Source organism: Dryobates pubescens, chromosome 8 (genome assembly GCF_014839835.1).
Source record: "Dryobates pubescens isolate bDryPub1 chromosome 8, bDryPub1.pri, whole genome shotgun sequence".
Taxonomy (NCBI): domain Eukaryota; kingdom Metazoa; phylum Chordata; class Aves; order Piciformes; family Picidae; genus Dryobates; species Dryobates pubescens.
The window spans coordinates 1,458,859-1,600,319 of NC_071619.1; the positions used below are offsets into that span (position 1 = coordinate 1,458,859).

The 141,461-nt window shown below is 47.6% G+C and overlaps 1 protein-coding gene across 8 annotated transcripts; it reads left to right on the top strand.

Moving 5' to 3' along the window:
- The first annotated feature begins 3,391 nt into the window (after positions 1-3,391).
- FGFR2 (fibroblast growth factor receptor 2) lies at positions 3,392-102,644 on the top strand. Of its 8 annotated transcripts, none has more exons than XM_054163391.1 (18): positions 3,392-3,812; positions 8,159-8,415; positions 26,533-26,799; positions 27,489-27,563; positions 35,303-35,472; positions 45,059-45,182; positions 65,198-65,388; positions 67,825-67,969; positions 70,300-70,502; positions 81,222-81,373; positions 84,799-84,920; positions 85,555-85,665; positions 87,391-87,581; positions 91,437-91,559; positions 92,974-93,044; positions 95,249-95,386; positions 96,849-96,954; positions 102,305-102,644. In XM_054163391.1, the coding sequence occupies exons 2-18, from the start codon at positions 8,241-8,243 to the stop codon at positions 102,467-102,469; spliced, it is 2,529 nt and encodes an 842-aa protein (XP_054019366.1). In that variant the 5' UTR covers positions 3,392-3,812; positions 8,159-8,240; the 3' UTR covers positions 102,470-102,644. The 8 variants fall into 8 exon arrangements, with proteins under 8 accessions (XP_054019366.1, XP_054019370.1, XP_054019367.1 ...); XM_054163395.1 differs by having other exon boundaries at positions 70,300-70,496; XM_054163392.1 differs by having other exon boundaries at positions 8,162-8,415.
- Positions 102,645-141,461: the final 38,817 nt, after the last annotated feature.

Here is a 141,461-nt window from a genome sequence, read left to right on the forward strand (position 1 = left end):
ACAAGAACTTCAGAAGTGGGTTCCTGTGATGTGCTTCTTTGCCACTCTAAAAAGTGTGAAGCTGCCAGGAATGGGAACCATAAATACTTTGGAAGCCAGGTAAACGGTTGCTAGAGTTTAGGTGCTTAGAAGAAGTTGATGAAATGAAATCCTGGACAAGTATTTAGTGGCATCCAGCATGGCCAAGCCACAGTTTTGGACAAGACAGCTTGAATTACGAGGAAGAAATGTAGCTTCCCATTGTCTTCTGTGGAGAAGCTAAACTCTCAGTGCTGTGTGTGGCTGAATTGATACCTAGAGGATTTCTCCCCATGGTTCTCTGAAGCTCCAGCGTGTGGGTTTTCTTTTTCTTTCAATTTGTTTAATTTTCTGTATTATCTTCCTTTTTAAAATCAGACAGATAGGAATGTGATATGTTAGCAGGTCCAGCACCTGGAGAACAGATCAGGAATGGAGAATTTGCTTCCCTCAGGTCCCCATGGCCTCCCTTGCCATCTGTCTGCAATGTGGCAGGAGCCAGGGCTTGTTGCTCACTGTGGTCCCACAGAGGAGCTGCTTTCCGTGGAGCCCTGACCACACTGCTACCTCCAGCACTTAAAAGAAATGTCAGAGACTCTGTAAGGATTAGAACTGAGGAGTGCTCAGAAGCTCTGTTATGTTTTTTTTCCTTTTTCTTTTCTAAGGTGACTTTTCCCACATCACTGGAAGGCATTGCTTGCTTATCTTACCTCATCTCTTCATAGACACAAGCTCTTTGTCTTCTGCTTAACCTTCTTTTACCTTCATCCCTAAAAGCCCTTAATTTGGGCTTTTGTGGATCCACCCAGAAGCAGCAGGCACATTTTCACCTTGCCCTGCCAGGTAAAAGAGATGCCAGGTGGAAAGGAATTCATCATCTTACCTCTGCCTGCTCCTCGGTGGAGTTTTGGCTGAGCCCAGCTGTGCCTTCCCTGCGGCTGGAGCCCCTCACTCGGACCGTGCCCCTGTTGAACATTAACTGTATCCCAGCCTGCATGCGGAGGGGGGGACCAGGGTCCAGCTGACAGCAGTGACAAAGAGCTGGCAGGGCTGAAAGATTCAATTTAACTTTCTTTCTCCTCCCCCGCTTCCATATGCGAGGGGGGACAGCACTGTTCCTGCTTTTGAAACGTGCGGGTGCAAAGGAGCATTGGTGTCCTCATTTTCCTTCCTCCCTATTGATGTATCATTGCCAGGATGAAAAAGGACGTCTCAAGAGCTTTTGAAAAAATGGGTGACTACTCAAGACATTTTATAAAGGAGGAAGAATGGGAAAGAAAATAGGACTCGGTAGGGGGTAGAAGGAGCCTGAATGCGTGCCTTGTCTATCTATTCTTTCGCTTGAAACCTGGAGCTGTTGTTCCTATTTCAGTTCAAACTGTCACCTTTAGTTCATGATGGCTTTACTGCCCTTGCTCCTGAACCTCAACAGATTGGGGCTTATTTACCTATTCACACTCTGCTGTGGAACCTCATTAATAGGCTTATTAGCCACACCATTCACGTGCAGGAGGGCTCACAGAAAAGATCCCAGCCACTTTGAGAGGAGGAGGAAAAAACTGTAAAGAGATTATGCTCTCATTCAGCAGCCTAACTGCTATGAAAGGCTCCCTGGGCCCACTGAGATCTCTTGAAGCCTAAATATGATGACAGAATTGATCCCACCTCCCCCCTTTTAATTCCAAACATGCTTCTGCTTTTCTCCAATTGAGGAGCCGGGCTGTTGTGAGCCACTTCAGGAGAATGCGGTTCATTTAAGAGAAAGGGCTGCTATTGATAGACGGCTATCTTTTCATCCCCCCATAAAGAAGAATTTCTGACAAGTGCTTCCAGACATTGGAAATAGGTGTTCTGATTTGTCTCTACCTATCTATCTATTTATTTATTTTTAGGGGAATGCTTCCTTTTCTTTCAGAGGATGCAAAGATATCGACGAATTGCAGCTTCCTGCGCCGGACAATAATTTATGTGAGAATCCCTTTACAAGGTTTTCAATGGGAGATGGACATGCCCAGAGCTGGGAAAATTGGATCTTGACATCTCAGCTTCTCAATTAGTCTGTTCAGATGCCTGATGCTTTAGGAACTATATCTATAATAAATTAACAAAAGAAATAATAAAAGAAACAAAACGAAACCTGTGTTTCTAACCCATTAGAGATTTGCCTGCTGTCTTGCATACCGCTGGCCAGGGTGGGAAAGGGCTTTCTGCAGATAACTTCTCTGCAGGGTTTTGGTGTCTGGAAGTCATGTAGACAGAATTACTGTGCAGCCACAGTCCTTGAAAATCCCCTTGATCGGTGCTGCACACAACCTATCAACTGTGCAGTAGGGCTACGCTTAAATAAAGTAACATTAAATTGATCAACACTTGATTTAATTTGAGGCAACCACCACTTATTGATTTTCTTGTCAGGCCGATTCTACAAAGCCAGCATTACACGGGCTGTGTATTAGCAACCTTTTAGTCCGTGGCTGTCTAAAGCCAGTGCTTCATTAAGTAAGTATCAGGTTAAGTTATGCTGAATTGTGAATACCAATATTCAGCAGTTTTAAATCTGTGCGTGCAGGCAAGTGATGTTTGCAGAGCTGTTTGCCAACGTTCCTGTTCAGGCACCACACACACTGTTATTAAAGGTGCAGACAGATTGACAGGGCAGTCAAAATCAGGCTTTGCACTGAAAGGCCACTACAGCAAGGGCGATTTTCGTTTTTCAGTGGGTGTTACCCAGCCATCCTCTGTAGCTTGAACAGGTCACAGGCTGAGAGAAGAAAAAAAACCTAAATCTGGAGTTTTCGAGGAAAGTTGCTGTAATGGTACCATCTTTTTGTGAGCATTTCCATGATGCCTGGCATCACCCCTCTGTGTGGAGTGCACCAGGGACCCAAGGAGGCACCATGCCAGGATGGTGATGCCATGGGCCAGGCCCGAACCAAACTACCCGGGTGGGACGTGCCCCGCTCCCCGTCTTCCCAACCCGCTGGAAAACTTTTAGTGGAGCGACCCACGCAGGGCTGTGCGGCTTTCCTCCTCCAGCCCTGTGACCGCTGCGGGATGCGCCTTCCCGCTCTCCCAGGGACACGGAGGCTGGAGCTGGAGCGGGGCCCCGGCGCTCTCTGGGCCGGGCCGGGCCGGGCCGAGCCGAGCCGAGCCGAGCCGGGTCGGGCGGCGGGGGAAGGGGCTCCGCGCCGCAGCCGCGACGATTGGCAGAGCCGAGCAGCGCCGTCCAGGAAACGGCTCGGGTTGCAGCGGGGGGAGTGACCAGGGGAGGGAGGAAGGGAGCCGGAGAAGTGCGTTGAGAGAGAGAAGGAGGAGGAGAAGGAGGAGGAGGGAGGGAAAGAAAACCACCAACCCACCCACCGAGGGGGGTTGTCGGCTTGACGAAGCTGCGGCGGCTCGGGGAGGGCGGCTGGATGGAGCGGAGCGGGACCCGCGGCGCTCTGCTCGGCCATGCCTGCGCGGGGGAGGAGGCAGCTGGCGCCGGGCACGGCGGGCTCGCCCCTCTGAGGCGGTAGCCGCTGCTTGCCGAGCGAGGGGACGGGACGGGACGCCGAGCCGGCTCCTGCCTCGCCTCCCTCCCTCCATCCCGCCTGCCCCAGCCGCGTCCCGCGGGGGATGCGCCCCGCTGCGCCGCTGCGGGTTTGCCAGCCGGCCCCGCCGGGGCTGCCCGCGGACTGACCGCGGCCGCTGAGGAGTTTCTTTACCCCAGTTTCAGGGTGCCGCTGCTCGGCACCGCGCCTCAGCCCGCCTGTTGCGGGGGAGCACAGCCTTCTCGCGGAGCCTTCTCGCTGCAGGTAAATGGCACCGGGCTGGGCTGAGCGGTGGCGGAGGGACGGTGCAGCCCCTGAAAAAAGGGAGGCGGTTGTGTGGTGGTTGAGGACCGGGAGCCCCGGCGCTTCCCCGCCTCCCTGTGCTCGCCTGATGTAGAGCTCCGGCTCCCGACGCGGGGCCTCGCACCTGGAGCGCGGCTGTACCGGGGCGGGCTGCGGCGGAGCAGGGCTCGGGCAGCCCCCGGGGCGGGCTGCGGCGGTGCGGGACTCCCGTTACTGCCCGGCGGGACTACGGGTCGGTTTTTCTGTCACTTGATCGTCTTTTGCGTAGCGCGGCGGGCAGCCCGAGCAGCACCGCTGGGTCCGTGCCGGTCGGATGCACGACGGTCTTTGGGGACAGTTTCCAGCGGTGACAGCGGGACGGTCAGCGGGGGACGAGAGAGAGAGGCTGAGCTCCAGGGGGAGCAGCCCCTCCTGGTTCGGGGACCGGCACCGGCTGGACGGGCCGCTCGGACCAGCCGGGAAGCGGGAGGTCCTCCCCCGCCGTGCCCGCCGCGGTGCTCGGGGGAGAGGGGCCGGCGGTACACAGCTGCCCCCCGCCTGAGGTGAGGGGGCAAAGAAATCCGTAGTGAAATATATATTTAAATGCAAAACGGCCCGTTCAAACAGGGACCCATTATGCGTTTGGTGTGAAACGCTATCAACATTTAAAACTTCATTGTCTCCTTTGTACCAAATCCCTGTAAATCTTCCACTAGCCTTTACTCATTTTCATCTGAAAAGCCTGTTTGGGCTGAATAGACAGCAATCAGCAGCCTCTGGACTTCTCTCTCTCTCTCTGGAATGTCAATTAAAATGCAGATTTTTTTTTTCCCTCTTTCCCCCCCCCCATTTTTCAGTGGCAAAAGACTTGAGAAAAACAGGATAGTACTGGAAAGCAATTGAAAGAAGTTCAGACAATGAAAAAGTACTGAAGCTTGCAAGCTGGTTCCCATTAGTCCTCCAGAATTAATGTTTAATAGCTGCGATGCTCAGATTTGCTTGGAGTTGAACTACGATGAAAAATCTGTTTAGATACATGTGTGTGTATGTGTGTGTATATATATATTTATAGATGCATACGTGTTTGTGCGTGTCTATGTGTATACAAAGCTGTGAGCATTACAGCTTCGCGTACCTGGGTTTTTTTGCGATGAAGCCACTGGGGCTTTTAGGGCGCTTGAGGTTTCTTTGTGGAGGGAAGGTCCAGATTTCATTCAGAGTTTGCTGTTCCCTGCCTAACAGCGAAAGATGCCGAGGAGCTCTACAGTGAGCTGTGTATTGATTCGGTTAACATGCTCTACAAATTGTACTCTTCCCTGGGGAGTGATAAACATCTTATAAACAACAATGGAAGTAGATTAAAAAGAACACTGAGCATTGAATTTAATTAATGCCACGGCTGAACAAGTACTACTTGTTTGTGTGTGCTAGTGTGTTTAAACTGAAGTGCAGCTTGGAGGAATTTGGTCGGGCTCCCAAACCAGTCAGCTTTCCCATGCTTGTCAGTTTGGCAAAGAAATTCGGGCAGGTATGTGACGAGGTGAAAATTGACTTGATGAGCGAGTGGCAAGGAGAGCCATCAATCATTGGAGGCTGACAACTCCTCCCCAAAGTGTAGGCTGAGAAGAGAGACAGAGTTCCCTTTCAAGGGGAAAAATAAACACTACGCGTGGCTTTCACTGAGTCTGAGACTCCAGGAGGGATTATGGTATTGTAGTCAGGAAGCCAGAATTGTGGAGGCCAAAAAGCATGCTGGGGCTGTGTTCCAAACATTGAGATAGAGGTACATAATTATCCAGCCCAGGAGGTCTTTCCAGGGACTCGTCCCCCGGCGACTGTGGCGATTAAACTGTGGAAAGAAGTTGGGGTTGTTTCATCCTCCCTGGACTCCGCTTCTTTTGGGGGAGGGCAGCAGCCCTCAAGCCCTGGTTGCTGTCGTGGCGGTGGAAAGTGGTTGGGCTTCACGGATGGGTCCAGAGCTGTGATTTTTGCTTTGCTTATACCTTTGCAAGCCACGGTTTTGAATCTTTTTATGCTGCCCCGTGGATGTGGGGTCCCTTCTTTTCTACTGGCAGATGTTCAGGGGCAGAAGCTAGCAGAAACCTTCAGGTGAGAAGACCTGAAGTAGCTTTGTGCTGCCGTCAGGGTTTAGGGCGAGGGTAGGAACCACAAGCGTGCTTTCAATGGCATTTAACGTAGCCTAAAAATCTGAAACAGCTGAAATGTAAGTGGGATTAATGCTGTTTAAAGGCAGTCTGGAATATGTACCAGAGCTCTGGAATGTTTTCTTTTTGCAAATTTATGATTAAATTTTGCATTTATATACATAGCCTGTAATCAGGCTTTACAGGATGATTTATGGAAATTAAAGCAGCATTACATCTAGTCTGTTAATGAGGGTTTCTAGCAGCTGTACAGCTGGGTAAACTGAGCTACAGAGCTGCGGCTCTCAGACCAGCCCGTTGGGAGGCTGACCTGGGTGGTAGCGTCCAGGAGGGCTTGCTCTGGTCCCTCACCAAAGACAAACCGGTTCGGGAGACAGAGCTCTCTCCACTTCTCCACCTGCTCTGTGCTTATTTAGAGAAGTGCTCCGTGAGCTCTTTGCAAGTGTTTATGCAGTGGTCTGGTGGTGTTTTCACTGCAGATTTAATAGTAGTTGCTAGCTTGTGGTCTGGGATGCTTGCACTGTGCTTCAGCCTCTAGAGTAGGCGCAGAGCTTTGAACTGGTATCAGCTGAGGTGAAAAAGCTTGCCCTGAAGTGCCAGGGATTCACCTGAAGGACCACCTATTAGTGATTACCCCCAGTGTCTTATGTCATCTGAAATCTGTTTCTGCTTTCTCTGGAAGTTACTGTATATAGTGCCCAAAATAAAAGGTGCCCTCAGCACTGTAACCTTGGTTTGCACATAGCAGGCAGCAAAAGCCTAATAAAATCTGAGAACTTCTTAGGAGTTGGCTTTATACAGGGAGAATAGTTGTCCCCGTTTCTGTGTACTGCATGCTGAGGTGCCATATCCAGGGGGGGTTGAGGAGTTTTGCCTTTATGCCTACTTCCCCTTTTTATTTATTTGTTTAAAGTTATTTGTTTCTTTTTAAGGGCTGAGGACAGGAGTGAAACAGTTTCTCACCTTATTTTTGCCCTTCCAAGAGAAGCACTCTTGTAAGTTTCAGTTGGGTTTCATCACCTCTAAGATGAATCATTGACAGGATGAGAACAATTGTTACAGTTACTTGTTTTTATCCATTTACTGAGTTTTGCTGTCTTCTATGTTTTGAAAATCAGGTCTAATTTTCTGCTTGAGCTGTTAAATCACCCTTTGAGGATGCTCTTCTGACCCTCACCTGGCTTCTTAGTGTGGTGGCAGCAGGGCCCTCTGAAGGGAGTGCCAATTACTTTGGTCCTGCTTTTCTTTCACCCCATGCCTGGATTACCAGTTAACTCCATAGAAATTACTGTGGATAAAGTAGACTTGTCCCACTCCCACCCTTCTTAAAAATAGATACCAGTAAGCATTGCTGAGAGAGAGAAATGTGTGTGCCTGCAGTTCAGCATACGTGAATGGAAAATGATGCTGGGGGGGTCCCTGGTGAAGCTGGAGTCTTTATACAGATTTTAATTGCCTGTAATGCAGTGTAGCTAACCAGCACCCCTGTAAAGACTGTACAGGACTCCCAGGCTCTAAAAGCACAGTGAACCGAGTCAGAAGAAGGTACATCCATAGGGGAGCTGCAAGTCGTGAGATGAAATAAGATTTTAGAGATTATCCAAGTCTGAAGAGTAGATCTTTTTTGTTTTGTTGGTGGTGTTTTTGTTCAGCTGTGTTTTCTTGTGGAAAATTACTGAATCCTTGCAAATTCAGCTAGCTGCAGAACTTGCCTAGGTGAAGGAACGCAAAACAAGGCACACTTACATAAACCTTCAAACAATAACAAGAATATAATTAGTGTAATTGTGGTAATTTTGCAGCATTACAGGTAATGTGCCTGCACATGTGTGTGCCTCTCATTTATTTGAGTTCATTATTTTTTTTTTAACCTGTATATTTTTGTCAGTGAAAGAGCTCTCTAAATATGTGCTGAGAAGTGATTTTGTGAAAACAAGGAGGACTTGGTTACGCCTCAGGTGATGATGGAAACTGCTAACAGAAAATGAAAAGTCACTCACTTTTCACATATTCTTGAAGCTGGAAAACTATTTTTCCAATCCTCCTCCTCCCCTCCCTCTCACTTCAGCTGTGTTCAGGGCTTCCTGAAGTTGGTTTTTTTTTTCCTGGTCTCTGCTTTAAGGTGTTTTCTCTGACAGTGTTAAATCTCTCTCCTCCCCACAGCAGCAGCCCTCATTCCGAGGGAGGAGGTATTACCCTGGCCGAAGACACTGCTTTCTCTCCATGCTTCTCTAGAGGTGTTCAGATGGGATTAAAGTCCACATGGAGCTATGGAAATGGACCAGGAATTTACTCTAAAAAGATGGTCAGCTGGGATTTGGGTTGCCTTATCTGCCTGGTGGTGGTCACCATGGCTGGACTTTGCCTGGCTCGACCTTCGTTTAATTTAGTTGTTGAAGACGCCACGCTGGAGCCTGAAGGTAAATCACTCTAGAATCCTTAATTCCACACAAAGTAAGTTTAAATGTAAATGCCTGGACGTATGAAATGGAAGCCAACATCTTTATATGCTTTGGTAGATCTAAGGCAAGTACCAGATTAGCCCTCCAGAGTGGTGTGTGTTTGCGTTTCCTTGCTTGCACATGGGCTGTGCTCACGGCCAGCACACGCTTATTTGATCTGATGCAAGCAAGTGGTGGCAGTGGTTGCACTTGGGACTGTTACCATGGTGCAGAATCAAAGTGTAAGGCTGAAAGTTCTCAAGAGTGGGACTTTAAGGAAACCTGTTTCACTTGCATGTGTGACCTGTGTTGCTGCCTCAAGGAACGAGAGGGCTGTCCAGCTGCATGTCATTGTGATGGCCTTAACCTGAGAAGCTCAGAGGGAAGTCCCAGTTCTTTTCAGTGGTGTGGACTGAACGTTTAATGTTGCGAGGCACTCTGCAGAAAAGCTGCTGCAGCTTTGTTGTGTTTGTGCCCACAATAAATGTCCCTATTGCTGTTAATATCCAAGAACAAGTGCTTTGGTGTCTGGATCGCAAGTTCTGTCAGGGTAAACGTTGAGATGTGAATAGCAAGGGCTGCAGGTTGTTACTGTGAAAGCAAAGGGCAATGAGACCTTTACACTGGAAGAGCTGTTTTGATTGGAATCTCCTATTTAGAGCCTGCACCTGTTGGTCCCTTCTTCGAGGTACAGCCCTTTGAAAGTGGTTTTCTTCTCAGAAGAGCTAAGGAGGGGCTGCCTTTTTTCCTTGAGCGCTGATTGTGTTTAAGAATGATTTTACTGTATGGTGTAAGATCTTTCCTGCTCTTGGGGAGCACCTCAGGGGGGGAAGCAGGTTTCCTTTGTCAAGTTTTGTCTGTCCTTTGGAGGAGTGATTACACTTCCTAATATCTCAGCTGTCAAACCAATAGATCCTGCAAGCTTGCTGGAGAGAATTTGGTCTTCATGTCTTGCCCACGTGTTGCTCATGTCCACAGGCACAGCTTTGTTTTTATTTAGTACCTTTTCATGCACAACTTACTGTTTCTACCCTCTGCCTCTAAAAATAGACCTGACACATCTTTTAGAATCTATTCCAAGTACATTTTTGTAGATGGCAGGGGATGAGCTATGTGGGGATGAGCTCTGCAGGGATGATGAACTGCGTAGAGATGATGAGCCCTCCTCCCTAGCAAGCGCTCCTGAGAAAGATTGACAAGGTTTAGCGATATTGTCATCTGTCAGGCACAGAGATTGTGGGGAGGAGAGATTTCAGGGTTTGCTCCTTCTTGTGAAGGTATCCAGAGAATTAAAAACCAAACCCACCAAAACTGAAACTCCTAACTCTCGTCACCGCTTCCTCTGTGATTTGTTAATTGCACATCTGGTGGAGCCTTTTTGGCTTAAAGTCGTGAATGATTCCAGTTTGCGATGAGCTGTGTGTAATGAGGTCCCCTCCTTTTAGGGTTAACTCAGAATGTGGTTGACTGACTGGTGGAGTATTTTGTAGGGAGAAGAGTAATGTGGTTTTGAATGATACCTGATAATTTTTGAGCTTTCTCAGGGAGAGAAGAGCTTTTATTATTTTAAAAGGCAGAGTTTAAAAATATGTTTCTTCCACAGCGAATATCCAGGGGGTAGAATCTGGGCTTTATCAAAGAGTAAATTGTTAAAAAGGATTTAAAACTTCTTCCCTGGGCAGGAGTAGGACTGACATGAAACAATTTTTGACGTGAGAACCCGAATCATTACCAGAAACCAGGAGGAAAAAAACCAAAAAAGGCAAACCACTTGTAAGTTAATGGTATAATAAGAGCTTTTATGCTGCAGAATACAGGGAATTGTGTGGGGTTTATATCTGAGATTTGGGAAATAAAACCTCCTTTATGTACTTCATTAAACCCTTTAAAAAAACACACCCAAGTTTTTACACAATCACCTTCTCTGGGTTCCATCACTGCCACCCACAGGCTCTCTCTCCAAGCTGAAAGCAAACCGAGCAAACCCTTCAAGAAATCTCTTCAAAGACAAACTAGTAAATGCCAAAGATTTTGGCCACAGCTACCCTGGGGGTCAGGTGCTCTCATCGTGCAGATTTTCAGCTGGGCTGCTGACTGTGCGGTCATTAGAGCTATGACATTTCATACCAGCTGAGAAGGTCCTCGGGGCCATGACCTTCGGTGACACAGGTTGATCTGTTCCTTAGTCTTCCTTCAAGGACATGCCCTAAAGTTTGTCCTTGTTTTTGTTTAGGTGCTTTTATTGTTACTCTCTATTGTCTTAGTGACTCAGAATAGTCAAAAAGCTGTGTGCAGTGGCAACAGGAATGATGACTGTGGCTCTTGGTTCCTTTGATTGTAAGAGAGAATGTACTGCTGTCTCTTAGCTAAATGCAGGCACATTGGGAACTGTCTTCCTTCAGAGCCTCTGGTTAAGTGTGTACTGCAGTACCAGCAGTATTTATCTAATAGGTTAATCAAGTGCATGGAGATGTGCAAGATGTTGACAAGCTGCTTCTGAGCACCTGCAGCCAGTCCAAGCTTCTCCTGTGTGCTTTTATAAAACACAGCACTGGCTGAGCTCTGAGTCTTCTCTGTGACCGTGGTACGTGTGCAAGTATTTACACTGGAGATGGTATCTGGAGCCACTGTAAATGATAATGTCAATATTGAGAGCATGGGTGCTCACCAAGGGCTGGATCCTGGCTATGGTTGTTACCTGGAGCAGTGATGGTAAAATCAGAGGCTGCTGAGTAGTGTGAGCAGAAGCAGGACCTGTAGGAGTTGGTTTGGGGACTGTCAGCTGTTGAATTATGTCCTGCATCAAGTGTTTACATCTGTGTTTTTTTTACCCTAGGCAGTATAAAGACTTTCTGCTTTCAAATATTTAGAAACAAGTCTCCCCCAGTGTGTACAAAGGAGCCATTCTCTTTCTGTGTACCCAGGCTAGGAAGGCCTTTGATGATAGCCAGCGTTTCAAAAGGGCTCTGACCGCACACATAGGTTGAAGGGGTTACTTTGTGAACTGAATAATTAGTTTAGACATATATTTGATAAATACCAAGCTGTCCCTTGACCTTCCCTTGCCCAGGCTGTGTGTTATCGTTCTGCTGGGTAGCTAATTTAGGCTCTTCCCCACGTGCGATGCCTTGACGCTGTCCTTGGAGCACCCCCTCGGAGCCCTCGCCTGGTGCACTGACAAAGTGTTTCAGGTCTTTTAATTTAGGGCAAATTTCAAAGGACTAATTTGAAGCTTTCCAAATTTCAAAGGGCTATTTTTAGGCTTTCCACAAGGGACAGACTCATTCTGTGTCCTGTGAAAAACACAATAGTGCCAAACGGCCTTAAATGTGCCTTTGGGAGGTTCCTGGAAGCAGCAGTGAAGAAGAGAGAGACCTTTAGTGGGTGATGTGTGCTTATGGTGGAGGTGTCACTCGGGTTTGAACTGGGGCACAGCTGTTTTCTGGCACTAACCCACACACAAATGTCAACCCTTTCGGTGCAGTACCCGGGGCAGTGCCTTCCTTGTGGTAAAGCTGTTGCAGAATGTGAGCAATACAGGTTAGTTTGTGTAGGAATGCTGGCAGTACTTACTGTCACCTGTGGTCGCAGTGGTTAGCACAGTCCGCTTGCACATCCTTTGTTGCAACCTGCCTGGATACGGTCTTCTGAGGTGCTTCTCAGGGCTGCAGTGTGTGGAGGGGGGCGTGCTGATGGCGTGGCCCTGTCCCACAGAGGGAGCAGCAGCAGCAGCCTGCTCCTTATCCTGCAGTGCTGCCTTGGGTCCTTCCCATGCTGGTGCCACCCGGCAGCGAGGTGGCAGGGCTGGTGGGACCCCACACAGTGGTCATCTTCCCCAGGCAGACGGAGAAGCAGCACCAGGTTGCTGCTTCCAATTTGGTAGGAAAAACGACGCTAAAAGGTCACCCAGGGTTCCCTTGTTACAGTAGTTGTTATTGTGTAACAAGAACAGTGGCTTTTGATATCTCCAAGTTCTGATTAATAATTCAAACCGATTAGTTAAATTGGAGGGCTTTGTTTCTTTTTGAGGAAGGGCAATTATCACAGGCCATTATGGAGGAATGTGACATCCCCACAGCTCCGGGTGAGGGCTGGATGCCCTTTCAGGGATCTGGTTCAGTAAGTTATTTGGCCCGGCACGGGAACTGCTAGCTGAGATTCTGGGGAATTGTACAAGCAGCCAGATTAAATCAGCCTTAATGTGTCCACCCTGCCTTCAAAATCCACAGCAGCCCTTTAGCAGGGGCATAGTCTTAGGCTGACAAACTAATTGGGCATGGGGAGGGTTCTTATTTACAGTCAGTGTTGATGAGATGCTGGGAGTCAGCGAGGCAACCAGTTTGAAATGTGCACAAATAATTGCACGTTTCAGTCTCATCTGCCATAAAATTGCAGCTTTTTAAAGGGGAGGGAAAAGCATCAGCTTCTAGAGATTTGATCCTTTTTTTTTTTCCCTTCCTTTGGAGGCAGATTTTCAAAGGTGCTGACTTGAATGATATCTTGTTGTGTGTTTGTTTTTCAAGCCACTCATGTAGATAAACCCCCAAACCAGTGACAACTAACTGCAGTGGATGGATAGCTTTCTGATTTTAAAACAACTCTCTCCCTTGGCAGAGAACTGGCAAAAAAAATTCAGGCTATGGTAACTTTTTTTCCTCCCTGTTTTTACTTTGAAAGCAGAGTTGAGAATGAAATTGCTGTCAGCTGAAGTTGCACAAGGTTGTGTACGCAGGGGACGGTGGCCTGTTGTGATGCTGTAATAACAACCACCATAGCAGAGCTCTTAATGAGCATTTTTCTGGATCCAGCTTCACCAGAAACGATCACTTGGCTTTCAACAAACACCTTTGAAGCTCAGTGTTAGCTTGGAATGAGCGTTTAGTTCAGGAACAGGCGAGAAAGCAAGAAAAACACTTCACTACCCCTTTTGCCGTCATTAACAGAGGAAAATTCTTTACTAGGAGGGTCAGCTTTTCAAGCATTAAGCATTTTGTGAGTCCTGGAGGTGGAAGGTTTACAGTGTAAGCAGGCTGTCCTTGGAGCACAGCTCCTCAGCAATCTAAACCTGCGTTTTTAAGAGAACCATCACCCACTGCAGGCAAGTTGCATCTTGTCTGTTTGTTAATAGTGCACCTGGTTTAACTAGAAGAGAAAATGAATTCCAGGGTTGTTAAACAAGTGCAGAATTCATGCTGAAAAGGCAGGAGGAACCCATGACATACCTGAAACCTGGAGTTCTGCACCGGCGTGACCACGAGCTTGGATCTTTGCTCGTGGGCTGGGTACAGTGAGCTGCCCAAGTGGGAGCATCTTTTGCAGACGTGGTCAGGATGCGCTGGTTTGTGTTTGCAGTGACTGTGGAGAACTGGGCAATACTTGATTTGGTGTGGAGCCTGCCAGGGTAAAAGATATCCTTACAGCAATTTGGGACCCAATGTGAAATGCAAACCTTCCTTTGAATTTAGGTTCAGTTTATAGGCTGCTTTTCGGGGAGGGATTTGGCACGGTGCGGCCCCCAGAAGGAAAGATGCCATCTTGTAGTACCAGGAACTGAAGTGAATTTCAAACTGATTGAAAGAGGAGTTGGAGCAACTTTGAGTACAGGCAACTCTTAAATGAAGAGCAGATTTGCAAGAGCGCAGCAGCAGCCAGCAGCTCCTGTTGTAATTGCCAAACCTGCGCTGGGAGCTGTGCTGTGAGCTGGGCCCTTTGGAGTCCACTCAGCAAAACTCTGTTGGCATTTTAGTGCTGGGGGATTGTGCCCCTCCACCAGGAGGGCTGAAAATGAGAGAGTCTGTAAAAGGGATGGATATTTACATGCACCAGCTGTGTACATCTCCAGGTTATCCTTTCCCATCTCTTCATTATCTCAGCGCTGGTTCATTGTTGGTTTTTTTAAAGAACCCCTTTTTGTAGAGGTTTAGTTTTCCTGGACCTGCTCCTGAGTGTCAGAGGAGTCAGCATCTGGTACAGAGAGATGTCTCACGGGCTTTGCTTTCTGCTGGTTCAGGTCCTTGTGCTGCTTGTCACCACGCAGTCAGAGAGGGACAGAAGAGCAAGCTAAGCGCTGAGGCGAGCTCCTCGCTGCGGCTTCCCTCTCTCGCCACGCCAGGGCTGTTTGCATTGTGTTTTTTTGAAATGACTGTAAGTGAAAGCATTTGGTGAACCTCAGCGAAGCTGAGGAGCTGTGAGATCTGACCTACTTTTCCTTCCCTTCCTCACATGCCGTTGCAAGTTGTGTGTAATTATTGCTTCTCCTCCTCCCCGCGAAAGAACTGGCTCATCAGTCTGGGACGTTCACCGATGGCCAGAAGCTCCTTACGGTAGCAAAGCCACAGGAACGGAGAGGAGGGGGAAAACTCCTTTGTACCGAGGAAGGAGCTGGCTTTTGTGAGGCTTCACTGGGAAGGGCAGTGTGCTGGAAGGGAGAAAAAGAAGGATGAGAAGCAGGCCAGGGAGGAGAGAATGCTCTCTCGGTTGTGTTATGTATTTGGGTCTTTTATTTTCCTTCCTGGCTTTTTCATGAGTTTCTGTTTCGAAAGGAGTTCTGTGCCGTGGTAGTTATCACCCCAGGCTTTCTCCCAGGCAGCTTGTGGGGGTTTCTGAGCGAGGCCTGGGGTTGGGTGCTGTGGCTGGGCATGCCTTGGCAGTCTGCGCTGACCAGGACGGGTGTGTAGGAGGCGAAGTTGTGGTTGGATGGAGCAGAGCTTGCTCAGAGCGCCCTGCTGCAACTCGGTCTTCAAAGGTAATTAAAAAGTTGTGGTGTAAGAAAACTAGGTAGGGTTCACGTTCCTCTTTCTTTAGCGTGGCCTGCAAGGGTGTGCAGGTGAGCTGCTGGCAGGACCAGCTGCTGGGCAGTGTGCTCTAGTGAGACTTGCTTTGCAAGTTCGTAAAGTGTCTCTGCGGTGTTGCAATGTTTAATTTGTTTCAAGGAAAGCACCAGGGTTTGTAACTCTGAGTGCCACCCAAGAGTTCTTCAAAATCATTTTGAAACCTCAGCTTCGGTTTTGAGCAGCTCTTCGAGCTTGGTTTTGTTAAAGAGAGTTTAATCACGGAAAGTCATCCTGTTCAGATGTCACAACGTGGAAGCACTCGAGTTGATCTGATCTTGTTTGCTCTCCAGGGGAGCACGGCTATGGCAGACGTGCAAGATTGACCTGGGGGCTCGCTATAAAATCTGCAGCACACCGCTGCTCAGTAAGGTCCTCCTCCTAACAGTTCATCTTCCATTAGTAGGGCAAAGTGCCCAGGAGTCACACTGCTGTAAGGGGCGTCAGAGGTGTCTGCGTGTTAAAAGTAACCTTTGCCATGTAAATGCTTGTGGGCCACCTGGAAGTGCAGATAGCTAGCCCAGCTTCCTACTTCAGGGCTTGTTCTGCTGCTCCTTCCTTGTTCGCAGGTACCGCTGGGGACTGTTCTGTCGGTGGGGCTGGAATTAAATGAGCTGTGATGTCGTTGGGCTGAGCCCTGCTGTGGGATAAAACGGAGCCTGGAATGCCTTGAAGCTTTCAAGCCTTTGGTTTTGAGCATCGTGGGTAGGGCTTTCAAAAGCGCCGAGAGGATGTTTTGGGGATCTTGTTTCCAGTGACGTTTTTCACTTCCCACTTTAGGAAGATGAATTTCAGGGGAACAGGCAAGATGAGACTTCCAGACGAGCTGCTAAAATTAAGAGGATTTGTGTAGTCAAGTAAAAATGGGACCCTGTACAAAAGCAACAACTGCTGACTTGCTTAGAGGGAATCTGAAGAGATGTTCTCTGCATCCAGAACTAACACTTCAGCATGGAGTTGTGCAATTTTTAACCTCCCACTTGTAATTTATTTCTCTTGCTTGTTGAGGAGTAACAGCCCCGAGCCTGGCCTTTGGCAAAGCTGGCAGCAAAAGGTTGTGTTTGGGTTTGTTTGCATTTTGAGAGTGATATAAAAACATAACAGAGCACAGCATAATCAACTGGGGGGGAGGGGGGAGGAAAAAAAAGCTACAGATTGGAAAAGCTGCAAGAAAACAGCCAACCCAAGGAAAAAACTCTTTACAACTAACTCTGCATGCTCACAGCTCTTCCCAAGGCTGTGTGTCTTAGGTGGAGCCTTTCCCAAGCAGGCTTTAATGCTAAGTTGGACAATGGGAGTTGGTTGAATTGCTGTGCCGCTCGGTTATGTGCCTCATACAGCCAGGGAGGTTTGCTGTGCTGCTTTTAGTGGAAGCAGGAACAATGACAGAGTGATCCCAGCCTTGGAGCCTGCTTTTTTTTTCTGTCTTTTTTTTTTTTTTGAGAGAAGGTTAATTTTCTTCTTTTTTTCCCCTCAGCTTTTCATTTGAGGTCCTGGCAAAGAGTGATACATTTCCCCTTTGCATTGTATAATAGATTACATGAGAAGACTTTCCTGTAATGAGTTTAAAGAGTAGTTAATTATTTTTGAGATTGTGTTACACGTGTCTTAAGCTTACATTGTGCTCCCCAGTCCACTTTCCACAGAGACTGTCGTTCTGTCACTTCAGGCAGCTGATGGAGCTCGTGGCTTCAACACAAATGGCCAAGACTTCTTGCCTGGAACCAAAGGCTCACATCCTGAAGGGAGCCTGTGGTTTCATCGCACTGATTACATTATGAAAGACAGCACAAGAACTTCAGGGGTCTTGGTGTGTCTGCTGCAGGTTAGGAGTGCTTGCTGCCTCCCTGATTGCCACCTCTTTGTGCAGTAGCCAGGCTGATGCTTTGCTGGTTCTTGTTCTGCTCCATATCTGGAGGTGCGTGCTAGGGTCCCACTGTTGCATAACGAAGCCTTCGTGCTGTAAGGAGCAGACCGTGGAGAATGGGGACAAACAGGAAGAATTTGCAGGGCAGTTCCCAGCAGCAGGAGGGGGCCTTGCTGGTCTCTCAGCTGTTTACTCTCAACTTGGCATGCTGGAAGTCTTCCTTGGCTTGGCTTCCAAAGGCACAGAGCGCAGGGCCAAGCCCATGGGCATGTGATACCTGGCGCTTTTGATGTCCATGGCATGGTTGTGCAGCTGTAACTCAACAACTGCAACTCTCAGGACAGGGAGGAGCAGGCAGGCTACAGGCTGTAGGAACCTTTACTCTTTGCAGGAAGGCTAGATAGATACCTTTTTCTTTCTGAGGAGGAGTCCTTTCTCTTTAGCCACAGGATGAGACACCTCAACCCAACTGCTTTGCAGCCGTCAAAGCCTTGCTGAAATAGTTCCTGTGCCTCACCCCACATCAGCCAACGTGGAGCAGGGTACCTCATCAAGTTTGCCCCTACTGCTCCTTGCTGCTGAGTGTGAGGAAGCTCTTGTCTATAGCCAGAGCTAAATGATGCTTGAGCATAGTTACTTTGAGGTGCTGCAGTTCCATAACTGCTTCTCTGCCAAGGAGTGTGGCAGGTTTAGGCTGATGCCTAGGAAAAATTGCCACAGATTGAGTAGAAAAGTGATGGAATGTCAATAAATTACCATTGGAGGGATAAGGGAAAATAATGATAAGTAATCCCCTTGGTCTGATAACTAACAAAGTTGGTTGTGTGAACTAACTCCTTCTCTTTTCAGCTTCTCAGCTCTAGCAGATGCTAGCTGGCTGCATTTCTTTGTTGTGCCTATCAAGCTACCCTCTGCTCTTCTCTCTCTTTTGCCTTGTACAGGGGGAAGGGAGTGGAGAAGAGGAAGCTATTAGCAGCCCTGGGGGGGGGGTGGGTGTTCTTGTGTTGCTGATAAATAGTGAATGTTGTGTATTTTGTACATACTCATTGCATTCCATGTTTCTAGATTTTAGTGTGCTTGGAGGTAGAGCTTCATTTGCCTTCCACCTGAGCTAGTCTGGCAGTCTTCTTCTGGGGACTAATTCCAGCCCACCACATTCTATTAATTGGTGCCCAAGGTGGGGCTGGAATCCACAACCCTGGGATTGAGAGCCCCATGCTCTACCAGCTGAGGCAGGTAGAGGTGGTCATGTGGGGTAACTTTTAGCTGCAGCCACACAGCTTCTTTTCTTGGCCAGGAGGTCCTGCGAGCAGTGAAACTTTTTTGCTGCTGACTAGAATTATTTATTTTTCTCAGTCTTCAAAGCTTAGGAAAACAAGTTAGGGCACTGTAATATTTTCCCTTGTCCATGATGACCTTGGCAAGTATTGCAGCTGGAGGAGATTCTCTCTTCATTTTATGATCTTAGTATATAGCCAGCTCAATAGGACTTGACGTGATGCTGGAGATCCGTGCTATGGCGCTGTCAGTGTGGCTGGAAGCTCTGTGTTATGTGCCACCACTTACTTTGTTCTGCAGATGTTCACTCCCAGGGCTAAAGGGTTCTTTTTGGTTTTGTTTGTTGTTGGGTTTTGGTTGGTTTGTTGTTAGGTCAGAGGCTGGACTTGATGATCTCAAGAGGTCTTTCCCAGCCATAATAATTCTGTGGTTCTATTTCTTGTTGTGGTGGTTTTAGGCTATGCCTTTAAAATGTAGTTACAGATTTTACTCCTCAGGTGAGTAGGGTCCTTATTGAATCAGGATAGTTGTTAAAACAAGATGCCAGGAGGGGAAAAAAACCCCAAATCTCAATTTATTTTTGAGTGTCTGGAGCTTAACACTTGGTGGAGACCATTGCTTTCAAATAAAGCACCCTGGGAGCTTATGCTAAAGGAGTAAGTTAAGACTTAGAATCTGATGAAGGGACTGGAGCACTGCCCTGTGAGGAGAGGCTGAGAGCCTGGGACTTTTTAGCCTGGAAAAGAGAAGACTGACAGGGCATTTAATCAATGTCTATCAATATCTGAGGGCTGGGGGTCAAGAGGGAGGGGACAGGCTCTGCTCACTTGCACCCTGTGTGATAGGACAAGGATGGAAACTCCCAGCACAGTAGGTTCCACCTCAACATGAGGGGGAACTTCTTCATTGTAAGGGTCACAGGGCACTGGAACAGGCTACCCAGAGAGGTGGTAGAGTCTCCTTCTCTGGAGCTTTTCCAGCCCCATCTGGATGTGTTCCTGTGAGACCTGTGCTGGATTCCATGCTCCTGCTCTGGCAGGGGGGTTGAACTTGATGGTCTCCAGAGGTCCCTTCCAACCCCTAGCATCCTGTGACCTGTTACCTATGTTTAACTTGTATGGATCTCTCTTTGATGCTTTGTGTTTGATGAAGGTTTTCTGCGAGGCAAGATCTTTTTCATCCATTTTGAACAATTACTATTATACATCAGAGAGGAGGGAAATGATTCCTGCTCTTGTTTGAGTGCCAGTGGGGTTTGTTTTACTTTACTTTTTTAGTGCTTTAAAATGATAGAGGGAACTCCAGTCATTTGGAGAAGTTTTATCAGAGAGGCTCCCATGTTGGTGGAGGCAGAGCTGGCAGCCAGCTGATGGAAATGCAGCACAAATCAGACAGCAGGAACCCAGTGACTTTGGAGGAGCTGACGGGTGAATTGCAAATGCCATTTTGTCCCCTTTGTAGCTTGGGTTTGCTGCCAGCTCATGGGAGGTAGTCACTGTGGCCAGGAGTGGCTTTTTGCATGTTTGCACCAGTGGCTGGCTGTTGCAGGCTGAGTCTATCATCCCTCATCAGGAGGCCACTCTTAATGTTAGCCTGCCAGCTTCAGCTGGGGGAGAAGCTCATCAGCTTGTACCTGGGCGGTGGGAGGGAAGATTACAAACCTGCCTGGTGATACTTAGACTTCCTGAGCCTGCAGAGCAAGCATCCTGGAGAGAGGATGAAGGCCTGGGTTTGACTTGCAAAGTCGTGGAGCTGATGGCTGTTCTGCTTCAGGCATAGCTTGGCGTCCCCGTTCCGTATTGCTTGTCCAGCGTAGCCCTGCTGGATCGTCCTCAATGACAGGAAGAAGAGGAGAAGGGGTGGGAGAAAGCCAGAGGAGCGCCGGTGGTTGGCAGCCTGGTGTTCCCTGTGGGGACATTCAGTTTTGCAATGAGCCTCTTGGATTCCTGACAGGTCAGGTCTGTTGACCCTTCTGGGCATGCTGTGGTGAGGGTTTAGTTATTTACTAAAGCCTTTTGAAGAGAAAGTGGCTTGATGGGATCCCAGGCTTTTGTGTGGTGGAGAGTTGTGTGAGAATCTTTGCTGGGGTTAGCTATTAGCCGATTGTTTAATTATTTGGCTCTGTAACTAAGTAACTAAATGCCTTGAGCCCCAAGATAAGCAGCTCTTTGTTACCATTTTAATAAATGGAGGCAAATAATAATGGTCATAATTTAAAACCTTAGGACGTGTAAATCTCCCCTTTGACTCCAAATCTTGCATGGAAGCATGGTTTGGAATATAATCCTGTATCACATAATGGTCTGAAATTAGCACATTCAGAGTGCCCCCAGCCCTCTATTGTAGTCCTGTTTTTAATGCAAACATTATTTGATGGCCGGGTGGCACAAACCAGGCTGTGAGACTCTCTGGGTCGGCAAAGAAAAAGTTCACTGCTGTTTATTTAAGAGCAGCTCGCTTTTCCAGGGTGCTATTGTTCCACAGCTCCACCTTTTCAAGTTTAAATAGGTGGCGTGCAGCACTGTTACAAATAAGGATGTAGCTGAGGGCGGACAATAGCAGGAGCAACGTGGCCGCCCCGGTCCCCCGGTGTTGCAGAACACCAGCAGCAGATTTGCAGCGTCCCCGGTGCTTTGTTTGGTGGGGGCTGACAGGCAGGTGGTGTTCACATCGGGTAATGCAGCCCTGCTCGAGCAACTGATGCCACAATTACAGGATTTGCAGGAGAGCTTGCTCAGAAAGGAGTCCCGTGCTGCCTTCCCAGGCGGAGCTTGCACAGCTGAGGGCTGGTTTCCAGGCATGTGGGGAAGCCTACGGTTCCAAAGCAGAGCATCAGAGAGTCATAGAATCAATGAGGTTGGAAAAGACCTCAGAGATCATCAAGTCCAACCTATCACCTAATACCTAACACCTCCTGACAGCTAAACCATGGCTCCAAGTGCCACATCCAAGCCTTTTTTGAACACCTGAGAGAGGGCTCGAGAAGCACGAAAGGGAATTCCAGATCATCAAGCCTGGCTTGGTGCTGCAAGCTCTAGAGGGCTATCTCCTCCACCTCCCATCCAGCCAGTCTCACTAAGGGAAAATCTGTGAGGATGCTGCTGAACAATACTAGAATAGAACAGAATGAACCAGGTTGGAAAAGACCTCAGAGATCATCCAGTCCAACCTATCACCCAACACCATCTGATCAACTGAACCATGGCACCAAGTGCCTCAGCCAGGCTCTTCCTAAACACCTCCAGGGATGGTGACTCCACCACCTCCCTGGGCAGCACATCCCAATGGCCAGTCTCTTGCTGGGCAGAACTCCTAGAGGATGGGTGCAAGCGAGGGCTGAGCACACTTGGGAGCCTTATTTCTCTGGCAGGCACAAAAGATGCGGGAGCAGGGAGAAGATCCTGCTGCCGGCCCTGGGGGAAGCATGGATTTAGTGGCACAGCATGCCCACAAGTTCAGGATTTGTCCCTCAAATTCCTGTGTGGTGTCCTGGAAAGAGGGTGAGCTCCCCAGCATAGTTGGTTGTGTGCTGCTGGGAATTTGTTATGGTTTTTTTTTTTGAGAGTTTGAGCTGGTTGATTTCTTTTCACAGCGAAGCTGCTGGGGCAGACTCGGGGCTCAGAATCCCACCTGTTCTCTGTTTGCTTTTGGGCACCATTTCAAACCCACGCTGGAAAAAGTTTATAGGCAAACATTATAAAAAGTGACAGTCTTAAGTGCTGCTACATTCACGTCTGGCAGCACAAAGGCTTACCTGAAGCAACTCACTGTTTCCAAACATGACTTCATTATTTCACGACAAGGCTTTGTGCTGTCTCTTCCCCAATGCTCTGGAGAGCAAGAAATGGAGTGGGATAATATTTACCAAATGCTAATACTGATTTGAACGTTGTTTTGCTTCAGTGTGCTGGTAATTGGCCTTGGAAAAGGACTTTCTGGTTTTTTCTGGGGGGGGTGAGAGTACTTTTGAAATAACTTGCTGTCTGGAGTTTGGATTTGTGTTGGAAGACTTGCTGTAAATGTGGGGATAGTAGCTTAAAAAGAGACTAAATCAGGGATGGGAGGCAGAAAGTTTATTTTCCTTGTAATGATTAGATGAGCAGAGGAATGGAGCACCTCTCCTATGAGGACAGACTGAGAGTTGGGGCTGTTCAGACTGGGGAACAGAAGGCTTCAAGGAGACCTTCTTGTGGCCTTCCAGTATCTGAAGGGGGCTAAAAGAAAGCTGAGGGTGTCAGGGAGTGATAGGACTGGGGGGAATGGAAAACAAAACAAACAGAAATGGGTAGATTCAGATTGGATGTTAGGAAGAAGTTCTTCCCCATGAGAGTGGTGAGGCACTGTCCAGGGAGGTGGTAGAAGCCTCTTGCCTGGAGGTGTTTGCAGCCAGGCTGGATGTGGCTGTGAGCAACCTGCTGCAGTGTGAGGTGTCCCTGCCCATGGCAGGGGGGTTGGAACTGGCTGAGCCTTGAGGTCCCTTCCAACCCTGCCAATTCTATGATTCTAATTGTGAATGGCTAGGGGGACCCTGCAACCTCTGTGACTGTCCTGCTGCAAGTTTCCTGGGGCTCCTCAGCAGAAACCTCTAATGCACTTCAAGGAGGGTTCAGAGGAGCACAGGCTGAGAAAATTGGGGTTGTGGAGCCTGGGGGAGAGAAGGCTCTGGGGAGACCTTATAGTGGCCTTCCAGTATCTGAGGAGGGCCCTTAAGAAAGCTGGGGAAGGGACTACTTACCAAGCCCTGCAGCAGTAGGACCAGGGGCAGTGGTTTTGGACTAGAGCAGGGTAGACTTAGTTTGGACACTAGGAAGATGCTTTTTATTATGAGGGTAGTGGAGTACTGGAACAGGTACTGAGGGACATGATGGAGGTCCTCTCCCTGGAGACCATCGAGATCAGGCTTGATGGGGCTGTGAGCAACCTGATTTAATTGAGGAGGTCCCTGCTTACTGCAGAGGGGTTGAATGGACCTCTGGAGGTCCCTTCCAGCCCAGTGCTTTCTGTGATTCTCTGATCTTCACTCGTGGTAGCTTTAAAACATTTTGAGCAAAGACCTTTTTAGACTGCAATACATGGTTGGCACAGTGGAGACTCTGTGAAGGAAATTTTCTCTGCAGGTACAGCATTGCTAAGAAGTCTTAAAAACTTCAAAGTAAATTAGCTGCCTTCAGCTGCATGTTTTTTTTGGTTTTAAATATTACTTTGACAGTGGAATCTGAACTAAAACAATCTCAAGCAGACTCAAATAGACTCATTACTGATACAAAATATGTGTAGAAAGGAGCTGGTGCTCCTTCTGAAAATGAGGTTTCTAACAGCATAGTGCTCAGTGAGGCACTGGCATTGCAGCTCTGTGGAGGTATCAGCAAGGCTGACTTAGTTTCTGAGGAGTAGAAAGCTGTAGTGCAGCTTGCCCTAGACTTTGAGGTGCAACACCGCATGCTAGGAAGTTTATAGACCTTGTTATAAAGTCTGAATCTGAGAATCTTTACAGTCTCCATAACTGGCCTTGGTTAAAGGGTTTTATGGACTCCTGGCCACCATCTCGGTGTGCTGCATGTGTCAAATCTATTGTTTGATAACACATCTTTGCCCTGGGGAGGGGGCAGGAGAAGCTTGTGCTTGGCATGCAGGGGCACATCCCTGGATCTGTTCTCCCTTTGTTTTGGGCAAGCTTCCACTGATCCCCCTGAAATTGCATGATTCCAGGATAAGTTGGAGAGATTGGGCACGCTGCTTTCGAGTGCATTGGTGTAACCTAATGTTTGAGTGTCCTGCTGTGGGGGCTGCTTCTGCTACTCCCAGAATCAGACTATCTTGAGGTGGAAAGGATCCATAGGGATCACAGAAGTATTGAGGCTGGAAAAGACCTCTGAGATCATCAAGTCCAGACCTAACACCACAGCATCAGCTAAACCCTGCCACCAAGGGCCACATCCAAGCTGTTCTTAAATACCTTCAGGAATGGTGACTCCACCACCTCCCTGGGCAGTGCATCCCAGTGCCTCATCAGCCTTTCCATGAGGAAGTTCTTCCTAACATCCAACCTAACCCTCCCCTGGCACAGCTTCGTCCCCTGCCCTCTCATCCTGTCACAGGTTGCCTGGGAGAAGAGCCTGACCCCCACCTGACTACAGCTTCCTTTTAGGTAGTTGTAGAGAGTGATAAGGTCCCCCCTGAGTCTCCTCTTCCCAGGCTGAACACCCCCAGCTCCCTCAGCCTCTCATACACCGAGTCCAACTCCCTGTTCCTTGCCTACTGTCAGAGCTTCAGCATTTCCAAACTCCTGTTTCAGACTGCTCTGTGGAAAGTGTGATGAAATAAACAACAGCTCTGTGTCCCAAGGATGAGGAACATGAGTGTCAGTATTCTTAGAAACAGGGCTGGGAACTGGGGAGTCAGTCACCTGTTTTGTCATTCCCTGGTGTGTGTTTTATGGAGAGGTGCACAGTTGGTGCCCGTGTGGGGAAGGCTCTGTGCTGGGGAGCAGCTGGCTGTGTGGTGTGACCCTCCTCCTGAGCAAACACAAGATGCCTTCATGCTGCTGCCCTTTGTTTACTCTTCATGCTGGCCCTGGTGAGGCCAAGAGTCTTGTGGGAGAGGGATACTGTGGTTGTGGGGAGAAACCAGTTGCAAAGGCAATCACCGTGCTGGGTACAGCATAAATGTGTTGTAGGTGAGATGTGGGGGGGATCTCACTGCCCCTGTGGAGGTGGTCCCTAGTGCCTTCCTCTTGCTGAGAGCCAGCCTTGGAAAGGGGTGATGAGGCTGTGGTGATTACAGGCAGATACAGTTTTCCAAGGAGATATATATATATATATTTATTTCCTCCAAAACTGTGTTTTGACATTCTTCTTGCTGTTTGGTCACCAAAGGGATGGATGAGCTCTTCTGCTTTGAACTTCTGTGTACTTGGGGACTTTGAAAGCTTTCCTTGTGCTCCCAAGGTTTTGCTGTATTCTGCTTGGGAGAGGCTGTGAGGTGAAAAGCAAACTGAAAAAGTGAGTGCTGCTGGGAGCAGAGCAGGCAGTGTGGGAGGCAAATGTAGGGATTTGGGGAAGGGTGTGTAGGGAGAAAAATGAAGGACATCGTAGATGCTGTGTCCAGGAACTCATGTTTGTTAGCATAGCTTGTGCAGGGATTTTTTTGCCATCCTTTTCTTCCAACACAGCTCTTCTCAGTTTGTGGTTTTTAATTTTGATCTTTTAAAAAGCAACTGACAACATGAGATGGGGACAGATAAATGCTTGTTTGAATCACCAACTCAAATGCTAAGATATGAAACTGAATTTCCTTTCTGAACTCTCCCTGGCATGGCCTTGGATTTGCCTTGCTGTGACCAGCAAGAAGAGTTGTGCCTTGGCGTGGCACTTGAGATGAGGCACATACCCTTGGACTTGCCTGGCTGTGACCAGGGAGAAGAGTTGTGCTTTGGCATGGCACTTGAGATGAGGCACATACCCTTGGACTTGCCTGGCTGTGACCAGGGAGAAGGGTTGTGCTTTGGCATGGCACTTGAGATGAGGCACATACCCTTGGACTTGCCTGGCTGTGACCAGGGAGAAGAGTTGTGCTTTGGCATGGCACTTGAGATGAGGCACATACCCTTGGACTTGCCTGGCTGTGACCAGGGAGAAGGGTCGTGCCTTGGCATGGCACTTGAGATGAGGCACATACCCTTGGACTTGCCTGGCTGTGACCAGTGAGAAGAGTTGTGCCTTGGCATGGCACTTGAGATGAGGCACATACCCTTGGACTTGCCTGGCTGTGACCAGGGAGAAGGGTTGAGCCTTGGCATGGCACCTGGGACAAGGCACAAATCCCCAGAGTTGCCTTGCTGTGACCAGCAAGAAGAGTTGTGCCTTGGCATGGCACTTGGTCTGAAGCACGAGTCTGACCTTGCTCAGAAGGGAATGAGCTTTCCTTGACAATAAACCCCAGCCCCTGCCCGTGGTTGGGTTTTGCCAGACCCACTGCTGGGCTAATCTGGATGCAACTTTTTGTTTTCTTATTGAACATAACTTGCTTTCTGTGGATCTAAAAGGGCCCTCACTGACTTGTGTTGGAAATTCTCTCCTTTCCCTTCTCTTTCTTCTTCCTCCTTTCCTTCCCCCTTCGCAGAGCCGCCAACCAAATACCAAATCTCTCAGCCCGATGTGTATTCAGCACTCCCCGGAGAGCCGCTTGAGTTGCGCTGTCAGTTGAAAGACGCCGTCATGATCAGTTGGACTAAGGATGGGCTCCCTTTGGGGCCCGACAATAGGACAGTCATTATTGGGGAGTACTTGCAAATTAAGGATGCTACAGCCAGAGATTCGGGCCTCTATGCTTGCACTGCTGTTAGGAGCCTAGACAGTGATACTCTGTACTTCATTGTAAATGTTACAGGTGAGTGAGTTAAAGAGGTTTGGGTTGGTTTTTTTTTCCCCCTTGCATGTAGAAGCTGTAAAATGTGATACAAAGGCACATTATGATATCATGTGCAACAGCCCACTGGGGCACAGCTGAGTCCTGTAGTTATTTCAGGTATTTTTCCCCTTGTCCTGACCCTGAAACACGCTCTGTGTACACTCCTTTTGCTTCGTGGGATCTATAGTGATTAACAGCTGCTGAATAGCTCTCTGTTTCATGACAGGATTCAGTGATACAGAGGCACTGTGATGATGACAAAGCCAGTGGAATGAATACAAGTTGTAGGTTGGGGGTTTTGTCTTTGTTTTTTTGCCTTCTCCCTGTGCATCAAAAAAGGTAAAGGGATGCCCTACATCCTCTAAGCACAGAGGGAAAGGATTCCGGGGATACTCAGCTCTGCTCGACTGCATGTCTTAGAAAAATAACAGTTGTGAGTGGAAAGAGTTTTGGAGTTAGCAAGCTTCCTTTGGAAACTTTGAAGCATTTCAGGCTGATTAGCTGGTTGAGCTAAGAGTTTGAGAAGAGTAACAGAGGTTTTGTGGCTGGATTTCCTTTTTCTGTGGCTTCCATCACAACTAACCCAAAGCCTGTTCGTAATCTGAGCTAGACCTCATTGGCCTGCAAAAATAGGCTGCTTTAAAGACTTGGTTGTTTTTCATGTGCAGATGCCCTTTCTTCTGGGGATGATGAAGATGACAATGATGGGTCCGAGGACTTTGTGAATGACAGCAACCAGATGAGTAAGTAACAGTGGACTGCCAGAAGTCACTTGCAAGACCCACGTGGGAGATTGCGTCCCGTCTCTCGCGCTTCTGCCTCCGGCGCTTCTTGACTGTTAGCTGCACGAGCTGTCAAGTAGTGGTACCTCTGTCACTTCCCATTTTCTGTTTCACATGCTTGGAAAAGCAATAAGAAAAATAAACTAATACTCTTCTAAACCCACTTTTACTGGTCTGTACTTTTTCTCCCTTCTTCCTGGCTTTTCTGCCGTTTCCTTTCTTCCTGGAGTGCCGTCTTTGTCTGGCTGAAACCCTCGCAGATGAACTAACTTCCCCTGCAGCCGAGCCGCCAGGCCCAGCTCGCTTGGGCGCAAAGGTGGGGTGAAAACTTGCAACATAACATTAAGTTGTAACGAAGCAAATCCCTCAGTCCTTAATCTTGGCAGAAATCTCCCCAGGCAGAATGAATTTGGAGACAATGAGGTTCTTTTGTCTGCAGAGGACCTCAAGTTCTACCACAAAGCAAGCAATCCAGCACTAAAACCACATTTTTATGTTGCTTGTGCATGCTGAAAATGGGCTTACAAAAAAGCCTTAAACCTATCTGAATGTTAAACTTCAGTCCCTTTAGAGAATTTGGAAAGCTATTAATAGGCTCTAAATAGAGCAGTTGCTAAGAAAGAGAAAAGGGGGAAAAAAAGAGTAGTGAAATACATATTGGTTCCTTATGCCCCTGTGCACTGATGTGAAATCCTGGTGGTGATGGAGTTTGCTGTGGCTCCTGCTTGGTGGAGTCGGGAACAGGCAGAACACAGAAATCCTTCATGGGAGATGTCAGCTGGTTCCAGCAGCAGTAGCCAGGTAGTATATTTGCTGCTCAGCCTGATTGGTAATTGGCAGCTGTACTGTATGCTTGAAACCCTTGTTCAGATGATAGAGTACGGGCTTGGCTGCGGCTCCCCCAGTTACTTACTGCTGTATACGACTGCCCCAGGTCTGAAGCTGTGAAACATTAGATGCTATTTAAAATGATATAAGTTCTTAGCTGCCTACTTGGCCCCTGCCATCTGTTACTGTGATTAGCCCGGCCTGATTTGCAGGTGCAGCTTGAAGTGGCTGAGATGAAGCAGCTGGAGGCTGCTCTGACAAAGGAATGCGGTGGCAAAGATAATTGGTGACTTTGGAAAAGGGACACTGGCTTTTGAAAGAGGTGGTCTAGGCAAAATCCACCAACCCAGGCAAACCTTAGTGTTTCCCTCAAAAGGGTTTGTGGGTAGAAATTCCTTTTGGGAAACATCCCTATGTGTGGCATTGCTTCAGGGCTTCATTGCTGTTGGTCAGCAAAGGGCTTGCAATACTTTTGGCGTGTTTTGGTGTGTGCTGATATCTTTAGAGATTCATTGTGAGCACAGTGACTTATGGAAGTGCATAATGTGGGGCCAAAAAAGCCACAAAAGGACCTGACCTCGAGGCAGCTTGTGCTGTGTAATGTTGTGGTAACGATTCCTGCCCTTTCACACAACAGGGAGAGCTACCCAGTGGTGTCCTCTCTAACTCTAGGGGATGTTCCTGTAATAGGAGCTATGGTTTTTAAGCTACTGTTAATCAATCTTGATTCAGGAGCTGGTGAAAGGCCACTGACAATTTCCATCTGCCAGGGATGGGGTATGTGCTTCAGCAGGGGTCAGTGGCACTTTCCCTGCTCCAAATGAGGGCTGCCTCTGGAGTGCGAACGTTTAAACGTCTTGGGATGGTGGAGGGAGTGCAAGCTCTTGCAGCAGGGAAGAGGGGAGGCTGCAAGAAGAGAGTCTGCTCCTGAGAAGAGCATTCCACAAACAAGTCCTCACAAGGTTGCTCTTTGCAAGGTGCCCATAGACTGCTGGGGCTCAAGGTGTGGGGAGCAGCTCAGGCTTCCTCCCGATGCCTGAGCACTCCGTGGGAGGAGCTGGAGCCGAACAGTGCTCGTGGCACTGCGTTCTTGCAAGCAGTCTGTTTTCAATGAAAAGTTGCATCACAGTAACTCAGTTGGATTAATACAACGTTGCTGAAAGAGGGTTGTGATTTGGCAGGGTCTGAACTGTGTGGAAGTTAGGGCTGGGACTTGGTGTGGTGCCTTTGCAAAGCACTGAAGCTTGCAGATTGAGGGTCTTCTAAGCCTTTCCACCAGCGTTGTTTGCCATTCCCCTTCTAGGTTTTATTCTTGTGTCCAGAAGAAATTCTTGCAAGATGAATTGAAAAGTGAACAGGGAGTTGAGAGGCAGTTTAAGTCCTGAGTGTGCCATGTGCAATGGTCAAATGTCCTTTACAGAATCACAGGATGACAGGGTTTGGAAGGGACCTTTGGAGATCAATTAGTCCAATGTCCCTGCCAAGAGCAGGGTGACATTCAGGTGGGCTTTGAATGACTCTAGAGGTGGAGACTCCACCACCCTCAAAGTGAAGCAGCTCCTCCTCCTGTTTAGACAGAACTTCCTAGGTTCAAGTTTGTGCCTGTTGCCTCCTGTCCTCTTGCTGAGCACCACTGAAGAAAAGACTGGATCTGCTGCCACCATCCCCTGCCGAAGCCAAGCAGAGGCTGGGGAAGTCCAGGACCTCATGAGAGTCCCTGGGTGCTGCTCTTTAAGAGAATAAATCTTTAAGTGTTTCCTGGTTTGAGCTTTGCAGATCCAAACCGATTTAACTGATCATTTACATACAAATTACAGCTGCGATTGTTAAGGATAAGAAATGGAAATTGGCCTGGTTATGCCTTTGCTGGTGGAAACAAAGGCCACAGTCTTCAAAGGTTGTTGCTTTTTGATGAAACAATTCTGATAAAGTCCAGCTGTCCTGGCATGTTAATTATGATGTGATGAGGCAGGAAATGGCTCTAGTGCCTTCCACAGGAAGCTGAACCTTGGCATTCTCATTCCTGCATATTTAAAAGCAAAGCAAACCTTTCAGAGCTGTTTTATTTAAGCTGCTAAGTAGCCTTTTCAGCTTTTTACATTTTTCTTTGCCTCTGTTTACAGATACTTCATTTTTTTTTTACTTTTTTTTTTCCCCAGAGGCCAAGGGTTTTTATTTTTGGATGCAGGGAGGGAGGCTGTTGAGGAAATCCAGTGTCGTTTTCAAGGCTGCTCAGGAAATACAACTGCTCTTGAAGTCAGGGGAGGCTGTGAGTGGCTCGGTAGCTGCGAGGAACAACTGGCTCTCAGGAGAGGAGGGCACTCAGGTGCACACGTGTGTGCTCCTGACCATTTGCCCTGGGTGTATTTTTAAGTCCAAGGCATGCATCGCAGATTGTGCTCTCTGCTTGGTGTCCTTTGAGCTTGACAGATATTTTAACTGTCTGAGAAAACACTGTGGTAGATTTGTTCCAGACTGCATCCTGAATAGCTTTTTATTACTTCCAGCTTTTGTTGAAGGGATTAGTGATTGTGGGGAAGGTGCAGGATTGGCTCCGCTGCAAAAATAGTGCTCTCTCCTCAGAAAGGCTTCGTGGCAACGTGGTTTTCCCTTTTACTGCCCTGAAGAGGTGCCTTAGCTTGGTTCTGGAGTCCCACCTCCAGGGATGTTGACCTAGGACTTCCTTTTCAGCTAAGGGATGATAATCATTATCAGTGCCTACTGACAGCGGTGCAAAACACTTTGTTGGTACTCTTTGCCTCATCCTCATCATAGTTTTGAGAGGTAGCCCTAATTTAAGGGGCTTCTATCATCTTCACTTGGTGCTGGCAAGGCAGCAGTTACCATGACAGTTGCACTGAGGTCCAGCACTGCTAACTTGTTGAGGAGACCCCTGGGTAGCCCTGAAGATGCTGCTCTTCTGGCTGGGATTCTGGTCAGGCGACTGGAAGCTTTAGGACTTCTTTTCCTTATCACCCTTTAAACAATTTCTCCTGGGCCAAGCAATGGCAAATTGGCACCGAGAACAAAAAAGTATCCAAATGCAATCCACATGCTGTTCTTTTCATGCCTTGAAGAGTTTCAGAAAGGATGAAACAAGCCTCAAATTCATCAAATCCTGTAGAGTGGAAACCCACTCAAGGGAGCAGCAGAAATTGGATGTTGCCTAGAAGTGTTTTTTAATTAAAGGTCAACTACAATAGTAGGGAAAACCTCGGGTTTGATGTGGTCACTTCAGGCGCACTGTTGCCTGCTCGAGGTGCTCGTCGGGCAGGCTTGGGAGCTGACTACTTTTTGTGTTTCTTTGTGCTAGATAAGCCTAAATAAAAACTTAAGGAGTCCTGAAGTGAAGTGGTCCCCTGGGCTGCCTAATTTCAATTTCACATGCAGGAGATTTGCCTGATTAGATGTAATGTATTTGCAGTGGAGTGCAGTGTGGGTCAGCAGGATATTTTCTTCACTAATGAGGGCTCTAAAAGCAATCAGGAATTCCCACCCGTTCCCCTGCTGCTCGTTACCACTGTGTGCTGGAGCCTGCTCTGTTGTTGCTGTGAACTTTGAGCAGTGCTGCTACCTACTTCCACCTGTCCTGCTAGCAAAGATGGGATGTGATGGACATGGTCTGTAAGAGGGCTTGGCACTCGATGGTGTGTACTTGTTAACTGCCTTCATTATTGGGTTTAGTGAATCTGGAGGGCTTCCTCTCAAGACAAACAGAACAGCAAAAGGTGCTTTCAGGCTCTAATTTAGACTCTAGAGGGAAATGCTGCGTGTTAATTGGGTCGGTTGCTGTATGAAAGCACAAAATGAGGGTGGGTGTTATGGTTTGTGGATGCTGCTGCCTTGTCCTTTTGCTCCTACCTAGTGAAAAGTAGGAGGATGTTTGCCACATGTGATGTCCTCATGTTTTTCTCCAAGCTCCCCAGAAATTCAGGAGCATGGCAGATTGTGCTGAGGGACTGTGCGAGGGGAAGCTTTCCAAGCAGAGCCCTTTCTCCCAGCCTGGGGAGTTAACTTTCCACTTCTCTGCGGCACAGGATAGAGCTGTGTCACTTCATTCCTGCTGCGTCCTCCTGGCCTCCTCTCTGCTCCCATCTCTTCTACAGAGCAAAGTTTTCCCTCCCTTTGCATTTGTTCTCCTCTGAGTCTTACTGGAGCACCTCTCTTCCAGGAGAAGAGTTTCTCAAGGGTGGTGGCTGATGGAAAAGGGGGTTGCATGCAAGAAAAGCAGAGGATGAGCTGCTCTTGCACAGTAGAAACCTGTGAAGCAGCTGTGTTTGGGAAACTGTAGGTGTCTGCATCTTGACTAGCTCAAGTTCCCTGGTTCTGGGCTGCTCCCTGAAGCTTCTGCAGAGCTTTGTCCAACCAGCCTGTGTGCTGCAAAGCAGCCTTGCTAATGAGCAAGCTGTGGAGCCTGTGATTTGAAGGTTGTGCTTGCCAGTGACTGAATCCAAGCTTTCATGCCCGGTGTGAGAAGGGGCTTGTGACGGATGTGATGAGAAGTGGCTATGCTGGCTGTGAGGTTCCTGGGTTGGTATTGCCAATTTGGGGTCAAATGTGCCTGAGACAGCAATGTCACTGCTTCATATGGTTGATTGGGTTTGACTTGCCACAGTTTACTTCAGCTTTGTGGGACCTGTGGGTAGAGCCCAGTAGTGGTGACCTTACACTGCCTTGTGGAAGATGTTCAGTGGTCCAGTGGAAATATCCATTTAATTTGTCAGTGTCAACATGTGATTCTGCCTGTGCCTGCTGTATTGTAATGTGATTTGTCCTTTGCATGTAGCAGCTAATTCCTCTGGCTGGCTTTGTTTTGAAGTCTTCTGTTGTTTTAATGTGATCCTGATTTTAGCAAGCAGCTTTAGCAGTGATTGTTTTTTCCCTTGCGTCCCTAATTCACTGTAGTCCCTGTAGCGATTTCGCAGTGTTGCAGTTAAATCTTCAATACTTACCTGATTCTCTGGTTTGATTACATGCACAAATCTGCTTGGCTTTTCTACTTCATTAATTTCAACACTAATTGCCACTGGAGGCAAAAAAATAGTAAAATAAAATGGAAGCCCTTATCACTCTCAGCATCATTATAAGCCTTGCTTTGAGAATGTTTTCTTTAGACTGAGAGAAATGTCGTGAGAGGATTGATTCCTGTCTTTTCTATCCAGCTGTATCTTTATTCAGGGGGGCGTGGGGGGTGTGTGTGGGGGGTGGTAGCAGGATTTCAGGGCTTGCAGTGATTGCAAGAACTGCTATAAATATTTGAGGAACGGAAGAGTTTATTTATGGTGGAGTGTTAGGCGGCTAATGAAGGAAATGAAACAGGGCTGAGAGCAATGGAGTTGTTTTTCTGGACCCCTATAGTCCCTAAAAATTCCACACTAATCTGATTTGCTTCAGGAAAACTCCCCTTCTGAAAGAAAGGAACGTTTCCCACCATTAAACAGAATCTTTGACTTTTTAAATGACAGCTGTCATGGTGAGACAGCTGAAGCAATGCCACCAGGACGCTGTGCAAGGCAGCCAAAACGGTGCATGGAATAACTTTGTATGTGGCTCTGTCTGCCCAGCTTTCCTGCTTGCAGGATAAAAACAGATGGGTAGCAATATATATATATAAAAATAAATATACTTTAGGTTTTTTTCTTTTGCTGGTGTGTTTCCTGTGACAAGTGGCTGATGCCCTGGGTGGGAGAGGGGTTTCCTGCGTGCTCCTCACTCTCATGGAGTGGGCGCAAGCTGGGCCAGGGCATGGCAAAAGCCTGGAGAAGAGGAGGCTCCAGGGAGACCTCATGGCAGCCATCCAGTACCTGAAGTGGGCTATAAGAAGGATGGAGACTGTTTGGCAAGGCCTGCAGTGACAGGATGAGGAACAGTGGCTTCAAACTAGAGCAGAGCAGGTTTAGATTGGATATTGGGATCAGGCTCTGCACTATGAGGGTAGTGAAATGCTGGAACAGGTTGCCCAGGGAGGTGGTTGAGGCTCCATCCCTGAAGATATTCAAGGTGAGGCTGGACAAGGCTCTGGGCAGCCTGATCTGGTTGAGGATGCTACTGCTTACTACAGGGGGAGTTGGAGTGGATGACCTTCAGAGGTCCCTTCCAACCTGGACCATTCTATGGTGAGAGCCAGCAGAGCCTTGCCAGGAGCTGGGACAGGTGATCACTTCAGTAAACATTGGCTGAGACACTCTGGGTTTGTGCTGTGGTGTTGGACATCCCTGAGCAATTGGGCTTCACTTTGCAGGGATTTCCTGCTCCTGAGTTGGTCAGTGCTGTTGCTGGGTTTTGCTGGTCCACATTTACTCCTTGGGTTTCTTCTGCTTTGGTTAAGATTTCAGAAATCTATTCCATTTGTAAGTGTGTTTCAGTGGTTTCTATGACAGTAACAGCACAGCTCACCTTGCTGTGAGCTTTAGTGTGCTGCCAGGCAGGCAGATGTGTTTATCCCCCTCCTAACAGATGGGGGAAGGTTAAGGCTGATGCTTCCAGCAGGTCTTCTGTCTTGGCCTGTCTGGCTTCGCAGCTGAAGGCTCAAATTTGCTGAGCGCTCGCAGTAACTCGTCTGGAGGTCAAAAGCATCTGGTGGCTTGAGTCTGCTGAAAAACTTGGTCCCTCTGTCTTGCTTGATGTACATAGAACAAAGGATATCTGGGGTTAATTATTGGAATTTTTGTCATTTATGATAAACTCAAAGCTGCAAACTAAAGCCTTGGCAGAGCTCTGGTCAGCACTTGTGGCCTATGATTTCCAGCCCTCTGCTCTTCCAAAACCACACCGTGAGTGAACGTGTGCTGTGCTTCAGGTCTGCAGAAGGGGCTGGGAAGGGAGCTCAGGTTCTGAGTGCTGATGTGCCTGGCTGTCTCCCTTTCCAACAGGGGCACCATACTGGACACACACGGACAAAATGGAGAAGAGGCTGCACGCGGTGCCCGCGGCGAACACCGTCAAGTTCCGGTGCCCTGCCATGGGAAACCCAACACCAACCATGAGGTGGCTGAAAAACGGGAAGGAGTTCAAGCAGGAGCATCGTATTGGGGGATACAAGGTAAGATCACAGAGTCACAGAAGGGTAGGGGTTGGAAGGGACCTCAAAAGGTCACCCAGCCCAATTCCCCCTGCCCAGGGCGGGTCACCCAGGAGCACATCCTGAGAGTCTCCAGAGAAGGAGACTTCACAACCTCTCCGGGCAGCCTGTGCCAGGGGAGCTTTAGGTTGGATGTTAGGAGGAAGTTCTATACAGAGAGAGTGATTGCACATTGGAATGGGCTGCCTGGGGAGGTGGTGGGGTCACCATCACTGGAGGTGTTCAGGAGGAGACTTGATGGGGTGCTTGGTGCCATGGGTTAGTTGTTTGGGTGGTGTTGGATTGGTTGATGGCTTGGACACGATGATCCTGAAGGTCTCTTCCCACCTGGTTTATTCTGTGTATGCATTCTATGTATGCATTCTATGTATTCTCCTCACCCCCATGACCTGATTTGGCATTTTTTGTTCTTGGCTGAAAAAAACCCAAACCAAAACACAAAAAAAGAACACCAAAAAAAACCCCTCCAAATCAACCTAACCCACAAACCCCCCCAAAACACAGCACAAAACCCAACCCCAACCAACAATAACAACAACAAACCCCCACACAAACAAAACCCCAGCACCAAACAACTTGCTGAAGTCAGCAGAACGACTTTTAGTGGCCTGGATCAAATGTAGAAAAGGACTGTGTTCTTCTGGGGAAGGGGTGGGTGGTTTCTTTGGCAGCTCTTGAGCACTAATTGTGTTTATTTTGTGGTATGTGTGTTGTTTTTTTGGTCTCAAATTCAAACTTGTAGCAAAGAAGTGCAGCTGAGGATTATTTGCAGAGTCTGATTTGGATAACTTAAAGACTGACTGAGCAGAGTGAGACTCTTGCTACACTCGCTTTCAGCTGCATTGATGAGAGCAGGACCATCCCCTCTGGTGACTGGAGGGAGTTTAAGGAAGGAGGGGCTGGAAGGCAGAAGTTATTATATTCTATAGAGTTTATGGTCTGTGAAACTGAAATGGGAAGTAGAATTTGAGGGAAAGTAGCAGCAATTACTTGCAAGGGATTGTTTGAATTTTAAACAGCTTCAGATTAGATGTTTCGTTCTCAATTGGTGGTTACTGATTAAGAGAGGGTTTTAGGGAGGCCAGCTTAGCTCTCTGGGGGAGTGCATGGACCTTTAACCTCCTGGTATCTGCCTAGGTCAGGTCATAAGTCAGGACTCGGTCATCTTATCCCGTTCCTCCCAAGGAATGGGAGTGTGAGACCGATGGCAAACTGCTTTCAGGCTCTACCCTTCCCATCCTGCTCTATGTTTGAGTTACCTTAACCTCTTCAGAGTACCTTCTGTCAGTGACTTCCTCATGTACCTGACACCTCAGCAACTGCTCTCCAATGAGGAGAAGGTTCCTAGTTGGTCACCTTGTAAGTCCCAGCCTAGAGCTTCTCCTGAAGAGCTCAGAGAAGTTTGTCTTTGTCCCTGGAGGTGTTCAAACGCTGTGTGGAGCTGACACTAAGGGATATGGTTTAGTGTTGACCCTTCAGTGCTGGGTCAAAGGCTGGACTGGATGAGCTTGGAGATCTCTTCCAACTGGATGTATTCTGTGGTTGGTAATTAAGACAGAAGTTCACTGACTTTTCCAGATGCCACAATAAGCTCCAGAGCAAGTCCTGGGGCCTGCCTGCTACTGCCTCACCCACAGCAGCTGCAATATTTTAGGGGTGCCACATTTTGCCATGCCCTGCTGGAGCCAGGGGGTATATTGCTGCTTGTGCTGTTGACTCAGATCCTGCTTGGGACAAAAAAAACCCAACCCAAACCCACCAGTTTTCCAGTGCAGAGGAGGACAAGCCATGGTGCTCCTTGCTTGCTAGCTGGATTTACTGGAGGAAGTGTCACATTTTCCAACACTTGTGCTCACAGAGAGTGGAGCCCAGAAAATCTCTCCCTGCATGAAGACTAATTATCTAAGTAGACTTTTCCATCTATGTTTGCTTACCCCATAAATTACTGTTGCTTGTGGGTCTACACCTGGCAACACCTTCTGCCTTTCACAGTGCTGTGGAGTGTTAACATCTTGGCTATAGTTCAGTGATTTTCTTCCCCCACCTTTTTTAGTGCTTTTTTTAAGGACAGAAAAAAAAAGCTGGTTAAGAAAAAAACCCAACCCAGCAAACCAAACAACCAAACTAATCCTGTCTTGGAAAATAATAGTAACTGGGTTAGCACTGTCTGAGGCATAATTTGAACACTTGACATCTCCTGAAGGGGAAATGCAGATATCACTCTTGAAAACAATGAAGGAAAATGTGTCTTGGAAGGCAGGGTGGAGATACCTGCTCTGCCTTGGTGGGGTAGATGAGCTTGCCTGGGTTTGGGTGAGCTCATTTAGACTGCAGCCCTTGAAGTGGCACAAATCAAAGCTTTTGCTCATGTGTAGTGAAATCATTCCATTTCCTAGGTATGTGTGTGCTCTGAGATGGAACCACAGATGGCTGGTTTTTGAAAGCCAGCTGGATGAGTGAAGTATAGACCTATAAAATCATAGCTCCTTGCATCTCTTCAGGCAAGAGCAAGAAAAGAGGGGACACAGCTGTGGCTTTTGGACTTTTTTTGTTTGTTCCCCTCAGAAGTACATCAAATTCCAAATGACCTTCCAGCATTTCCATGCTGTCATTCTGCCTACCAAATCTATGTGTGTTGTAGGTGCTCTCAGTGCTTTGAGTGAGGTGGAAGTTTGACTTCAGTGAATAGATCTTAAAGAACAAGAGCTTTTGGGGGGCTATATCCTCTTGTTAGAGGAGTAGGATGGGGTCACTGTGGACCTAATCAGAATTATTCTGGGATTGAGAGAGTTGTGTTTGCTTGACACCTCTCTACTGACAAACTTGTGGTGAAACAATTTTCAGGAAGGACTGAGGCTTTCCCTGCTGGGCTGTGTCCAGCCAGATATCACAGCAGCTGAAACCATGATCATTCTTGTACATTAGCTTGTGTTCAATCTGCATCTACTTCTGCCCCTGTACTCAGCACTGGTTAGGCCACACCTTGAGTCCAGTTCTGGGCTCCTCAGTTTAAGAGGGACACTGAGATACTTGAATGTGTCCAGAGAAGGGCAATGAGGCTGGGGAGGGGTCTGGAGCACAGCCCTATGAGGAGAGGCTGAGGGAGCTGGGGTTGCTTAGCCTGGAGAAGAGGAGGCTCAAGGGAGACCTCATTGCTGTCTACAACTCCCTGAAGGGAGGTTGTAGCCAGGTGGGGGTTGGTCTCTTCTCCCAGGCAAGCAGCACCAGAACAAGAGGACACAGTCTCAAGCTGTGCCAGGGGAGGCTTAGGCTGGAGGTGAGGAGAAAGTTCTTCCCAGGAAGAGAGATTGGTCATTGGGATGAGCTGCCCAGGGAGGTGGTGGAGTCCCCATCCCTGGAGGTGTTCAAGAAAGGCTTGGATGTGGCCCTTGGAGCCATGGTTTAGTTGTCAGGAGGTGTTAGGTTATTAGGTAGTAGGTTGGGCTTGATGATCTCTGAGGTCTTTTCCAACCTGGTTGATTCTGTGATTCTTTTTCTGCTGGAGACCTTTGTATTCAAAATACTTTGAGCCACTAGAATAGCTGGAAGCAAACTTGACCGTGTCTGCCATGACTAGTTGATGGAACACTACCTGTCCCATTGGGAAGAAGCAATTGTCCCTTTGAGACTTTAAGAACAAAGTAAAAGGAAGGAAAATGTGAAGCTTGCCACAGTCCTTCAGCCACCTTGGTCCTGCTGCCTCCAGCTCAGAAATCTCTTTGCATTTTCTATATCGCAATCAGATAGTGGCCTGCAGCACTTTGTCCCTCTGAAGTGGGGAATGTCTTGAGTCAATTTGCACTGGGGCAGGCCAGCAGAAGGGTGTGTGTGCTGGCCAAGATAGCTTCCAGAGCAAAATTCCTCCCCTGTGACTAATTCTGGGTGGTGAATTTCAAACTGGAGCTCGTGATGGTTCTTCAAGGTGTGCAAAGAGTTCCTGCAGTGAGGAGAGAGGAATCAGTTGTTGAGTGCTTAAATCCTTTTCAGTATTTGCCTTTTCCTCTGAAGTGGTGATCTTGCTTGAGTATTTAGAGGCTTTGAGTGAATAATCTAAATCCTCTGGGACACCACAGGAGCCTTTGCTTTCTTGCACGCCACCCGGAAAGCAAATGTGCTTCTATCAGCTGCTCCTGTTAAACAGGTGTGTGTTTCCACATATGCATTTTGATAAGCACAGCCATCATATACACATTTAAATGCAGGCAGCTAAATGGCAGAGTCAAGACAGAGTTCTGACTCCATAGGCTTTTCCACTTCCTATAGCTTCTGGGTGGATGTTCTGCACTACTCCTCTGTGGTGGGTTGAAATTGCCCCACTCACCCCAACTCATTTGGAGAAAACTCCCCCAGCATAAAATTGCCAGAGCAGCTCAGGTGGAAGCAAATGAAGCTATGCTTACAAGCTAGAAATATGAAATGCAATGAATGTGTACAAAAGATACAGTATTTACAGGTGTTCAGAAATGGGTAGAGTCAGAGTGGATGTTAGGAAGTTGTTCCCCATGAGGGTGGGGAGAGCCTGGCACAGGTTGCCCAGGGGGGTGGTGGAAGCCTCATCCCTGGAGGTGTTTGCAGCCAGGCTGGAGGTGGCTGTGAGCAACCTGCTGTAGTGTGAGGTGTCCCTGACCATGGCAGGGGGGTTGGAACTGGCTGATCCTTGAGGTCCCTTCCAGCCCTGACAGTTCTGTGATTCTATGATTTGATAATTTACTTAATCAAAATGTTCAGAGAGATTGTTTGCAAAGTGGTAAAAATCTGATGGAGAAGATGGCCAAAAAAGAACCTCAGTAATCTGTTAGAAGTGTCCACACCTAGTCAGGAGAGGAGAAAAAAAACCCCAACATGTTGAAATGATATTTATTAGTCACCAAAGTACCTTTTTTGGGCATGAGGCACAGATAAAACACAAAATTAGGTATTGCAAAGCAATAAAGGGGAAAAAAAGGCAAAGCTTTTAGTTATTAAACTGTGGTGACAAAGTATGTGAAGGGTCAAGCTGTGATTTGAGATGCTTGGAATGCAGTTGTCCCCTGAATTTTCCTCCATCAAGAAAGGCAATGACAGATTGAGTGGGGTAGTCTGAAGATTAGGTCATGGAGGGGGTGGAACTGTGAGGGTATTCTCTGGGATTTTGGGAGAACTCAATAGGAAGCCTCAGGGAACAATCCAGAACTAACAGGGTAATAGCTGGTGGAGAGTTAGGTGAAGGAGCTGCAGGAGTTTCCTACAGCCAATGAATCTCTGTTGGGGGATGCTTATCCTTTCACAGGATGTTAGGGGTTGGAAGGGACCTCTGAAGATTGAGTCCAAGCCCCCTGCCAGAGCAGGACCATAGAGTCCAGCACAGGTCACACAGGAACACATCCAGATGGGGCTGGAAAGTCTCCAGAGAAGGAGACTCCAAAACCTGTTCCAGTGCTCTGGGACCCTCGCAGTGAAGACGTTCCTCTTATGCCTGGGGAGGATGCCTCTGCTTTCAGCAGCTTGTTGCTGCTCTCCTGGTTTTCTCCCAGTGGGCCAGTTCACATGAGCTCCCTATGTGTTCTGTGTGCCAGATGAGCTCAAGTCATCTGTGGGGCTTCAGCAGACCAGCTGACATTACCTAGGGAAATTCAGTAGGGGCTATTTGGAGAGCTGAAGGCTTGGTGCCTTCAGTTAGAAGGGACCTAGCGAGCAACCAGGAGGCAGCTAATGGCTTTGACCTCCATTAGCAAAGAGAGCCATCTATTTGCAGCTTGAGTCACAAGGGTGAGGGCTTTTTTGGGGTTGGTTTGTTGTTTTGGATTCTCCTCCCCTCCCCCAAGTGAATATCACTGTTGTAGTCCATCCATTCAGAGAAGACCTGTGTACTGTGGAAGCACTGCTTCAAAGCTCTTCTGAACCTAGCTGGGTGCTGGTTGTCAGTAATGGCACCAGCTTTGCTGCTCAAAGGCAGACTTTGTTGGGACCAGGCAGTGAAGGCAGGTTACAGCCCACATTAAAAAGCCTCCATGGTCATGAGTGTTATAAGGTGAGTGGTAGCAAGACCCCACTGTGCCTGGGAATCATAGAGTCATTGGGTGTTTGGGAAGGGACCTTAAAGGTCATCTAGTCCAACCCCCATGCAGTCAGCAGGCACATCAACTAGATCAGGTTGCCCAGAGCCCTCTCCACCCTGACCTGGAATGGTTCCAGGGCTGGTGCATCTACCACCTCTCTGTGCCACTGTTTCACCACCCTCAGTGTGAAAAATACTCCCTAGTCTAAATCTTCTCTCTTTATATTTCAAACCATCACTCCTCCTCCTGGCACAATGAGCCCTGCTAAAAAGATTCTCCCCATCTTTCTTAGAGGCCCCCTCTAAGTACTGAAAGGCTGCAACAAGGTTTTCCAGAATGAAATGTTCCATTTGGGAGTCTTCAGCAGAAGATGCCATCATCTGGGTTTGCAGTGCTGTGCTTGCAACCAGCAAGTGCTGAGCTAGCAAGCTGAATCTAGCTGAATCCAGCTCCCTGACATAAATCCAGTTGTGTGACAATGCAGCATAAATACTTTGGGCCTCTGCAGCAGTTGTTCAGCTTCAGTAGAGGAGGCTTCAGCTGATGTTTTATTCTCAAGATGTTATCTCTTCTCACTGGAGTGACAAGAAGGGAAATGGCACAAATTCTTGCTCATGTTGCCATCCAGTACAACAGAATGGAATTAACCAGGTTGGAAAAGACCTTTGAGATCACTGAGTCCAACCTATCACCCAACACCATCTGATCAACTAAACCATGGCACCAAGTGCCTCAGCCAGGCTCTTCTTAAACACCTCCAGGGAAGGTGACTCCACCACCTCCCTGGGCAGCACATCCCAATGGCCAATCTCTCTTTCTATTTAGAACTTCTTCCTAACATCCAGCCTAAACCTCCCCTGGCACAGCTTGAGACTGTGTCCTCTTGTTCTGGTGCTGGGTGCTTGGGAGAAGAGACCAGCCCCCAGCTGGCTACAACCTCCCTTCAGGTAGTAGACAGCAATGAGGTCTCCCCTGAGCCTCCTCTTCTCCAGGTTAAGCAACCCCAGCTCCCTCAGCCTCTCCTCACAGGGCTGTGCTCCAAACCCCTCCCCAGCTTTGTTGCCCTTCTCTGGACACCTTCCAGCAACTCTCTTTCTGTGTCCACTTGTGGCTGTAAGTCAGTTGTGTTTCCTTGTTGAATGGTAAACAATCTCCTGTGTTTTCCTATCAAATTAACTACTCTGATTTTTTTCTTGTGTTTTAACTTCTGCAGAACCCTGCTCTGTTCTTGTTTTTGCAGTCAAACAGGTTAAAAACCACTTGCTCTGGTTCTGAGGAGTGTGATGTAGCTTGTCATGGTGAAAAGCTCAGGTCGCTGTGACCAAGTCTCCTTCAGAAGAGCTCATAAAGAAGTAAAATACTCAAACTATGTAGCTGGGGCAGTGGTTATTTACCAGTGGTTTATGGCAGTCATTCATCCTGATCCAAACCTTGACTTGCAAGGTTGCTTAGCAGAATAACAATACAGTAGAATAGCATAATAGAACAATGGAACTCTCTCTAGTTACATGAACTCACTTTCTTAGCTCTTTATAGTGTGCAAAACTAAAGTCATGATACATTTTGGATGCACACCATCAAGGAGAGGGCCTGAGGAGAGGAGCTGTAAGGTGGGAATGCAGGTTTTGAGGCAGGGTCACACATTTCTGTGGCATTAAGTAGCATCCCTGCCCTTCACCTGCTGCTGGAGTCTCATCTACATTGATCTTGTTTTTCAAACCTCACATGGGCAGTCTTGAACTAATAATTGATAGGACAAGAGGAAACTGCCTCCCCGTGCTCCAGCAGAGGTTTGGGTTGGACATTGGGGAAAAAATTGCTCCCAGAAGGGTTTGTAAGGCACTGGAACCAGGCTTCACAGGGCAGTGATGGAGTTGCCATCCCTGGAGGTATTCAGGAGTTGTGTAGAGACACGGTGCTTAGGGACATGGCTTAGTGGTGACCTGGCAGGGCTGGGTTAATGGCTTGGCTTGATGAAGATCTCAAAGGTCTCTTCCAACCAAAACTATGATTCTAATATTATTAGCCTGTAACTGGACAGTAATAGCAGTAACTAGGTAATGAGCTGGTTGCTCTCTGGGGGACTAGGAAAGCCAGAATCCCCTTGCAGAGAGGCCTCTTCTTCCAGGCTTTGAACTGAAGGCACTTCTACCTCCAGCAAGAGTGAGGGCTTAGGTCCTGGCATCTGGGACACAGCCCTGTGCAGCCTTTTTCTGCTGGAGAAGGACCTACACAAGAGTCAGGCACCAAGCAGGATTTCAGGGCTGAAGCTGTAATAGTCTTTTAAGAGTATGTAGTTGCTGGAAGTGTCACAGAACGGCCCATAACTTTTTGTCTGGTGTACTGCACTGCAGCCCTGCTTTCCATTTGGCTGATGAAAACGACTGTACCAGACTGCATTTTTATTCCATTTGCTAAAATAAGTAGTTTGCAGTTTAAAAGCTGTACATGACAGCTACAGAAGGTTAAGATTTTTGAGTGCTTTGTCAAAAATGTAATGCTAAAACAAGGGATTAGTGGGTAGCCAGCAGAAGGTCATTTTGGCAGCCAAGTTATGATGCAGGAAATCTATATGTGTACTGGATGGCTCTGTATCCTTCCAGTGCTGGGATGGATCCTGTTCTCTGCAAGACCAATGCCAGCACTCCTTTTCAGTTCAAACAGGAACAGAACAGCACCTTCAGTACATTCTGTCCAAGAAGGATTACATTGCAAGAAAGATCTAGATGTGCTGGAAGGTGTCCAGGGAAGGGCCAAGAGGATGAGCAGAGGGCTGGAGATCCTCTCCTATGGGGACAGGCTGAGACAGCTGGGGTTGTTCAGTCTGGAGAAGAGAAGGCTCTGAGCAGACCTCCTTGTGGCCTTCCAGTATCTGAAGGGGGCTACAGGAAAACTGGGGAGGGACTTTTGAGGGTGTCAGGGAGTGATAGGACTGGGGGGGATGGATCCAGGTTAGAGGAGGAGAAATTTAGATTGGATGTTAGCAAGAAGTTTTTCCCCATGAGGGTGGTGAGAGCCTGGCACAGGTTGCCCAGGGAGGTGGTGGAAGCCTCCTGCCTGGAGGTTTTTGCAGCCAGGCTGGATGTGGCTTTGGGCAGCCTGCTGTAGTGTGAGGTGTCCCTGCCCATGGCAGGGGGTTGGAACTGGCTGATCCTTGAGGTCCCTTCCAACCCTGACAATTCTCAATCACTGTGCATCCTCATGTGCTTTTTCCATGAGGATTTTCTTCAGGCATTTTTGGCCAGGCAGCATCTTAATTTCTTTCTTGTGCTACCCCAGAGCAGCAAGAGATGAGGCCACTCTCTCTGTCCAGCCCCATCTGGATGTGTTCCTGAGTGACCTGTGCTGGATTCTCTGGTCCTGCTCTGGCAGGGGGTTTGGACTTGATGGTCTTTGAAGGTCCCTTCCAACACCTTACATCCTGTGATCCTATGAACCCTTCAGGATATGTTTCTGTTGGAGGGGGGTGGAGAGGGTGCAGTGCTCAGCTTTGTGGTTTCACCTGCCAGGTCCGCAACCAGCACTGGAGTCTCATCATGGAGAGCGTGGTCCCGTCCGACAAGGGGAACTACACCTGCATAGTGGAGAACCAGTATGGCTCCATCAACCACACCTACCACCTGGATGTTGTTGGTGAGTAGAACTGGCCCCTGTGAGACAGCAAATGAGTTGCTTTGCTAAACCCTTTAGGGCTGAGCTGATGCCTTTTGCATCAGCGTTGAAGATGGTTTTGCAGGAGTCTGAAGATGAAGCCCTTGCCACCTACCCAGCTGCTCCAAAACTGGATATTCACCTGTCTCACTTGTGTCTGTAGGACTGATCTACCCATGCCTTGGCAAAGGTGTGACATCCATCTGGTTAGCCTGGAGGAGAGGAGGCTCCAGGGAGATCATCTTGCTCTCTATAACTCCCTGAAGGGAGGCTGTAGCCAGGTGGGGGTTGGTCTCTTCTCCCAGGCAACCAGCACCAGAACAAGAGGACACAGTCTCAAGCTGTGCCAGGGGAGGTTTAGGCTGGCTGTTAGGAAGAAGCTCTTCACAGAAAGAGAGATTGCCCTTTGGACTGTGCTGCCCAGGGAGGTGGTAGAGTCACCATCCCCGGAGTTAAGAGGAGCTTGGATGAAGCACTTAGTGCCAGGGTCTGGTTGATTAGATAGGGTTGGGAGATCAGCTGGAATTGATGATCTTGGAGGTCTCTTCCAATCTGCCTGATTCTGTGGAATTGCTGTTGCTGTGATGCATCTACAAGTGTATTGTGGTGACCAAATAATAAACAGAGAGGCAATTGGAGTAATTAGTCTTACAATTTCATTATTGCTTCTATGATTGTGCTAACCAATTGTAATGGCTACAGTGAGGACAGCCATGAGGTGATCCTTTGGGTGGTTGTTGTTACTGGAGCTGAAACAATGATTGTAGTTTTTCAAAGGAAAAGCTAGTTGCTGACTTGGAACCTAGTGCAGATCTGGAGCTTCAGCAGGGGTACTTTGCATTCACAGCCATGTAACAGAGATAGCATCATAGAACCACAGAATGCTATGGGTTAGAAGGGAACTCCAAAGGTCCAACCCTCTCTGCACTCAGCAGGGACATCCCCAACTAGATCAGGTTGCCCAGAGCTCTGTCCAGCCTCACCTTGAACATCTCCAGGGATGGAGCCCCAACCACCTCCCTGGGCAACCTGTTCCAGGCTTCCACCACCCTCATGGTGCAGAACTTGTTCCTAACATCCAATCTCAATCTGCTCTGCTCTAGTTTGAAGCCATTGTCCCTGGTCCTGTCCCTGCAGGCCTTTGCAAACAGTCTCTCTGCAGCCTTCTTGTAGCCCCCTTCAGGTACTGCCAGGCTGCTATGAGGTCTCCCTGGAGCCTTCTCTTCTCCAGGCTGAACACCCCCAGCTCCCTCAGCCTGTCCTTGTAGCAGAGGTGCTGCAACACCTTGAGCATTTTCCTGGCCCTCCTCTGGACCTGCTCCACCAGCTCCATGTCCTTCCTGTATTGAGAGCTCCAGACCTGGGTGCAGTACAGATCTGAGCACAGCCTGGTGTGTGGGCTCTGAGCAGTCCCTGGCAACACAGATGACAAAAATTCTGCAGAGATGTTTCACCTGAGGACAACTTGCAAAAAGCTGTGTGAATTCTTCATGGCAGCACAGCCCTGATTCACCAGGGCTATTAAGCACAGCCTTAATAACGTTAAGCTAATGCCAAAATCCTGTTGACTTTAATAAGGCTGACACATTCATTGAAGTGCTTAGCTGAATCAGGACTTGAGCTCTCAGGAGCCAGTTCTGTTCACCCCTGCTCTTGCTGGTTAGCCTGGGTGGATGTGAGAGGGTTTTGTTGACTCTGGTGGCATTGCTGTCCAAAAGCAACCAGGTTGGCTATTATGGTAGGACCTACTGGTGGTATAGAATCACCCAGGATGGAAGGGACCTCCACAGATCATCCAGTCCACCCCCCCACAGTCAGCAGGGACATTCTCAACTAGATCAGGTTTCCTGGAGCCTGTCCAGCCTCTCCTTGAATACCTTCTCAGAGCTCAAACCATCCCTCTGGTGCTTTTGGGGGATCTAGGTTGCAGTTTCTGAAGTAAGACTTCAGTGGGTTTTGGTTTCTCAGGGCTTGTGAGGTGATCTGAGCATCACAAGCTCTGTGAAATACACTTTTGGCCCATCAGTGTTGAAAGCTACACTTAATGTGGTTATTGTAAACTAATTTTGGCAGCTGACTGCCAAGCCCAGCTTATCTTCTGTGTTAGGGTTTGGGTTTGGGGTTATGTGACCAAAACAGTGACAACACTTTCATTTCATTAGTTCTTGACTGGGTTTTGTTTCTTTGTTAAGTGAGTGAACATGCATCTCTTCCACTGTTTTGGGTAGTCATTAAGAGTCATGCCTTATTTGTCTGGGTCCACTTAAATATGTGGAAAAGCCCAAATCCAAAAGAAAGGAAGCATCAGCTCCCTCAGTCAGCAAGAAATCAGAGGATCACAGAATGTTAGGGGCTGGAAGGGACCTCCAGAGATCATCCAGTCCAACCCCTGCCAAAGCAGGATCACCTATACCAAGTTGCACAGGAATGCATCCAGGCAGGTCTTGAATATCTCCAGAGAGGGAGACTCCACTATCCCCTGGGCAGCCTGTGCCCTCACAGGGAAATAATTCTTCCTCCTGTTTCCATGGAACTTCCTCAGCTGCCACCCACTGCCCCTTGTCCTGTCATTGGGCATCCACCAAAACGCCACCGAGAGCTAGAGGAACCTCCATGGAGCAGAGGAGGGAAAAAGTGTTGTGATGGGGATGTCCTGAGGCTCCAGTGTGTTGAAGTCTTCAGGGTCTGTGAGGTGAAGCCCAGTGAAGCCAGGCAGCCCTTGTGAGCCACCCAGCTCGTCTGTACTCGGGCTTCGGTGTAGTGAAAACCACTGAAGGCAGGATTCTTGTCTCCTGAGTGGTGTTTTGTCATCCTAGGTGGAGTGAGCTATGGGCATTGTTGAGGTGAACTGAGTGACTGGCAAAGCTTTTTCTTGGTGGTGGTTTTTGTTTGAACACTTGTTTAAACAAAGTTTATGGAGGGTGCAGCAGCAACGGCTGCCAGAGGTGGTAGTAAATCGTGTCCTGCGTGCTCCTGCCCTCCACTGACCACCCTGCCTGGGCTTGTTAGGGATGAAGCTTGGTTTGCAGAGCCTTGCCCAGGAAGAATGTAAGGAAATGATGAATTGTGGGATCTTTGGAGGTGTTTTAGGGGTGTTTTCTTAACCCTTTAGGGAGCCCTAGTTTGGCTCCGCTCCGGTTTTGCTTGAAACCATTTTGTAGTAGGCTCCATGGGAGGCAAAAGGCAGCTCTGCTGTGCTGGGAATTTTCCTTGCTGAAACAAAACTTGTTGAAAATTCCCCTTCCCTTCTCTTTGCCCTGCTCATTTTCCTCATTACCTCTCCAGTCTGGATCTGGCATGTTTCATGGTGACTGTAAATTCTTTTTCACCCATTTTTGCTTTTTTTTCCCCTGGGCAATGTGTTCATGAGCAAATATTTGTCAGAAACCCTCCTGCCCCCTTCCCCTCTCTGAGCCTTCTGAATGTCTTACATTGAGAAATCTTATGCAGAGGTTTATTTTTCCTGGCAGCAAGTTACAGTGACCTGCATGAATGAATGGAATGGTAATAAGGATTATGTCATTTATTTAAATGTCTATTCCTTTCCTATAGAGAGGCAGAAAAGTAAATAATGAGGTTTCTCAGAAGTGCCCAGTGGTTTGGTGGGCTGGTTACCTGGCTGGTGGCACCCAGCAGAGCCTTGGGTTTTCTCTGGGCAGGGATTTATTCAGCGTTTCCTGGTGCTTGAGCCTTGTGAGAGATGAAAGCAGAAGTGCAAAAGTGGCTCTTGCAAGCCAGGACCTGTGTTTTGGAGCTCTCTGCACAGATTGGTTTTGCTTCCAGGTTGGAGTTTGCATTCAATTTTGAGGGTGTAATGATTAGTTTGCCTTGAAAACATGTGTGGGAAGATGCATCCTATGATTCGTAGAAGAGTTTGGGTTGGAAGGGACCTTAAAGATGATCTAATTGCAACCCCTCTGGCACTGGCAGGGACACCTTCCACTGGACCACGTTGCTCAAGGCCTTATCCAACCTGGCCTTGAGGACACCTGTCTTGAGTTTACTGTGAGTCTTCCAAGAGGCATTACATTGGGACTTTGACCTGAAAGGAGGATTGATGGGAGAGAGCTCAGCCATCACTTTGTTGCTGAAAGGTTATAATAAAGGTGGAGGCTGGGCATAAAGTTGCTGAAGCAGTAACTTAAAGCTGGCCAGAAGGGGAAACTGACAGGTTCTCCATTTAAGAGTGTTCTACACACATGAATTCTGTGCTTTTCTTTCTGTGTCCATATACATTCTCAGCTCCCACAGGGCTGTGGAGGGTTATGGATGTTTGTTTAGAGGCAATTGCATGCCTAGAGCACATCTTACAAACTTCAGGTTGTAATTTTAGGTCGAGTTGTGTGTGGAAAACTGTCAGTTGCAAGCCTCTGAAATTGCTTTTTCTATATGGTTTAACTGGTTCCAGAGCTGATTAAGTGTAAGTAATAGCAAATGGTATTAAACATGGTAATGTATTACACTAACATGAGCATCTGACTATATGGTGTAATGTAGAGAACCCTCTGATTATGTCACAGATTTGGGAGGTATTCCAGCAAAAAAATGGTGCCAAGTAATGACACAATGCTAGTTAGGAATATCCAGTATTACTCCATGCCAATAACTTTCCAAACCTTGAACTCTTCTGACAATTAAAAGCTTGGAGCCAGGAGGGCTGAGCGGCTCTCAGTCAGAGTGTAGGTGTGAACTGCTCTCGTTTTTACCTTGTAATTACTTGCAAGAACCCTCTTAAAATAGTCAGCTCGGCTCAGATGGTCTCATTCAGATTTACAAACTTGGCAAAGCCCTTGCACAGAGCTTTGTACAATGGGAGCAGAAAAGGCTGAAGGAAAAATGCAGAAAGTCCTTGGCAGGCTGTCTTGTTGCAGGGATACTGGTGCAGGTTGACAGTGTTAGAGAGGAGCTGTTGCTCTGGCCAGCAGGTTCTGTTGGACAAAGGTTATTCCTTCCCTGTCAGGGATACCCCAGTCGCCTGCTTTGTCCCCTCTCCTCCACCTCCATTTCAAACCAGGCTGCATGCAGGGCCTTGCTCAGGGCCACAAAACGTGTTGGGCTGCAGGAGCCTCAAATGGTGGCAAAGCAAAATCCCCCTCGGGCCCTGTGAAAGGGAGAGGAGTCGAGCTGGGCTTTGTATCGGAGCGCGATCCAGAGACCTTAATTATTGTCGGATACTTATTGTCCAAGGCAACGTGCCAGCTCTCAGTAATTGCTTACAACCAAAATGCAGAGAGGCCAGGAGAAGGAAATGTCATTGTCCATTTTATAGATGAAAAACCGAGCTGTGGAGTGATGAAATTTCTTGCCCTGGGTCACACAGGAAGCTGGTGGCAGAGCCAAAAAGCAAAGCTGGTACTTGAATCCTAATCCAGGACCTTAATTAAGAGAATGTTCTTTCCCTTGTACAGTTTAGCCCATCAGCTGGGTTTTTTACGTGCAGCTGAAGTGCCTTTCTGTTCTTTTGTGTTTAACAGCAGGTAGAAGCTTGCATTTTTATAGTCAGCTTACTAATAGACTAACTCCATTCTCATTAAACATATATAAAGTCATGCAGTCTTAAGGGAGAATGAATGGGAGCAGCGTGGTTTGCACTTATTAGTTGTATTGTAGTGAATCCGGGTTGGAGGAAGCAACGTGGGAATGCAGCCACTGAGACCTGTATATAATTAGATCACTCTTGGATTGCAATTATCACTAGAGTGCAATTTCAGCTCTGTTTAAGCATGGAAGTAACTAATTGAATTTATGTTTTAATGGCCAAAAAAAAGGAAGGAAAGAAAAGGTTAAGTCTTTGCACAGTCTTAGCGCAGGTAGCCTTTCCTGTCCTATTTAATGTCATCATCCAGGGAAACAAAAAGGTGGTTTGGTTTCAGCTGAAGTTTGGCACATTACCTCATTTGCTGGGCTTTTATAAGCAGCTGTAATAGCATGACACATCTTCCAAGAATGGATAAGACAATCCTGCTGTTTACTATGAAAATGAACACAGCTTTTCACAAATATATATATATATATATAAAAGAATGTGTATATGTATATATGTATGTCTGTATATTTTGAAAAGCAGTCCTTTTGCAGCCCGTGCAGCTGTAGTTTGACCACCTCCTACTTTGCCTGATAGCTGTGCCTTTGGCTCTTGTTACCGAGGAGTCAAACTCCAGAGGTGGCCAAGTACCACGCAGTTGTCCCTTAATATTTCCAATTTTCATATGAAAACAAGTGAGAGAATAGCTTCTGCTCCAGGAAGCATTTGAAATGACTCTCAGTTTAAGGCTTGGGCCCCAGAAATCTCCTGTATGAGTGGTTTTTCCTGATGGCTGTGCAGAAGAACCCTTTTCATTCTGAACTCTGGGAGGCTTTAGAGGGCTTTGGATGTGGTTTATTCTTGCATTTTACAGCGCATTAGTAAAAGAAACCTGATTAAAATGGAACCAACTTTCTGCTGGTGGTGCTTCACTGTTTCTGTTCCCCCTAGTTTAGGGCAGGAGGGAAGGCTTTGTTTCCAGTCACTTTTAGTTTGGGATTCTCATGTGCTCTCAGAGCTGCCAACATGGCACAGACAGATTTATTTCTCTCTTCTTTAAAAGCCATGTTTCCATTTTGTCACTCCCCAGTTCATCACCACATATGCATTGTTATTTGCTTTTGGTTGAGGCTTCTTTTGCCACAACACAGCTCAGAGCTGGTTTGACTTCACTGCAGTAGGTTCTTTTCATTTCCAAAGGTTTATTTTTGGGACTCAGGTTGCCTATGAAGAAAGAACTGAGACCAGCTAAATACAGGCCTTGGACGTTGCGTGGCTAATGTCTGGCAGGAGTGGAGTGTAGGTATTACAACCAAGCCTAAACTTGCATTTCTGGCAGGTGTGCTCAGAGTTGTTGACTGACTCTCTACATGGACAAGCTTTGGCTTGATGTCTTCGCCCGAGAGCTTGCGGCAAGGGACGTGATGAGACAGGGGCTGGAAGCGTGAAGGAATCCACACTGATGCCTGCCCTCCGGTATTTAGTTAGGCTGGGAGGGAAGAAGCTTTTATTTAATGTACTGATAAGGCCAAGTGTGGACTTTACACCTGGCACTGGGCTTTTGGCAAGGCGTGTGCCCCTGAGACGTGATGCAAATGGTTTGGTGCTGCAGGGTGTGCAGGTCGCCCCTGAAAACAAAGGCTGCAGTGTGATGGTTCAGCTAAGGGAAAATGAAAGGTGATGCTTCCCCCCACCCCCCCTTCTTAGTAAGGTGAAAATATTCCAACCTGCTAGTTTTGTAGTGATAGAGCTTCAGATTTCATTGGAGTAGTCTGGCTAAGTTGTATTTTATGGCCAAGTGCTAGTGTCATTACTTCATCTGCTGGGCGAGCAGCGGGTTTGTCATCTTTGGAATGCTTCCTGCGGAGTCTGCTAGGGGAGGACTGGTCTCCCTGTCCCACTTTCTGTCTTATTACAGCCCCAAGGCAGGTATTTCTCTTTTCTTTTGATGAGTGATGAACAGGATATTGTTTCAGCTCTGTTATTACCATTTTTAATCATGCCTTCTAATTGGTGCAGTATCCTCCTCGTGGAAGTGCAAGCAGGAGTTTGTAGGAGCTGTCTGAAGATGTGAAATTGGCAGGTGTCAAAAGCCAGGGCTGGGCCTAATTCTTATCATTAATCCTTTTATGACCTGACCCAGTCTTTCCTAACAGTGTTGTTACTGGGAAAACCATCAGTGTAATTAGCAGTAAATTGGTAAGGTTACATCCTCTTTTAAAAAAGGTGGGGGGAAAAAAGCAGCTTTCAGTCATCAAAAGTGTTGAAAGTGTGAATGAGTTGTGGTCCTGACTGGATGAACACAGGGTTGTGAATTATGTCTGTCTGATTACTGAGGAGTTTGCACCTGCATTCCTTCATGTCCACTCTGGCAGGAAGCACAGAGGTGGGACAACCCCGTGGCTGCGTTGGGATAGCTGCCTGTGGTGGGCGAGATGAATCCACCACAAATCCTTACTGAGACACCACACTGGTGGTCTGGGGGATTGAATGAGGGTTAAAAGAGATGTAGCAGAGGTGGAAGTGAATGGAGATGGCAGTTGTGCATGACTGTGATGAGCTGAGGCTGGGGGAGTCTGGGAAGATCCAAGAGGGTGGGGATGCCCAGTGACAGGACATGGGGCAATGGGTGGAAATTGAGGCATAGGAAGTTCCATGGAAACAGGAGGAAGAATAATTTCCCTGTGAGGGTGACAGAACACTGGCACAGGCTGCCCAGGGGTGTTGTGGAGTCTTCCTCTCTGGAGATATTCAAGACCTGCCTGGATGCATTCCTGTGCAACTTAGTATAGGTGCTCCTGCTCTGGCAGGATGGATGATGGATGGACGTTGGCAGGATGGATGTTGGACTGGATGATCTCTGGAGGTCCCTTCCAGCCCCCTGACATTCTGTGATTCTCTTTGCAGTGTGGTTTCTGCTGCCAGCTTTGGATTAGAATAGAATGGAATTAACCAGGTTGGAAAAGACCTCTGAGATCATAGAGTCCAACCTATCACCCAGCACCATCTAACCAACTAAACCATGGCACCAAGCACCCCATCCAGTCTCTTCCTAAATACTAGAATTGCACTTCATTAGTTGGTTTCAAAGGTGCAGTTCTGTCAATACCCTGGCTACTGCATGGCTGTAGAGGAGAGGTCAAGAACTGCAGAAAGCAGCAGAAAGCCTTGGTGTGGAGCACCAAGTTGATGTCCAAATGTGCTGTGAGTGCTGCTGCGTCTCACAGACTACCTGGATTTACTGAATTACTAGAAATACAGTGACAAATGTGCATTGTCAGGGGCACACACCAAGAGCAGGCATCTTCAGCAACTGCTACAGGTGAGGGGTTCTGTGCTGCAAAAGTGAGGGTGATCCTGATGAAGGAATTACTCCCCTCCTGACATAGGACTGTGGCAGACTTCACCAGCAGGGCAGGTGAGCCCAAAGGCTCAGTAAGGTCCTACACAGGCACATCTTGAGGTGAAGCCAGGATGATCCAGTGTAGAGCATTGAAATTGGGCACTGGAGACTCTCCAGCCCTGAGTCTGTGCACTGGGTATGGCCAGGCAGCCAGCTGGGCAAGGGAGAAGGCTGTGGTCCTGCTGATAATTTCACACCTGCATTGCTCAATGGAGCAAGTGTGCTGTGTAGGGGAAGGGGGAGAGTGTAGAAATATAAGAGGGGTTTTAAGGGTTTGCATAACCTTTTCCATTTTACTTTAAAGGCAGAGCTGTTTTCAGGGAAGGAAATGTGGAGGATGAAAAAAATATACAGTCAGGTCACAATAACAACAGCCATAATAAGTCCCAGTGTGTGCTTTATGGCATTGCTGGGTACAGTGGTGAGCTAAACTGCCTGCAGCTGGGAGAGGACATCATCCCTGTGGGGGAGATGCCATTTGCCAGGCATACAGTAAACCTTTGGCAGAACCTGCTGGAGAGCCCACTCCAACGATGCTGGACCCCAGCATTGTCTCTGGTTATTGTAAAGCAGCTGAGGGCTGGGAGCTGTGCAGAGTACAAAGGAGGATATCTCTGAGTGAAAAAATCAGTGCAGTCTCTGGGAAGAGCCAGAACAATAACATTTTACCACTTGTCTGTGAGAAGTCACAAGTTGGTTTTCATATTCTCTTGTATTCCTTTTTCTCTTAGGGTACACTGCAAAGAATTTGAATGAAAATCTCGGCTCCTCATTGTTCTGCTTCCCATGTTGGTTTTTCACACTAAAATAAAGCCTCTTCCCCCTTTGTTCAGACGTGGATGAAGCTTTTGCTTATGCATGCACTGCGTGAGGGATACTGCAAGGGAGCTGCCCGTTACTGTTGTACAACTCTTGCTGCTGTGGCTTTTCTTGCTCCACAGGGCTGATGAAACCCACTCTGTATCAGTCTGACAATGGGGCCTTTGCTTTAAGGACAAACTGCTCTTAAAACCCTGTTGGTGGGTTTGTGTTTTAAAACAAGAGCCTTCGTGTTGCCTGCCTTAGCCCTGGGCTTGCTGAACGTTCCTGCCCCTCTTAGCCTTCTGATAGCGGTGTGATGTGAAAGGATGGCTTTTAAACTAGCCCTGGTTGGGCTTGGTTTTCTTTTTCCTCCTGTTCTCACTCACCTCAGTGGGTTTTGTATCAAGCCAAGTCAGGCAGTTTTGTTTGCTTCCTTTTCCCAGCTTGCTGCCGCACGAGGAGGAGGTGTGCAGGTGAACTTCTGCTGTAAAGGCTTTGTGTGAAGATGGATTTCAGCTGAAATGCACTTAGGGCAGCAAGCTGAAGCCATGCTGTAGAGCTATCCAAAGCAGCAGATGGGATAACATCAGCAGGAGCTGTGCCTGCTGCAGAAACACTGCCATTACTTCAACTCAGAGGTGAAGGTGGTGAAGTCAAGGACAGAGAGTTTGAATGCACCTGGTTGGCGTCTGGAAAGATTTGTGTTTCTTTAAAGGCACTGCACTTGCCTGGCTGTGGTGAATAGGAGGACTTGGGTGGCACAAGGAAGCTGGAGGGGGTGGCAAAGGCTTTGCTGTGAGTAGCAAGTGGGTCTGTTTCTGGTGTCTGTGACAAAATCTTACTCTTTAGAACTAAGGTTCTTTAATGGTGTTCAGATGTTTTAATTTTGAGCAAAGTATTCAGTGACAGCAGGGAGTATGTGGAGTCTAGTTCCCTGCTGTCTCACTTTGTGCTGACTGCTGGTACTCATCCACAAACCAAAGCAGAGATGGATGTTTGGGCCGAGTGGTTAGCAATGATGAGGTGTGTGAGACAGCAGTAGAAAGAAATGCCTCAGCTTTATTGAAAAGGCTTCTAACCAGCCTGCAGCCTGCTCTAGGTGAGCCCACTTTAGCAGGGGAGTTGGACTGGATGATCTTTAGAGGTCCTGTCCAACTCCCACCATTCTATGGTTCTGCAGACTTGAGGACAGAGGGAGTTTAGCAAGTGGTTGTGGGGGTCAGCCCTTCCCTTCCACCTCTGTGGGCAGATCCCTGTGCTGTTTCAGGTCCTGTTGAGTTTGCTTGTGAGGAACCAGGAGCTCCGGCTGCAGCGACACCCCTTTGAGCTCTTGGCCCCTGTGTCGACTTCTTCAAGTAGCTTTGGGCCAATAGGAAGTGCTCTACATGGAGGCTCCTGCTGTACAGGAACACTGAATAGCAGGAATGTGTGTTGGCTAATACCTGCTGATAAAAGATGCCAAAATGTGTAAGGCATGATTTCATCAGCACTGCTCTGGTCCATCAGCCAGTCTGCTGGTCTGCCTGACAGGCTCCTGCTCTTTATCAAGTGTTCTTGCCAGGGATCCTCTTTATCTCTTGGTGCTTAACAACAGTGATCTGTTCTTCCTTGTAGCCTTAAAATATCCTCTGAGTTTGCAGAGTCTGGGGAGAGAGCTTTGTCCCTGCCTTGCTCCTTGGCTCGTGTAAGTCACCTGGGCAGCGATGGTTGGAAGGCTGTGTGTGTATGTACAGATAAATGGAACATGAGAGGTCAGCAGCACTCCTGAACTGCCCACAAACAGCACACAGTGCTTCAGACTATGCAGAAAGAGAACCAAGCTGAGGTGCAGCTGGTGGAAGCCGCTCAGCTCCTGGCTCGCTTACGCATAGTGTATGACGTTAGCCAGCAGAGCCCTTTTGCCTACACCTGCTTGGTTGTTTCTGACCTTTTGAAGAGCAGCCAGTACTCAACCTTGCTTCTTCACACCATGGAAGCTAATAGTGGAGTTAGCAGTGGTTTCCTTCCAGTGTTTCATGGAGCACAGGCACCCATAAGCCATTGCTTGCTGCTGCAGAAAAGAAGCCAGGGTTTGACTTGGCCTGTGTGCAGAATGCGAGGTTGGAGGAGGAAATTCCTGTGGGGACTCTGACATCTGTTTGGTTAGACCCCTTCTATGCACTCTACTTAGGGCTGTGGAGAGGAAGAGTAGTTTCAAATTGGGTCCTTTGTGTGAACTTGGACAATGCTGGATTTATAGGCAAATCTGAGTTGCAGTTCCTCATGCCCTGGCTCTTCCTGGAACCCTCCTCAAAACGATTCAGAGATCAAGAATCAAACCTTCCTCTGAGAGCTTCTGAGCTGAGGTCAGATTTGCTGCTCGTGTAGGTGAGACCTTTCAACAAGGGCAGTGGTCACAGAATCATAGACTTGTTATGGTTGGAAGGGACCTCAAGGATCAGCCAGTTCCAAGCCCCCTGCCATGGGCAGGGACACCTCACACTACAGCAGGTTGCTCACAGCCACATCCAGCCTGGCCTTCAAAATCTCCAGGGATGAGGCTTCCACCACCTCCCTGGGCAACCTTCTGATCCTTCTGTTACTCCTTGCAAATTGGTTGGTTTGCTGTCAACTAGGGCAGCATAGAAGCGTGGAAGATCTTCACTCACTGAAAGGTTGAGGCACTGGCAAATATGTAATCTTGTTTTCAGTGGTTAATAGGTAGTGATCAGGGACTGACATCCTGTGGCTGGCCCAGTGGCTTTAGTACATGTGGTGACCCAGTGGTGTAGGTATCTACACCACCAAAACATCATCAGAGCCAGCATTAACAGTGTGTATGTGCAGTCTCACCAGAGAGGCCAAAAGAGACCAGAAAGAGTGGCTTGCAAAAGCAGAGAGAGGTTTTCTCTCAAACTGTGTCTGAAATGGTCATTAATGGCACTTCTGAGACCTAAGAGTATTTCAGCTTTGAGGTGGCCCTGTGGGAAGGTGGAGCTGAGAGCTTTCACCTTCCTGCCTGTTCCAGGCAGTGGTTAAATCACCTGGGAAGTAACCATGTAGCTGCATTTTTCTGTTGAGGCAGTTCTGAAAATCCCAGAGGTACAGTTTGGATAGAGGGCATGAGAAAGGGGGCTGTGGGTCTTCCAGAAATAGGTAATGCCACACAGGCTTCCCACTCCCCAGGGCTTGTCTGTGGGTCAGTTGGTGCCATGAGGGATGTGTCAGGTATATATGCATCCATCTGCAAAGTGTCTGCCCAGGGAATCCCCAGTTGTGATGCCCTGCTGGATAATAGAGGACATGCAGAGTTCATGTGAGGGCAGAGCCATGCACCAACAATCTTCCATAAGCAGTGCTGCTGCCAAACCTCGGTGGCCTTCTAGATCTTCTCATGTTAGGTACATCTCTGTGGAAAAGCTGGGAGAGTGGTGTGTGAGGATGAAACACAGAGAACTGTTCCAGTGCCAATGTGTGAGGAAAAGGCTGAGCTCTTTTTCTGTTGAGGTTTTGTTTGGTTTGTTTTTTCAGGGCTGAAGAATCAATCTTGCAAGTCTGGGATGCCAAGGCAAGAGGCTGTGATTACAGTCCAGCCTACAATGCTGTAGCATCCTGTTGAGACCCATAATTTGCAGGATAATTAGCATTTTCCAAAGCAACAGATGTTGCAGCAGGAAGGTGGTTGGGAACAGGCAGGGCTTTCACTGAGCAGGGACCAGACTGCTGCTGAGCCTGGAGTCAGGCAGGATAAGCAACTAGGGCTGAATGTGCTGTGCTGACCAGGACAAGCAGGCATGGCAAGCCTCTGTTTTCAGTCAAGCAGAGAAACACCTGGAACTGCTTCGTGTTTGTGTTCTGTGATGGCTGAACACGCAGAGCTTGTACCAGAGGCTATGGATCCAGAACAGAGGTGCACTGAGAGGCATCATTTGATGGAGCTCTCTGTAGCTTCACGGTGGCAGCCATCAAGGTGACTCTGTAGGAGTCGGTAACTTTTCCAAACTGAAATTAAAGGCTTTGATGAATGTGTCTAATTAGAAATTGTGGGAAAGAATTAGGTAACCTTTTTTCCTTCCCTCCCCTTCATAACTGAGGCTCTTTCTGCTGTCCCCAGAACTCAGGTTTTGTTGTTTTTTATTGCATTTGCTATTCATCTTTTATTTTCCTCTCCTGCACTCGATTCACACATTTGCAAGGAGAGGAAACAAGCACATTCAAAAGGAGAAAATAAGAGTAGTTTTCGTGTTGCTTGAAATGAATCAGATGCCTTATCCAAAGCCCATTGAATTCCATGTGAGTTTTTCCCCTGACTTCAATGGGCTTTGGTTCTGGCTTTTAGCTCCCAGGAAAGGTCCTGAACTGTCTGTGCTGGGGTGACAAGGAGGCTTGGATAGACAATTACCAGAGCTCTTCTCAGCTCCTGGCACAGCCAGGTTGCTAGGGAGACTTGGCCTGAGGATGGGCCCCAGAGCTCACCCCTTCCGGGGTTATTGTCTCCTTTCCCTGCCAAGGCACTCCAGTAGCAGCAGAGCCACTCTTTCAGCCACAATAGCCTCTGCTTTGGCCTCTGGCAGCAGCAGTTCCTGCCCTACATCTTCCCTCTGCCAGCCTGCTCGGCGAGCAGCCTCTCTTCCCACAGCTTTTCCATCGCTGCTCCTGCCGCAGCAGGACCCGAGCGGTGGGGTTGGATCTTCTAGGCTCTGTTGGCTGTGAAACTTGGCCCCTGGCATCCCCCTCTGTACCCCAGCCTCTTCACTCATCCATCCACATCATGACTTTTTCCTGTGCCTCTCCTCTCTGATTTCCCTCTCTGTTGGCTACAGCTGATCAGAAAAAGATTCAGAACTAAATAAGTTATGAAGTTGAAGGAGACAAAGCCAAGAATGGGAGAGAGCTGAGGCCCTTCTGTAGGACCCATCTGTCCAGGGGCTGAATCTTACAAAGCCAGTTCTCAGGACTCCTTGTGAAGCATACAGGTTCCAGTAGTCATTTCCAGAGTGGCCCTTCCAGACACTTTTCCCTCTCCATCATCTGTGGCAGGATGGGTTCCCACCATCTCCAGGCGTCCTGCAGGCCTGAGAGCTTCCTGGACAGCTCCTTCCTTTGTGCCAGGTGTTTGGAACCGTGGGATTTTCCAGCTTTGGTGGATTCTTATTTCTCTCTTAAAGGAAGGCACTTGGAAGTTTTAGCATGGACAGGCTAAATGACAGTTTCTTCTAAGCCATTGGGCAGATCATTGTCAGCTGTCTCTTCAGGTAGTCAGCCTGTCTGCCTTATAGATAAGGGAGGAGGATTTGCTCAGGCCACCCTGAGAGGAGTGCTCAAGCCCTGGGCACTTTTATGATGGTGTGAAATGTAGATGCTTGTAGCCTTGAGTATGATAACTCCTCAGGTGTGCAATCATTTCTGTTCTGCTTTGTGTAGATAACTGACCCCTCAGGTGGGGAGGATGATGGTTTGGCTGGAGGAAGCAAGCAGATGTCTGTCTCTTAAGGTGGGATCCAGCATTAAGGAACCTTTCAAGAAAGCAGTATGAAGGTAGACTTTGGGAAGGAGTAGAATAAAACTGTAACACAGAGATTTAGAGGCAATTATCAGTTTGCATTGCTTTCAACATAACAAATCTTTTTTCTCTGTATTATTTATTTTTCAAAGCATCCATTGACTTGACTTTTGAACATCTCTTACATTTCAGTTGAGCCAGCAGGGTCTGTTTGAGAAAGCAGGGCACATCTATTGAAAAAGCCTTCTGCATCTCATATGTAGTTCACTAAATAACTGATATTTATGGCAATAAAATGAGTACCTACAACTTCTTAGGATCCCTATGATGTGCTTTTTAGTCTGCTTAAAGGCAGCTATTCCCCAGGGTGATTTTCTGTATTACTACATGACACTGTTGACTTGGGCTTCAAACGTGTTGTGTTAGCAGAGTGGAGCACTTAAATATTTGCTACCTGACCACTGAAATCTTATTTGAGGTTCTGATTCAATTAAATATTAATGAGTAAGGGGAGTACTGAAAACAGTAGGGCTACAGAGATTTACATTAGGTGTTAGGAAGAAGTTGTTCAGCATGAGGGTGGTGAGAGCCTCCTGCCTGGAGGTGTTTGCAGCCAGGCTGGATGTGGCTGTGAGCAACCTGCTGTAGTGTGAGGTGTCCCTGCCCATGGCACAGGGGTTTGGAACTAGATGACACTTGAGGTCCCTTCCAACCCTGACAGTTCTGTGATTCTCCATATTTAGTTATTTTTCCTGAAGCTGTGTGGGTTTGGAGGTTTTTCATGAAACCCTGCTTCATTTGCAGCGTGATGGTGATGTGCTGTGCTGTTGGACATAGGAGAGGTCCCTTCTGCTGAAGGGGGGTTGTTGACCAACAAAATCATTGCTCCATATGTTGGAGGGCCACTAAAGTTTATTTTTTAACTCATTTACCTTTACAGAAGAAACATCACCAGTGGCTGTGTGTGTATAAATATATACACACACATGCCCCCGCTCCACAAGCACACACTGTCTAATTGTTTAAGAGGAATTTGGGACCAAGAAAGTCAAGAACTCTGCTTTTACTTCTTTGCTTTGCCTCCTCCTTTTTTTGGTAGGGGAAATGTTTGACAGTCATCAGTAAAAGATTAAATCATTGATGGCTATCAGGGTAAACTAAACACGTTCTGTGTGTTGATGCTGGCATAGTAGGAACTTTTCCAAGATGTTTCAGGCCCCGTTCTCTGGTTTGTTTAAGGGCAGAGAGTAAGGTCACAAAGGAAATCAAACCCTGATGTGGAGAAATGAAACATGAGGCCTACTGACTTCTAAAAAACATTTTAAATAACATTCTCTAAGGTTTCATTTTATACTGAAGGCAGCTGTAATAAGTTTTGGAAGATGGTGTAAGGTTTCTATTAAAGAGAGACTTTTTTTTTTGCTTGCTGGTTTTGTACCCGAACGAAGGGGCGAGGGAGGTGGAATTGGAGCTTGTTTGTATAAGGTGAGAAACGGAAAGTTCTCTCCAGGAGTGTAAAATTGTCATTTATATGTTGCACTGTCACTTCCAAATTAAAAACCATTAATCTGCTCCTCCATCTCTGACAATGGCACACGTAGCCACGGAATAACTTAATAACTGCAACACAAATGCACTTTTGCCACAAGTGAAATAAGGCTGCTGCTGCTGCTTTGTAGTATGCTGCCAGCATAGCCTCAGTGAACAAATTCCCAGTAGATGTTTGCTGCATGCCAAATATATTGGGCTGTATAAAAGATCCCATTGTTCCCTGGGCATCATTATTTGCTATTATACTCGCAGTGTTTGCTTGTGAAACAGTTTATTGGCAACCAGTACGCTTCAGGAGGAACGCTTGACTTGAAATGCAGTTGATTTGGCTCCTAAAGTCAAAGCTTTTACAGTGTACAGCCTCTAAAAATAAATATTTAGGTCTGCTTCCCCCCCCCCCCCCCCCCCCCCAAACTTCTCTTCAAAAGAATTCCTGGAGCAGGGGAGAGCAGGCAGCTTGGACTGAGGACAGGCAGTGGGCGTTTCGCTTCTGATCCCTAGGTTGAACGTACATGTGGGGCAGGATTCACTTTACATCCTGATAAAAAGTAGTGAGCAGAGTTGAGCTGGCCTGAAGACAGTGGCTGGTTCACACCTAGGAGCATGAAACTGCAGCTCTCTGAAGGCTTTCTAGGGTGGGTGGTATCATCCATCCCATTCCCTGGGTAGTCATGGAATGGTTTCAGTTGGAAGGGAGCTTTTAAGGTCGTTGAGCCCAAGCCTTATCTTAACTCTACCAAAAATACAGTGCAGCAATTTGGTAACCAGGGCTCTCATATTGAGGACTTTTCAAAGAGGTAGTTTTTATGCTATGCCCACTTAACCTGGTCCAGCAAAAGAAACCCAGGCTGGCCCTGATTTTGTGTTGGTGGTTGAGTGGTGGTGAATGGGGCAACAAGGCTGGGGAGAGGTTTGGAGCACAGCCCTGTGAGGAGAGGCTGAGGGAGCTGGGGTTGTTCAGCTTGGAGAAGAGGAGGCTCAGGGGAGACCTTGCTGCTCTCTCCAACTCCCTGAAGGGAGGTTGTAGCCAGGTGGGGGTTGCTCTCTTCTCCCAGGCAACCAGCACCAGAACAAGAGGACACAGTCTCAAGCTGTGCCAGGGGAGATTTGGGCTGGAGGTGAGGAGAAAGTTCTTCCCAGAAAGAATAATTGGCCATTGGGATGTGCTGCCCAGGAGATAGTTAAGTCCCCGTCCCTGTAGGTGTTCAGAAAAGACTTGGATGTGGCACTTGGAGCCATGGTGTAGTTGTCAGGAGGAGTTAGGTATTAGGTAATAGGTTGATTTGGTGATCTCTGAGGTGTTTTCCAACCTGGTTGATTCTGTGGTGGACTTGTTGGTAGCCCTGAGGGTTGAGAAGCTGGCTCATGTACTGGCCACCACCCAGAAGATTTTAGCAGCTTTTGGGCTTGGTGAGGGTGATGTAAAGCTGCCAAATGGTCATAGCTGAGGGCAAGGCTCCCAACAGTGCTTTCCTCACAAAGCTGACCCAGGAAGGCTGGCTGCAGCGGCTCTGGGTACCCAGGTGATACAGTATGCACCAACATCATAGAATTGTGGAGTCATAGAATATTAGAGGTTAAAAGGGACCTCATCCAGACCAATCACCCTGCCAAAGCAGGATCACCACATGAACCCCACAGGAACACATCCAGGTGGGTTTTGAAGGTCTCCAGAGGAGACTCCACAACCTCTCCGTGCAGCCTGCTCCAGGGCTCCATCAGCTTCACAGTAAAGACATTTCTCCATGTGTTGAGGTGGAGTGTCCTGTGTTCCAGATGATACCCCTTGTTCTTTGTGTTATTACTGGGTACCACCAAAAAGAGCCTGGCACCTTCATCTGACACCTACCCTTCAGCTCCTCAGCTATCCATAGACATTGATCAGATCCCCTCTCAGCCTTCTTAAGACTAAACAGCCCCAGGGCTCTCAGTCTTTCTTTGTAGCAGAGATGTTCAAGTCCCCAGACACCACCATGGCTCTCTGTTGGACTCTCTCCAGCAGGTCTCTGTCTCTCTTGAACTGAGGAGCCCAAAACTGGACACAGTATTGGAGCTGTGGTCTCAGCAGGGTAGAGTAGAGGGGGAGGAGAAGCTCTCTCAGTTTACTCAGTGGAGTAAGCTCTACAAAGCACACTGGAACCATCCCACAAGCCCTTAGACTACAAGCTCTGTTGGCCCCCATTGAATACACTACAGTTTTGCAGAGAACTCTGTGTTTCCCTGTGTCCTGCTCAGAATAAGAACAAAGGGGTGCTTCTGCTGCTGTGTCTGGGTAAAGCTCAGGGTGTTCTAGGAAGTTGAGCTGTCTGGCATGTGCATCCTGCATGGGCAGCTTCAGTGCTGCTAGTTTTGAGAAATTGCCTTTGGTTTATTTTAATACATTAATAAAAGGTTTTTTAACATTAGTATTAATAATAATAACACTTCCTTCATAGCATCACAGAATTGTCAGGGTTGGAAGGGACCTCAAGGGTCAGCCAGTTCCAACCCCCCTGCCATGGGCAGGACACCTCACACTACAGCAGGTTGCTCACAGCCACATCCAGCCTGGCCTTACAAACCTCCAGGCACGAGGCTGCCACCACCTCCCTGGGCAACCTGTGCCAGGCTCTCACCACCCTCACTGGGAAGAACTTTTTCCTTACACCCAATCTGAACCTACCCACTTCTAGTTATGCTCTACTCTGCCCAGTCCTATCCCTCCCTGACACCCTCCAAAGTCCCTCCCCAGCATTCTTGTAGCCCCCTTCAGATACTGGAAGGCAACAATTAGGTCTCTTTGGAGCCTTCTCTTCTCCAGACTGAAGAGCCCCAACTCCCTCATTCTGTCCTCATAGCAGAGCAGCTCCAGCCCTCTGCTCATCCTCGTGGCCCTTCTCTGGACACGTTGGAGATGTATGTTCCAATCAGATGTTTTAAAACTCTTAAGGTAGTTATTACAATAGCTTTAAAAAAAAGCTAAGTGCATGAAAGTTCTCAAGCAGGGTTTTTCCCCTCCCCCCACATAGCTATTCTGGAGTTTTTACAAGTGTAGTGCTCAAGCCTTCTCCTTTGGACTGTAGTTTTTGTTACAGGTTTTGGCTGCAGTGTTATTTCGGAGGAGTCAGCCAACAGGCTTGCAGGGCTTTTTGGCTCCAGTTCACTTACAGCTTTCCTGGCAGCTCTGCTTATTTATGCATCTTTGTTTCTCTCTCTCCCCCTTGCTCCTTCTCGCTGCCCCCACCTCACCGGCACAGAGCGATCGCCGCACAGGCCCATCCTCCAGGCTGGCCTCCCAGCAAATGCCTCTGCAGTCGTGGGAGGGGACGTGGAGTTCGTCTGCAAAGTCTACAGTGATGCTCAGCCTCACATTCAGTGGATCAAACACGTGGAGAAGAATGGCAGCAAATATGGACCAGATGGGAGGCCGTATCTGCAGGTTTTAAAGGTGAGGCTTCGCAGGTGCCGGCGCCGGCCACGACTGCTGCGAAGTGTTGACTTTAGTTGGTGTAAATCCAAGAGTCTTGAGAGCTGATCTTCTTCTTGAAAGTGGAGGTGTTTGTGTTCCAAAGGAAATGATGAGTTAGGTAAATATTGAGTTGTCTAAATGCTAATTGTGCCACTCATAGACACTGTTTTGCTCTTTTTTTGTGTGTGTGCTTGTATGCTTCTGTGAAGTCCTTTTATCTCTGAATGTTTCAGGAATGACTTTGTTCAGAAAAAAAGCCCCATGAAATCACTCTCAAAGAACATCACTGACATCTATGTATGGGTAACATGCATCCAGAACATACCCAGGACAAGCTTCTCCCTTTCCTTCATGTCTCTTCAGCTTTTTTTTGGTTGTTTCAAAGTAGCGTGACAGCTGCTGCCAAAAGCTTGTTGGCAGGCTGGCTTTTCTGGATGCTGAACCTACAGAGAGCTCCGTTTCCACCAGTCTGTTGGTGCTTCCACTCCTGCCTGCAGGCCTTTGGAGCAAGCATAAGCAAGGGAAGTCCAGATTTTCTGAGCTGGATGGCGCTGCCAAGCCCAGCACATTGGCAGGCAGGACTGCCAGCTCTCTACCATCTTGTTCCACACAGCTGCTCTGCCAGCCCAGGTGTGTTTTCCCTCCATGCTGCTGTTTTCCAACTCCTTGAGTGATGCTTCAGATACTAAAAAAGAAAGCAAACCCAACAACCCAACCCAGCAAACACACCAAAACCAAGCAGCAATGAAGAATAAACCCAACCCAGCCCTAAACCCTCAATGTTTTGATGCTGATACCTGTGTGAAGTGGAAGGCATATTCGTTATGAGGTGTTGGTGGTGGGACCATAGACAGATTGGTGTCCCTTCTGGGCAGCAGTGACGTTGTTCTCCTGTGTTATTGGTCTATTCTAGCACTCGGGGATAAATAGTTCCAATGCTGAAGTGCTGACACTGTACAATGTGACAGAGGCGGACGCTGGAGAATATATTTGTAAGGTCTCCAATTATATAGGGGAGGCCAACCAGTCTGCCTGGCTCTCTGTTCTGCCAAGTAAACAAGGTAACAACGTTTTTTAAAGCAAGCTGGATGTAGAAGCTGGAAAAACTGGTGCTTTGGGAGACTGCAGGCAGCTTGTAGGATCCCTCTTTTGGCCTTTGTGGTATATCTGTAATCCTCCTTTGGTGATGCAACTGGTATTGCACCAGCAGCCATGGAAAAATTCCCACAATATCCTGTGTGTACCATAAGCACTGGTTTCTGATGCTGATCTTCATTCTCTCCTGTGTCTTTGTGTCTGTGTGTTTATGTCCAGTTTTGTTGCTAAGTCTGCATACTTTGCAGTTAGGATAGAATAGAATAAACCAGGTTGGAAAGATCTCAGAGATCATCAAGTCCAACCTGTCCCCCAACACCATCTAATCAACTGAACTGTGGCATCAAGTGCCTTATCCAATCTCCCCTTGAACACCTCCAGGGATGGTGACTCTACCACCTCCCTGGGCAGCACATCCCAATAGCCAATTACTCTTTCTGGGAAGAACTTTCTCCTCACCTCCAGCCTAAATCTCCCCTGGCACAGCTTGAGACTGTGTCCTCTTGTTCTGGTGCTGGTTGCCTGGGAGAAGAGACCAACCCCCACCTGGCTACAACCTCCCTTCAGGTAGTTGTAGAGAGCAATGAGGTCTCCCCTGAGCCTCCTCTTCTCCAGGCTAAAGAAGAGCTGAGATGCCTTCCTGTGCTTCCAAGCACAGCAGCAACTCTCACTAGGCTTGGGTTACAAGGTTTGGCACCCCAGCACAGCATCCACTGTTTAACTGTGGCGCAGGGGATGATGCAAGGATCCTATGCTGCTTCAGACAGCTGCTAAGCTGTGCCTTTTGGAGCAGAATTGGCCCTCTTCTTTAAAAAATCCTTTCAGAGTATATTTTGACAGCAAATTCTTTCCTCTGAAGAACTCCATGGGAAGGACTACATCCTCTAGCTCCATGTGAAGGATCCTGTGTTCTGTCCTACTTTGTTTTCTCTTTGCTTTCCTTTCTTTTATTAAAAAAAAAAAAAAACAACCAAAAAAGAAAACAAACAAACAAAAAAAAGAGAATAAACAATAATACTAATAAAAAAGCAGCTTTGTGGGGTAATTTTTCCATGTTGTTTGATTGCATGCATGTCTAGGTGGTGAGTTTTTAAGTCTGGTGAAGGGTGTTTGATTACTTTCTGAGGTGAGCTGGGACCTGTTGGTAAACGCCTTTCGGACGAGGGACTGTGGATGGGGAAGGAGCTTTGCCTCTCTCCGCCTCTGCCCTGTGGCTCCATCTCCCTATCCACAAGAATTCTCTCAATGTCTAGCTTTTTTTTTTCCCCCCCTCTCCTTTTTTGTTTTCCTCTCTTGCTTCCCTCTTCTGTTTTTTTCTAGGCTGCCGGTGTTAACACCACGGACAAAGAGATTGAGGTTCTCTATATACGGAATGTAACTTTTGAGGATGCTGGGGAGTATACATGCTTGGCGGGTAATTCTATTGGGATATCCTTTCACACTGCATGGTTGACAGTTCTGCCAGGTATACACTGCTCTCTTTCTGTGGTTTTCTCCCTTTTGTTTTGGTTTCATTTCCCCTCCCCCCATCTGTGGTGATCGCTGCAGCATTAGCACAGCTTCTGTCTCAGAAAGCGACTTTTGCAATGATTTAAAAGTGCCTTTTGTTTGTAACTCAGTTATCTCACACTGGGGGCTTTTGGCTGTGTGTTTGCAACTCATGATGGCCAAGATAAAAAAAAGAGCGGGGGGGTGGGGGTTGGGCAGCAAAATGACTATTGCACTTAATTGAAATATATATATATATATGTATATATATATTTTAACATCTGTTAAATTTTCATCAGAAAGGCTAAGGACCTGCATTTCCTTAGCACTGAAGTGAGATAACTGAAAACCAGCACATTAATCATTGTAAATGTTTTCAAGAGGAGGAAATTCAAGGTTCCTTAGGAAGCTTTGGGAATAATTTGGCCATGCTCATGTCAAAAAGAACAACCAACCAAAAAACCCCAAACCAACCAACCAACCAACCAACAAACAAACAAACCAACCCCCCAACTGTGTTATTCACTGCCCTAAAATTGGCTTTTCCCCTCTCATCCAAAGCTCTGGTGGAAATTCTGATCTGAATGCCAGTGGCTTGTGTACAGAAGCAGTGCCTTCCATATCTTGGGAGTGGGCTCCCTGCATCTTTAAACATTGCATGCTCTGAGAAAAACCAAGTAGTCATTTGCTTTTCCTGCAAAGCATGTCTTGCTGTTCTGGGGTTGATGGTGTTTCTGCCCTTAAAAGAAACAAACATCAATGTGCTTTTATTGCCTGAAAATTGTTATCAGCTGTTAGATGATGTAACCAGAGTTGGTTTTGACACCAGTCAAACTTTCTCATTTATAACTGTTGGCAGCTGCCTTAGGAGTTCCCCTGGATATAAAAAAAAGAGACCAAACCAAACCAGAACCATGAACCACCTGAGGTGTGCTGGGTCATCTTGTGCTTTTAACAGTTATTAATCGTTAATCCTAAAGTGAAAAGGTGCAAAACCTGCATGTGCATATTGCTGAGGTTCCCACTTTGTGCAGATTGTTTCTTAGCCCTCATTAAAGCACCATTAAACAAAGGCAACTTTATCACCTCCCTTACGTGCACACGGAGCCTGCGTGGTCTGCCGCCAAGCAGGCACAGCAGTGCTTGTGTAGAGCAGAGCTTGCTTCTGCTAGCAGTGTTTGCCATTTTGCAAGGGCTTGAGCAGTGTTTGCCATTTTTGCAAGGGCTTGAGCAGTGTTTTTGTAACCACATTTTCTTGAATGAAACATTTTTATGTCAAGCCTGAGGACGAGGCACAAGAAAAGTTCAGCCTGAAACATGCATCGCTTTGCGGAGCGACCGCCGCCAGCTGTGGAATGCTGTTTATGCAGGGGGTGAATCCCAGATAAGGGATTAGGGACAGTGTTTGCACAGGGAAGTGTCTTGGAGATCATTTCAAAATGGTTTTGGTCAGAGTAGCAGCTCTGCAGGACCACTCCTCCTTAAAGCCTGATCTCCTAGACTAGCATGCACTGGTGAGGTTGCTTGAAAGGTGCAGTCCTCACAGAAGAGGACTCGCCACTTGAAGTCTCCTTGGCAGTAAAGGTCCTGCTTGCTTTATGCTTTTAAATCTGCCTCTGGTCTCTCAAGAGGACCTCAGGGGGGTTAGGCACCCAGCACAAACTGCAGTGAGTCAAGGAGCTGGGTCCTCAAAAAACTCTTGAACCTTAAACCTGAGCTGATAACCATGAGGAGGGACCAATTTATTCTGCCTTCCCTCTGTGCCTTGAGATGCAGATAAAAATTTGGGCTAAGCAGGCAATGCAGACTCAAGCCTAAACACTTGTTTCCAAATCTGAACACTTGTCTTCTAGGCTAGGTAGCTCAATATTTTACTCTTAGATGTGTCTCTCTGTGCTCAGAAGAATTGCAGTGCTTTTGAGTTTTGATGTGGGCAACAAAATGAACCTGATTTGAACACTTCAGTTTTTACTTCATCCCTAAAATGCTGCTTGACCACCTCATATTTCAGTGTTTCTGTGTCTACCTAGCTAGGCAGACACATGTATGTGTCTGTATATGCGTACTTAACATGCACAAGCTCACACTCAATGGCAAACTGAGAAGTCAAAGCAGTAATCTAGTAGGAGAAACTCCTCTCAGCCCGCAGGATGACCCAAACATTGACAGTGCGCTCCATGTCACACGGCCACTGCCCAAACCGCTGATCTTTGACCATTCGAAAGTTGTTCCAAGCAACTGAACTATGCCTGTCCTGCCTGCTAACTTTGTGGCGTGGTTGTTCCCTCCTCCACACTCCCAATCCAGCTCCAGAGAAGGAGAAAGAATACCCAACCTCTCCAGACTACGTGGAGATAGCCATTTACTGCATAGGGGTCTTCCTGATCGCCTGCATGGTGCTGACAGTCATCGTGTGCCGCATGAGGAACACCACCAAGAAGCCTGACTTCAGCAGCCAGCCGGCGGTCCACAAGCTGACAAAGCGAATCCCTCTGCGCAGACAGGTAACAGAAAGTAGATAAAGAGTTCAAAAAACCTTTTACCCAACCACTGAGCCAGCACAGCCTTCTGATGAAAGCTTGGGAGGAGGGGAATAAATAATCTTTTGACTCGATTGCGGTGGGATCTAACCTGGCAGCTGCTCTGCCCTGGTGAGGCCACACCTGGAATATCGCATCCAGTTCTGGGCTCCCCAGGTCAAGAGGAACAGGGATCTGCTGGAGACAGTCCAAGGGAGGGCTACAAGGATGATGAAGGGACTGCAGCACTGCCTGGTGAGGAGAGGCTGAGAGAGCCTGGGGCTGGTTAGAATGGGGAGAAGATGACTGAGAAGGGATTTAATAAATGTCTATAAATATCTGAGGGCTGGGGGTCAGGAAGGAGGGGCCAGGCTCTGCTCACTTGCTCCCTGCATGATAGGACAAGGGGCAATGGACATAAACTCCAGCACAGGAGGTTCCACCTCAACACGAGGAGGAACCTCTTGACTGTGGGGGTCACAGAGCACTGGAGCAGGCTGCCCAGAGAGGTAGTGGAGTCTCCTTCTCTGGAGACTTTCCATCCCCATCTGGATGCATTTCTGTGTGACCTGTGCTGGATTCCATGGTCCTGCTGTGGCAGGGGGGTTGGACTCTGGAGGTCCCTTCCAACCCCTAACATCCTGTGAGCCTGTGATCTGGGAGTCTGGCATGGGAGGAAAGTTCATTCTGACACAGCCATGTGTATCTCCAGGCTAGGAAGTCAGGGGTAGAGGTGTTAGAGGAGAAATGTGAAGAAAGGGAATATGTTCTCTATTAGCAGTCTAAAGGTGGGGAAAAATGGTTTTCACAGGATTTTGGGGCCTGGTCCCACAGCTTGTTGAAGTTGATGGAGAAATTTTCACTGGGTTAATGGACTTGGGGGCAGAATCCTGTTTAATTGTGTATGTAAAGTATCTCTAAATGACTACTGTCTTTGTAACTAGGTTACAGAGAGGGTTTTCAGGAAGAAGGGTGAACATGGAAGGGAGGGAATTTCATAGCCAACTATCCAGAAACCACCCTAAAAACAGAGAAAAGGCTGTAATGAAGTAAAAATGGGGGAGAGAGCATATCAGAGCTCAGACAGTTTGATCAAGATGCTGATGGTGTTGAATGAGGAACAAAAGCAAATGTCAGATTTGAAAGGCACACAACAGCATCACATGAAATGGATTTTACAGTGGCTTCTGGAAAGGGCAGTACCAGGAGCTACAAACCAGTTGAACAAGTAACAGGACTTTGGCTTTGCCACAGGCAGCCTCCATTCCCACATACTGGCCTCTCCTGAAAGACTTGTTCCTCTGGAAGCTGCAGTTTAATAAACTTTGGTTTGGTTTTGGTTTTTAATGGTTTCCCCCCACCACCCCTGCAGTAAGTCTGCAGGATAAACCTCTGAACTCACCAAATCCACCCCCCCTAGGTTTCAGCCCTGTGCAGTGGAGGGGTGTTGGCATCCGAGGCTGGGGCTCACCTCGTTGTTCCAAATAGGGACCATCTGTGGGGGCTGGACCCAGGGTTTGGTCAGGGGTGGGTTGGATCTGGGGATTTAATTGAGGTCAATCTGCATCACGAAGAGGTGGCGCGGAATTCCTGCGGATTGTTTTCACAGCCTGTTCAGAATATTATCACTGTCAGGGAGATGCAGGCAGCTTTCAAACTGCTGCTTCAGTGGGGAGAAGTGATTGAAATGGAGATGCAGAGAATTTAGAGCTTGGTCTTGGGATTTTCCCCATCAGTACTGCTTTTTTCCCTTTCGAATCCTTGTTTTCATGGCTTCTGAAACTCCTTGGTTGAAAGTGCTACAGAGTGTAGTAAGGCTTCAGCCATCTTCCTCTGAAGTGCAGTGTTTTACACAGTCTTGATGTGAGGGACATGAGCACATTTGGTTTGTTTTATGAGCAAAAATGTTAATTTTTATTTATTTACTGATTTTTTCATTTCTTTGCCCCATGGGGTTGGGGTTTTTTTGGGAGGGGTTGGCTCTTTTTGTTTGTTTTTTATCATGTTATGATTGTGCTTGGAAATCACTGGGGGGAAAAGAGGGACTTCTGGACCTGAGTGTACCAGAAAGAGTGATGAGAAGCCCCCAGCTGAATCCACACATCTCTAAGGCTGAAAATCTGTGTAGCTTTTCAAAGGTTGTATTATTTCACCAGAGAAAGAGACACACATCAGCTGCCTGGATAAAAGGCGTTGAATAGAAGAGAATTAACCAGCTTGGAAAAGACCTTTGCGATCATCAAGTCCAACCTAGACCCAACACCATCTGATCTCCTAAACCAAACTAATACATTTTTGCCTGCATTTTGAGCATCACAATGACTCAAGAGATGAAAAAAACAAACCTCAGGTTTGGTGTGAGCTCATTTGGGGCTGGGTGCTGGCGGGGTGAGTGTGACTTCACTGCCTGCGACAGCAGTGCCGACCGCTGCCCTCCGTGCAGTTATTTATCATTAAGTGAGCTATTGTTTTCACAGAGGAAGAATCCTCTGCTTGTCAGCTAGGGGGTTATTGGTTTTCCTTAAATTATCATTATTTATTTATTTTCTATGTTTTCTTAGAGCATTTTGCTTTCAAAAGTGGTAATAATTTTTCTTTCCTCCCCCCACCCCCAACCCAGCATGAGCTTGAAAGTGCGAATCTGATTTCAACCCCTAAGCAAAAATTCCACTGCTCTCAAGTCTCCCAAGTACATTTGTTGTTTTTATTAACAGGAGTTTCTCATTGAAGTGCTCTCTGCTTTTGTGTCTCCACAGAGGAAAACAGAACCACTAGAAGTGTTAAAAGAAATCTGTGTTTCTGTTTTGCTGATTCCACTGGTCAGTTCACTGATGGTTTGTATTAGCTTGCAGAGGCAGGAGGAGGTGGGCAGTCCCTGCAGGCTTGCTCATCAGCAGTCAGGATGCCTAAATTGCTCAGTTAGCATCAAATTCATCTGTAAAGCTGCAGCAGTTCTTTAGTTTCTGTGCTCTCTAAAGCTGGGTTTGGATTTCAGAATTGTTGCCACGAATCAAGAATTGAAAAATGATCCAGGAGATGTTTTATTTACTGGTTATTTTCTCCCCCTGGATTATTCAACTGTTTTCTTGTCCTGCCAGGCTTGCTTTTTTCCAGTTCATTTGTATTTCAGGGAGTTGTATTTAAAACCTGATGAGATTTTGTCATTAAAGCTTTATTTATTTATTGGTCTTAGAATGATAGACTGGCTTAGGCTGGAAGAGACCTTAAGAGATCATCTGCTCCAACCTCCCTGCCATGGGCAGGGGTGCCTCTCAACTAGACCAGGTTACTCAAGGCCCCATCCAACCTGGCCTTGAACACAGATGCTTCTCTCTTGCCTTTGTGCTGCGTGTGGGAGGGAAGTGGCCAAGCTGTTTGGAGCAAGGCTGAGTGCAAACAGCAGAGATGCTTGTGGCAGGTAGATGGTGTGAGCTAGGTGGAGACCTGGGGCTGGCGGCTGGGATTCGTTGGAATTCCAGAGAAATGAGGCCATGGTTTGGGGAGTTCTTGGTACTGTTTTCAGAGCTCTCTGCTGCTGGGTCAGGCTCCCTAAGGATCTGGAGAGGAAAATAATCCTGGTTCACGAAGAGGCGTTTGTGTAGCTGTGATGCCATCCTGTCTGGTGGGAGGAGAGTCTTGCTGAGCAACATATGGTTTGGTTTGTAGGCCTGGATCCCCCTGCACTGTTTAGTCTGAGCTACCACAGGATTTTATCATTCCCCACATGCAGGCCTTTTTTCCCTGCCAAAATGCAGTGCTTTTCACGTTCGTAGAAGGGTCAGGATGGAGTCAGGAATTATCAGCTCCCTCCCCCTCCAGCCCTTCAGCCTCACTGGGATCTGGTTCTTGCTTTTTGAAATAAACTGCTCACAGGGAAATCCAGCAAGGAGCTCCTTCTCTTTATGTGAAAGCAGAGAGGTGTGGTGCTCTGCTGGTGTCATCCATGCTCTGCAGAGATGTGTGCCAGCTTGAGAGGGAGGAGAAAGAAGTATTTGTAGGACTGAACATCCTAGGCTGGTCTGGGTTGGAAGAGAACTCCAAAGCTCAGGCAGTCCAACTCCCTCTGCGGTCAGCAGGGACATCCTTAACTAGATCAGGTTGCCCAGAGCCCTGTCCAGCCTCACCTTGAATATCTTCAGGGATGGAACCTCAACTACCTCCCTGGGCAACCTGTTCCAGTGTTCCACCACCCTCATGGTGCAGAACTTGTTCCTCACATCCATTGTAAATCTGCTTCTCTCTGGTTTGCAGCTATTGCCCCGGTCCTATCCCTACAGGCCTCTGTAAACATCACAAGCTGAGTTACAGTGTAGGCTTTAGGTGAGAATTCACTGAACCAACAGGTGAAGTGTTGCCTTCAATAGGGTTTAGATCCATCCTGTAGAACATTTTTCTTTTAACAAAGAACTTCTAGCTGAAAATGCCAGTCCCATCTCTTAAGCCTTGCCCATCTGAAGTCCAGTGCAAGTGGTTGTCCTCCCTGGGCAGCACATTCCAATGGCCAATAAGTTCCATCTGAACATGAGGAGGAACTTCTTTAATGTAAAGGTGACAGAGCAGTGGAATAAGGTGCCCAGAGAGGCTGTGGGGTCTCCTTGAGTCATTCCCAACCCATCTGGATGTTTTCCTTTGTGACTTTCTCTAGGTGACCCTCCCCCCCATGGCATGGGGGTTGGGCTCAAATGATCTACAGAGGTCCCTGCCAACCCCTAACATGCTGGGAGGTTTTTTTCTGGGACAAAAGCTGATTGCTGGGTGAGCTTAATTCTTGCCAAAAGAGCTGATTCAAAGTGAAGATGGCAGCTGGAACCTGGGAAAAAAGGAAAGTCCCCTGGCAGGATGCTTGGTTCCATGGTTTAGTTGATTGGGTAGTGTTGGATGGTAGGTTGGACACGATGGTCTTGAAGGTCTCTTCCAACCTGGTTTATTCTATTCTATTCTATTCTAACATGCAAAGTAACCTAGGAAGCCAGGGAGTACTGAGCTGTAAAAATAGCACTCATTTTGGGGAACAGACTCTGGGAAACAAAGGTGAATACACACCTCTCAGCAGGGTATGTTGGGAGGAATTTACCTGAAGAGATGGTTTGGTTGCTTTATCCTTGGGTTTGTCTATGTGGAAACCTTTAACTTGCCTTGCTTTGTTATTTTGTTGTTGTTTAACTGTTTCAAAAGCTCTTCCTTTTCCCCCATGAAGGAGTGGTGTGTGTCTTGTAAATGTCAGCACTTAGCTCTTAACGTCAGGAATCTTCAGTTTCATGTCAGTACTTAACATCAGGAGTCCTCAGTTTCATGCAGTGCCTTTAACCTTGTTTTCCTAGCTGCAGTCACTCAGATGGGCTGTTTGCATGGCCAGCTAATAGCATTATTTGCTAAGTCCATACAGATATATGCATATGACTTTAAATTGACTTTTATAGCACAGCCTTCAAAAAGACTGACAATTATTATTAGGTAAAAAAAAATAATCACTTCATGCCTGCTCAAGTTTCCCAGCATGAGTGCCAGAGCTGACAGACCTAGGCTCCAGGACATGGCATAAATCATCAGTGCAGGATAACTCCCCTCATAATCAATTACAGACAATTACACGCTGCTCTGCAGCTGATTTTACCACATGGCATTTAAGGATTCCAGCAAAGATTTGTTTGTTTTAAATGCTCCACTGCTTAGAAATGCTTGTAGAGCATTATCTTAGAGCTAATGAAATACATTGTGTTGGCCAAGGGAGAAGTATCTTGTTAAGATGGGGATATCATTGTGCAGTGGTGTGTAAGGTTTGGGCACAGGCAGCTTTTCTCCTCTGGAAATGCAGGTATGGAGTTGAAGGTCAGTCCAAGGCTGGGTCTTTTCCCTGGTTCTGGCCTCCTAAAAGCAGAAAAGAAGCCCACAAAGGGCATTTTGTGGTGAAAGTTTACCTTCCTCTCGAGCTAAACATGTATATCAAAATAGTCCTTTTAGTGCTCTGCACAAGTCAAGCTGACTTCTGCTTTCCTGGTTGTGATCAAGTTCTCAAAATACCTGCTTGGTGTAGTTTTATCACTTGAAACAGGTGCCACCAACACACTGAGTAGAGCTTGGGAGATGTCTAAGTTGTCCACATCAGGTGCCCTTCCCTGCTGCCTTATTCTCTGCCTTATTCTCATTCTGGGAAACACACATTGGTGAGCTGGGTGATTGCCCAAGTTGTCCATGCATTTTGACTGCTGCTTCTTGGCACCTGGTAGACCCAGGAGTGGCCCTGGGGTCACTCAATAAGCCATGTACAAAACCTCAGTGTGGCCTCTTTGTTGTGCCTGTGTCCTGCATACCCTGAGCCTCTGCACAGCTGCCATCAGAAAGAGCAGCCACATGGAATCATAGAATTGTCAGGGCTGGAAGGGACCTCAAGGATCAGCCAGTTCCAAGCCCCCTGCCATGGGCAGGGACACCTCACACTACAGCAGGTTGCTCACAGCCACATCCAGCCTGGCTGCAAACACCTCCAGGCAGGAGGCTGCCACCACCTCCCTGGGCAACCTGTGCCAGTCTCTCACCACCCTCACTGGGAAGAACTTTTTCCTTACGTCCAATCTGAACCTACCCACTTCTAGTTTCGCTCCCTCGTGGGGAAGAACTTCTTCCTAACATCCAGTCTGAATCTCCCCATTTCTAGTTTTGCTCCATCCCCCCCAGTCCTATCCCTCCCTGACACCCTCAAAAGTCCCTCCCCAGCTTTCTTGTTGCCCCCTTCAGACACTGGAAGGCCACAATTAGGTCTCCTCAGAACCTTCTTTAATCCAGAGTGAATAGCTACAACTCCCTCAGCCTGTCCTCATAGCGGAGCAGCTCCAGCCCTCTGCTCATCCTTGTGGCCCTTCTCTGGACACCTTCCAGCACATGCTGAATTGTAGGGCTTGTGGCAGGAGTGTCCCAGGTTCTTGAACCCGTTTGGAGAGCAGTGCTGCAAGTAGGCAGCTGCAAAGCGACTGCTGTATGCTGTTACTGACATGTATACATGTAGATGAAAGCTGACCACGTCTGCTGACCTTGGAGTAGGTAGGGTTTTCTTCATTGTTTTATAGTGCACTCTAAGGTAATGAAAAAGAGATGCTTAAGGGAGGAGTTCAAAGGTTAATTCTTTGCTATTGCAGAGAAGGTGAAAGGTCCTTTTTGAAACAAAATCTCCAGCCACAGCCTAGCCTTGGTTGGCTTCATCTTTTCTGGAGCAGTTTTTTATAGCCCTGGAGCTCCTGTAACTCCTTGTACTGCTCCAATTAATCAATCAGAAGAATATTCCCTGGGCCTAGAGGCTATTTTTCTTCTCCCAGACACTGAGTAATTCCTCTGGATTTCTCATCATTCCTATCCACGTTAATGCACTTCGGCTACCTACAGCATCTCCAGCCAATCATCCACTTACTCTGTGAAGTAAACATGTGCAGGAGTGTTAAAAGGGAAACTGGCAGAGTGTTTCATCTGTTTTTCCTATATCTTATTACTATTTAACTCCTGTGTTTCAAATGCATCACCAGGATGTTCCAGCTTGGTGCGAGTTTACATTTTGAGGTTTTAACCTCGCGAAGGCTGAGCGTAAGAGCTTGTGAAAAGAGGAAGCTCTGGCACAGATCTCAGCTGTCTCTCATACAAATATTGTGTTCAGGAGGGAAAAAGGGGAAAAACCACAACCCCAGAACATTTCTGAGATGTGGGGGATATCACTTAGCTTTGTTTCCTGATGTCCCATGGAAGCAGTGGCTGCAGTGACAGAGGAAGGTGAGGGAGGAAAGGCAGTGTTAATGAACTGCTAAATAGATCAGGAATTCAATGAAGATTTTGGTAGAATGGCTGGTTGGTGGATTCTGGAAACATGAAGGGAGAGGTTGTGGATTATTAGTAGTAGGTTTGAAGTGAGAGAGTTAAGAATCCAAACCAGAAATAAGAGAAATGAAATGCAGGGGAGCTGTGGGGGCAGAAGGGCTGCTGCACTGTGCGTGGAGCTTCGCCCATGTGTTACTCCTGAGCTGGTTCATTTCATCAAGCCTTCTTTTTAATCTGCAGTGGAATGATGAGAATGAGCAAAATAGAAGTCAAAGCCTAATTCTAGCTGGAGGTGTCATGCTGACCCTGCCATACAGTTCTGAGCCAGCAATTCCACTCCAGCAGGTTGTTCCCCTCTAGGCTGGGCATAGCAGCACCTCTCAGGACTCTGTCCAGTATTCACTTACTGATTTATTTGGAGCTAGGTAATCTGCCTTAAGAGTAGTTTTCTGTTTGTATTCAAGTGGTCACTATATTTATTGGCCTAGAGGAGTGTGACACTTACTTTTATTTGCTGAAAGTAAATATTAGCAATTACCATGGCTGGATGGACAAGGGGGAAAGCAGTCCACCTCTCTGATTTGAACGGTGGCCTTATTTGTGCAGTTATGCTCTGTTGATCCATGGATACCACAGCTCACATGCAGAAGCTGGAGCTTCTGCTAGCAGGAAAGGTCTGTCAGGCAGCTGCAAAGCTGATTAGCAAGGTGAAATTTCTTTTATAGCAGTCCCTAACACTTTCTTCCTTGTGAAATGTCTTTCCAGTTGTGATTGCAGGATGGTTTGGGTTGGAAGGGGCTTTAAAGATCATCCAGTTCCAACCCCCCTGCTGTGGGCAGGGACACCTTCCACTAGACCAGGCTGCTCAAGGCCTCATCCAACTTGGCCTTGAGCATTTCCAGATGTCTGGTCAGCCAGAAGCAGCCAGCTCCCATTTGATGAGAGGGGCTTGAGGATGCTGCCCTGCAGAAAGCATTTGTTGATGTGTTTGTTTTCCCCCTTCAAGCAAAATACACTGTCAGTCACAAAGAGAAACCTCTCTGAGAGCCTTAGCCTTGTCCTGTCAAAACACATTGTGCAAGAGCATGGCATGGTTGCAAAAGCCTCTCAGCCCCATTCTGAGGAGCTCAAGTAATTGCAGAGGCTGAGACACTGTAATTGCTGATTAGACTTACAGAATCATTAAGGCTGGAAAAGACCTTTAAGATCAAGTCCAGCCATAACCCAACTACCATGACCGCTAGACTGTATCCTGAAGCACCACAGCTACAGCTTCTCGAGCACCTTCAGGGACAGGGATTCCACCCCCTGCCTGGGCAGGCAGTTCCAATGCCTCAACACTCTTTCTGGTGTAAATATTTCCTAATATCCAACCTAAACTTCCCCTGGCACAGCTTGAGCTCGTTTCCTTTCATCCTATCACTAGTTATTTGAAATAAGGGATCACTGAGCTGTGCTTATCAGGTGTCACAGAGGCAAGAGGAGTTTGTTTCCACATCACCACGTGTCACTGGTGTGAAGTCTAATGCTGTGAGGGTCTCTTTGCTTAGAGTTGTTTATATTTTTAAACCAAGGTATATGACTTCTGGGGCACTTCTGGTGGCACTTTAACATAACCAAACTGGGCATCAAAGTTGACTCCAGGCAATGAAGACTAAGGTTGAGAGGTAGTTACTCTGATGATCCAGGCTTGCAGCTTGGGCAGGATCCCAACAAGGGCCAAGAAGAATCTCCTGCACCCTGATGTGAGGATGGCTACCAGCAATGGCTTTACAAAACAACCTTCATCCTTCATTGGCCACCAGATTTGGACTTGGCCAAGACTGTCACAGCCTGAAGAAAGAAGGAGGATTCACACATAGGAGAGGGGAAGACAGTTGTGGCAGTACAAGCTTTTTTGGTTTGTGTTCATAGTCACTTGAAACTCTGAGGTCAGGAACCAACAGGCTCCTGCTTGCAGGTTTGAGGCAAGAGCTTTATGGCAGCTGCACTGTTCCCACCAAAACAAGCTTTGCTGTGTGGCTGGGGATAGCTGTCTCCTCTTTCAAAGCTCTTACCATTAAGTACCTTTTGATGCTCTGAGGCAACCGTGCTGCTGTTGAGGCTGACTGATGAGAAATCATGCTCCAAAGTGAATTACACAGCAAAGCAATGGACATAGGAACTTATTTCTGTGAGCTCTCCTCCACGTTGCCTGCAGAATGCTTCATTAAGAATACAGTTAAGGAAAACTTAAGTATCCCCCAATTACTGCCATAGCTTTTCTGATGCTTTCAATATTGAATGCTTAGGAAATAAGCAAGAGAATCCAGCCTTCCCTACAGAGTCAGAGGTGTGGGGTCTTCAGTGTTGGCACCCATGAGAAGTGTGTGAGCCTGTGCCAAAAGACCATTTTTTCAATTAAAAATGTCAGGTTCATTGTGAGACCAAAGAGAGAGTACATTTTATGCTGACTGGGGAAAGGAAGGATGGCACAAACAGCTAGAAGTGAGAGAAGAGAGTTTGCTGGTGACTGCTGCTCGCAGTGTAAGCTGCCCACTTTGAGGGTGGTGGTGTAATACTCTCAGCTGATTCAAAACACGCTAGTGTGACAAAAAGAAGGAAAGGTTTATTTAATTCATCTTCTGAGTGAAGTTGCTTCAAACTTACATTTAATTTTATGTATTTTTTTAACCTGTGGGACAGACTTCCAGCCTTGGCAGCACTTGGAGTCAGTGTTGTGCTGAGAAGGGAGGGTAGATGTGTGAGGAGAGTGCACCAGGGCTGTAGTCCCAGTTGCTTTCATCTCCCACCCTTCCGAGCTGGCTTGGTTCTCATGTAGTGCTGTTTGTCAGACATTAGGCCAAGATTACATCTCCATCTTCTTGTTCTTTGTTCCCCTCCTTGTTGCATCTTGCATTGCAACAACAGGTGTCTGCTGACTCGAGCTCCTCCATGAACTCCAACACTCCTCTGGTGAGGATCACCACTCGCCTCTCCTCTGCTGCTGATGCCCCTATGCTGGCAGGAGTCTCGGAGTATGAGCTGCCAGAGGACCCAAAATGGGAGTTTCCAAGAGATAAGTATGTAGCCTCTTTGAACACTTACCTGTGCACAGCTGTCAAACATGACACCATGAGAGCAAATAACACAGTGTGGGAGGGGAGAAGCATCTTTCTTGATGTCAGGGTGTCTTCAGTTAAAAGGAAAATCTCAATTCCCTGAATCTCCTCTGAAGTTCAAGAGCCAATTCAGTTATCTGAAAGCAGTTTGTTTAAATAGGAGTTAAATTTTCCTCTGCCTGTCATTCCAGTTTTCAGATTGCCTGTAGGCTTTTCCAATGTAATCCCTCTGTTAGGGAAAGAGTGAATCTGAAAGGTTATTTCAAAACACAAATGATGTGCACTGGGAGACATCCCCACATGCCAGCACTGTTGAAGGGTAGTTGAGCTTTCCCTAATCAATACCTCTCTATCATTAGACTGTGTTTCTTGGTTGATTGCTTAACGTTCTTAACGTTTCTTAAAGAGGGAACACAATATCATGGCGGAGATCAAGCCTAGAATGTGGTACTAGACAACCTCTTCTTTCTGCCAGGGCTCTGGGTGGGGGGTTGTATTGACTTGGTGTTGCCCTGGGTTAATGCAGAGGATGATTTTTCATTTAGGGGGACCTGTTGCATGTTGTGTGTGTGTATCTGCAGCTTCTCTGGCCTGAAAGCATTAGCTCTCAAGCAGAACATGCTGAATGTTGATCTATGAGAATTCACAGGGCTACAGAGTGCTTTCTTCAAAGTCTGCTGGCTAGCATGCAAGAGGAGCTTCTGAGCAGCCTGATTACAGCTCTAACTACATTTCATAGTATAAAGAGGCATGTGAAAGAATATTAAGACAGGTGGAGTCAGGATTAATATATTAAAGTTAATGCTACCTTTAAGAAGTCCTTGGGTGGCTTTGAGAGAAGAACACCTTTTTATCCTGAACAGCTCTCTCTGAAAGCTCAGGGCTATAACTTTTGGCTAGAGCCTTCTGACAACTGCTCTGGAAATTATTTGAATGATATAGGTGCAAAAACCCCCCCAAGCCCCCGGTGCAGAATGCTGTAATTGCCACCTGCAGAATCCTAGCCAACAGTGGGGGCCTGTCTGTGTCCCTCTGTCAGCCCCACGCCCTGCGGGGATGCATGAAAGGCAGAAAATTTGCGAGTGCTGAGCGTTTAAAAACAAGGCTGGGCACAAATGGAGGTGGAGCAGAGCTGCAATGAAAGGAGGCTATTTAGAGGCAGTTTATTAGGTCGGGGGGCAGGAGGCACACAATGAGGGGTTTGTTACTTTAGGGCTAGCAGGGCAATAGCACATAAATTAACCAGTTTCCAATGCAAATGTTTGTTCTCTGCCAAGACCCTAAATTCAGTTTCGGTTCTGCAGCAAAGGCAGGGTGACCTCAGCGTGGCACACGCTGCCCCCCAGGCTTTGCACCTTGGGCAGCTCGCTTTTGCTGTGGAAACCAATCCAAAACGGCTCCGGGGATTCTCACCCCATTTGACAAGGAGTCTGTGGGCTGTCCTCGGCAGGGACCACCTCTCACTTCTGCCCTGTGCCTCGGCAGGGACCACCTCTCACTTCTGCCCGTGCCTGAGCAGACAAGCAGGGTTCCCAAACTCCCTAGCCCTGGTCTAACACTCTTGTGTTGATGACAATCTCTTCCTGTCCTTCATGGGGAGAGACAGAAGTCCATGCTTTCAAAAATAAAGCTCTGTGTGTATTCTGCCCATGACTCCTGCTTTTGACCATGGAAAGCACAGAGCTTAACAACTTTCTTAATGAAAATGCAAATCTGGCCCCTGCATTGGCAGCTTCAAACTCACTGAGCACCCTCCCTGCTTTCTGCCATGCTTTTGGGTGTTAGATGATATTCTCTGCCAGTGAGAGAGCCCAGATTTGGTTCTTGGGTGCTTAGGCTGGAACCAAAAAAGATTTTGCCCATGGGCTTTGAAGTTTCTTTTCTATTTTATCTCTTTATCCTGATGCAGTTGAGATTGACATCTTTGTGTCTGTTATAGCTGAGCAGGTTTTGCAGCCAGGTATGTGCTCCACAAAACACATTTAGCTCATGTAATGACTTCTCTTTTTAACAGTTTGGGTGTTTTTTCCCTTATGTTGGTGCTGTGATTCTGAGTTCCAGTTTCCCCCAGTCTCTGAGCACAGCCTGGGTGCTGCAGGCAGGAAGCATCTCCTCTTACCCTCATACATGACATTTGTGGTGGCAGAGAGCCTGCAGCCAAGAAGGGTTAGACCCAGCTGTGGGTGTGTAAAGCATCCAGTCTCACTGCCTAAAGGATCCCAGTGCTGAGGGAAGGCTGAAGATGTTAGCAGAGTGATCTGGCTGAGGGTGAGGAGGCCATGGAGCAGGTGTTCGTGGGGGACACTCTGATCTGCCAAGAGGTGCTGCCTTTGTGCTGTGGCTGGTGTGGCTGTGCAGGAGCAGGGTCACCCCTGTGGGAGCTGCACTGGGACATCAGCTGAGGAGCAGAGCTGGGGGCAGGTCCTGGCAGCTGCTCAAGGCACGGGAGCATCTGTCAGGGCTCTCGTGAGCATCACCTCAGGCGCCTGTACCCAGCCAGGCTCTCACAGCAGCAGTCTCTCCCTCCTTCACCGCAGGCTTGTCAGCCTCCTTTCCCTTGCCTTTCCCCTCCTTCCCCTTTCCCACAGAAAGGTAGCTCTCTGGCCACCTCCTCAGCCACATGAAAGCCACATGGGTGTTCCAGCGCCCACAGCTGCGCCCCAAACCAATGTCTGCCGACGTGTGCTGTCTCTGTCCTGTCTGATGCCTTCAGCACAAGAGATCATTAGGCAAATGTTCCCAGCCCTCATTCCCCAACAGAAAGCAGGGATATGAACTGTGAGCTGGAATTAAACTGCCTGGGAATGTGTTGGATTTTTCCTTTCTGTTTTGCACCGTGCCATTATATCACGTACACATGTGATGTATTTAATGTCTATTTAAAACGTCTCTTCTGCACTTGAATACCACTCTCTGCCACACAAACCATCAGCCACCACCTGGCAGCACACACAAAGAAACTTTTCTTTCATCTCTTTGCAGTCAGTGTGGCAAAAGAAGACGTCCAGCTGTGCTGCAATGACAGGAGAAGCTTGTGTGTTGCTGGCTGCTCCTGAATTTCAGCTGCAGCCTGATGCTTTGTGAAAGCTCAGCCCCTTCCTGCTGTCTCTTACCCCCTAGCCATCAAATGCAGCCACTTATCCCATGAAAAGGCAGAGTTTGAAAGCTGGGTTTAGCAACTGAGGTGCTTGCTAGAGCATCCCTGAGAAAGCCTGCTGGGGTGCAGGTGAAAACTGATGTGTGCCCAGAGTCTCATTAGTTCTGTGTGATAAATGCTTTGTGCTGCAGCAAGCTGTTGAAAGCATTTCATATTTAGCCCTGGCATTTGACTGGCTGCATCCCTTCCACCAGCTGCTGTGTGTTTCATCTGCTCTTTACACCTCTAGGCTGACGCTGGGTAAGCCCCTGGGAGAAGGCTGCTTTGGGCAAGTCGTCATGGCTGAAGCTGTGGGGATTGACAAGGACAGGCCAAAAGAAGCAGTGACTGTGGCAGTGAAGATGTTGAAAGGTAAGAAAATGGGCTGATCAGGGATTGGGATGGGTGATGTGGCAGTGCTCATGCAGGGAAACTTCTTCTGTGGCATCTGAGCTCTGTCATCATGGGGGAGGTCAAAGAGCACATAGCTGACCTCAGCCTTCAGCAGTGTGGGGTGTAAATCTGTGCCCTTGACAGCCTGTTTATCTTGAGCAGGGAGTATTTAGGAACCAGGAGGTGCATTAGCATGGTGTGGGTCTCTCTGCTTTTAGCTCAGTTGGTGTCAGAGGCTGGCCACGTGCAGATCCTGGCCCGCTCAGGCCGGCTGCTTGGTGCCTGTTTATTTTCAGTCATTGTGAGGGTGGTTTGCAGGATAGGCTTAGTGCAGGTACAATAGCCAAGGGCAGCATTTCTATGTCTGCTGTTAGTAGTTTTCAGCAGGCAACACTGAAGAGGTGGTCAGCCCACCTCAGAGGTCGAGAGTATGTTGTAGTTGGGACATTGCACGTGGTTTTGTGTGACCCACAGCATCTGTTGGGAAACAAATGCCATATCCTGCATTTTGGAGCACACTTGGTTTACACCAACTGAGTTCAAACCATCTGAGCCTGAGTGAAGCTCGGGCTGGCACCCTGAGAAACATGACCTGAACCTGTGTCTTGTACAGATGATGCTACAGAAAAAGACCTGTCTGACCTGGTGTCGGAGATGGAGATGATGAAGATGATTGGGAAGCATAAAAACATCATCAATCTTCTTGGAGCCTGTACCCAGGATGGTGAGTAGAGCACAGAACAGTGAAGCAGGACTCTCCAGCAGGCCTGAGAGGGCCTCATTAATCATCATTTTTCAGGAGGTTTTGAAGGAAGCAGTCATGCCGTGAGGGGATTTTTAGATATTTCCCTAGCTTAGCAGCAATATTTTAACTTCTGTCTCTCATTAGGCTGCAGCTCTAACATGAGAAAGGGCTCTCTATCAAAGGAAAACTCTCTAATCCCTTGCTGGGGGGAGAAAGTGACATTTTACAGGGCCTTTACCTGTGCCTGTTGTTGTGAATTCGCAGTCCTGGTTTGGTGGGTTTTGTATTCCCTGAACTTGCAATGAGAACACTTATTCTTGGAAAAACACTTCTTGTTTTCCAGTTAAAAGCTCAACTGTGTCATGTGAAGGGGTACAAAATGGCATGCAGCTCCGGAGTTCAACAGAGTAAATCTGAGGAAGCACTTTCCCCTTGTTTGAGATTCACAGAATTGTAGAATGGTTTGGGTTGGAAGGGACTTTTAAGGTCATCCTCTTTTAAGAGGAGCCCAGGTTGCTCAGGGCCTCATCCAGCTTGGTCTTGAACACCTCCAGGGAGGGAGCATCCACAGCCTCCCTGGGCCACCTGTGCCAGAGATTCACCACCCTCCCTGTAAAGAATTTCTTGCTAATCTCCAGTCTAAGTCTGCCTTCCTCAAGCTTCAATCTATTCCCTCTCATCCTACCACTACATACCCTCATAAAAAGTCTTTTCTCTTCTTTCTGTAGGCCCCTTTCAGACACTGGAAGCCTGTTACAAGGTCTCCCCAGAGCCTGCTTTATTCCGTGCTGAATGTCCCCAGCTCTCGCAGCCTATCCCCATAGGGGAGGTGCTCTTCCCAGCCCTCCTCTGGACCCACTCCAGCAGATTGATCTTGTGGCATTGTTTTGGCTGGAAGTGCTTGCTTTTCAGTACATTGCATGGGCTGGAAGGGATGGGCACTGGGTCAGGATTTAAGTGCTTCCAGCTGCTACTTGTAGCTCTACCACTACCCTGCCATGGAGCTTTGGGTCTGTCACTTTGCCAGGTCTGGACCTCCTTTTCTTTCCATTTATGCTTCCTGATTTCATATTGGAACATTTATTGGTTTGGTTCAGTTATTGGTGAATTGGAGCACTGTGTCCAGTTCTGGAGCCCCTATTATAGGAGGGATCTGGAGATGCTGGAAGGTGTCCAGAGAAGGGCCACAAGGATGAGCAGAGGGCTGGAGCTGCTCTCCTGTGTCTCCAGACTAGGGGAGTTGGGGCTGTTCAGTCCAGAGAAGAGAAGGCTCTGAGGAGACCTAATTGTGGCCTTTCAGTATCTGCAGGGGGCTACAAGAAAGCTGGGAAGGGACTTTTGAGGGTGTCAGGGAGTGATAGGACTGGGGGGAATGGAGCAGACCTAGAAATGGGTAGCTTCAGATTGGATGTTAGGAAGAAATTGTTCCCCATGAAGGTGGTGAGAGCCTGGCACAGGTTGCCCAGGGAGGTGATGGAAGCCTCCTGCCTGGAGGTGTTTGCAGCCAGGCTGGATGTGGCTGTGAGCAACCTGCTGTAGTGTGAGGTGTCCCTGCCCATGGCAGGGGGGTTGGAACTGGCTGATCCTTGAGGCCCCTTCCAGCCCTGACAATTCTATGATGCTATGATCACAGAACACTGAAAGCATTAAAGAAGTCACCCTTCACCCTCACTCCAGTTTTCACCCAGCTGTGTTTGTCCCCAGGTCCCTTGTACGTGATAGTGGAGTATGCCTCCAAGGGAAACCTGCGGGAGTACCTGCGGGCGCGCCGGCCCCCGGGCATGGAGTACTCCTTCGATATCAACAGGGTGCCAGAAGAGCAGATGACCTTCAAGGACTTAGTGTCCTGCACCTACCAGCTGGCAAGAGGCATGGAGTACCTGGCTTCACAAAAAGTAGGTAGAACTCAGCAAAATACTCCTGAGGTGGATTTGTTTGGTGCTTTTGGTTTCTTTTCTCATTCTTCTCAGTTTAGTTTCATTCTCACCTCTGTCTTCAAGAACTTGCTGGGAGGAGGGTGGACCTCTCTCTTTTCCAACCTGGTTTATTCTGTTCTGTTCTCTTGATGAGAGTGCATCATCCATGCTCTTGAAAATCAGTGGTGAAAGTTCACATGCTGAAAGCTTTTTGTAGTGGGTTGAAATTTCCCCCCCCAGAATTAACTTTGCCAGACCAGCTCAGCTGGAAGCAAATGGAAGCTGTATTTACAAGCAGATCACAGTATCACAGTAACTAAGGTTGGAAGAGACCCCAAGGATCATCAAGTCCAACCTGTCCCAACAGACCCCACAACTAGACCATGGCACCAAGTGCCACGTCCAATCTCCCCTTGAACACCTCCAGGGACGGTGACTCCACCACCTCCCTGGGCAGCACATCCCAATGACGAATGACTCGCTCGGTGAAGAACTTTCTCCTCACCTCGAGTCTAAACCTCCCCTGGCACAGCTTGAGACTGTGTCCCCTACACTCCACTATGGAATGCAATGAACATGTACAAAATATCCAGGAGTGACAATATTTATAGGTATTTACCATTAATGAGCAGCACAAGAACCCCACCCTGGCTCAAAGACCAGGGGAAGCTACTATCTTCTTCCCAGCCATCCCCTTACACTGCTGTACAAAAGGGAGAAGAGAAAGGAGCAGAGAAATTAGACTTAGCCAAAACAATGCAGCCAAGGTCAAGCAGAAGCACGTCAGTAGCATCTTGTTTTGGGACAACTAGTTTTAGTCCCTCTGGAATTATCTTTATTTTCCCTTTTTACACCCAATAGTGATTTATTTACAGTTTTGCTACTTTCTGTTCTAGATCTGTGAACAATTTTAAAGGCATAGCCTAAAACTGCCAGAGTTGTTCATCTCTGTTTGACAGTGTTGCTATGAGGAGGCCCAGAGTGGATCCTTTCAAGCAAATATTGCCCACAGAGCTGTGCTTGGAATTCATAAGAGCAGGTGGTCACTTGCTTACTCAAGTCACATTACTCCACCCATGGGACCACAGGCACCATTTGCCTGCTGCTTCCAGTCAAATAGACCAAATCAGCTGACAGAGTGGTGTGCAATGAATGCATTTGGTTAGTGGAAGGCTTTGCAGGATAATAACAGAGCTGAGGTGACCACAGGATGCCAGGGTAAAAAAAATGGTGAACAAAGGAGGCAAAAAGCAGTGGAGTGCATTAGTCACTTCAGTGAGGCACTTCACTTGGAACTGCTGTTTGTCAGGAGATCAAGCTTCTTGAAGGAGTCTGTTTATCTTATCATGTCCCTAGACTCTTATTTCTTCAACTTCCCTTCAGAGGGTTGGGCTTTTTCAAGCAGTAATTTGGTTCTGTTCTAGTTGTGAAACGTTGAACAGCCCTGCACAGCTAACTCTGTAAACATACTGTGGCTTGGTGGGCAAGCAAGCATGAATACTGGGGGTGGTGTTTGGACCCAGTGGCCAAACCAGATACTGATGCAAAGTGTGGAGTGGTTAGTGGGGTTTATACTGGGATTTATACTCATTTCCAGTCAGGTCCCCTCCCAAGTATGGAGCTGTGTTTAACCAAAGCCCTTGAACCGAGTGTAAGCCTCCATTCCTGCTGTGGAGAGTCATGGCTGTTTTTTGTTTCCTTTCTTGATTTTCTGCACTTGTAGAGGTTGGGAGGAGGGAGACTCAAGATCTAATTTTGCTTTTCTCCTTTTGTTTTGAAATAGTAATTCTCAGCACAGTGGTGTAGACAGGGAGATGTGCATGACACCAAGACAAAAGCTTCTCATAAAGCAAACCCCAGTACTGTATTAGGTAAAACACCTTAGGATATCTCTTTTTATGTTTAATGGAACATTCTTCTGGCAGTGAGCCATGTCCCAAGAAAACAGAGCTGTTCTGAAAGGAAAAAAAAGTACCTCTATAAATGGGCAAATCCTGAGAACAAGAGTCTGCCTGAGAAGCTCAGAAGTGCAGGGTAGAACACTGCCACCCCAAGGAGGTGTGCACTCAGATGCACACAGCAGAACTGCTTCATCCTTGATCCAGTTCCTTTGCAAAACCACTCGATCAGCAACAAGTTATCCAAGGGACAGCAATGTGCCCTGGTGGCCAAGAATGCCAATGGGATCTTGGGGTGTATTAAGTAGAGTGTGTCCAGCAGATCCAGGAGGTTCTCCTCTCCCTCTACTCTGCCCTGGTGAGACCTCATCTTGGGTACTGTGTTCAGTTTTGGGCTCCCCAGTTCAGGAGGGACAGGGATCTGCTGGAGAGGGTCCAGCAGAGGGCTACAAGGATGATTAGGGGACTGAAGCACTGCCTGGTGAGGAGAGGCTGAGGGACCTGGGGCTGGTTAGCCTGGAGAAGAGAAGACTGAGAGGGGATCTGATCAGTGTTTATAAATACCTGAGGGCTGGGGGTCAGGAGGGAGGGGACAGGCTCTGCTCACTTGCTCCCTGTGACAGGACAAGGAGCAATGCCCTTGCATATCTCAGAGGAGGATCCATACTACTTATTGGGTGACTGAATTGAGCTCTTTGTGTCTCAGAGAAGGTTTGAGAGCAGGAACAGAGAAGCAGGAAGGCTGGTCTGTGTTGCTTCAGTTCTCATAGCACTGCTGCTGCTGAAGTAGAGGACTGATTTGATGCTGAAAGCATGTCCTGGTGTCTGGCTCTGCACACAGGAAGGCATTGCCAGGGCAGGTTTTTTCCTGGCAGCTCCCCATGACTAACCCAGTGAGGAGCAGAGGTGATTTTACCTATGCAGCGTAAGAGATCTCAGAACATTGCTGGGGCAAGTCATACTGCAAGACAAAACCCAAAGTGGCTGTTGTGCAGGGTTGTGGGGTTTTTTTGTAGTGGTTCTGTCCAGCATGTCTATGCACATGCTGAAATAAAGAGGGCAACATAAAGAGGAATCCAGAATTCAGGAGAGGGAAAAGAAAGGAGGTTCAGCTCTAAAAGTAGTAGAATAACCTGAGGGGATTCCACAAGCAATGTTTCTTACCATGCCCCTAACAGGGCTGCTTAAACACCAGTGTAAGATCCAGAGCAGTCACAGCATCATTGCAGTGACAAGAATCAGTTGTAAGTTTTCAGGCCAATGCTGACATGAGGGAGAAAGGTCTGAGGGAGATAACATTATTAGTTTGAGTATCAAAGCTGTTTAAAAGGCAAACAGGCCAGGCCAGGTTGTGTTGGTTTGGTTTGTTTGGCTGGGGTTGTTTAATTAAGTCGTGATAGTCTCGTGGTGGAAGTAAATACACACACCCTAGCCATCCAGGTTAAAATGGCATCCTCTGGATTTAGTAAGACTTTTTTTTTCAATATTAAAAAGGGTTGCACTGATCCAGACTGTCAGGGCTTGAGCTGTGATGAGATGATCTAATTGAAGAGAAGCAACTTAATGAAAGGCTAATTAGCAGTTTTGGTAATACGTGTACCTGGGCATGTGTAATGGAGAGTGAATCACAAGCAGCGTGGCGCAGTTTGGGTCACTGCCCAAACTGCCAACCTTAGCAAAATCTGTTTTAACTAAACCAGGCTTGTCTAAGAGGCTTCCTAGGCCTGTTGTTCAACTTGGAAGCTCCAGCTGAAGGGCTGGATTGTAGTCATGAAGACAGTGGTATTTCACAGGCTTGTAGTGAATGTATGAGTTCCCCACCTTGTGATGTTGGCTAAAGTCTGTGAAGGAGACTTAGTTCTGGTGTAGAAATTCTTTCACTTGCACAGCAGTTGATTTCAGAGGGCCTCTTTTTCTTTTCTTCTTTTCTTTCCAGTGTATCCATCGAGACTTGGCTGCAAGAAATGTTTTGGTGACTGAGAATAACGTCATGAAAATAGCAGACTTTGGTTTAGCCAGAGACATCAACAATATAGACTATTACAAAAAGACTACTAATGTAAGTGGATGGTTCTCCTATCTCTTGGAAACAAATGCTTTGCTTTGGTTGTTTTTTCTGTGCAATGATTCACTTCCAAACTATGGTTATAAACTCCATGGGCTTCTCGTAGAGCAGCCTCACTTTTCATCCCAGACAGAAAACAGAGATCAAGGACATCAACTTTTCTCTCCCCTCTTGCAGTCAGATAGTTAAAAACATAACCCAAGGGGCTGCTTTTTGTGTGGTTTATTGACACATGCTAAAGTGCAAGAGCTGGGGTTTGTGTGTCTCTGACTCCAGTCACCTGAAGTAGCTGGAAATACTCCTGCTGACTCCAGCTTGCTTAGTACCAAGCCTAGCATCTTGCAAACCACTGTGTAAACAGTGCTAGCAATAACCATAAACAGGAGTTTTATTATATGAGGAATAAGCCTGATACAGCTTTATACCTTTTGCCTGTGCTTAGCCTGTTAGATACTACTGCCATAACCTGCACCTAAGTGGGGCAGGGGGTTGGGAACGTTGATGTTTTTTCACTCCCTAGCCTGTCACCGTTTGGTTGTTTAACCCCTTTGTACCAAATCAGGAAGGTAAACTGTTGCAGATGTAGTTATTGCTGCCTGGGCTGAGCAGCTTGCACCTCCTTCTGAGAGAATCAGTTGAGATCCTGATGAATTACCCCTGGGTTTTGATGGGAGTTGTGCAGAACTTGCTCAGTTCCACAGGCTTCAATATTTGGTATAAAGATGAATTATTATTAATGATTATCTTAAGATGCTTATCAAGGAAAACAAAGTACTAAGTGATAAATGGCTTCTTGATGGTAGTGTCTGCCTGCTTCCAGAACAGAGCAACCAGGTGTGGGGGCCAGTGCTGGAGGGAATTGAACCTCTTCCTATCAAACATGAAGTAATTCCTGGGCTCTGAGCAGGGCAGGCTTTGTCTGCAAGGCACCAGGCAGCTGTGACTGTGAGCTTTGGGTCACAGCAAAAGGTGGAACAGGAACCCAAAATTCTCTGGTTCAGTGGGTTACCAATTTTTGCAGGCAGGCCTGTTTTTCACAGGGTTATTGATTTGCTTTGGGTTTGTTTTTTGTCTTTAAAGACCCATAGTAGAATGACCTATTAAATGTTGATCCACTTGCCCTGTTATTTTCCCGGCAAAGCAGTCCTGGGGACTTTCCTGGGGCCCTCAATGCTTTTGGTTTTTGTCAGCAGCGTTTATATCTAGTTTTCAGTCTCCCTCCTTCAGCCCATTTCAGTATATCCCCCCCTGAAAATTTGAAGAGTGAATGGTGTGCTTTGCATTAGCAAATTGGTGTGCTGAGAATTGATTGATCCCCTTACAAACAAACCAACCAAAGAATTGGTGTTGAAAGAATCCTGCACGTTGCTACAGTTTTATGTTTTGTTCTTCCCTTTCAAACTGACAGGGACGACTTCCAGTTAAGTGGATGGCTCCAGAAGCTCTGTTTGACAGAGTTTACACACATCAAAGTGATGTGTAAGTGGCTTTATCTGAGTGGGGGTTTGGAGGGGGTGGGCAGGAGGGTTGTTTGGGTTTGTACTTGTTAAAAGTTTGGGATCGTTTAAAGGTGTTTTTTTTTAACTCTTGTCCTTTACCTTGAAGAGTTTTCATTCTGCTTCACATATTAATAGATGGAGCAGGAGCTGCTCTTAGAAAGTGAGGATTTTATGGTAGACTGCTAACCAGTGCTCTGTTACTAATCTGCCCAGCTTCAAAGCACATGAAAGGTGGAAAATGCTAACCTCCTTCTGTCAGTGCGGAAGTTTCCCCCCTTGAACTTATTTACGGATGTGCAGCTACAAAGAGTCTATCTAATTTGCTTGGCTTTTGACATACACTAGACTGCCTTCAGGTTGAAAAAAAAACCCCAAAACCAAATCAAAAAAGGGAGGGAGTCAAAAGGAAAGAGAAAAGAAAGCTCCTGAAAACTTGTTATGAAAATGGTGCTAAGATGAAGTATAATAAAAACACAGGCTGGCCATCCTGGCAAACCTTACAGAGGTGGTGTTGCTTCCCAGGAGCTCTTCACATGTTGTAGGAAATCACTGGGCTCTGACACTTCAAAAATCTTTTCATGTGTGCTCAGAGTCAGTGGCTGATGCAACTGCTCGGGGTTTATTCTGCTCCCCATTAGGGTTTCCTGGGCCCGTGTACAGTTAGCGGCGTGTGTTGTGCTTGAACTCGACGTGCATTTTCTTTCATGCGATGCAGATGAAGAGCTCGCATCTCTTCAGCCCTGCAAGAGAAGCTGTTAGCTGTAAAGGGCTGGATGCTTCCCAGCACAAGTGTAAAAGGTTATGCATGCCAGTGCAGGGCTAAAAAGTAAAAGGGTAGGAGATAGCTCTTCTTTTATCTCCTTTTTCTTTAAGCTAGGTGCACTTCCCGAGCTGCTGCTCTCCTTAAGAAAAGCGTTCAGTGAAGCTTTTCCTGCAGCCTTTGCATTATTTCTGAAGCAGACTATATAAACAGGTGAAGGGTGGATCAAACCTTGGCTTTAGAATAACATCTTGGCAAAAGATTGGAGTGGAGGCGAAGTAAACAGCTTCACCGGTTCAGGGCTACAAGTCAGGCTTAAGCTTCCAGGCAGCACAAAGATTTAAGTGCTGGAACTTTGAGACTCTTGGCCCCATGGTGGCTCTGAGAGGGCTAAAGATAATATTATTGTAGGTCTGGGCAAACAGTTTACTAAAATACAGTGCTGCAAAGCTGGGAGAGCTGCAGAGCATCTCAGGAGCCAGGGCAAGCTCTGTGCTGTTGCTCACCTGGCAAAGCAGCCTGCCAGAAAGCCCTAGGTTGCCAGCAAGGCATGATGAGGCAGGCTCAGGAGGAGGTGGCAGGCAGGCAGGAAAAATGGCTTAAAATTATCCTCCTTCACTTCCTAACACAAATTAATTGGAAGGGGGAGGGGAAAAAAAGAGAAAGAAAAAGGAGCAAAATATTTTTGTTTTGAACAGTCTGCTTTCTCCAAGGTATCCTGCCCCAGAGCTGCAAATCCAGCTCAGCTCTGAGGGCTCACTCAACAATTAAGCTGTGAAGACACAGCTCAGCCACCAGACAAAGGGTCTTTGAGAAGAAGCTCAGGTCCTTCCTTACTGCTTCCTGTGCACCTGATGCGTTTCACAGGTGGATGGCTGTGTGTGAACCTCGGGAGGTTCAACAAGGCCAAGGGCAAGGTCCTGCACCTGGGTTGGGGCAGTTCTCAGGCTGCAAGATGATGAGATTGGGAGCAGCCCTGTGGAGAAGGACTTAAGGATACTGGTGGGTGAAAAGCTGGATGGGAGCTGACAGTGAAGAAAGATGGAGACTGTTTTTTAGCAGGGCCTGTTGTGGCAGGATGGTTTTAGATGTGGCAGGTGATGGTTTTAATCTGAAAGGAAGGAGACTGAGGCTGGAGAGAAGGAAGAAATCTTTTAAAATGAGGGTGGTGAAACACTGGCACAGGCAGAAGCTCCATGCCTGGAAACATTCCAGAAGGGGCTGGATCTCACAACTTGAGACTTTAAAAGTCTCTTCCAACCCAACCCATTCTGTGATGCCCCTGTCGGGGCACTTGGAGCTGGGCAGATGCTGATCGAAGCACCTCCTGAGAGGGGCTGACAACCATTGTGTATGCTGCAGAGGTGTCTCTGCTTTCAGCAGCAGGGCAGGTCTGCTAATGCAGTTTTGTCTTTGCTTTGTAGCTGGTCATTTGGTGTGCTAATGTGGGAGATCTTCACCTTAGGAGGATCACCCTATCCAGGAATCCCAGTGGAGGAACTTTTTAAGCTGCTTAAAGAAGGGCACCGAATGGATAAACCTGCCAACTGCACCAACGAGCTGTAAGGACCCTTACTTACTGTAGCAGCACTGAAAGGCACAACCTGTGCTGAATTCCCATGGTTAATTCACTGCCAGATTCGTTTTCAGAACCTCTTGACTCTAGACTTGTGGCTGTGTGGCTGTGTGTGTGCCTTTGGTGAAGACAAGGTATGAAAGGGGCTTCAGGAAATGTTTGACAGAGGGCTATGGCTTTGCACACCCTGCTGTGATCCCATTGAGGAAATGTTTATCTACAAGCCAGCCTTTGTCTCAGTGGTTTTGAGACCCAGATTTGTTTTGGCTTAATCTCATTAGCATAAAAATTCATAAGTGGCACATGTACTGTATGCTACATCAGATGGGCTTTGCACCCAGCAAATTACATCTGAGAGCTTCTGCAATACCAGAGCATTAGCTGGTGCTGATGGGGCAAGTGTGCTTCCATGGGCTCCTATTGCATTATCTGGTGCTGATGGGGCAAGTGTGCTTCCATGGGCTCCTATGGCATTATCTGGTGCTGGTGGGGCAAGTGTGCTTCCATGGGCTCCTATTGCATTATCTGGTGCTGGTGGGGCAAGTGTGCTTCCATGGGCTCCTATTGCATTATCTGGTGCTGGTGGGGCAAGTGTGCTTCCATGGGCTCCTATTGCATTATCTGGTGCTGGTGGGGCAAGTGTGCTTCCATGGGCTCCTATTGCATTATCTGGTGCTGGTGGGGCAAGTGTGCTTCCATGGGCTCCTATTGCATTATCTGGTGCTGGTGGGGCAAGTGTGCTTCCATGGGCTCCTATTGCATTATCTGGTGCTGGTGGGCCAAGTGTGCTTCCATGGGCTCCTATTGCATTATCTGGTGCTGGTGGGCCAAGTGTGCTTCCATGGGCTCCTATTGCATTATCTGGTGCTGGTGGGCCAAGTGTGCTTCCATGGGCTCCTATTGCATTATCTGGTGCTGGTGGGGCAAGTGTGCTTCCATGGGCTCCTATTGCATTATCTGGTGCTGGTGGGCCAAGTGTGCTTCCATGGGCTCCTATTGCATTATCTGGTGCTGGTGGGGCAAGTGTGCTTCCATGGGCTCCTACTGCATTATCTGGTGCTGGTGGGGCAAGTGTGCTTCCATGGGCTCCTATCTGAGTGTAGCCCTCCACTGTCTGAAACGGCTGTCACCATTTCAATTAATGCATTGCATGAAGCTTCCAATCCCCCAGCATGCAAAAGATACTTCAGCATGTGTAAGTTAATACCTGGGACAGAAGGCTACACAACTTGGCCCACACAGAGGTACTGCAGACACTGGGTAAGAGAGGAGTAAAACCATGGAGCTGTGAGGGAAGGGAGCCTGGCACAATTTCGGGCAAGGTCAGTGGCCCGTGGCTAGGACTGTGGCTGCTCCTGGCTTTACTTGCCTTGAAGTCTGTGCAGGAAGAGGTTCAGGAGAAGGAGATGTGGTGTGACTGAAGCCAAGACAATGTCTGTTTCTTACAGCTACATGATGATGAGGGACTGCTGGCATGCTGTGCCTTCACAGAGACCGACTTTTAAACAGTTGGTAGAAGACTTGGATCGGATCCTCACTCTCACAACTAATGAGGTAGGTGAATTTGTTTCCCTCCATAAGCTGCTGTTGAGGAGAAATGCTTCAGGAGACAGGTGGAATTTATTCAATTGTGAACTCCTGCTCAAGTTCTCTTCTTGTTCAGTTTGTCCTTGTCCTCTGAGGATACAGACAGCTGAACTGTATCCCGGGGCCAGGAAAATGCTTGGGGGGTTGGAGCACCTCTGCTGTGAGGACAGGCTGAGGGAGCTGGGGGTGTTCAGCCTGGAAGGCTCCAGGGAGACCTCATAGCTGCCTGCCAGTACCTGAAGGGGGCTACAAGAAGGATGGAGAGAGACTGTTTGCAAAGGCCTGCATTGACAGTATGAGGGACAATGGCTTCAAACTAGAGCAGAGCAGATTGAGATTGGATGTTAGGAACAAGTTCTGCACCATGAGGGTGGTGGAAGCCTGGAACAGGTTCCGCAGGGAGGTGGCTGATGCTCCTTCCCTGGAGATGTTCAGGGTGAGGCTGGACAGGGCTCTGGGCAACCTGATCTACTTGAGGATGTCCCTGCTGAGTGCAGAGGGGGTTGGACTGGATGAGCTTCAGAGGTCCCTTCCAACCCAGAGCATTCTGTGCTTCTGTGAAATCCTCAGTTTCTTGCCATTCTGCCTTCTTGTATGTAAGTAAAGAGCAACACGCCTTTGAAGTGGTTTTGTTTGTTTCTCATTGCATCTGTTGGTGTTTTCAGTGTTGCTGTATTAGAGGGCTACCCAGGGCAGGCTGAGAGGCAGTGTGTGTTTGTTTCAGTGTGAATTTCACATGAGGGGAAGGTGGAAAGGCCGTGGTGGTTTTAATTTATCAACTCAGTTCCATTCTCAGCCATGGTATCTAGGTCAGAAGAGGAGAAACTGTCACTGGTAGATTTCAGATTATGTGTCTGAGAGTGAATTAGGTTCATGGAAATAGATCTCTGTGGAGGGAATGAGGACCCACAGGGAACTTGTGAACAGCCATCCAATTATCCAAAGGTCCTGCCTAACACTGCTTCAGGTTGGGATGTATGAATGCTAAAAGGTTTTATTGGCAGAGCATTCTTTCAGGGTCTGAGATATTATTAGTTCCAGCAAGGTACACACTGCTGAGGGTATTCACGCAGGAATCTCTCCTCTCATCACTGAATCACATCCACCTTTGAGGAAGATCACAAGTGGAAACTTCTTTTAAGAGAAGCTGCTTGGTGTCCCAGAAATATTTTTACACATTCCTCTCATTTCTGAGCAGTTGATATGGAGAATGGAAGGCAAAAAAAACCAACCCCCACCCCAAAACCCTAAAAAAAGACCAAACCTGTACAGAGGAAAGTTGCAACAACCAATTTTGGCTGCCTTCAGAAGAAACTCTTTGGATTTGCTGTGATTAGAGCACTTCTTCAGGGGGAAGGGGGGAAAGGGGGTGGGGGAGCTTTGGCTCACATTATCTTGGTCCTCAACACTGCTTTCCAAGTTTGCAGAACTGTTAGAGAAAGACCAAAAGGATTATTAAGCAGCATTAGAAAGGCTGCAGGCAGTGCAGGAGAACCTGAGTCCAGAGATGCTGGGTTCTAGGATTGCCTTTTGCCCAGCAGATCCAACTGCAACAGATGTTGGCTTCAGTAGCAGCTACAAACGTATCTGGGTTCTGCTTTTGAAGGTTTACTCTATAGAAGAGTGGCACCCTCAAGGGTGATTCAGAGCTGAGGCAGGAGCATGTGCTCCCCATGGAGCTAGCAGCACAGCTCTGCCTAGGGTTGCCGTTTCCCCCTCATCCAGTACTGGCTTGCATCTTTTCCTGCCTGATTTATACAGGGTTTCACAAGAGTGCTTGGAGGTGGGCTGGCTGCCACCACGGAGTGCTGGGTGGCTTGGCCTGGATGTGTGTTTGCACAGTCAAGAGGGAGGTTCTGGGCTGCAGTTCCATGCCTGGGAAAGGAGATTGCTTTCTTTTTTGTGTGTGCTTAGCCCTCTCGCCTTCCCAATTCTCTGCCGCTCAGTGGATCTGGAATGATCTCAAAGGTAACCTGAAAAGGCCTTTAGGGTTCTGTAAATTACTTTAGGCTAGAATCATAGGAAAAAAGGGCTGGAAAAAGCTGAGGAGAGCACACCCAGCCCATCTGCCCATGTGTTTGTCATGCCTGACAGATGTTTATGGAACTTGTCCTTAAAGATCTCCGCTGCCGTGTTTCCGCATCGCCCCTCAACGCTCTCATCCTTTCCTTAGCCCTACTGCTGGGCAAGATTTCCCTAATCTCTGATGTTTCTGCATAAGCTACTGCTTTTGTCCTATTTACCCTGGACACACAAAACAAATGGTTTCCCTTTGCAGCACATTTTGGCTTCCTGAAAGCTCGCTGTGTTCTCCCTCTCCAGAGAACTCCAGCGCGTCCCATGTTCCCTCCCCAAGCTGTGCGTTTCAGACCCCTCATTTGGAGTCACCAGTTTCCCTGAAGCACAGGCCCTTGGTGCTTTGCTTTGCTCATCCTTCTCTATGCTGCATCATCACCTGTTGGTTCTTCTAATTGGACATTTGGGGTGGGGCTTCTGCTTTGGTTTCCCATTCTTGGGCTTTTTGTTGTGGTTTTGGGGTTGGTTGGCTTGCTGGTGGTGTTGTTAATGCTATTCTTTTGGGGGGTGGTTGTTGTTGGGTTAGTTTTGTGTGGTGTTTGGTTTTTCCCCCCTCAAAAAGACCCCATGCCCCATGTTTCTCACAATAATATTGATTTGTAAGAGCTGAAGTTGCCAAAAGTCATCCTCGTGGCTGCTTTGTTATAAGGACACCAGAAACCATTCTGATACTGCCAACTTCTTACACCCTTTTATGTGACATTGGATAGTGGAGAAGGGGATGAGAATTCCACCTTCAATACTGGATTCATAACTCAATTGCATCAAGTGTTGCTAGGATGAGCCACCCCTGATATCCCATGAGAAATCCTTGTTTCTTCACAGACTGCACTACTTTCTTCCTGCTGCCTACAAAGTGCTTTCTGGTTTGCCAATATTGCCTGTATTTATAGGTCACAGTTGTCCTTGAGGAACTCCCAAAAGCCTAGGTAGCAAGATTATAGAATCATAGAATTGTTAGAGTTGGAAGGGACCTCAAGGATCAGCCAGTTCCAACCCCCCTGCCATGGGCAGGGACACCTCACACCACAGCAGGTTGCTCACAGCCACATCCAACCTGGCTGCAAACACCTCCAGGGATGAGGCTTCCACCACCTCCCTGGGCAACCTGTGCCAGGCTCTCACCACCCTCATGGGGAACAACTTCTTCCTAACATCCAATCTCAATCTATCCACTTTGAGGTTTTTTTCCATCCCCCCCACCCCCCCAGTCCTATCCCTCCCTGACACCCTCAAAAGTCCCTCCCCAGCTTTCTTGTAGCCCCCTTCAGATACTGGAAGGCCACAATGAGGTCTCCTCAGAGCCTTCTCTTCTCTAGACTGAACAGCCCCAACTCCCTCAGTCCATCCTCATAGCAGAGCAGCTCCAGCCCTCTGCTCATCCTCATGGTCCTTCTCTGGACACCTTCCAGCACCTCCAGATCCTTCCTGTAACAGAGGCTCCAGTACTGGACACAGTGCTCCAGGTGTGGTCTCACCAGAGTGGAGCAGAGGGGGAGAATCACCTCCCTTGCCCTGCTGGCTCTGCTTCTCTTGATGCAGCCCAGGCTCTGGTTGGCTTTCTGGGCTGCAAGTGCTCACTGCTGGCTCCTGTTGAGCTTCTCCTCCACCAGCACCCCCAAGTCCATTTCTTCAGGGCTGCTCTCAAGCCAGTCCCTGCCCAGTTTATATCAGTGCCTGGGATTGCCCTGACCCAGAGGCAGGATCTTGCACTTGGTCCTGTTGAACCTCATGAGGTTGTCATGGGCTCACTTCTGCAGCCTGTCAAGATCTTGCTAGTAATCATAGATCCAGGCTGCCTTTTCTTGCTGTCTGCTGCATTTGCCAGCATTTGAAAGCTCAGATTCCCTCCCTCTTTAAACACTGCTGGCTGGTTTTTAACCATAGCATGGCAACTGTTGAATTTCTGACTTAAAATGCATTAACCAAAAAAGAAATTGCTCCAAACCCGGGCACAGCAGCCTGAAATACTGACTGAGGTGGAAGATTTGTCTCGTCAGTAGGATCAAAACTTGTGGTTCAGCAAATGAAGAGATTGCATTTAAATGGATGCAGCTGCCTTTAGAAGTTGAAAGAGAAGGAACATTTCAAGGGGAGAAAAAAAAATAACTTTATTCTCCTGCCAAAAGTGTTGTTTCTAGCTGAAAACCCAAAGCTTGGATTCAGCAGATATTATTTCCTCTATTAATGACTGCTTTGGTCATGGCTGCTCTGGTGTGCACACACACATGAGAGCATGCAGTCTAACAGGCCCAATCCCAGTGCATTTCTTTGTTGTCCTCCTTTCGGCTCTTCTCCTGCACGTACGCCACTGGGTGGTTAAACACAAGTTTCACAGGACAGAATGCAAAGCAGATATTCCAAGTGACCAAGGGAAATATCAACTTGGAAGAATCTTTCCCTCTCCAAATCATTACCATGTGCTAAAGAAACAAAAAAAATATAAAATTGGTTGTATTTAGGCTGAAATGTCATTTTTATCATCGGGAGTGAAAAGCCTTCTTTTGATGTGGTTGGCATGGTTATTTCCACTGACGTGGCTAATGCTGCTGATGTTGGACTTCAGGAAAGTGCCAGGGACTTGGTTGGGTGTTTTTCTTTCTCCACTCAAGCTCCTTCTTTCCTGAGCTACTGAAGCAAAAAGCAGTTCTGACCGGAATCACCTTACAGAAATGAGTGCAGTTCTGACCTCTTCTTTTACCCACTGGAAGGTGTCCAGAGAAGGGCCACGAGGATGAGCAGAGGGCTGGAGCTGCTCTGCTACGGGGACAGACTGAGGGAGTTGGGGCTGCTCAGTCTGCAGAAGAGAAAGCTCCAAGGAGACCTCATTGTGGCTTTCCAGTATCTGAAGGGCGCTACAAGAAAGCTGGGGAGGGACTTTTGAGGGTGTCAGGGAGGGATAGGACTGGGGGGAGCAGAGCAAAACTAGAAGTGGGGAGATTGAGATTGGATGTGAGGAAGAAGTTGTTCCCCATGAGGGTGGTGAGAGCCTGGCACAGGTTGCCCAGGGAGGTGGTGGAAGCCTCACCCCTGGAGGTGTTTGCAGCCAGGCTGGATGTGGCTGTGAGCAACCTGCTGCAGTGTGAGGTGTCCCTGCCCATGGCAGGGGGGTTGGAACTGGCTGATCCTTGAGGTCCCTTCCAACCCTGACAGTTCAGTGACTCTTTGAAGCCAACTCACAGCAGTGCTCTCAACAGCTTTCCTCACTGTCTAACAATGCATTTTCTTTCTTTCATCACAGGAGTATCTGGACCTCAGTGGACCCCTGGAGCAGTATTCCCCTAGCTACCCTGACACGAGGAGCTCTTGCTCGTCAGGGGATGACTCTGTTTTCTCTCCCGATCCAATGCCTTATGAACCTTGCCTTCCCAAGTACCAACACATGAATGGAAGTGTTAAAACATGAAAAGAAATCCTGCAGAGAGGAGTGAAGAGAGGAGAACGTCAAGCTACCTACCAGACACCACACAAAAGCTTTTCTCCAGGACCTTAGCGTTTCTGCTTGTACATATGAAATGTGGGGAGGAACAAAACACCAAAACGAGCCCCAAACAAACAAAAGGAAAAGGCAAGAAAATGAAAAGGGGTGGGAGGGAAAACCCAAACAAATAAAAGGAGAAGGAAACTGAATGAAAAGGGGAGGGAAACCCAAACAAACAAAAGGAAAAGGAAAGAAAATGAAAAGGGTTGGGGGGGAAAACCCAAACAAACAAAAGGAGAAGGAAACTAAATGAAAAGGGGAGGGAAACCCAAACAAACAAAAGGAGAAGGAAACTAAATGAAGAGGGGGGGAAAAAAGCAACCCAACAAGAGGAAACAAAATGAAGAGGGGGGGAAAAAAAGCAACCCAACAAGAGGAAACAAAATGAAGAGGGGGGGAAAAAAGCAACCCAACAAGAGGAAACAAAATGAAGAGGGGGGGAAAAAAGCAACCAAACAAGATGAAACAAAATGAAAAGGGGAGGAAAAAGCAACCCAACAAGAGGAAACAAAATGAAAAGGGGAGGAAAAAGCAACCCAACAAGAGGAAACAAAATGAAAAGGGGAGGAAAAAGCAACCCAACAAGAGGAAACAAAATGAAGAGGGGGAAAAAAAAGCAACCCAACAAGAGGAAACAAAGTGAAAAGGGGGGGAAAAAGCCCCACCAAACAAAAGGCAAACCTGGATGGAGGAAAACAGTCAGAAGCTCCAGAGAGGATCTCATCATTTGCAACTTCTGAATATTCCCAAGAGAGAAGAATGTTTTCCTGAGCTGTGTACCCATCACTATCCATTTCCTGGCTCCCTGTAAGCTGCAACAAACTCTCTGGTTTTTTGCTGTTGTCGTTGTCTTTGTTTTGTTTGTACAATGGACCAGTTGGACTTGAGGCAAACTCTGGGTCTGCCTTCCTTGTTTATTTTGTAATATTTGGAGAAAATATATGTTGGCACACACTTACAGAGCACAAATGCAGTATAGAGGTGCTGGATGTATGTAAATATATTCAAAATATGTATAAATATATATTATATATATTTACAATGAATTATTTTTTGTATTGATTTAAAGAAGAGAGAAACAAATGGATGTCCCGATCCACCTAGCTAATTAGTCTGCTTTTTTTTTGTTGTTGGTTTGTGGTTGTTTTTTTAACAGCTTTTTTTTTTTTGGCTAAAAATGCTGTTTCTTACACAGAAATTTTCACCATCCAGAGGTGGAGAAAGAAAAGAAGAACTGAACTACTTTGCTTTCAGGGAAAATGGTCTATCGTTAATTTATTAACTAAGTGGTGATGCACCAAACCAGTTCAGCCTGTCTGGGGGCGTTGTGTTTTTTGTAACTTAAATGGCATTTCTATGCAGGCAGCAGAGAGCACTCGTGGATATATTGCTCAGACTTCACTACTTTTCAGATCTTCTAAAAAAAATAATAATAATAAGAAAAAAAAAAGTAATATTTACAGTATCTAACTAAGGGGGAGGGGTGGGGAGGTTTGAGCTTCGGAGTTATTTGTGGTCAAACAAACAAACAAAACCCCTGCAGTGTGAGATGAGTCTTCTTAGCCAGACCAAATCCTTTTTTTTAACAAGAAAAGTTGGCTTTGTCTTTTAATTCTCAGTACCTGTCACTTCGACAATGTGACTCCTCAGCAAGGCTTCCCAGGGCCAAGGGGGAAAAAGAAAGCAGAATCCTTCCACAGGGGGAGGGTGTTAAAAGGAGGGAAAAAAGAGAGAGGAAAAGTAAGAGGGGAAAAAGAAGGTGAGTGGGGGGGGAAAAGGAGAAGAGGAAAGACAAAAAAATGATGGGGGAAAAAGAAGAAGATGGGGAAAAAAAGGAGATAAGAAGGGGGAAAGGGGAAACATAAGAATTGGGGCAAAAAGAGGGCGAAAAGAAGGGGGGAAAAGGGGAAAAATAAGAGGGGGAGAAAAGAAGGGGGAAAGAAGAATCGGGGGAAAAAGAGGGGGGGATGGGGAAATAAATGAAGAGTGGGAAAAATAAGGAGGAGCAGGAAAAGGGGGAAAGGGAGAGGAAGAAGAATGGAAAAAAGGGGGGGAAAGGGGAAGAAATGAGGTGGGAAAAGAAGGGGGAAAAAAGGGTGGGGAAAAGAGAAGGGGGAAAAAGGGGGGAGAAGAAGAGAAGGGGAAAAAATGATGGGGGAAAGGGTGAAAAAAGGAACAAATATGAGGGGGGAAAAAGGGGGGAAAGAAGAAGGGAAGGGGAAAAAGGGGGGGAAAGAATACATAGAATACATAGAATAAACCAGGTTGGAAGAGAAGTGGGGGAGAAGAGGAGGAAGGGGGGAAAAAAAAGAAGGGAAAAAAAATGGGGAAGGTAATTTTGAAGAGAATTCCTGAAGGAAGGAAAGAGATGAATTTGTCTTTAACCATAGCAGAAGGTACTGCTCTGAAAGGAGCTGAGCTTCTACCCTGTGTTGCACATGCATCAGATTAGCAGCATTCTCCTCCCTGAGCTGGATAATGGGTTCCAGATCTTCTGGCCTGGATCTTTTTGCCTTTCAGACTTCTCCCTCTACTGTAACTTAACTTAAAAGGAGAGAAGCTGTTTATAATGACAATTTGCCATAGGAATATCAACATCTTTTCTTTTAAGGGACTAATTCATGCTGACTCCAGGATTTCCTTCTGCTCCGGTCCCTAACAGTAGGTACAGCGCTGACCTCTGCTCAAATGTCACTGTTGTTTTGTGTCTTTGTACTGAAGCCTTTGTGTTTTGCCTTTCAGAACACTCACACTCGATGTGGCCATGCAGTATGAATGCAAATCACACTGTTTTTATCTGGTGGTGTTTTTTGGGGGGTTGGTTTGGGTGGGGTTTTTTTAATATAAAACAAAAACAAGTAAAAATTGGGTGAAAGAAGGATTAAATTCTGTTAACTTTTGTACTGACAATAAAAATGTTTCTACAGATATTACTGTTAAAATTGCAAAATAAATGTCATGCAGCTTATTTTTCCTAATCCTTTGTGGCACACAAAATGGTTTCCTAAACATCAAGTGATGGAAGGGGTCCAGAAATGCTTCCTCTTGACCTTATCCTGGATCCTATATCACAAAGCAATTCTTTCAGGATTAATGCTTCTGCCCCTGCCTTCTAAAACGTCTGCTCATGAATAACTTGGGTTGTTTGAGTAAACACATGGACAGTCCCTGGGCTTTGTGGAGCCAGGACACTTTTTTGTCTGGAAAGTGGCTTGAAGTCTTCCTAGAGCAGATAGAAAATAACTTTAGTCAAGCTGCATCCTTTAATTAGTGAGGTTTGTCCTTGAGACAGGAGAGGCTGAGTGCCCATTCCTGGTGAGGTTTGTCCTTGAGGCTGGAGAGGCTGAGTGACCATTCCTGGTGAGGTTTGTCCTTGAGCCTGCAGAGGCTGAGTGCCCATTCCTGGTGAGGTTTGTCCTTGAGCCTGCAGAGGCTGAGTGCCCATTCCTGGTGAGGTTTGTCCTTGAGCCTGCAGAGGCTGAGTGACCATTCCTGGTGAGGTTTGTCCTTGAGCCTGCAGAGGCTGAGTGCCCATTCCTGGTGAGGTTTGTCCTTCAGCCTGCAGAGGCTGAGTGCCCATTCCTGGTGAGGTTTGTCCTTGAGCCTGTAGAGGCTGAGTGCCCATTCCTGGTGAGGTTTGTCCTTGAGGCTGGAGAGGCTGAGTGACCATTCCTGGTGAGGTTTGTCCTTGAGCCTGTAGAGGCTGAGTGTCCATTCCTGGTGAGGTTTGTCCTTGAGGCTGGAGAGGCTGAGTGCCCATTCCTGGTGAGGTTTGTCCTTCAGCCTGCAGAGGCTGAGTGCCCATTCCTATAGGAGATTCACCCATAAATCTTAACATGAAGAGTCATGAAAAGAATATAAAAGCACTTGGAGTTTGAGGAGGTTTTGTGCTTTAAAGCAGAAGGCAGGCACACCAAACTAGCTGTTGCTCGAGACAAAAATGGGAAACTTTTGGTCACATTACTGTTGCAGCTTAGCCAGAAAAGGGTTCTTGAAGCTGGTCTTCACCACGTGCTGTAGAAATGCTCCAGACACCAAAGTATTCATTAATTTCTTCCTGTCTCGTTTGCTTTGACCACTGAGCCCACAGCAATCCCACAAAACTCAACTGAAAAAGGTTGGGTTGGGCTGAGAGTTGTCCCATTGGAAAACTCCCACTGGCTCTGCTGAAAACTAACAGTTGCCTTTCCCCACATCTTTTATCTGCAGCAGTAGTGACTCTCTGACAAGAAACCAGCATGTTCTGAATGGCACAGCTGGAGGTGAGATTGTCTCAAGGCGTGGTGGAAGACCTTGAATCTCATACTGAAATGGTTTTCAGTGCATCTTTGCCACCTTTGTAAAGTCACAACAGTACCCTCAGAAATGCAAGGGTGAAAAGATAACTGGACAATATAAATGTCTGGAGAGGAGAAGGCTCTGAGACCTTCTTGTGGCCTTCCAGTATCTGAAGTGGGCTACAAGAAAGCTGGGGAGGGACTTTTGAGGGTGTCAGGGAGGGATAGGACTGGGGGGGATGGATCCAACCTAGAGGGTAAAGGTAGATTGGATGTTAGGAAGAAGTTATTCCCCAGGAGGGTGGTGAGAGCCTGGCACAGGCTGCCCAGGGAGGTGGTGGAAGCCTCATCCCTGGAGGTTTTGCAGCCAGGCTGGATGTGGCTGTGAGCAACCTGCTGCAGTGTGAGGTGTCCCTGCCCATGGCAGGGGGGCTAGAATTGGGTGATGCTTGAGGTCCTTTCCAACCCTGGCAATTCTGTGTTGATTCTATGTTTGGTTACACTGCTTTTGGTTTTAAACAGTCTGTTTGCCTTCCCTCTTGTTCAGTTTCGGTTTCTCTCTCCAAGATTGAAATGTGCATCTTGGAGACAGAGCAGGATTCCACAAATGCTGCCTGAAGTCCTTCATGCCATTTCCCTGGTTTTGTAGTGGTCCCTGGGCTAAGCTTTTGTTCTTGCCTGCTCTCCCAAGACTCTCTCCTCAGCTGCCTGCTGGCTGATTTCCTTCTGTGGAAGCACTGTCTCTGGGGCAGGGCACAGGAGCACTCCAGCTCTAGGTGAGCAGAACAGGTTCTCTGTGTAAAGCTGCAACTTTTAAGGCAGAAAGTTGCAACTAGGCAGCAAAAAATAAAATCTGCCATTGACATTTGCCCAGAGGGGAAATATTTATTGCCATGATTGCCTTCATGAGCAGATAGGGTTAGGGATTGGGATTTGTCTCACCTGAGAATATTATTGCTGTTAATAACAGGAGCAGCAGTGAAGAGCAGCATTGTGTCAGGAAATGAGTTTGTATTGATGTGGATAATGAAGATTATGTTCTGTGTGTAATCAGTTTCCTGCAGCACCTAATTGTTTCTTGTGCCCTGTTTATAGTATTGATCCAAATGGACTCTGTAATATATGAGCCAGTAAGGATGTAGAAGGCAGGTTTGTTATGGCTCAAGTCCATAAACCAGTTCATGTTGCCTGTTTTGGTTTGGTTTTTTCCCCCTCTTCTTGCAAGTAGCACAGGCTGTGACAGCAGATAAGAATATAGCTTCTGTTCTGTCACTTCTTTCCCTTGGTTTCATATCACTGAACATTTCATTATGCTTCTACAGAAGTAAGAATTGATCTGTTTTGAGTGCCAGATCTGCCACAAGTCACTTTACTGGTTTATTTCTGCAAGTAACACAAGCAAAGCTGTGTACAGCATCTGGTTGTGTTCATGCCTAGCCCCTGAGCCCTAGCACCACAACTCCCTGAATTCCTTTTAGTGGAAGAGTCACTCATCTCAGTCTAATTCATTAAACCAAGAGAAGGTTAATCACAGAATTGTCAGGGCTGGAAGGGACCTCAAGGATCAGCCAGTTCCAACCCCCCTGCCATAGGCAGGGACACCTCACACTACAGCAGGTTGCTCACAGCCACATCCAGCCTGGCTGCAAACACCTCCAGGCAGGAGGCTTCCACCACCTCCCTGGGTAACCTGTGCCAGGCTCTCACCACCCTCATGGGGAACAACTTCTTCCTAACACCCAATCTCAATCTCCCCACTTCTAGTTCTGCTCCATCCCCCCCAGTCCTATCCCTCCCTGACACCCTCAAAAGTCCCTCCCCAGCTTTCTTGTAGGAAAGAGTTGTCTTGATCAGGGTATATCAACTGCTGTTAAAACCATTTTAATGACCAAGGTCTCTTCTACAAAAGCTCCACATCCAGTGCCCAAAAGGTGGAGCAAGCATCCAGCCAGGCTATATGGAAGGGCACACCATACAGATGGGTGCCAATGACTTGCCCCCAGTTGGAGCAAACATCATGTCCTGTGGCTCAGCAGTGGACAAAATCCATCAGTCAAGTTTGCTGGCGGTACTGCTTCCTCCCGTCCTCCAAGGCTCCTGTTACACAGATCCTGAGTGGCAGCTTTTGGAGACTTTCCCTCGTCCAGCAAGTTTCCAGTAAGTGCAGGCTGGCTGCTCAAACTGATTGACACTGTTAGGGAGAGGTAAAGAGCAGCTTGGAGGACAAGTCCTTCAGAAAACCTTTCAGGAACCTTCAGAGGCTTTAGCCTCATTTGGGTAAGTAGCCTAACATAAGGGTGAAAGTGGAGAGAAGAAAAGGTGGTTGTTCATAGAAGGAAAGCAAGCCGTGGAAAGGGAAACAGAAGCCAGCCAACACCTGCTGTGGAAGGGTCATCTGTCCAGTCTGTAATCAGGAAGTTCCCTATCTGCATCACTTGATCTAATCATTACAGAAATAGTGCACTGATTGTGTTTTACCCCACAGTAAATGTATTAAGTTTGTTGTGATGAAGCATAAGCTCTCTCTAACGGCTTGTGCTGGGAAGGGCCATCAGTCCTCTGCCTGTAAGTATGTCTGTATGTATGTCATATGTAAGTATGTGTGCTTCTGAGCTTTGGTCACCCTGAGTCCCGAATGTCACAAGCAGCTCAGATGTGGAGCCAAAGCTTTTTTTTTGATCCCCTTTTACTGTTCCATAAAGCTCCTAAGCAGAGGGAGAAGATGAAGGCAGTTGTTTTCTCCACAAGGATGCACAAAGAACAAGGGGCAAGAGACACCAGCTGAGCCAGGATCTTTCTGTCTTGGTTTTAGAACCAATTTCTTCACTCTAAGACCACTTGGACACTGGGATAAGCTGCCTAGAGAAGCAGTGGAATGTATATGGCTGTAGTTATTGAGACTTGGCTTGACAGGGCCATGGATAAGCTAATCTGAAGCTCTGCCTTCAACACAATGTTGGCCAAGATGATCTCTGGGGTCCCTTCCAGCTGAAACCTTCCTGTGGTTTTGCAGGTCTCTGTTATTGGCCAAAGGTAACCCAGGTCTGCAGAGGAGTCCTGGAAAGCTGCACTGACTTGTGTTGAGGCTGTCATTCAGTAAATTCCACGTAGTGATGCACTTAACGAGACAGAGATCCTCCTCTATTAAGGCATTTGGGTTTTAGAAGCCAGGTCCTGATTTGCTTTTGATTATCACAGCTGCTCCAAGGTTTTCTGATTGAATTCCTGTGTTTCCTCAAAAGCTTTCTGAAGCCTGAGTGTCTTGCAAGAAGATGAAGTATTTTGGCTTTACCAGAATGGCATGACCCCATCAGAGTCATCTTGTCAAAGGGAAATGAAGTCACTTTAGGATGCAAGCATTTAACAGTAGACAATACTATATAAAATCAGAGGGGGGTACTTTGATCAACCCAGAAGGCTTAGACTAACTCAGAGTGACAGCCTGTAAGTAATTGCACTTTTTAAATGTTTTATTTCCACTTCTGGCTGCTGCTGAGTTTCCCCAGCCAGCACCAAGTGAGGAATACACTCCTGAGTATCAATGATGTTTGTACTGCTCAGAGTACCTAGCAGCATTTCCACAGCAGCAGCTGCTGTGCCCTACAACCAGACAGCTGTGAGCAAGGTCAGGAGCCTGGGTAGCGCAGAAAGGTTTGTGAGGAGCCTGGTACCATTCCCACTGAACAGCACCAGGCACTGGGACCAGTTTGCCTGCCCTGAAACAGTGAATTACTGGAGAGGCTTTTCCAAAGCCTCCGTGGATTTCCAGGGAGCACTGATCCTTCCTTGTGGCAGAGGAGCAGCTCATCCCTTCTGCTCTGGCATTGTGTGTTTGAAGTGTTTGAGGCAGTGAGGACAGAGTGGAGAAGCAGGACAGCAAATGAGATCCCCAGTGTCCCTGCTCTGGAGAAAGGTATGGCCCATTATGCTGGAACCAAAGGGAAGTGCAGTTGGTGGAAACAAAAATCCATACTGCCATGGCCTGTTCAGAGAAGGCAGCCAAGGTGCAGGGTTTTGTCCAGATGTGTTCCCTGGGACAACACTAACTGGTTTTAGGGCTGTCCAGCAGCATGCAGTGCTTGTTAGCACAGGGATGCTTGAACTGACAGCTGAGTGCTCAGCTGGTGAGGGATCTGCCCTGGGAATGGTGATTTGGGTGTTGAGAAGAGCAGGCTGCAGCCAGGTCTGCAAAGTGGAGTTTCACCTTCTTCGGTCCTGCCTGAATTGCAAGCCTGACATGTTGAGTCCTAAGCACTGGGAGCACCTGAGCAGAGTTTGCCACCAAGGAGGGTTGGTGCCAGTGCTCCTGAGCAGCCTGACCACAGGCACCTGCAGCTGACCCACGATGAGGCTTCCTGAGGAAAGCAACTCACCACCCAGGCAGAAGGATGCCTTTGCTCTTTACTCCACCAGCTGGGTTTTGCAGGGCATGAGACAGAGCCCACAGTGTGCAGTTTCTGCTGGTGCAAAATTAATTTGGAGCTGAGGCTCCTCGTTGGTGCAACCTTCATGCTGGTGCTGCAGGAAGGGCACGAAGAGGCCTTCAGCTGAAGGGAGAGCGATGGGCTGCCATGGGCAGGGAACAAACACCCTGCAGGGAGAGGGGAGAGAAGAAAACAAGCACAGTTGGCACTGGCTCTTGATTCAAAGCTTTTCCTTGTGAAACTATTAATTTTCTCCTCCTCCTCAGCTCCAGGAAGCTACCAACCCAAACACCTGTGCTCTCATCTCCTGTGGAGCTGCCAGTCTGCAACTTGCTTGGCTCATCCAACCTTCCCAGAGCATGCTCCCTGCTTGCACCAGGATTCATTTGCTGCTAAATAAGCTTGGGCTTGGGTTTTGTTTTGTATTCTTTTTGCTTGGTTGGGTTTTTGTTTTGGTTTGGGTTTTGTTTGTTTGGGATTTGGTTGGGTTTGATTTGGTTTTCATGTTACAGCTTTGGGGGGGAAAAAAACCCACAAACAACCCAAACCCAAACCCAAACCCAAAGGTTTCTGCTAGGGAAATGTAAGTAACAAAATTTTGCTTCTCTATTTCCCCTAATTCATATTTCCCCCCTCTCATTTGAAATTCCCAAGGCTTCTTTCCTGACAGCTGCTATAACAAATGGTGGGCTCCTTCAGCTGATGTAATCCAAGACCTCATTCATGTCAGAGGACATGTAACATTGATTTATCAGCTGGGCAATGAACTGGATGAGCCATTGGATTGCTTTTCAGTTCAGTAGCTTCTTTATTGGGGGGGTGGGTATTTTCCAGTTAAAAATCTATATATCTCTCTAATTATGTGTATCATAGATTAGCTATAGATTATATAGGTATTATTAGCTATAGATGATTAGTCTGTATAGACTAATAGACTACATAGTCTGTATAGACTGCACAAGGGTTTTTGTAGCTCCATCTCCACAGGTTGCCAAATCCTGAAGCTGATGCCACATAAATATTCAGTAGTCAGCTAACAGATGTAATCATGACAGGGCTCTGGAAGAGTCAATACAAATGTTACAACCCAGATAAAAATTCCAAAGGGGAAATATTTGTATTGTTAGTTAAAAGCATTGGTTTGGCTTCCCCTCCCCCCTTAGTACTTGGCAGGACCTTGCTTGCTCCTCATTTGACTTTTTGCTTCATTGTTTGCAAATGCTCTGTGGATCCTCATCTGGCTTCATGGCTGAGAAACAGCAGCTACATCCAGGGTGACTCCAGCAAGTCAAAAGTCACCCCAGAATTCCATGCCTGGTCTCTCTTTGGATACCAAGTGCCCAAAATATGTAGGCTCTCAGCTGGATCCAGACTTGGATCTTGCAGTCTCTACTTTTACACATGTGTAAATCATCTTCCCAGTTAGTGTGTGTGCTGAGCTCCCTTTACTCTTGGTGCTGCAGTAAACAAGGGGGAAACATCTACTGTGGTTTTCTTTAGGCTTTGCTTCACTTGTTGCAGACAGATGAGGAGGGGAGAGGCAGCAGTCCTTTGCTTTTTGTAGTGCTGTGTTCGTTGTCTTTCTTGCTGGAACCTCTTCCACCTCCTGCCCCCTCACAGCTACACAGCACACACCCCATCAGCAGTTAAACCCCACACATCCTCAAAGACCTTCCTATTCTGTGGAGGTTTCTTTGTGACTGGAGTGCAGACAGCCCTTGCTCCCCTAATCAACTCCCTCTGCTTGACAAATGGGAGATTTATGGTTGCTGGGTTGGTGAAGCCAAACTGTGCTTCAACGCAGTCACTCAGGGTGGCTGAAGTTTCCAGATACTGCTGGCAAGATCTTTTTCAGACTTCATTAGAGTTGGGCCTTTGAGAAGTGTGGACTGAAAACAAAGACATGGTCATTTTTCCAGCGTACTTTCAGTCTCTCTAAATGCCCCCAAAGGTTTAAATATGGTTGTTTAAGGAATAAAGGGCCAAAGGGAAGACAAGAATGTAGGGCTTTACTTGTGGTCCTGGGGCAGGAGTGGGGGTGATGAAGTGGTAAATCACTGGATTCGTGCGGTTTCTGCAGGCACAGTGGCTGCTTTCACTCTGAATGGCACAGCAGCCATGCACAGTATGTTCCCCTTTGGAGGCAACATTCCCACTTCATTAATTAATAGCAAAGATCTGCTCCAAGCCTGGTGAAGCTGCATGCTGGGTTTGTAAACGCTTTCTTCAACAGCTTTGGAGCTGTGGATTTGCACAGGGGCCCTGTGTGCACCCACAGACCAGCAACTGACTTCCAGGAAACTACCATCCACCAGAAACTGCTTTTATTTCACTTGTTTACTCATTTCTTTGCTGTTGAGAGCAATGCTTATTCCTCATTGCAGCTGCAACATTCACGTGAGGACTCCAAAATGTTTTGAAGTTGTATCCCTCCATCCTTTGGGGAGAAATGCTCAGGGTTCCTTGAGCTTACACAGCTCAAAGGCAGTGTCAATATTAGTGGTATATGTACCTTGCAATGAAAAGCTTCTGTAAATGACATCTGCTCTTCCTGGAGCATGAAAAGGAAGAGCTACTCAGATCTTAAGTACACCTTGAGTCCTGTGTCCAGTTCTGGGCCCCTCAGTTTAAGGAAGATGTTGAGTTGTTGGAATGTGTCCAGAGAAGGGCAACAAAGCTGGGGAGGGGTCTGGAGCACAGCCCTGGGAGGAGAGGCTGAGGGAGCTGGGGTTGCTTAGCCTGGAGAAGAGGAGGCTCAGGGGAGACCTTCTTGCTCTCTCCAACTCCCTGAAGGGAGGTTGTAGCCAGGTGGGGGTTGGACTCTTATCTCAGGCAACCAGCACCAGAACAAGAGGACACAGTCTCAAGCTGTGCCAGGGGATGTTTAGGCTGGATGTTAGGAAGAAGTTCTTCATAGAAAGAGAGATTGGCCATTGGGATGTGCTGCCCAGGGAGGTGGTGGAGTCCCCATCCCTGGAGGTGTTTAAGAAGAGCCTGGATGAGGCACTTGGTGCCATGGTTTAGTTGATCAGATGGTGCTGGGTGATAGGTTGGACTCGACGGTCTCAAAGGTGTTTTCCAACCTGGTTAATTCTATTATGTTCTATTCTATCTTAGTGCCTGTGCTCTTCATGGAGTATGAAAAGGGATTGCTACTCAGCTGTTAGTGCTTGTGCTCTTCATAGAGTATGAAAAGGGGTTTCTACTCAGCTGTTAGTGCTTGTGCTCTTCATAGAGTATGAAAAGGGGTTTCTACTCAGCTGTTAGTGCTTGTGCTCTTCATAGAGTATGAAAAGGGGTTTCTACTCAGCTGTTAGTGCTTGTGCTCTTCATAGAGTGTGATACTAATGAGAAGAGACCAACGTCCACCTCACTGCAACCTCCTCTCGGGTAGCTGTGGAGAACAACGAGGTCTCCCCTCGGCTAGCTGTGAGTGTTCCAAATGCTGGGATGGTGATCTGTAGGAAGTTACCACTGTGTGCTTATCCCCCATGTAGTTGCTCTTTCATCATCATAATTAATTACAAGAAAGCTCCACATGGAAGGAGCCTGTAGACCACTTTCAGACATGCAGCCACCCCGCAGAAAGATGATGCCCCAGCAGCTGTGCAGAAGATGGCTCCAGAGCTTGTACAGCTGCAGGAGCAGTCAGAAGTCACAGAAAGGAGATGGCTCACTGCAGCAGGTTTTGTTTGCCATCATTAACAGGAAAATGTTGGCTTCTCTGGAATGTCGTGGTATCTGCTGTGGCCTGGTAAGCATTCACATAGGATGTGTCCTCAGCTTGGTGTGCTAGGAGGTGGCAATTCTGGACAGGACTCTTGGTCCACTGAGCCTGACAGCTTGCTGCTGCTAGTACTCAGTACCTTGAGTAGTTTGCTGCTGCTTGCTGTCTCCAGAAGGGCTGCTGGGAGGCTTTGGAGGAAGCACTGTGACTCACAAATCAAGTCCTTGAGAGGAATGTTGCTTGTAAGGTTCATCCTCTCTCTGTGAACGCTTTCTCTGCTCCCTGTGGCAGCACCAACCACCCTACAGCAGCAGTCTCAGGTGAAGGAACAGCTAATGGGTGCAAAAATGTGTCCTCCCATGCTTGCTTGTGCCCCCCAGAGGGATACCCCCACTTCTTAAAGCTCCCCAGCTCACATGTGACTGACCTGCATCAGCGCTGCTGGCTGGAGGAACAAGCACCTTACATCCTGGCCTTACTGCCTGCCACTTCACCTCCTGAAACAAATGACTCTGAGTTTTATTCAAGAACAAAGCCTCACTTCCAGTGCCTCTGAAGTATTACCTCCAGAAGGCAGCTACTGCATTGACCGTATCGCCCGGACACAGCAAGGGCTCCGCTCGGCTTTGGGTTTGGTTTCAGTTATCCAATTGTTAATTTCTTAATGTGTCCCTCAGGTCCCCTTTATTAATGGACAGCTTGCAGAGGAGGGCTGGGTTACTGTTTACCACAGCCCTCAATGCTTTGGCATCCCTTGAGTCAGATTGAGCTCCCAGGCTGCTGCTTGCCAAGTCAAATCCTTTTAGCATTTTTCTAATCTCCAAACACAAGTTCCTTCATCTCCCAGGCAGCCTCTGCAGCTCGCTGAGCGTCTCTTGTTTGAAATCAGATCATGATGAAATCTCCTAATAGTGCCTCTGTGAAAATATTTGGTTAAAAAAACAAACCCCCAAACACTCAAAACTTAATTGGAATGAAAATACCAGCAGCTGGATTGCAGTTTGAAGTCCTAAGCCTGAGGAGCAGCTGGAACAGCAGGACTCAGAGAGGGACACTTCCAAATCTTCCTCTTCCTCCAGGAACGTTTCAAGGCTGCTTTGTTTTGGCAGGCAATGAAAGGGAGCCACTTGAGTTCAGCTTTTGCTGACCACTATCCTGTGCTGCTGTCACCTCTGCCACTTAGCTTTGCAGGCAGAGCACACAAAATTTGGAATGTTCTCTGGAAGGTGTCCAGAGAAGGGCAACAAAGCTGGGGAGGGGTCTGGAGCACAGCCCTGGGAGGAGAGGCTGAGGGAGCTGGGCTTGCTTAGCCTGCAGAAGAGGAGGCTCAGGGCAGACCTTCTTGCTCTCTCCAACTCCCTGAAGGGAGGTTGTAGTCAGGTGGGGGTTGGTCTCTTCTCCCAGGCAAGCAGCACCAGAACAAGAGGACACAGTCTCAAGCTGTGCCTGGGGAGGTTTAGGCTGGAGGTGAGGAAGAAATTCTTCCCAGCAAGAGAGATTGGCCATTGGGATGTGCTGCCCAGGGAGGTGGTGGAGTCCCCATCCCTGGAGGTATTTAGGAAGAGACTGGCTGAGGCACTTGGTGCCATAGTTTAGTTGATCAGCTGGTGTTGGGTGATAGGTTGGACTGGATGATGTCAAAGGCCTCTTCCAACCTGGTTAATTCTATTCCTATTCCTATTCCTATTCCTATTCCTATTCCTATTCCTATTCCTATTCCTATTCCTATTCCTATTCCTATTCCTATTCTATTCTATTCTATTCTATTCTATCCTATCCTATCCTACCCTATCCTATCCTATTCTATTCTAAATTTAGGTCTTTTTTCTGGCATGTGAAAGATTCTGCTGAGCTCCAAGACCTTGTTGCCATTACTGCCTCATCTGAACCTCTTGCTCTGCTAGAGAAATGATTAATTTTTCTCAGCTTCTCTAATGAGACTTACTGAAACCTCTACTGCAAGGAAAGATTTTGGATGATTCTTCCCTGGTTGGCAGCTGCCTCCTTCCGTTGTATCAAGTGTGGCTCTCGACTTGTCCTAATTAAATGAATGCAAACATTCGTGGGCTTGTAGGCAGCTTTTGGTGTCTTGTGTTTATACTCACTCAGAGGAGTTGTCAAGATTCAAACAGCTTGAGACCTCAGACATGCACAGCAGTGTCACTTCTGAGTGCAGCTGGCAACGTGTCCCTTTCAGGCCAGTTCTCTGTCCAGCTTCTGCTAGATAAAATTCCTTCCATCACAAGAGCTAATTGATAAGGATGGAATTAATTGCCTGCAGAAATCTCCTTCTCGGGGCAGAAGTAACCACACGCAGCACAGCAGCTTCTTGTTTGGATCTGGAAGTAGTGGCTCTTGAATTTCACCACTGGGGAACATTTTGTTTCAGATAAAAAGGAAAAAGAATTTATTATTTAAAAAGGAAAAAAAGTCACTTTGACATTGGGGCTGTGAGAGGTACATGGAGGGGGGAAAAGCCAACTCCTAGATGGCTGCAAACTCACTGGAGCAGCCTTTAGATTAATCCTTCTCCTTGGATGTTTACTTCCAAATTCTGGTTATGACCAGCAGGATAGCTGATGCCTAAACCATTTTTAAAGTACAGATACAGTAATACAAACTTGGCACAGAATGCAAGAAGAATGTCAGCAAGCTCAGAAGCCTAAAAGAATCCAGGGCTCTTGCTTGGATGAAAGATTCTGCTGTCAGCAGCAATTCAAGAGCTCCAGTGAGGACTCTTGGGAGTTTAAAGAGGCATCCAAAGTGATTTAGCCATGCCTGAAATCTGAACAGTACTGAGGGGCTTTTTGCTCTGGTTTGGGCTCTTTTTCCCCCCTCTCTGTCTGATAACCTGGCAGGCAAACTGAGAGCAGGGGGCACTAACAGCTGAGCGTGGTTGCAAAACTACATGGTTAAGATCTCCAGCAGCTTGAAGGAGTTGTCCTCATTCTAACTCCTCCTGAACAATCTAATGGCAACTGTGAGAATGAGGAGAAAAGAAGCAAGCCTGTTTTAATGCAGAAGGGGAGTGATTAGCTCCTGTTTCTCTAAGTCAGCCCACCCTGGCCATACAGCAAATATTTTATTGGAGGCTCCACACACATTGTGGCTTCCTCTTTCTCAGCAGAATTATTGCACTGCCTACAAGCAATTTAGGGGGTTTTGTTTCAGTTGAGACAAAACTAATCTTCCTTGGCTTTTTCATCCCTCCATCAAGTGCATGGACATTGTGTGCCTGCAGATAAGGCAGAGATTCATTAGTGCAGTCAGAACTGCAGCCCTCACCTTTTCCTAAGAGACCTTGTGGGAATAGAACTTGGAGATGTATTCAGAGCTACCTGCCATCTCCAGAAAGTCACAGAATCACTGTTGTTGGAAAAGACATTTAGGATCATCAGGTCCAAGCATTATCTAAGTCCACCAGGACCACCAGCACCCCATATCTAGATGGCTTTGAAGCACATCCAGGGGTGGTAATTCAACCACTTCCTTGGGCAGCCTGTTCCATTCTTTAATAAGCCTTTCAGTATAGAGGATTTCCTAATGTCTAACCTACAACTCCCCTGGCATAACTTGATGCCATTTCCTCTTGTCCTGTCAGTTGTGAGAAGAGACCAACGCTCTGCAACCTCCTTTCAGCTAGTTCTAGTGGGTTCTTTCTGAAACTCCTTCGTGGGGAGGTTCCCTCTCCCTTACAGCACTGCTGTAGAACAGCTGGCATTAATTCCACCAACTGCCTGCCTGCTTGCTTCCTGCACATCCTTCATTAGCACTGAAATCAAGCTGAGGGGAAATCGTGTGCTTGGGCTTCCGAGTGGATGAGGTGGAGGTGGCCTGTGGGAAGGGGTTTTCAGGTGCCTTGACTGACCCATGTCAAGCAAGACCCAGGCAGAGGGCCATGGGGCAGGTATCTCCCTGGGTACAGAAGCACATGCAGCATAAGCAGGGCATGTCACAGTTTTGGATTCCCTTTCTGGGCCCACCTCCATGGTGATACAAATGATGCTCAAGCCAAGAAGCTCTGTGGCAAATCTAAACAAATGACTTTCAGCAGTTGGCAATTCATTCTTGAAGGGGGTTTTGGTTGGTTTGTTCCCAAATTATGTATGATGAAGATGCCTTTCTGGGCAAGGCTGTAGACAGCAGGAGTGTCTCACCAGCCTGGCAGTGTGGAATGGACACAGGAACACATGTGATGCAGAAGGGACCTGATGAGTATTTGCTAATGTGTTCTGTGAATGTTGATTTGGATTTTGAGCTGAATTCACTTTGCCCTTGGTCACAGAGTCACAAAATGTTAGGGGTTGGAATGGGCCTCAGAAGATCATCCAGTCCACCCCCCCTGCCAGAGCAGGGTCACCCAGGGCAGGTCACACAGGAACACATCCAGGTGGGTTTTGAATGTCTCCAGAGAAGGAGACTGCACAACCTCTCTGGGCAGCCTGCTCCAGGGCTCCAGTACCCTCACAGTGAGCAAGTTTTTCCTTCTGTTCCTGTGGAACCTCTTCTGCTCCATCTTGCCCTCAGTGGCCCTTGCCCTGTCATTGGACATCCCTGAGCAGAGCCTGGCTCCATCCTCCTGACACTGCCCTGCACATCTTAATAAACATGAACAAGGTGACCCCTCAGGCTCCTCTGCTCCAAGCCCCAGTTCCCTTAGGCTGTGCTCACAGGGGGATCTTCCACTGCCTGCAGCAGCTCTGTGGCTCTGAGCTGAACTCTCTCAAGCAGTTCCCTGAGGTCCTTCTTGAACTGAGTGGCCCAGAACTGGACACAATATTCCAGATGTGGCCTAATCAGAAGAAAAAGCGAGTACAGCACTTCTGGCTGATCACAACAGCTGCTGGTGAGAAGGAAGGGATTAATGCTGATCATTTTGCCTTGTAAGCATAGCAGAAGATTAATTTTGTTTGGGAAAAAAAAATAAGGGGAAAAAAAAAAGTATAAAAAAATTGTATTCCTCCTGCCTTCTGCTGAAGGTTCCATTGCACCCAGGGAGTGGTCACTTCACTTCTTCAATCAGCAGCAGATGCTAAAGGGGAGGGAGATGTCAAGAAATAATTAGAGGGCTGGAGCACCTCTCCTATGAACAAAGACTGAGGGAGCTGGGGCTGTTCAGTCTGGAAAAGAGAAGGCTCCCAGGAGACCTTATTGTGGCCTTCCAGGATCTGAAGGGGGCTACAAGAAAGCTGGGGAGGGAATTCTGAGGGTGGCAGGGAGTGATAGGACTGGGGGGAATGGAACAAAACTAGAAATGGGTAGATTGAGATTGGATGTGAGGAAGAAGTTGTTCCCCATGAGGGTGGTGAGAGCCTGGCACAGGTTGCCCAGGGAGGTGGTGGAAGCCTCATCCCTGGAGGTGTTTGCAGCCAGGCTGGATGTGGCTGTGAGCAACCTGCTGCAGTGTGAGGTGTCCCTGCCCATGGCAGGGGGGTTGGGACTGGCTGATCCTTGAGGTCCCTTCTAACCCTGACAATTCTATGATTCTAGGATGAGAGTGGAAATGGGAACCTGGTTTAGCTGCCAGTGGGTAGAGGTTCTTTCTGTAGAAGACCTTTGTGTGCTTGTATTCAAGCTGGGTTGAGGGTTTCACCCCCAGGTTGTCTTACATATAGGAGTAAATGCAGGTCCTGGTCTAATGGAATGGAGCAGAACAAACTGGTAGCAGTGGCAGGAAACTTTCACTGGGATGGATATTGATCAGAGCAAATGGGTTTAGCACAGGGTGTTTGGTACTTCTAAGTACAATCAATGAAAGAAGGGAAATAAAGAAATGGAAGAAAGCAAATCCTGCTGCAGAATTAGTAACAAGAGCACCTAAACAGGTTGTAATCTGTTCATGCAGCTTCTGCATTCAGAGAAATGAAGTCTGTCAAATACTTCACTACTCTGAACACTTGGGTAAGGGAGCAGTTCACTCAGTTCCTGTGAACACATAAGCCAACAGATGGACATGGGTTTCAAGAGCACCCAACTGTCACAAGGCTGAAAGCTGAGTTTCCCAGCTGTGGTCATAGAATCATAGACTCAATAAGGTTGGAAATGGCCTCAGAGATCATCAAGTCCAACCTGTCACCCAACACCTCATGACAACTAAACCATGGCACCAAGTGCCACATCCAATCCCCTCTTGAACACCTCCAGGGATGGTGACTCCACCACCTCCCTGGGCAGCACATCCCAGTGGCCAATTACTCTTTCTGGGAAGAACCTTCTCCTGATCTCCAGCCTAGATCTCCTAGATCCCTTTTCCTTCATCCTTCCAGAGTAGCCAGAATCCTGAACTGCTAGGTTAGGATTACCTTTCAGAAGAGAGTGAACTAAAACCAAATATTTCATCACACATATTCCAGAGCCAAGCACAAAGCCCTCAGCTGTGCTCTGCTGAAATTCAGGTGAATGCCATCATTGTATTGATCAGTTGACCATCACTGCAGATGCTTGGGGGTTATGGATTCTTTCCTGTGCTCATATTAAATCTTAAATTAAGTTTCTGAATTACCAAAGTAAATGAGAGCATCAGCAAGTGTAAATGATTAAATGAATATAAATGAATAGTCAAGGAAGCAGCATCCATTTCTGCAGCTACCTGAAAGGAGGTTGCAGTGAGGTGGGGGTTGGTCTCTTCTCCCTAGTGTCAGGCATAGGAAGTTCCATGGAAACAGGAGGAAGAATTATTTCCCTGTGAGGGTGACAGAACACTGGCACAGGCTGCCCAGGGGGGTTGTGAAGTGTCCTTCTCTGGAGATATTCAAGACCTGCCTGGATGCACTCCTGTGTGATCTGCTCTAGGCGATCCTGCTCTGGCAGGGGGCTTGGACTGGATGATCTCTCGAGGTCCCTTCCCTCCCTCTCATTCTGTGATCAGGTGACAGAATGAGAGGAAATAGCCTGAAATTGTGCCAGGGGAGGGTTAGGTTGGAGATGAGGGACTGCAAGAGTGGTCAGGGATTGGAACAGGCTGCCCAGGGTGGTGGTGGAGTCACCATCCCTGGAGGGCTGATCAAGAAATGTGTAGACATGGCACCGTGGGACATCACTTAGTGGACAGAGTGGTGTTGGGCTGATGGTTGAACTTGATGATCTTAAAGGCCTTTTCCTACCTTAGTGATTCTGTGATTCCCTGAATTCACACAGCCTGAGTTGTGAGCTGTACTTTATTTCATGCCAGCTGCATGCTCCTGCACAGTAATTGCTGCCATGGCATCTGGTGGTGGCCATTTGATTATGGAATCATTTTGTCACAAAGCCCCCTCCCATCTTCTGAGACAAATCCTGCATTTAGTGTTCAGCACTTTCATCTGCTGGGCAGGTAGCAGCTACTGAGCAAACACCTTCTCCACATTTATGAATGCACCCTTGAGCACAAGGGGTTTAAAAAGCCACTCTAACATCCTGCTGTTGGAACACAGCCTAGCAGGAGGCTGAACACTGTGCAGCAGCTCTCAGGAGGTGAGAGTCTTGGTTTTAGAGTCACTTTGAAACCAGCTTTTGCAGGTACAGGCAACACCTACTGATGCTGGACTACACAGAAAGCCTTTTATGGCATTCGTGATCCTTTGAGTAAAGTAATGCTGGTGTCTTCCCTGCTAATGGCTGAAGAGGGAGGGGAAGGGGGAAAAGAGGGAGGGGAAGGGGGAAAAGAGGGAGGGGAAGGGGGAAAAGAGGGAGGGGAAGGGGGAAAAGAGGGAGGGGAAGGGGGAAAAGAGGGAGGGGAAGGGGGAAAAGAGGGAGGGGAAGGGCCAAAGAAAATTAATAACAAAAGAAAAAGAAAAGAGAAAAAGAATTAAAAAGAAGGAAATATTTAAAAGAAAAAGGATAAAAAAGAAGAAAAAATTAAAACTAGAAAGAATAAAAAAGGCATAAAATTTTAAAAAGAAGGGGGAATTAATAAAAAAAGAAAATTAAAAGATAATTAAAAAGAAAAAAAATTTAAAAAGGGGAAAAGTTAAAAATAATAAAAAGGAAAAAAAAAATAGAAAAAAAAATAAAAAGAATAACAAAAGAAAAATAATTTTTAAAAGGAAAAAATAATTAAAGATGAAAAGAAGCCTAAGAAACCAAAAGAATAAGAAGGCCACAAGTGCCAGTCTCCTGACTTCTCCCAGGTGGTGCCATGGGGCCCCAGTGCCAGCCTGAGCCAGTGCTCTGTGCTCAGGGACTGGATCTGCCACCTTGCAGCCTGTGATACTCTTCCCCAGCTGAGTTTCCAGCCACTGTTGCAGGCACTTTTGTCACATCCCTTTATTTCATCTCCTGATTTTCTTCTTCCCTTGGGGCAAATCTGTCCCCTGCTAAGTCTCTTGTGGCCTCAATCACTATCAGTCAAACAGCAACACTTGCTCAGCAGGCTCCTCCAAAGCAACCTCCACAGCTGGGCTGGGAGCAGAAGGATGTGGCTTGGAGAATGGGTGCCTGTTAGGATGATTAGCATCAGATGGGGTACCATAAAGGCTATTTAGGTGCTGAGGAGTATCTCCTGTTTCAGAGCATGGTGGTGTGCTTCTGGAAAGCACCCTGGAAGCCTTGCAGGAGTGCTTCTAAGAAGTGTGAGATGCTGCTGAGGCCCAGGATTGGAGACTACCTGCTGTGGGATCAGAAAGGTAGGAATCCTGCTGCCTGGTGATTTTTCTGCTTGCGTACGGGTGAAGAGAGTGATTGCCCATTGGGAGGGGCTGCCCAGGGAGTCAGTGTCCCTGGAGGTGTTTAAGAAAAGGCTGAATGAGGCATTTGGTGTTGTGGTGTAATTGATTAGTTAGTGGTCAGTTGGACTTGATGATGATTAGAGGGCTGGAGCTTCTCTCCTGTGAGGACAGACTGAGGGAGCTGGGGCTGTTCAGTCTGGAGGAGAGAAGGCTCTGAGATCTTATTGTGGCTTTCCAGTATCTGCAGGGGGCTACAAGAAAGCTGGGGAGGGACTTTTGAGTGTGTCAGGGAGCGATAGGACTGGGGGGAATGGAGCAAAACTAGAAATGGGTAGACTAAGATTGGATGTTAGGAAGAAGTTGTTCCCCATGAGGGTGGTGAGAGCCTGGCACAGGTTGCCCAGGGAGGTGGTGGAAGCCTCATGCTGGAGCCAGGCTAGATGTGGCTGTGAGCAACCTGCTGTAGTGTGAGGTGTCCCTGCCCATGGCAGGGGGGTTGGAGCTGGCTGATCCTTGAGGTCCCTTCCAACCCTGACAATTCTATGATCTTGGAGGTCTCTTCCAACCTGGTTAGCTCTGTGGAGTGGCCAAACCTTCTCCTCCACACATTAATGTGTCTTTTCTTCCAAAAGCTGTGCAACAGAGGTGCTCTTCTGTTGTGTAGTGGTAGTGTCATGCAGCTAAGTTCCTAGCAGTCTACTCTGCTAATGTGTGCTGTAGGAAAAAGGGATTTGCCTTGGGCTAGTCAGTGGTGGCTGTGGCTTCTGTGGCAGTCAGGGTACCTCTGCAACAGCAGTGATTGTGGTTGGGTCACCCAGCTGCTGTGTGAAACCAGGGTGCACAGGCAGCCAGTGGCCTTGGAGAACAGTGCCTCTGCTCTGTTTCTAAGGGGATGAGTTCATAAGCATTGATGTCACCAGACATGTGTCATTCAGGCTATCCAGGAGGTACTGCTGAGGTGCTGTTGCTTGGACCTGCTGCATTGCTGTGTCACTTTTTATCACTGCTGTGTTTTAAGTTTATAGCTGCATTGTGTTGTAAGCTTGCCCCTCACTTTGTGCCCTGCTTTCTAGGAATGCAGACAGAGATCTGTTCTCACAGCCCTCCCAAGATGAGCTGTCCTGCAGTTATAAGTGGTAGCCAATATTTAACTTCAAGAGTTGTGTCCTGTTTGGCTTTATTTCTGTTGTGTGTGTCCTGGCAGTCTAATCCTGACTTCTAATGGCTCGTTATGCTCTAGTGAAGTTGCTATTGATTTACACTGGGAAGAGTGAGAGCCAAGCCAAACCCTTTGTATTGACCCTTCCCAATGACACAGCATCTGGGAGGGGGTTGGACACTCAGTGCTCGCGGTGCCAGTGCAACGCGATGGCCCCGCTGCTGCGTTGCCCTGCGTGGCTTTGGGTTAGGCTTGCTGGGGCAGGGTGCTAAGGCTGAGCTCAGCTTTTTGCAGCCCCCAACGTGTAGCATTCTGCATGAGCCTGAAAACAGCTGTATTTTTCCCTGAATGTGTTCTTTTGGGTGATGGTTGCAGCTCCCACACCGTGCAGCGCTGGCTAGGGAGGAGGCACGGGCACGGGCGGGTTGGGGATGTGCTGGCACAGCACACATCAGCAAACACCTTTGTTGGCTGTGCTTTTATGAGATGTCTAAGGAGTCTGTGGAGGGCTGGCCTAGCAGGAGTCAGCCCTTCCTTGGCAGCTGCCTGCTGCTGCCTCCCAAGCATGGCTGCTCACTCACTACAGAGAGAACTTGCCCAAGCCAGACTGGAGCCTTCCCGGCTGGGAGGATGCAGCCCCAGCGTGTGGTCCCTGATGGAAACACTCTGCTGCTGGGCAGGTCCCCTGCTGTGGGTGACCAGGCAAGAAAAGTTGTTTTCAGCCCTGTTACCTCGTGAGGAGCTCACAGGAGGTCAAAACAGCATTCACTCCTGGGTGCCAGGATGGGGCACTTGGCCAAAACCAAGTTCACACAGGGCCTGAAAAGCTCCTCTCTGCCTGCCCCTGTAGCTCTCTGAGGATTGTAATTAAACGAAAGAAGCATTGCTCTCCTATTGACAGGTGATTAGGGGTGGAAAAGGAGTCCTGGGGAGGCAGAAGCAAAGCCTGCCTCTGGTCCTGTGATGCATCCTGACGTTTTGGTACTTCTTTTCAAGCACTCTCTCAGCTCTCCCTACCTTTAAGGCACATTCCCCACTAGAAATCCAAATGTGGTGATGCCCTGAACAAAACTGGGTTTGATGTTCACATTTAGTGCTTATTTATAATGTTGAGCAGCCTGGGCTGTGGAGCAGAGGCTGGGAGCAGGAGCACTTGCTGTTAAATTGGAATGAGAACTGTAGCTGCCTGCTTTGTGGTGGCTCTTTCTCAAAAGCTATGTGTTTCTTAAGTGCTCAGAAAATTCAATGGACTATCCCAGATTTATTGTAGCTCCCCTAATGCACCCCCAAGTCAGACCAGGTGGCTTTGAACTGCACTGGGAGGAGTGAGCGCTGCTTCTTGGCTGTGACAAATGGATAGGAAAACAGGAACAGCAAATTTATGGTCCCAGGAGGGTTGGGCATTTCTGCTGCAGGCAGGAAAGCTGCTGCTGTAAGTCATCCTGTCACCTAAACCCCATCCCAGAGGTAAGAGGTATGCGCTCCCCACGAGCGCGACAAGCATCTGAGCTCCTCGGCGTAGCCTCACCTTTTAGGCAACCTGTGAGAGCCACCAGCTCTGGTGCAATGCTCAAGTGACAATTCTAGAGCTGTCCTATGTGCTCCTTTCAGCCTGTAATTTGCTAATGACATTTCAATCCAGAGCTGGGGAAGTGGGAGGGAGCATGTGTCTGACCTCCTGACCTCACAGCTGGATCTGGGCAATCGTGCACTTCAATGATTTCTTTTATTCAGACCTGTGTTGGGTTAATTTCAAACAATAATAACAATTATTCTGAGTTTTCACAGAGTTGAGGGGCAGGGACAGGCAGTGTTCCAGCAGGCAAAACAAAAAACACAAATGATCTTGAAGGTCTCTTCCAACCTGGTTTATTCTGTTCTAAATAAGAAAGCTCGAAACACTGCTAAGAGAACTTGCACTCAACAACTTCATTTTTACCAGGACATATTTATGACTGCTTCTCCTTATCATTGTGGCCAAGGTTAAATATGGCACTCTGAACTACAGCTTTGCTACTGCTCCCATCAAACACAGCTCCAGAGCATCTTTAGGTACTGACACATACAACCCATCCCACCGTGGTAGAGGCGGTGGACTTGGCTGTCCTTTCCAACCCAAACTCTCCTCTGGTGTTGGTTCTCAAATAGGTTAAGGCTGAGAGGCTCAGAGGAACCATTCTAAAATACACGGGGGTTATTTTCTTTCAGTATTTTGTGTTGTAGTGAGACATCAAAGAGCTCCCTTTATGTTGAGTAGTATGCTGTGACCTAAATCCTGCTAGGACTGTGTCCTGTTGTGTCCAGTTCTGGAGCCCTTGATGGAAGGTGGCCAGGGAAGGGCCACAGGGATGAGCAGAAGGATGGAGCTGCTCTCCTGTGAGGACAGACTGAGGGAATTTGGGCTCTTCAGTCTGGGGAAGGGAAGGCTCCAAGAAGACCTTATTGTGGCCTTCCAGTTTCTGAAGGGGGCTACAACAAGGCTGGGGAGGGACTTTTAGGGCGTTGGGTAGTGATAGGACTGGGGGGGATGGAGCAAAACTAGAACTGGGTAGATTCAGATTGGATGTTAGGAAGAAGTTGTTCCCCATGAGGGTGGTGAGAGCCTGGCACAGGTTGCCCAGGGAGGTGGTGGAAGCCTCCTGCCTGGAGGTGTTTGCAGCCAGGCTGGATGTGGCTGTGAGCAACCTGCTGTGGTGTGAGGTGTCCCTGGCCATGGCAGGGGGTTGGAACTGGCTGATCCTTGAGGTCCCTTCCAGCCCTGACAATTCTGTGTGACTCTTTGAGAATCCCATTCTACAAGGACAGGTCTGCTCAGCTGTTAGAATAGAATAAACCAGGTTGGAAGAGACCTTCAAGATCATCGTGTCCATCCTATCAACCAATCCAACCCACCTGCTGTTGTTGCTGTATTTTTTCTTTCAGCTTTATAACTTCCACCTCTTCCTTAATTTCTAGCAGAGCATCACAGGTTGCTGTGATGGGCAATAGAGAGCAAGGTCAGGCATGTGTGGAGGGTGTGAAAGTTGAAACCTGTAAAATGGCTTTAATTTTGGAGAAGAATGATGTTGTTACATCCTGATTGCCTAACATGCAATCTAAAGCTGCTCTTCTGAGTTTGAAGCCACTGCCCCTTGTCTGATCACTGCAGGCCTTTGCAGTCTCTCTCTATCCTTCTTGTAGCCCCCTTCAGGTACTGGCAGGCTGCTATTAGGTCTCCTGGAGCCTTCTCTTCTCCAGGCTGAACACCCCCAGCTCCCTCAGCTTATCCTCATAGCAGAGGTTCTCCAAATCCCTGACCATTTTCATGGCCTCCTCTGGACCTGCTCCATCAGGTCCATGTCCTTCCTGTACTGAGGGCTCTGGAGCTGGATGCAGTACTCCAGGTGAGGTCTTACCAGAGTACAGCAGTGGCAGAGTCACCTCTCCTCTGTGCATCTGCTGGCTATGCTGCTTTCAATGCAGCCTAGGCTGGCATTGGCCTCCTGAGCTGCAAGCTCAGGCTGTCTGCTGCCTGCCTGGTGTGTGTGAAGGTGCAGTGTGTGCTTTTTCAGTGATCCAGGCATTCACAGGTTATTTTATGGGGAAGCAAACCAAGGGAGGGGGGAAAAAAACCCAACCACCCTATTCATCTTCAAGGCTGTCATATGCTGGACACGTTCCTTCACTCAGTGCCTAGTGAAAATGAGGCTGTACAAATTGCATGGGTACAAAAATGAGCATTACCCAGTCGATAAATCATGCAAGGAATTTGGTATCTGTGTGCTTAATCTAAATTTGTTAGCACTGGCAAGATAAAGGTCAGTTGGACTCCACGCCGCCTCTTGAAACTGGGAAGCTGTTCAGCAGTTCGAGGTTTCTCCATCCAGCTGTGTACATGTGCCCTGTTATCTAATACTTTAATTGCTAGCAAAACAGTGGCTAGTGGAGAATATACCCTTCTGTGTCAATATTTAAGCAGGACTTTGCTTATGGCTTAAGTGTATTCACCTTGGGGGGAGAGAGAGAGGTTTTGCCTCGCTTGCATACCTGGGCGAAGGAGCGCAGCTGCTCCCGGGGTTGGTACTTACTGTAGGGGCACAGAAAAATATGTGAGCTGTTTCTTTTGAAGCCTGCAGAGTTCAGGTCCTGGGTATTTGCTTTTCCCCTCCCCCTTTTTGAGATTTCAGAAACTGTTGAGTCCTCCTGAAGGTCCAGCACCTTTCCCCTTCTTCCTTTCCCCAGTGGCTGAGGCACATGAAACCCTCTGGCTTGTTGCTGATGAACATTTGCCAAGATTCTTAACATTCTTCCACGCAGAAGATTAGCAATGGTGGTTGTCCTTCCTTTCCTTCTCATCAGGCCTTGAAAAGTTGATGATGGGGGCTTCTGCAGGCATGCATGCAAGGGAAGCTGAGAAGAGAAAGCATAAGATGCTCCAGGTTAGGTCCAGAGGTCACCACCTCCACTCTGCACTCAGTGGCTTTTTCCAGAAGCTGTTGTCACTTAAAGTCAAATTCTTGTTTTCAGTGTTCAGAAGTCTGATCCTTGCTGTGGAGGAAGCTGAAATAAGAGATCCCATCTTAAAGTCCTAGAACATACAGAATGAGGTTCAGGAGGATTTATTTCATTACTATGATGATGTGTTTTCTCAAACTGGAGTTGTCCACATGGGAAAACCAGCAGCATGGAATTGTGGCAGCTGCCATGAGCAGAGCCTCAGTTTGGGTAATTTTGCCTGGAATCTGTTCACAAGCCTTAAAGGATCTGTTTGTTTTTAATACCTCATGCTCACCAACCCATGATAACATGAACAAACCAAGTTGTGAGGAAGTTGCATACTCTGATCGCTCCTTTTATGCCTCCTGAAAGTCTCTCCTGACTTGATCCTGCTTCAGACTTCCCCTTCCCCATACTGTGAGTTTAATCCTGGCTTCTACTTTTCAGGCAGTGCTAGGACTAGGGGGAATGGAATGAAGCTGGAGGTGGGGAGATTCAGGATGTGAGGAGGAAGTTCTTCCCCGTGAGAGTGGTGAAGCCCTGGAATGGGTTGTCCAGGGAGGTGGTCGAGGCCCCATATCTGGAGGTGTTTAAGCCCAGGCTGGATGAGGCTCTGGCCAGCCTGATCTAGTGTGGGGTGTCCCTGCCCATGGCAGGGGGGTTGGAACTAGATGATCCTTGTGGCCCCTTCCAACCCTCACTGATACTACTCTGATACTATCTCTGTGCTACACTGGGGCATGGAATACATATGGAGCAAAATGAGTCTCCTGTATCAAGACACAGGAGGTGTATTCAGCCTTTGTCTTGTGAAATGAGACAGTGTTGTAGCTTATGGCTGCGTGGTGGAGCACAGCAGAAGCTAGGAATGTGGGTACCAAACTGCTGCTCTTCATACAAGTCTCATCACGAGTTTAAGACCTGGTTTATGGCCATGAAAGTGGTGGCTTTGAATGTAGGGGTTTGGGTGTTGGGGTTTTTTTGCTTGTGTTGTTTGTCCTAAGCAGAGGAAATGTGCAAAGAGAGCACACACCATAAGGTAAAGTTATGTGGAGATAATTGAGGAGAGGAGGAAGAGGTTGAACCAAGAAGCTTTTCTGCACAGGTGATGCTCATGTATGCCATGCCTTTACAAATATCTGCCAGATTTGACTGAACTTGTTGGAGGAGCTGGCTGGAGCTTCTCCCTGGATGTCCCCAGGTAGATGGGGCTCTCACTCTGTCCCTCAGTGGGCAATCAAGGAGTCCTGTTGCTCAGAATGGTGCATCTGGAGTCTACACTTCCATGCACCACAAGCCCCAGCTTAAAGGGAAGCAGAGTGAGAGTGGGATGAACTGCACCCTGTGGATCCAGAGACCCTAAAGCTCTGGAGGTGTTAGTGGATGAATGCTTCAGGGGAAGTGTATCTGTAGTAGTTCTAGAAACTCCTACATTCACCCTTGCCTGGTTAAGGCTGTCACTAGACAAATACAGCATCATTGGCAGTGCTGACATGGACTTGGGGACAACTTTGACAGAACCTCAGCTCTGGGGTTGTCCCCTTGACAAGCCAGTAGGTGGTTCAGAGTGGCAATTCTAGCACTGTCCAAGCTGGATGCAAAAATAGTGCTGTAACCCCTGCCCTTTCTGTCAGGGCTAGTACTTGCTTAGTCCTTGCCAAAGAGCCCAGGGAGTCATGCTGCCCCTAATCCCTCTGCTGTCTCAGCAAGCAAGTATTCAGCTGATGGCAAATTATTCTACACAACCTCCTTGTAAAGTAAGGCTCTGAGAATTTCTTATATTTTCTCCATCCTTTAAAACAAACAGAAGAAAAACCAAGCAACATCCAACCTAGAAAAAGCTACCAAAACCAAACCAACCAACCAAAACCCCCCAAACAACCTAGATCTGAATGTAGCCTTTGTGGGTGCACAGCTCTGTGCTCTTAATCTACCCTGTGTGTTGCAGGCTGCTCTTAGGTCATGTGCTCTAGATAATGGAATTTAAAAGGAATGGTTTAACTTGCAGTTACTACTACCACTTGAAGCTAAAATTGTGCCAAGCTTTCTGTTGCTTTTGAGGCTTTAATCAGCTACCTTTTGCTTTTAATTGCCATTTTGGCAGGCTAGAGAAAGGAAATGGATGTTTTGAACAATGTCATATCAACATAAACCAAAAAAGAATCCGATGAGACAAAAGGTCTTTTTCTAGCTCGAAGATGCTCTGCTTGCCAAATATCAGAAGCTTTATGCAATCATCAGAGGTGGGAGAGGTTTTTTTTTATGAGAGAAGCTTCTTAGACTCCTTTTTAGTGGAAGACTTTCTGCAGTGTAGGTAAATGCAAGATCTGATTCCATTTAGAGTGTGTCCTGACTAACACATCTTGCCCACCTAATGTTCCACTCCAATGGTCCAGCTTCTTGGAGAGCTTTGGGGAGCTCTGATACACACTGAAAAGCAGCAAACCTGGTATCCCATTTACCCAGGTAAACTCTCCCTATCTGTGTCCTAGGTTGTATTTCCTACAGTATTACTGACTTCCACCTCCTCCCTGCTCAACACCAGAAGCATGGCTGTGGCCAAGCCCATCCTTATCAGCAAGGTCTGTCCTGCTCGATTCGTCCAGTGAAAATCAAACGGCACAGCTGCTAGTAAAGAAAGTGGCTGTTTGTCATTAATACTCACTTTGCTTTAAACTTAGTTAAGCACTGGAAACCTCAGAAGCTGCTATTCCAGTTGCTTATAATGTGCTCTTTGTTTTCTGTCGGGCTTATCTGGAAGCACAATGCAATCTGGAGGAAGCACGCCCACTCCCCCGTGCTCTCGCTGGGAGCCAGCAACGCGCGGCCGCAGCCCAGCGAGGCGGCTGCAGAGTCGCAGCGGAGGGGATGTTACGAAAGGTGCAGGGGGAAGGCAGCGGTGGGATGCAGGAAATTGTACTCGGCTCTTAAAGGCTGCAGGTCCAGGCTAAAACCAGAGCTGTGACACTTGTTCTGGTTTGAGATTGTGCAGCCACAGCCGAAAAGCTCAGGGAGTGAATGCAAAGCAGGGCGCTCAGCTGGCCCTGCTCGATGGATGGCTGTGTGAGGCTGGCACACCTTGTCTTAGGAGTACACCCAGCTTTGGAAAGTTCAGCAGCTGGACTGAAACTAACCATTGTCCAAATACTTTTGTAATGAGAGAACCCTGTTGACTTTAATGGTTTCCCTTCCTAACGGGGATGCTGCTGGGTGGTTGTTTTTCTCCCAGCCCTGCAGTATTGCTTCTTTCCTTATAGCATTTCCAAACCTGACATTATCCCTGGCTCCTTGGCTAATTAATTCTGATTGCTTTGCAAGTTGTGCTTGGGGTTTTTTGGTTTTTAATTTTTAATAATTTCTGATAGTTAAAAGTTTTTGATAATTAATTAATCAAGTTTTGCTCAAGTCTTTGATTTCATTTTGGCTAATGCTCCAGCTATGAATACAGAAGGCTACACTTTATACATGGCTGGCTTGGAAGTCCAGATGTAGGGTGTGTGTACATTATGTACACATACATATATAATGCTCTCCTCCCTGAACATGCTCAAGGCCAGGCTGGACAGGAGAAATTCCATCACAAATTGTTTGGAGGTTGCTCAAGGCCTCATCCAGCCTGGCCTTGAACATCTCCAGGGAGCATCCACAACCTCCCTGGGCAACCTGTTCCAGTGTCTCCCCACCCTCACTACCAAGGATTTCTTCCCTGTGGTAGGAGGTAAGAGCAAATATGATATGTACCAGTCCTACTCTTAGAGGTGTGAGGCATGGCACCACAGTGCATGTCATTAGCCATTCCTTCCTATGAGCAGATCACAGTATCACAGTACATTAGAGGTTAAAAGGGACTTCTAGAGATCATGCAGGGCAAAGCAGCATCACCACATGAACCCCACAGGAACACATCCAGGTGGGTTTTGAAGGTCTTCAGAGAAGGAGACTGCACAACCTCTCTGGGCAGCCTGCTCCAGGGCTCTGTCACCCTCACTGTAAAGAAGTTTCTCCTCATGTTGAGCTGAAATCTTCCAAGTTCAAGCTTGTAGCTGCTGTTCCTTGGCTTATTCCAGTGCACCACTGAAAAGAGCTTGGCCCCCTCCACTTGACACCCACCCCTCACATACTGATGGACATTGATCAGATCCTCTCACAGTCTTTTCTTCCCCAGACTAAACAGCCCCAGGGGTCTCAGGCTCTGTTCATAGGGGAGATGCTCAAGTCCCCTAAGCATCCTTGTGGCTCTTCACTGGACTCTCTCCAGCAGGTCTGTGTCTCTCTTGAACTGGGGAGCCCAGATCTGGACACAGTATTGCAGGTGTGGTCTCAGCAGGGCAGAATAGAGGGGGAGCAGAACCTCCCTAGCCCTGCTGGCCACACTTTTCCTGATGAACCCCAGGATCCCATGGGCTCTCTTGGCTACAAGGGCACATTGCTGTCCCACGCAGAACTTGCTGCCCAAGGCCTTTCTTCGTGGAGCTGCTTTCCAGCAGGGCAGTCCCTAGCCTGTACTGGTGCCTACTCAGAAACATGTACATGCCCCCTCTAACAGCTCATCTGTGGGAGGGCAGCAGTCTCCTGCTGTGTTTCCAGGGCTGGTTGTTTTTCAACATGCTGAATCTCTGCTCTGAGCATCTCCCCAGTCTATGAGATTAACCATATCTGCAGTCTCAGCCTCCACTCGGTTTTGGCACACACCTTCATTTTCTACTGCAGTCTGAATACAGTTCCAGAATATCAAAGAAAACATGAATCATGGAATCAGCCAGGTTGGAAGAGACCTCCAAGATCATCCAGTCCAACCTATGACCCAGCCCTATCCAATCAGCTAAGCCATGGCACTAAGTGCCTCATCCAGGCTTTTCTTGAAGATCTGCAGGGATGGCAACTCCACCACCTCCCTGGGCAGCACATCCCGATGGCCAATCTCTCTCTCTGTGAAGAACTTCTTCCTAATATCCAGCCTGAACCTCCCCTGGTTCAGCTTGAGACTGTGTCCTCTTGTTCTGCTGCTGCTTGCCTGGGAGAACAGACTGACCCCCACCTGTCTACAACCTCCCTTCAGGAGGGGAAGGAAGGGCTGAATTCAGGAGGGGATCATGTGTATGTTTTGTGTCCCCTTGCTGCTGCTGCTCTTAATTTTCAACACCAAACTGTACGCAGGCATCAAGCATGAGACTGCATTTTAGAATCCCTTCGAACTTCAGTCTTGAATGCTGAACTTGAAAATTCCCAGGTAAACATTGTTGGAGCTCTATTCAGAGGCTGCTGAAAAAGGGGTTTAAAAGCTCTGATATTACTAACTCTGTCTTAGAGGCAGTCCTGAGAAGCCCTTTCAGAAAGCGCTCTAACAGAAACCTGCCAGCCCCGGTTCAGGTTTACACTTGGATTCCGAGGTTTTCAGTTTAAAAGCAGTTAGTGACCCATTGCTGGCTTGCTCTATCTTGATCAAAGCGAGCTGGAGACAAGGCTGTTTTCCTGTAAAATAAGCATTGCTGTTCCACTGATACTTTTTCAACTGAAGGGGTCAGCCCCATTGTTTCTAAAGCTGCAGTGTATGCAGCTGAAACGCAGCTCGTTAGTATCAACAGTGAAAGCCATCCTGTGGCCAAACATTTGTCACAATGAACGGAAAAATAAACAACTTGTTCCCCCCAGACCTCACCCCAGACCTCTGTGCTATTTAGAGCTGAATGAGAACTTCATTGAATAAAATAATCAGCTCGAATGCTTTATTTATTTAAAAGCTTGAATACTTCTTTTGATTGTTCTGTGAAGGCTCCCGGGGGACCTAACTGTGACCTTCCAGTGTCTGAAGGGGGGATACAAGAAAGCTGGGGAGGGACTTCTGAGGGTGTCAGGGAGGGATAGGACTGGGGGGAATGGAGCAAAACTAGAAGTGGGGAGATTGAGATTGGATGTGAGGAAGAAGTTGTTCCCCATGAGGGTGGTGGGAGCCTGGCACAGGTTGCCCAGGGAGGTGGTGGAAGCCTCATCCCTGGAGGTGTTTGCAGCCAGGCTGGATGTGGCTGTGAGCAACCTGCTGCAGTGTGAGGTGTCCCTGGCCATGGCAGGGGGGTTGGAACTGGCTGATCCTTGAGGTCCCTTCCAACCCTGATAATTCTATGATGACCTCTTCCTTGCAGGTATCAACACAAAGTACTTGACTTTCAAACGTGTCCTAAATGAGAGATTAAGCAGGTTTCTTCAATTCCACTTCTACACCATCTTAATATTTGTAATTTATTGTTCTAGCTAATAAGTCTCACAGGAGTAAACCAAAAAAGGGTCCCCCTTGTATTTCTAGTATCTCAGATTACCTCATTCTTTCTGGAGAGGGATAGTAATAAAAAAAACACCCTTGAAAACAGAAGATGGAAAAAAGACATTTTTCAGTTTTCAGAAGCCAAGCTGAAATATTTTGAACTGAAATGAAAGCATTTTGTTCAGTCAGAAATGAAGAATGGTGGGAAAGCCACCCCCCCAAGCAGATGTGTAGGTGCTGGCTAGCTGCTTCCTTTTGCAGCACTGCCTGCTATGGGCAGAGCAGGATGTTCCTTTCTTTTCTTTATCCCCCTAGTACAGCAAAAGAATGTCCAGTCTGCTCCGAGGAGGGACAAATGAGGTGTCCTGAGTGCAACTGTGACCTTGGAGAGACCACTGCAGTGGGGCAGTCACTGCTGGTGCCCCCTCTCAGGAGTTCCGGTGTGTGTATTGACAAGGGTCTGAGTCTGAGGGGTAGACTGTGAGAGAGGAAGGATTGTGAGTAGATTTGGGAACATCTCAGTGGTGGTCAGTGCTATCATTAAGTTTAGAAGGATTTGGGTGAGGCCAGATAAGGGAGTTCCATTTACTCAGGTTTCAGGTCTCTGATAGACATCTCTTTGCCTGAGAGGGATGCTTGCATTTACTTTGGTGTCAGTACAGAAACAATTATTTGTCCCACACAATATTCAATTCATAAATGAAGAACAATTAAGCAAGAGAGCCTTGCAACATTTCCATCATTAGCTCTCTGACCAAGTGTGGCAGTTTTAGGCTGTGCCTAGATAAATTTTCCACAGGTCTTGAACAGAAAGTGATAGAAAGCAAATAAATTACCACTGGCTGCAAGAGAAAAATAATGACAAGGTCTAAATGATCCTTTTGGTCTCATCTCTAACATAGTTAGATGAGTAAGCTAACTCTCTTCTCAGTTTCTTTGCTCTAGCAGACACCAGCTGGTGCTTTTGCTTAGCTCTTGCTGCCCTTGCCTGTGTTCTCGTTGTGGCTAAGTGCTAGCAACCTACTCCCTGCTCTTCTCTTTCTCTCTTTGACCTTGTATAAGGTGTGGGAAGGGAGCAGGGAGGGGGAAGCTGTTGGTAACCCCCTGATTTTGTCCAGGGGGGTTCTTGTGTTGCTTATAAATCATAAATATATGTAAAGATAGTCTATTTTGTACATCTTCATTGCATCCCATATTTGTAGCTTGTAGCTTTGCTTGTAAAGAAAGCTTGGTTTGCTTTCCAGCTGAGATGGCCTGGCAATTTTATTTTGGTGGGGGGGGTGTGTGCATGTAATTTTGTCTCTTCTCCCTGGCAACCAGCACCAGAACAAGAGGACACAGTCTCAAGCTGTGCCAGGGGAGGTTTAGTCTGGAGGTGAGGAGAGAGATTGGCCATTGGGATGTGCTGCCCAGGGAGGTGGTGGAGTCACCATCCCTGGAGGTGTTTAGGAAGAGCCTGGCTGAGGCACTTGGTGCCATGGTTCAGTTGATTAGATGGTGTTGGGTGATAGGTTGGACTCTATGATCTCAAAGTCCTTTTCCAACCTGGTTAATTCTATTCTGTTCTATTTCCACCCCCCAACAGTCCTGTATTACATCCATGGACTGAGAACAATTAAGCAAGAGAGCCTGGTAATATTTCCATCATTAAACCCCTGCCCAAGTAAGGCAATGCTCTGGAAGCTGCATATCTTTTGAAGCACCTTAGGTACATCAGGGCCTGCTTTTGGCTTTGTTCTCTTGGGCTGCTTCCACAGGCAGAACCTAGCTGGCCAGAAGCTTATAAACAGCTTTGAGTATCAGCTGCGTGCTGGGGTGGAACAGCATCCATCAGCCCAGCGTCAGGGATGCAGCAGGGTGCTTGCTCTTATCTTTGCTCTCCCGGCAGCCCTGTGCTCTCATACCTAGACGGTTGGCTCATTAAAACAAGTGTGTTATTGCTGAGCAGAGGGAGAGGGAGAGGGAGAGTGAGCCATGCTGTGTTTTTAAAGACTTGGATTTATAGCTCTGTGTTGTAATCAGACATCACAAATTCTTTCACGAGAACTCTAAACCAAGCTTGCTCATGAGAAGGGGAAAGAAAAGGAACAAGAAAAACTAGAAAAGGGCAATCATATAAAGAGGCAGAAGTGAGCATGCTGTCCTCCCTGAAACAGTTGGGACTTTTTTTCCACCCCCCTAGTTTAGTGCAAGCTTGAGGGGGAGGGGAAAGGGCACCCAACAGTAAATCATCAGTGCAGCTCTCGGCCATAAATTTTCCTGAGCAGTCAAAACTGCCAGGGCTTGTTTGGATGACTTACTCCTAGGCAGGGGGGATGGAAGAAAGTTTATAATACAGCTGCAAACTTCTGCTGTCTCTGGTGTCATTGTTGTTTAGGTGACGTGGTAATGTGCTCCAGAAAGCTCCTTCCATTGCAGAGGTGACCCTTGCCACTCTGAGCCTCTCTTGAGATGATTCCCCCCAGCCAATGGAGCAGAGGGCTGCAGTTGTCTCAGCACTGGTGCAGTCTTTGCAGAGAGGACCTTGGATAGGTCTTTGCAGAGACTGGGGGGGTTCAATAAGGGCTGCAGTCACCAAGCCTGGCCAGGTGGAGTTGGAATTGAGCAGAGACCTGTTGGGCTGACTGGGGTTTGGATTAGGCTCTTGAATTCTTTGCCAGGAGAGGTGGTGTGGGCTGTTATGTGAACTGGGGACTGAGTGAGTGCTTGCTTTGTGTGGAGATTGGAGAGGAGCAGGGTGCCAGTTGGCTTGGGTGAGTGGTAGCTCTTGGATAAGTTACCTGCTTGCTCTGCCAGTGTTTTACACTAAATCATGAGATGCTTTCCCTTAGGCTGAGGCTAAAATGTTTATTGCTTATTTTGATTGACAACATTTGATCAAAGAACTCCATCGCTGTGCAGCATTCCAAGCTGTTACTGCTGCAAACTGTGTACCCTAGTTGGAAGGACTGACTGTGGGGTGCTCAGCATGAGGACATCAACCTGTGGGAGCAGGTCCAGAGGAGGCTATGAAAATGATCAGAGAGCTGGAACATCTCTGTTATGGAGAAAGGCTGGGAGGCTTGGGGCTGTTCAATTTGGTGAGGAGAAGGCTCCAGGGAGACCTTAGTGTAGACTTGCAATACTTAAAAGGGCCTAAAAGAAAGATGGAGACAAGTCTTCATCAGCAGCCCTGCTGTGACAGGACAAAGGGTGATGGTTTTAAACTCAAACACAAAGATTTAGACTAGATAAAAGGAAGAAATTTTTTTACTAAGAGGGTGGTGAAATACTGGTTGAGGCTGCCCAGTGAGGTGGTGGAAGTCCCACAGAAGCACAGAATTGTCAGGGTGAAGGATCATCCAGTTCCAACCCCCCTGCCATGGGCAGGGACACCTCACACTACAGCAGGTTGCTCACAGCCACAGCCAGCCTGGCTGCAAACACCTCCAGGCAGGAGGCTTCCACCACCTCCCTGGGCAACCTGTGCCAGTCTCTCACCACCCTCATGGGGAACAACTTCTTCCTAACATCCAATCTGAATCTACCCAGTTCTATTTTTTTCCCATCTCCCCCAGCCCTGTCACTCCCTGACACCCTCAAAAGTCCCTCCCCAGCTTTCTTGTAGCCCCTTTCAGATACTGGAAGGCCACAATAAGGTCTCCTTGGAGCCTTCTCTTTTCCAGACTGAAGAACCCCAACTCTCTGTCTCCAGAGGTGCTCCAGCCCTGGACACCTTGCAGCACATCCATATCCTTCTTTTAATAGGGGCTCCATCCTTGGAAACATTCCATGCCAAGTTGTCTGGGGCTAGGAGCAGTCTGCTGTAGTTGAAGACATCCCTGCTCATGGCAGAGGGGTCAGACTAGATGACCTTGAAAAGTCCCTTCCACCCTTTCCATGATTTTTAGTAGGAGAGTGCAGTGCTCCGATGTCAGAGCAGCCCTTGCAGAGCAGATCAGGGTGATGAGCAGGCAGGGGTGCAGTCACCTGTGCAGGCTGGCACTGCTTGGATAAGCTATGGAAATGCTGAAGCAGTGGAAGAAAAATACTCCTGCAGCCCATCAGGACTTGGCCCAAAGGGCATTAAGCAGTGTACCTTGATTTCAGTCACCTGGCAGGGAAGGAGAAACAGATCTTTACAATGAGGTTGGGGTGAGCAGCTTGCAGGTTTGTGAGAATAATGCTAGAGCTCTCCCTTAAGCTGCAGGAGGGCTGGGGGGAATGGAGGAAACGAGGCCCAGGGCTTTATCCCTCTCTCTGCTCCTGAAATTCCTCTCCCTGTGTGCACTGCTGCAAGAAGCATTCAGTATCCTGAGAGCTCTGACTAAGGCATGAGATGAGTATCTTTTAAATTAAACAGAACCCAGCCTGACCTGTCTCTGTCTTGGATTTCTTAATAGTATGAAATGTACCCTTTCAACAATCTTAGACCTGTGCTTCCCCCTTCTCCCCTTAATCTAAGGTATGATTAGTGCCTAATGGACCTTGAAAAGGACCTTTATTTATAATGGCCACAGGTTGTTCTTGTCTAGATATGATCTCCACTCTTCTGTTTTCTCTTGAAATTAAACCCAAACTGGTGAGCAAATTCTTGGTTATTATGGCCACATATGATGCATTTAATTTTGTTTCTTCCCAGAACTTTCTTCTCTGAAGGATTTTATGGATCCAATACACCTATGTGTGTATATAAAACATAAACCTTCTTTTACACCACAAACAAGGGACTCCTTTATGCTGAGCAGCCCTGATAACACAGTATCTATTGCACAGATACACCAGGGGTATCAGGTGCCGAGCAGCACTTTCCTTGAAGGAGGACATCTGAATCCAGGACATTTACTCTGCATCCAAGCCTGTGCAGTGGGGGCAAGAGATAGCACCTGTGTGCTCCTCAGGTATTTCTGCACAAAGAGCTCCAAATGTCAGCCTGTGTGAGCCCAGCCTGATTCCCTGCCATCTCCTGTTTGCAGGGATAAAAGTAGCTGGGACCCAGGGCTTTAACAAAATCAAGCAAGCAGAGGCCCAAAGTGTGATTCCAGAAGCCTGTTAGAATTATTTGTTACTGAACAAAACCTTTAAAGATCATCTGCTGCCAACTTCCCCATCATGGGCAGGCACACCTTTCACTAAACTGGGTTTCTCAAGGCCCCATCCAACCTGGCCTTGAATACTTAGCAGAGAGGGGGCACCAATTTTCAGCTCTACTAATTATCTAGTAACAGGAACCCCCAGGCTTGGACATCCTCTGTTTTCCACTGTTCCTATCACCTTAGCATCTAAGGGTAGGTTTAAAAAACCAAAACAGCTCCTGAGGCATGGGGTTTCACAGAATGCTCTGGGTGGGAAGGGACCTCCAAAGGTCATCCAGTCCAACCCCCTCTGCACTCAGCAGGGACATCCTCAGCTAGATCAGGTTGCCCAGAGCCCTGTCCAGCCTCACCTTGAGTATTTCCGGAGATGGGGCCCCAACCACCTCCCTGGGCAACCTGTTCCAGTGTTCCACCACCCTCATGGTGCAGAACTTGTTCCTAACATCCAATCTAAATCTGCTCTGCTCTAGTTTGAAGCCATTGTCCCTGGTCCTGTCCCTGCAGACCTTTGCAAACAGTCTCTCTGCAGCATCCTTGTAGCTCCCTTCAGGTACTGCCAGGCTGCTCTTAGGTCTCCCTAGAGCCTGCTCTTTCCCAGGCTGAACACCCCCAGCTCCCTCAGCCTGTCCTTGTAGCAGAAGTGCTACAACCCTCAATCATTGTTGTGTCCCTCCTCTGGACCTGCTCCATCAGGTCCATGTCCTTCCTGTGCTGAGGGCTCTAGAGCTGGACACAGTATGCCAGGTGAGGTCTCAGCAGAGCAAAGTGCCAGAATCCTAGTGTTCCCACATTGAAGGTGATTGCTTTGGATTTTTACTTCATTTTATTTTCCAGAATCCCTTTCAGAACACATCTAGTTTTGCTATCCTTTCTCT

What these genes read in the sequence shown, in the direction of transcription:
- FGFR2 (XM_054163399.1), top strand. Translation starts at nt 8,241, where the DNA reads ATGGGATTAAAGTCCACATGGAGCTATGGAAATGGACCAGGAATTTAC. An exon ending in TGTTCTGCCAAGTAAACAAG is followed by an intron (nt 66,471 to 70,299) that starts GTAACAACGTTT and finishes CTCCCAATCCAG; the next exon opens with CTCCAGAGAAGGAGAAAGAA. An exon ending in CTCTGCGCAGACAGGTAACA is followed by an intron (nt 70,503 to 81,221) that starts GAAAGTAGATAA and finishes TTGCAACAACAG; the next exon opens with GTGTCTGCTGACTCGAGCTC.